The sequence below is a fragment of the Cottoperca gobio genome, chromosome 18 (assembly GCF_900634415.1).
Source record: "Cottoperca gobio chromosome 18, fCotGob3.1, whole genome shotgun sequence".
NCBI classification, from domain to species: Eukaryota; Metazoa; Chordata; class Actinopteri; order Perciformes; family Bovichtidae; genus Cottoperca; species Cottoperca gobio.
Genome location: NC_041372.1, coordinates 4,002,111 through 4,135,425, shown reverse-complemented (window position 1 = coordinate 4,135,425; position 133,315 = coordinate 4,002,111). Strand labels below are relative to the sequence as shown.

Sequence of the window (133,315 nt, the reverse complement as noted above, 5' to 3'; positions counted from 1 at the left end):
CCAGGTTGCTCCTGACAGAACCATCGATCCCAGCTTGCTGTTCCAAAGATTATGACTGTTCCAAGACTATGGGGCAGCAACTGTTGTATTTGATGGCTATAGTGCAGGTCCTTCGATAAAGGATAACACTCAGCAGAGACGAGGACAAACCAACAGGTATCCGACTGTGAACTTGACCGGTGAAACCGAATTTGACGGAAAGAGAGATGAATTCCTATCCATCGGCAGTAACAAGCAACAACTAATCATCTTAATAGGTGATCAGCTGAAGAAAGTGGGCTGCACAGTTATTCAGGCAGAAGGGGACGCTGATGTGGACATTGCAAAGATAGCAGTAAACAGCACAATTCTGCATTCCACCACACTAATCGGAGAGGACACGGAATAAGTTATGCACCCAACTATTATTGCTGCACTCCTTCACAGGATGTGATTCAACGTCTCGTGTGTATGGCGTTGGGAAGAAATCAGTCTTTCAAAAACTTGTGAAAGATGATCAAGTACTCAAATTGTGTGCAGATACATTCACTTCGAGAGGCGTGAGCCTCGCTGAAATAGAGAACCTTGGCAGCCAAGCAATGACCGTTATATTTGGTGGGGAGAGCACATGTTCTCTGGCAGCCATGCGTCACAGCATATTCAACAAAAATGTCGCTGCTGCTAAGTCTTTCGTTACACCTGAACGTCTTCCCCCAACGGAACCTGCCACCAAGTTTCATTGTCTCCGAGTTTACTACCAGGTCATGGTTTGGATGGGGATGGAGAGTAACCTTGATCCTCTGGACTGGGGCTGGGGACTTGAAGACAATCGATACGTACCCATCATGACTGCCATGAATGCTGCACCAGACAATCTTCTGAAAAGTATACACTGCAACTGCACCACAGCTTGTGGTACGCCCCGTTGCAGCTGCCGAAAGAATGGGCTTCCATGTACGTCTGCATGTGAATCGTGCCAAGTGACGTGTTGTGACAATACGTTAAATCAAGTCTCTGAGGAACTAGAGGACAGTGATGAGGACTGAAATGAGGCAGTGTAACGGACATAACATTACAGATGAAGTTTCACATTCAAAGATCATTGGCTTTCGAGATTATATATGGGCAATTTATTGATTTTACGCCTCTAATTTTTTGCCGCCATCTTGGATTTCAGGTTAAATACTTCCCAGATTTGAAATTAAATCACACCAGTGGATTGCCCACACCTTAAAACCATGGACTAGAACCAATAATTATGTTTCTATCACAAATATTGAAGAAGTTATAGCTGTTTTAGTGATTTTGAAGCTTGGCAGCGGCCATCTTAGAAATGACCCAGTTTTAACCCATTTCCGGAGGTCTGATTTTGGTAGACTTTTTTTCTGTTGATCAGTAGGAATGTAAACCACTGAGAAACCTTTTGTTGCAATTTGTTGTGGGTCAGGTGGTTGTTTGTCATAAATTGACCTGTCTATTATAGAATATGTTCAGCGTAAGCAGACACATTATCATCGGACAGTGTATTAGGGTCATTGTAGGCAGAAATTAAAATAAAAAATCCAAATTTTGTGACTATAATCTCAGAGACTTTTTTTCTGTTGATCAGTATATCCAGTAGGAATGAAAACCACTGAGAAACCTTTTGTTGCAATTTGTTGTGGGTCAGGTGGTATATCGACCTGTCTATAAAGAGCATTCATGGCTTTTTTGAAACAATCAACAACAGTACCAAAAGAAGGTTAACTAGTTTACTAGTTTACTATCTACGGTGAAGGGATATTCCAAGATTGGGTCGGTTTACACAAATTTAAAAAGTCTAAAAAGAAGACCCCCTTCCAGAAAATGTGTCTTTGTTTCTACAGCACAGAGCGGACTGCTCTTCTTGGAAACAGTCCTTGACCGTCTCACAGTCTTGCAGGTCGAACACTTAAAGGTCAGGAGTTGCTCCGGGTTGAGTTCACCAATGAAGAGGAGGTCAAAGTACTGCGTCCATCTGAGCCAGTTTATATTGTGAGTTTTCCTCTTCGTCACAATGCATTACTGTTTCTTAAAGCTTTAAAAGGCCTTGCTAGTACCTATACATTTGTTCTGAAGATGGTAATGTAACATTATATCTTTGCTAATATTCAGTTTGCTCATATTTACCAATATGTTTTGTGTTAGGCAAGAAATCTGTGTTTCACCCAGAAGTGAATTAATTCTAAAGGAGAAATGTTTCTGTACCATCATTTAGCGGTGTAAGCGGTCTACTGAAGCACAGACGACTTCACACACAGCATGCACACACACATCCACAGGGCCCAGAGTCACACACACACACACACACACACACACATCTACTCAATTGTAATGCAAGCTCTGGGTGAGATCCTTTTACATGAATATTTAAACATGTATATCTAGACATAAAAAGGAAACTAAAGTTCAGTGCAGATGTTGCAGACCTTATCTGTTCTTATGGACACAACTGATGTATGCATTACATGACGTAGCCCTAACATCACATACTACAGCATTAGTTTGTGCTCAAAGATCTACAGGAATACTGCAGTTATCACACATGTGGTTTACTTTGTGATTATGGGTTCTATCAGTTATGAAAGATTAATTGCTGAGATCTGAGCAGGCAGTAGCACGAAGCAACGAGCACAAGCGGTCAAACAATAACACTATCTCAAAACAAATCACAGGTTGGCCTGATTTAACTGTCTGTTGTAAACCATCGCGTGCCGAGTTCCTGGTTTGGCAGTAAAACATGGAGAGTGTTGAGAAGGTGATGATGTGACTCACCGCCGCACACAATTGGGTTTGAATAGACTTGTTGGATTTGTGTGTTTGTCCATATTTGTTTGTCAGGTGGAGGAAAGGTTCTTGTCTGAGTGAAGGTGCTCTGCATGTGTTTGTGTAAAGGTCTTAAAATGACGGGCACAGGTATGCGTTTTATTTTTCACGTATGGAAACGACCTTGGCGGAGGTATGTCCTCTACGAGTGGCCTTCTAGTTCCAAGATTTAATCCGTTTACAATATGAAACACCACCTATTGTGAAGAAGGCACAAAGCTACGTCATGGCTCAAACAACATCAAACACATAACAATTGGCTTCAAGGTATTAGCGTTTGACACAAACAAGCATATTGTGACAAATGTCATCCGTCTAGACAGAATCACCAAAACATAGTGACACCCCAAAACTGAGAAACACCGATGCCTTAAAGCCCCAACGTCCCATAACAATGGGATTAAACAGCATTAATACCCACGTTCAAAAACAACTCTCAAACCCTTATATCCCTTTCTAAAATCCTCTTCCTCCATTCAACCCAAAAACACTTCCCAAATAATCAGCTTAAGCGATAAGACCGGGGCTTTTTAATTTAGCTCACTATGAAAGACTTCATGTTCCTTTCAAGAAAATCACTGTTATAAGAGTTAGAAATGAAATGCAAATGTCAGATTTTCAATATCAGCTCCATTGTTTATACCATTCATCCTGTCACACTGTACTTTATCTTCTGCATGAAAGGTTTCATTGCCTTTTGCATGAATCAGCCACAACTTAGTCATACTGATAATAGCCTCTATATTTCATGTATTCCAACACTAGCATTGTAATCCATCTGAGCATATTTCCTTTTGTCTGGATCTTGAATAGTATCACATTAATCCTTCTTAATTGTATCTGTCGTTGGCTCAGATTGGATCAATGGGGTTGATTTAATTCACAGTGAGGGCAGTCAATACCTGTAACTAATGCTAATTTAGATGTAAACGATACCGTCCAAAAGAAACGTGCACAGTCAAGGTCATGTGGAGATAAAGGGCTGTTGATATGGAAGCAGGGCACTCGTGGACGGACAGGGAAACAACAGCACAAGCAATGCAAGTGGTCGTTGAGATGGTGAATAGGGTGGTGTAGTATGACCTGTGTCCTGTTCTGCAACACATCAGGGTTCATCGTTCCTGGCAGCATTTCCAACAAGGTGTAAATACAGGATGTGGTCTGTAATAGACGTTCGGCAGGAAGAGCCACAAGAGAACACCAGTCCCCACCCAGGACATTAAAACAGCACATTTTAAGGAGCTTTTGCAGGGTTTGCTCTCCTCATGTCATCATATTGGTTCTTAAATAGGCCATTTTCACACAAAAAAAGTCACATTTCACACTGAGATAATAAAAAAATAAAAATAAAGCTCATGGAAAACACTACTAACCCTAACCCTAACCCTACTAATTGGGTGGGTGTGAAAAATAACCCATACATGCGCTCCACACTACCATTACCGTCAGCTCCTCCCGGTTATGATTCCTTCAGAGCTCTCCTCCTCTCAAAACAATTTCATGTTTAAAATCATGTTTCTCGGACGCTGAACGTCTGCTCAGATTGTTTCTCTGATATCTTAACTTCCAGATGTAAAAAAAGATCGTAAAAATGTGGATAAAAAGTCATCAGGAAACACACAGTAACAGCTTTCGGGACACACTGTCGTATGATATATGCAAGAAGATTTAGATCTCCGTTGCAAATACGTTTAACCTTTAAAAATCTCAAAAACAGCACACTGGCCACACAGTAATTGAAATACTAAATTATTCTCACTACTCCAACAGCCAGTAGCCTGCCACCCACTTACACACACACTAATTGCCCAGCGAAGGCTCTCGGAGGACAGATGCTGGTACTGCTGGAACCGGCGGTCACTTTAATGGATTAGCTGGCAAGACAATAGCTAACACACACACCGTACTGCATTTGAAATAACCTAATCCATTCTGTTTGACAACAGTGGTGCAGGCTGAGGTAACTGATTGTGTGTGTGTGTGAGAGAGAGAGAAAGAGAGAGAGAGAGAGAGAATCCTCCAGCCACCAGCAGTGCAACCTTCTCTGACCGTAAAACACGAGTATAATCTCCAAGGAGAGGCCCCGAGTGTCCCGATCATAGGTCCTGATACACACTCCAACACACACACACACACGCGCACACACACACACACACACACACACACACACACACACACACACACACAGCTGGCTGCTCATGTGACACACTCCATACTACGGCGTGGGAACAAACCCTCCCGACAACAGACGGGAGAGTGCTAAGGAGGGTGTGTGTGTGTCTAAATGTGCGTCTGTGCATTTGTGTCCATTCGTTGGTCGCTCAGTCACCTACATGCGTTTGATCGTGCATCACTTCTGCTTGTGTGTGTGTGCGTGTGTGTGTGTGTGTGCGTGTGCGTGTGCGTGTTTCAAAGAGGACGACCGTTAACAATGATATCACTTCTGGCTCTATAAATCTCTTTCTACCTCCCACAGGGCGGAGGAGTGGTGGGAGTGAAGAGAAGAAAACCGGAGTGTCAGGAATGAAAGAGAAGTGTGTTTGGCGCCTGGGGGGTGATGGGGAGGAAGAGATGAAGAAAAAAGAAGACAAGAAAGAAGGGCCGCTGTTGGCATGGTGCAAGCATGTAAATCAAGGTTGGGAAGGACAGAAAGACTTTATTAAAAGGACAGAGATCAGAAGAGACGTCCTGTGATCTGTTCTCACTCTGAAGATCTCGCTCTTTGAAAACATCTTTGCAAGAAACGTTACTGCTGGAATTGTGTGTGACCATTATCTGCATCCCAGCCAGAATGGAACTAGTGGGATGTTGTTTTAGTGCCGTTTGTAAGAGTTGTAACGCGAAATAAGAAAATCCTCCTCGGACTGGTTTTGGACGGTGAAGATAAACAACATCTTTTGAAATCTTTTATTCTCTTTCCTTTTGTGTTCTGGTTCCTTACAGAGCTGGGCATCGTTCTTCTTCTGCGAATTAGCGAAGCTCTAACAACTAGCGCAGACGTACCCTTGAGCCAATTCCTCCTAAATGTTCAGTTCCCACACAACTCAACTGCATAAACTATGTGAGGATGGAAACATATTTATACCGTAATACGCAACAAAACTACTTGTTTAGGTTTAGTGAAAGATCAGGGTTTGAGTTACGTATGTATGTCAACGTTTCATTTTCTTTTCACAGCGGACTCCTGAGTGAAAGTCTACGTGGACTTTGATCAAAAACATCATTGTGATCATTCAAAAACAATGTCAAAATACGTTTCCCTGGAATGGTACTTGACTCTAAAGTTTTGTTGGGAATATCATTTTTGTAGACCAGGATGTTTTAACAAGCCGCACAGCCTGACAGTGCAGATATGAAAGTGTAGAAATGTGTGAATGTAAAGTCCTTGGTCATCTTGTCCTTTCTTTCCTTTTCATCTTCATCATTAGTCAAACGGCACACGGCACACGAAGCTCCCCAGGAAGTGGAGAAATTACATTTCCTTTAAACAGACCACACTGATCCCACACTCTCTCATCTCTACTCTTTCTCTCCTGCCCACCTCTTTCCCTTCTTTTCTTGCTCTCGGTCTTTCATGTACAGATCAGAGAAGCCTGCCACTTATCACAGGAGTCTAGAGAGGCTTTCAATAAAAGCTGGTGTTACATGCCTGATTTAACAGGGCACACACACAAAGACCCCTCTATCTCTCTGACTTTCCTCATCACATACCTGCGTATAGGATATCCCTCTTCCTTTATCCAACACGCTCTCTCCATACAGGAGTGAAGTCCCTCGCTCACAAACTCTCCCTCTCTTTTGCACACACACACACTTTGGCCTGCCTCGGCTCTTGTTCTCTCACAATGGGATTAGTGGTGTGAATCCTCCACTCCTTTTAAGTGGGCACACCAATCCACTTACACTAGACTCCGCTGAATACTAAAAAGAGTGGGAGAGGAGGGGAGGAGAAAGGAAGAGATGAGGAGAAAGGAGGGAAAGAGAAGAGAAGATGAAAAGACAAACTGAGCCGAGAAGAACGGAGCGAGGAGAGATGAAGAGGAGACCGAGGGAGCGGGAAGGAGCACGGGAGCAGAGGTCACAGGAAATTAATCTTGTTTGTGGGTTTTGAAATGACTAAACACTTTGTATATTATAAAATGTAACTCCACGAGGAAAATACAGGACGGACAGACGGAGGGAGGACAACAAGCAAGAACAAAGAAAGAGAAGGAGATTTATATCCAGAGGTGAGGCAATCACTGCATAACTCTAACAAGCACACACACACACAAGTGGACCTGTTGCCAGGGTGACAAGAGGCAGCGGAGGCCCCGCCCTCCCCCGCCGTGTTTCATACAGTGATGTCATCGGTTGCCGCCGGCTCCCAGAGGGCCCTTGGCCAATGGGACAAAGGCACCGGAGGGCGCAGCCTGTCCTTGTCGTTTCTTTAAATTCTTTTGACTCTTTCTCTCCCTTTCTTTCATCAGGTGCTCTCCCACCCGCCCTCTCGTTTTCTGTCCCGCTTTCTTTTTGACTTATTCAACTCAGTCAGCGGGCGGCTGCAGAAGCCTTTCACTGCTGAAGAGGAGTGAAGCTGATTAGACCTGCTGCGAGAATATTTCACAGCAGGAGAGGCTGCAGCGATTGTTCAAGTTCAGTAAAGGGAAGGCAATAGATACAAGTGTGCTTGTTCCCGTGGTACACCTCCCATTAGAGCATTTTTCATTTTTGAAAGCAGGTATTAATTAAAGGGGTAAAAGACAACCTTTCAACTTTCTCCCCCGAGCGTTTCCAAGTTCCAGCTGTTGGTGCCGCTGTTGCAAAGACAAGCGTACTGCTTTCTGTTCCTTATATTCAAATACATTTTATTGTAATTAATTCCCAACGCTGCTCAGAGTAATCTCAGTTGACTTCTGAGGCCTCTCCCTCTCCTCCTGGCCGTCTCTCCCGCGCTGCCAGCAACACAACCACAAAGCTTTATGCAGATGAATGGTTGATGATGTCGCCAATATATAAATAAAGGTCACCTGTCGACTTTCAGCACTTTGGAGCTAGTGCTAGCTACTTTCATTGGAAAAGAGTTGGCAACACGGCACAGGACACACTGCATTTTGTGCAGAAAACAAAAGCGCTAAACTCTCTATACCCTTTTTTGATTGCGTAACTCTTTTTGTGCAGTTAATGGAGCCATCATTTTCCCGGGTGATCGTACAGGACAAAATTGCATCGTGAAAGTGAAGCTCATCGGGAACCTAAATGCCGATGGTGTCATTATTCTATTGCCAGTACATTGTGCAATTTAATTGAGAATCAGAGTCTTTCCCCTCACCAGCAGCCCTTTGAGGCTCATAGAATACTTGAGTCATTAGAATACAAGCTCTGGGGACAATGAATGTCTGTACAAAATGTCATCACAATCCATGAAATTAAAATATCGCACTGCTCACGTGGCTGAAAAGAGAAGCTTGTACTGTTAGCCCATCGCTGACCTCTTGAGTTAAGGAAAAATCTGCCTACAAACCCGGAAACACTTCATATAAATTACAATGACAGTGATTTTTCATATTTAAGCCCTTGTCCATAAACTATTATACCGTGGATCACAACGTAACGTGATGCAAACCATGCTATCTACCAGTCAGTTCATCCCAATGGAAACATTTGAAACAATGTTTTCTTTGACTACTAAAGTCCTTGACAGTACGAGTGTTTTTTCTTGTGACCACCTCGAGTGTTTTCTCTCTGCCCTCCTCTGCAGGGATGGTTACTCGCTATTTGCTGTCAGAATGTGAAAACCTCACTTGTCAGGAGACATTTCCACTTTTACGTGCAGATCTTGCTCACAGAAAGAAAATACCTCGGTGTTATTTCTGCATCTATTGTTCTGAAAGAGGCTGTTTGACTTGTATTGTTCATAGCACTCTAATGGCTGTTGTGCTTTTAATTTTTCATGCATCCAAATGAGAGGAAAAGCTGATTATAATAGAAATGAACATCATTATTTTTAAGTGCCTCATCCATAAAGGCTTGTGCGCCCACTTCTCTATTATCCTGCTTTATTCTAATATGTTTTTCTACTTAGCTAAACCTTGTTTTATTCTCAGTCTTATGACTACCACCCCACTTTATACCACCTGACTTATTTTCTGTGTGTTCCTGCGAACGTTATCTCATTTCAGTGTGATGAGTTTCTCCTCTGTGCCATTATCTTGTGTTTCCGCCTTTCTTTGGTGCGAAGGGAGAACGAGTATTGTTGTGCTTTATTGTCCCTACAAGGACTCTTCACAGCGTATAAGGACATTCTACAGACCCACAGAGACTTGAGTAGATAAGAAACCATCATTTTAGGCTGTCCCTCCATTATGCAGCCCGATGTGTGCATGTGTGTGTGTATCAGGTCAGTGAATGGAGCCACCGGGGCGAGACTGATTGCTAATTACTGCGTTGGATGTTGGCGGCATGTGGAAAGAGGATGAGATAATAGGAGGAGCAGACAGCAGAGACAGTCAAAGGCCTGTACCTGGCACACACACACACACTCGAAACACACGTTTACACACCAGGTCTCCTGTTCAGCACATACACTGCAGTGCACATGCAATAGGAAATAACATAAAAACAGATTTTGTAAACTTTCTCGGTGCATTTGAAAGTTCAATGGGAAAGACAGAAAATTGGATTTAATTTTCAACAACATGACTCCCTTTTGCAAATGTGCAGTCCATTGTTGTGTAAGAGGACAAAGAGTTGCTTGTTGACCCCTTTGACAGACCCTAGAAACACTTTGCTCCTTGCTAAGTAGAGACAGGAAGCAGGTTCTGCCAGAGGAGACCCGGACAGGACCTTCTTCCTGTTTGTTGACAGAAGGTGGGGTGAAGTTGAGTTAATTCTCTTTGCTTGCTTCCCTGATACCAATCCTAGCCATAACAATGAGTGTGGGAAATGTAAAAACCGACAGCTGGTCAACCTGAAAGTACATCCTGTCAGAAAATGAAGGTACTGTTTTGGCTTGCTGGTTTTGTGGTCAGCTTTAAAGTGCTGCTAAAGAGATTAAAATGACTCAATTATGTGACTTAAGTGAATATCATGTCACATAAGCTGCCATGTTGTGGAGCTGGTGTAGCACCTATTAATGTCATTATTTCCTGAAAATGTAATAGAATCTGCACCCACTGATCGAAACTGTTTTAAATCCCAATAATGTAATAAAATGTACCGACTGACTGAACATTACACCGATAATGTGTGTAAGCTATTCTTTTCAAAACTGATTATGTAATAATGTAAAAGCATGCAAGTGTGCAATTATACAAATATTGTAATACTGTTAGTGTTAGTGCACTGAAAACACTGATTTTACACTGATTTCCTGTTTGGAAATGTAAACTCTAGGCTTCACTTTACAACAGATGGCAAGTGTTAAGTTGTTATCAGGCAAAGATGCAATAAACTAAAACCTGTATCAATAGGAAAGGAATTCGCCCATAAACACGCTGATTAGTCGTTGTGCCAGGATGGTGCATTAGACCAGAGTGGATCTGAGATCAGACACCATCAGAGGATGCAGGAGATGCAGGAGATGCAGAAGATGTAGGAGATGCAGGAGATGCAGGAGATGTAGGAGATGCAGGAAATGCAGGAGATGCAGGAGATGCAGAAGATGCAGGAGATGCAGGAGATGCAGGAGATGCAGGAGATGCAGAAGATGCAGGAGATGTCAGAGATGCAGAAGATGCAGGAGATGTCAGAGATGTAGGAGATGTAGGAGATGCAGGAGATGCAGGAGATGCAGAAGATGCAGGAGATGCAGGAGATGTAGGAGATGTAGGAGATGCAGGAAATGCAGGAGATGCAGGAGATGCAGGAGATGCAGAAGATGCAGGAGATGCAGGAGATGCAGGAGGTGCAGGAGATGTAGGAGATGCAGGAGATGCAGGATATGTAGGAGATGCAGGAGATGTAGGAGATGCAGGAAATGCAGGAGATGCAGAAGATGCAGGAGATGTCAGAGATGCAGGAGATGCAGGAGATGCAGGAGATGCAGGAGATGCAGAAGATGCAGGAGATGTCAGAGATGCAGAAGATGCAGGAGATGCAGGAGATGCAGAAGATGCAGGAGATGCAGGAGATGCAGGAGATGCAATAGATGCAGGAGATGCAGGAGATGCAGGAGATGCAGGAGATGCAGGAGATGGCTAGCGTTACAGAAACAAGCGATGACTGTTGATTCAATCTCAATGAAATGTTCAACATAATAAAGCTAATAAATGTAATACATTCCCAATAATGTAGTAATTAAATGATCAGCCAGGACATTTTGTTACATTATTATTCTTCAAGCTTTTACATTATTGGGTTTCATTACATTTTCAGGAAATGATTACATTATCGGGTGCTATAGCTGTGCACAATTATCCTAAAATAATGATAATAAAATGATAATGATTTTAAAGGGACTGAAGCAGCAATGTGGCAGGTACAAGCGCAAGATGTCAATTAATGTCATGCATTTGACTGGCAAGCAGGTACGAAAAATACAAGCCAGTGGCTCATGAAAGCTAAACCAGAAATGATTTAGAGTAACTAATGAATGCACAAGTTTTTCTATTGAAGAAAAGCTTAATTTTTTTCCCCTTCTCAATTAAATGATCCATTTGTGTATTCTGTATTCTGGATGCAAGTGAAAACAACGTGATTGTAGTATTTTTCCCTCTGAGCAGACTGCTATCAAGACATGAACATGTGAAAAGTAACTTTTCCTGCAAATGCGAATGTTTCACAAATCCACAAATCCTCACACACTGATCAAACTTGGCTGATAGAACGAGTGTGACTCCAGTGGATCACATTACCGATTAGAGCTTCTTACTGGAATTACATTTTGAAGAAGCTCCCCAACTTTATCAGTTTACAGTTTGGGAGATGCTCGACTGTGTAAATGAGATTAGAAAGTATTTAACATAATCCAAAAGATGTACATGGTTTTTTTTCTAGGTCATGTTAAATAGACAGACTTGCTTCAACACTGCAGGAAAGTACTGACATGCTGCAAACAGGATGCAGCCTGTCAGAATGAGACGAGGTTGATCAATGGATGGGAATGGACTGCATGTGCTTTAAACTGCACATGACGTACGTAAAGTTGCATGAACTGACGAAACATATTCAGTCCTATTCTGCCTCACGCATCATATGATCGCTTCTTAGCAGACAAACACGAGTATTCATAGTTTTGTGAAGTTAAGAAGAACACGGGGCTTATTGGAAGGTTTGAACTTGAAAGAAACACGAAAGACCACAGGACATGAAAACAACATCATATGACGGAGGAAGTGATTCAGGGCTGCGTCAGTATCTGGAGCGCATCGGAGTTCACTGCAGATAGCATGACTCGGAGGGAAACACTGACGTGAGAAAAGGAAAGGAACTCAATATTGAGGAAGGTCAGAAGTTTTTCATTTTAATAACGGAAACTACTGAACAACCTTTACGATGACGAGACGCCACCGAAGTCTTTAAACATAAAGCATTGTGACGATATCAACATGCAATAGTGTTGACGTTTAAAATGTAGTTTTAAAAATAAAACCTTTTGAAATATACTCAAAATACTTCCCTTCTAAAAAAGGACAGAAGATATTCCACTGTTAAAGTTAACAGTGACAACGACAACATGTCTTGGGAGAAAGATTGACTAAAAGTATAAAAAAAAAATCTTGACTAATATAAGATTAAAATGTCCAGACTTAGTACTAGAACCATGATTTGCAGTATAATAATAACAACGCATAATCATAATAATGATCAGTTATTTCTTCGTGGGCTCTTTGTGACACCAAGTAACATAAACACATAAACACAGACATAAGAAGCGCTTCAGTGCTGCAAAAACTTCTGTAAATAAATTTGGTTTCTCCATGTGGGTCCTGAACAGAACCAAACTACAGGTGTGAAAAAAAATCAACATTAGGAAGGATGTAAGCATATACCTGCCTTTTCTACAGTTATTGTACAGTGTCTATTGAAACACACACACACACACACACACACACACACACACACACACACACACACACACACACACACACACACACACACACACACACACACACACACACACACACACACACTAGTGCCGTCTTGTAATTAAGACAAAGTGCCCCATTAGTTCTACATTAATGACCGGAACAACTTCATGTCCAATCAAGTCATTTGGTCCACTGTTCATTTTTCGGTTTCCAAGGCAACGGACCTATTGAAGCACTCAGCGCTTGATTAACAGTGAAGAGTGTGCACCGTGATGTACTCCGATGTGACGCGATCCCTTCATTGTTAACTAAAAGAACACTCTGACATAAATAAACACAAAGAAGCTGCAACATATCGAACCTGCATCTCTTTCTCTGTCTCACTGTAACACACTTCGCTTTCAGCACATTGGTTTTTTGTACTATTCTGTTTCACACATTTATGAATAGAAACTCAGATAAGCCTTTATCCAACCTGGGTTTTCTTTTAGAAATCATGAAGTGCTCTGATATTATAAAAGAAATCTGCGAGTGAGGCGCGTTAGAGAGGAGAAACTAGCCTGTTGTTCTCTTCTTCCACTACTGGAGATCATGTGGATAATACCCTACAAAGTACAATGGAAGCATTTTGCAAATGCATTCAGTAAGAACATGGCAGATGCATTGAACAGAATAAACTAAAGAATGCCTCAAAGTGGGGGGACATACTAAAACACAAAGCTGGTCGTACTACACAAACTACTATGAGTGATGAGTGTGAATTCAGAAAGATTAAATCAGTCAGTCCTTATCTCTCCACACACACTCTACATATTTCAGTCCTAGCAGGGTTATTAAAACTGGCCAATTCGCATCAGCACCAAAGAGACGAAGGCATTCAGCTCTATCTATTTTGAGATGGCTCAGCGCGTAGCCCAGTTTTTCTCTTTAGATTGAGCAGTTTTTAGCCCAAAGCAATTAGGCAAACTCACTAGCCCTGTCAGCGAATGCATTGAATGCATTCAGAAATAAACCGCTGGGCAGATTCTCTCCCTTCCTGTCTCCATTCAACACGTCTTTTCCTTCTTCTTCCTTCATTTGCTTTTTCCTCTTTTCAGGAAATGACAGGAAGACTGATTGACTGGTGAAATCTGCCTGTTGGCCCCCTCACACACACACACACACACAAAATTCAAATTCATCATTCATGTTTCATATGAGTAGTGCCGTATGGAGAGCCCAATTTCCATGACAACAGGTCTGAGGATTAGGGTGAAGAACTGTCACACCAGAGCTCCTTGATTCAGAAGAGCACTTAAGAGTGAAGGGAAGGAGCAGAGGACGGGGTGGAGAAGGAGCAGAGGACAGGTGGAGAAGGAGCAGAGGACAGGTGGAGAAGGAGCAGAGGACAGGTGGAGAAGGAGCAGAGGACGGGGTGGAGAAGGAGCAGAGGACGGGGTGGAGAAGGAGCAGAGGACAGGTGGAGAAGGAGCAGAGGACAGGTGGAGAAGGAGCAGAGGACGGGGTGGAGAAGGAGCAGAGGACGGGGTGGAGAAGGAGCAGAGGACAGGGGTGGAGAAGGAGCAGAGGACAGGTGGAGAAGGAGCAGAGGACGGGGTGGAGAAGGAGCAGAGGACGGGGTGGAAAAGGAGCAGAGGACGGGGTGGAGAAGGAGCAGAGGACAGGTGGAGAAGGAGCAGAGGACAGGTGGAGAAGGAGCAGAGGACAGGGGTGGAGAAGGAGCAGAGGACAGGGGTGGAGAAGGAGCAGAGGACGGGGTGGAGAAGGAGCAGAGGACGGGGTGGAGAAGGAGCAGAGGATGGGGGGAGAAGGAGCAGAGGACGGGGTGGAGAAGGAGCAGAGGACAGGGGTGGAGAAGGAGAAGAGGACGGGGGTGGAGAAGGAGCGGAGGACAGGTGGAGAAGGAGCAGAGGACAGGTGGAGAAGGAGCAGAGGACGGGGTGGAGAAGGAGCAGAGGACAGGTGGAGAAGGAGCAGAGGACAGGTGGAGAAGGAGCAGAGGACAGGGGTGGAGAAGGAGCAGAGGACGGGGTGGAGAAGGAGCAGAGGATGGGGGGAGAAGGAGCAGAGGACAGGGGGAGAAGGAGCAGAGGACAGGGGGAGAAGGAGCAGAGGACAGGGGTGGAGAAGGAGCAGAGGACGGGGTGGAGAAGGAGCAGAGGACAGGTGGAGAAGGAGCAGAGGACAGGTGGAGAAGGAGCAGAGGACGGGGTGGAGAAGGAGCAGAGGACGGGGTGGAGAAGGAGCAGAGGACAGGGGTGGAGAAGGAGCAGAGGACAGGTGGAGAAGGAGCAGAGGACGGGGTGGAGAAGGAGCAGAGGACGGGGTGGAAAAGGAGCAGAGGACGGGGTGGAGAAGGAGCAGAGGACAGGTGGAGAAGGAGCAGAGGACAGGGGTGGAGAAGGAGCAGAGGACAGGGGTGGAGAAGGAGCAGAGGACGGGGTGGAGAAGGAGCAGAGGACGGGGTGGAGAAGGAGCAGAGGATGGGGGGAGAAGGAGCAGAGGACGGGGTGGAGAAGGAGCAGAGGACAGGGGTGGAGAAGGAGAAGAGGACGGGGGTGGAGAAGGAGCGGAGGACAGGTGGAGAAGGAGCAGAGGACAGGTGGAGAAGGAGCAGAGGACAGGTGGAGAAGGAGCAGAGGACAGGTGGAGAAGGAGCAGAGGACAGGGGTGGAGAAGGAGCAGAGGATGGGGGGGAGAAGAAGGAGCAGAGGACGGGGTGGAGAAGGAAGCAGAGGACAGGGGGAGAAGGAGCAGTGGATGGGGTGGAGAAGGAGCAGTGGACGGGGTGGAGGAAGGAGCAGAGGACAGGGGGGAGAAGGAGCAGAGGACGGGGTGGAGAAGGAGCAGAGGATAGGGGTGGAGAAGGAGCAGAGGACGGGGTGGAGAAGGAGCAGAGGACAGGGTGGAGAAGGAGCAGAGGACTAGGTGGAGAAGGAGCAGAGGACGGGGTGGAGAAGGAGCAGAGGACGGGGTGGAGAAGGAGCAGAGGACAGGGGGAGAAGGAGCAGAGGACGGGTGGAGAAGGAGCAGAGGACAGGTGGAGAAGGAGCAGAGGACGGGGTGGAGAAGGAGCAGAGGACGGGGTGGAGAAGGAGCAGAGGACAGGTGGAGAAGGAGCAGAGGACGAGGAGCAGAGGACGGGGTGGAGAAGGAGCAGAGGACAGGTGGAGAAGGAGCAGAGGACGGGGTGGAGAAGGAGCAGAGGACAGGTGGAGAAGGAGCAGAGGACAGGTGGAGAAGGAGCAGAGGACAGGGGAATGAGGAATTTGGGTCGGTTGGAAGGATCAAGGGAGAAACAGAGGAATGTGTTTGTACACAAATTACAGTTCATGATGTGATTTATATTTCTCTTATTATTCAAATTTGTGTCGATTTTGTACCTTAAAGCTGATTGTGATGAACCTTTAACTACGGTACTTTAAAGATCCCCTCCAGACATGTTAAGACATGAAAACACTACAGTATACTGTAGGACTCTTTGAATAATCATTTTGGTATAATATTGTTTTTCCAGATTTAAGGTGAACGCAGAGAAACCTTTTCCTGCAAACGCATGTAAAAACAGATCACAACAATTTAATACTGAAGCAACTTTTTAACATTGGTTTAAGTTTGAACTTGTAACATGTGGCAGCAGTATTGCTTATATCCTAAAAAGAACTGAGGCATGTCGGTGGAAGAGGAAGAAGGAAAACACTCTGCCTCACAACATAAAATGCCCACGACGAAGTCTCAGCCGCAGAAGTCATCTTAAGGATGCTACGTAAACCTGGAGGCAGGTTAAAGGAACCTTGACATTTTAAATGATAGTTTATTTTTGCTTCACCTAATCTTTCTATGACAGAACGACCACCTCCCAAAAATACTATATTCACTTTTCAAGGAGCCGCTAGGAAAAGCAAAATCATGTTGCATGTTGTTTCTGCGATGGCAGCTTGTCTCTTTTCTAAAGTTTATAACAAGCTTTATATATCTTTTGAAACCAGGCAAAAAAAGCCTTTATGTGTTAATTTTATTTTTACATATTCAAGAGAATCTGAGCGGCACCTGATACCTCTATTGCTGCGTGGAAGTGATTCCTTTAGTTACGCACAAATCTTCAACACCTCCCTCCAATTAGCTCTACCTGAGCTAGATGTTCATCTCCAAACATCTGCTGCTTTTCAATGGATCTAATGAATACACCACTTTTATTCTGCTGCAAAGCTGTGCTAACTATGTCAGTGTACTGTAACCTACATCCGGTTCAAACATTGTACTGGAGGCATTTAAAAAACCCACATCTACCAGAAAAGACGGGAACTAAAGAAAACATTTTGCTCCCATGAGTAGTGCTGTGACACTTTACAAAACATGTACAATATATCAGTTCATTTCCCAGGAAACCTAAACTGCACATGGGAGACACTGTTGTTATTGATGATTTTAAGATGCTTTATGAGTCACACATTAGATTTGATGCAAAAGCGCACTTTAAATCTATAAATTATGATCAACAAGAAATCCAAAGAGTCGTGAATATGTAAACAAGGACCCCCCCACAGGACCGGATCATCATACAGCCCAGAGGACGACAGCGAGCTGAAGGGAGCACGGAGAGAGCGGCGACATCATACTAAGTACATTTACTCAAGTTCCTTAAGTATAAATACAAGGTACTTGTTCTTTAATTCAGTACTTACATTTTATGCTAATCTGCTACTCCACTACATCTCAGAGGGAAATATTTGACTTTTTATTCCTCTACATTTGTCTGACAGCTTCAGTTACTTTTCAGATTACAATTTATCTTTCCTTTCCTGTCAGTGAAAACCATGCATCTCCAGATGTGTTGATTTTGAAGGATCAATTGTTCCTTTATGTGTTGAGAAGATTCTCCTCCTCCTTCAGCTGAATAAAGTGTTTAAAAAGCCTCTTGGATCAGCTGGATGATGCATCGTCACAAAGCTGAAAACTGTTCTTCTGAGAAACTCATGACAAGTTGGCTTTTTAGAGACACGTGGTTCTAACAGGACAGAGATACAAACATGTGATGATCTGATAGAATCTGATGTGTTGTGTAGATTAAACTACCAACAGGATGTAAAGGAGGTCAAATGAGCTGAACCTCAAACATGTACAGCAGTAAAATGCAACACTAATGCAGCAGTCATGTTAATCCATACTTCTTCCAGCACTGAACAACAGTGATACCTACAGTACTTCTGCTGCAACCTTTGTCCCTATACAAGGAAACGAAGAAAACACACAAGCTTAAAGTCATTAACATGTCAGAACACCACAGCTGGCACAATCTATCGTCTATGCTGAATGTGGGATAGATATTCATGGGAACAAAGAGCAACAACAGAAGGGATTGTTGGAGAGTCACGTGACACATCTGCAGATCCGATGACACCATGTAGTGCTGTAACTGTTACTGTACAGGACCTTCCCTCTATACTGTCTCTCTGCAGAGATAAGAAGGAAGTGCTTCCTGACATCTCAACATCACACATACAGTACAGTATGGCGAGAGCACACAAAGAAGACCTATGTCCTCTTGTGTCTCCACTAACAGCGTGAGAGTCTGCCTTGTTAGGGCCCATTTCAACACGTGCTGAAAGATGGTATTCTGAGTTTAAAACATGGTTTTGTACTTATTTTTTTCCCCCCAAGGTGTGTACTAGATCAGCCACTGTGGTAACAATTTGCTGGTATCGGGCAGCGTCGACTTCAGACTTACAGCGTATGACCAAGGAGACAGTTACAGGACAGTACTACACATTTACATCTAGAGGGCCAATAGAGAGACGTAGAATATCTTCCTCAGGAACATAATATTAGATTTCCTTTATGTTGTTTGCCGTTTGTAACATATGGTTAACGTTGTGAAACAGAATTACTTGGTTATGTTTAGGACATTTGTTATATTGTTATCTACGCAACTATATGTGCCACTAATGGTCGCCACCATAAGCTGCTTGCACAGACGACCTATACAGATGTATGTTCAGTGAGTGCGGCTTGTTTCATACAGATGTTCTGTTGCGCTTATTGAGGGGGATGAGATCTTCAACATACTGCAAATGCAATAAGCTTAAAAGGCCCCACATCAGCAGTCCAGTTACATAACGGGGATGTAATAAGTCATAAGGATATAATAAAGAAATGAGATCATGAGATATACACCTGACCTAACCAGAATGACGTCATCTCACTCACAGCATTAGCCCTAAAGATGAGGACGTTCAGTCACAGATGAGTCCTCCATGTTCACGAGGACTCTCTGCGCAGTTTCTCCTCCAGAGAACATCACTCCTGCTCATGTGGTACATTAGTAACACTGACTTATTGATGAGGCTGCAGTCACAAGACCATCAGGAGCTTCTGTTTTTGGGAGACAGTTTGTTTCTTCAACCATTTTCTCACGCAGCTGATGCAAAACCCCCGATGAGCTCACAGCTCAGATGAAACACCAGTGAAGCTACGATCACACAGGAAACAGACCTTTTGAGGGTGCTGTGGGGCAGTCTGAGAGAGAACGTGTGTGAGATCATGTGTCAGTTTCAAATTCTAAGCAAATATAAGGGAGTGGCATCAACCTTTACCCCCCCCCCCCCCCTTCCTTCTCTGCCTGGCAGCAGACCAGCTAAAGCTCTCCATCCATCATCTCATTAGAGAGGGAAATGTCTCCAGGCTTTCAATAACAAATTAGATTGCCAATTGATATGTAATGGCTGATTACATTGAGCAGTACTTGAATGGTATCAGTTTCACGCTGAATTAGCCGAGCGGAGAGCTGCAGAATTCATTTCTCTTGCAGATGTCCTTCAGCAGCTAAAGTACTTTGTATAAAAGAAAGAAAGAATCGATATTAGTATTTGGAGTTGTGTTTAAATTCAGCTGATGAATGTTGAGTCGATATTTATTCAGTATCATTTGTATCCAGAACTTCTCCTCCCTAACACTTTTAAATTCATAAAACAGCAAAGCAGCAGGTCATACTTTAGGCTATAAAGACTGTTATCTGATGCTCTTTGTTAAGGAACACAGGGTCCAGAACACAGGAAGCAGAACTCCCCTTTAGACCATTAAGTCATAAAGGGATCTGCACCGTCCTTTACTGTAAAGCACTCCATCAAGGTAACTGTGGACTCTAATAGCAGGAAACACAAAAACCACAGTAAACAGGTTTGTGCTGTCGTGTACACGAGCACACACACACACACACACACACACACACACACACACCACACAGCTAAAAATTAAGTCATTTTCCCACCCAGATTAGTACAAACACACAGAAACTTCCTAGAGCTACAATTCCCATAGTACTCATCGTTACACTACGACACAAACAGATCCAGTTACAGTACGATCGGCTCTGAACTGTGCTTTGTCGTGGATAAAAGAACAGAGTGACTGTCCTTATTTGTACTTCTGATCTCCAGCAGATTGCAAATGAAGTCTACTTTGATTGAACATTTTCATTTCTCAGTAAGCAGTTCAAACTAAATCTTCACGGTTGCCACCAGGTATAAAGCTTGGAATATTTTTAAAGAGAGGAAAATGCAATTGCATTAAAATAATTTGCAGAGGAGATAGCAATGATGGCCTCTGATTAAATTGTTCGTGAAGCGATGCTCCTCAGAGCTGCCAGCAGCGATAATATATGACTTCAAATATGTGCACTTAAATGTAAGAATTCCAAACAAGGCATTCGAGTTCAGGTGAAACAGATCCTGTAAGTCATTATAATGAGTAACTTTCTCAAAATAATGACTTAGTATCTCAGAATCATCTTTACTTTGAGAAAGATTCTCATTATTTTCAGATATAAGTCATTATTTTTGAGAAAGTTGACTTACAAAATCTTTGTTTTTAGTAACAACGGCTCAGTTTTCTTCTGGTATTTTTTCTTTTACTGGCTGAAATGAGCTTCCAGGCAGACAAAGCATTTTTTCCTGAGGGTAAATGCCTTCAAGTGGTTTACGTTAATCCCATTTTTGGCATGTTTACAATTGTGTTTTACATGCCAGGTAGAAATGAGATACTCTAAAGTGGCAATATGCAGCTTCCTGCTGTGCATTTCTGGCTGATGTCTTCATCAGAGCTGCTCTACCTCCTCTATGCAGGATTCAGAATTGTAAACACTTCTCTCGTCTCGTCCTTAAGGAATAAAACTTAGTTTCAAAATAACAAAAATAAAGAATCTCTGAACCCGCTCTGTGAGAGTCGATATCCCCCGTCTACACAACCAAGCAAGCAGATCCCTGCAGTAGTTCGGTGGAAGCCCCCCCGCTGTTATGTAAAGACAGATGCATGAGAGGTGTGCGTAGCTAATACTATGAACCATCCATGTTCACTTCTAAACCAGCTTGTAGCAGGATGCACAACATTGTAGGGTCCAGTTAACAAGCCTTTTAGTTTAATAATATTGTTTCTTCAAACATATGTAACTCTGAACACATACTTCTTGTTTAAGCAATAGTTTGAACCTTTGGGAAATACAATTATTTGCTTTCTTGCCAATGGAGTAGTGATACCATCCTCATGTCTGTACAGTAAATATGAAGCTAATGTCTGCCGCCGGTTAGCTTAGCTTAGCACAAAGACTGGAAACTGTCTATTTGCTGTCTGTCGTTAGCTCCATGTAAAGGTCATCTTTTTAAACTTTAACACAAAATGTTTACTTATTTCCTGAAGACATAATTGTGTCTTGTAAGATATAAATACAGGCATGTATTAGGGATGGGGATTAATGCTGTGAGTTTAAAACAACACAGATGTAGTATAAGTGAGTAGCACATAAAATAATGAGATTGCTCCATTGTCTGCAGCTCATTAAAAATAGTTGTGAAAGCAAGTTTCTTCCTTCTATCTGCTTCCATCTGACCCTCCTCCAGTAAAACTGCTCGGATGTACTGCAGGGATTTTCTAATTTCATGCTCCGGTTCCCATTTTAGGGAATTAAACAAAAATTTCTCAAGGCAGAAAACATCTTAACACAACCGACTTAACATTCATTTAACCTCAATCACACAGTAAATAAAACTAAGCCCAAAAGTTACAGTCAAGATGGTGCAAGAATCACACTGGACTGGAAAAAAAAAAGCAACTAGTGTGCAAAATAAGTGGTGAAACTACTGGGCAAACTTTCCCCCAATCCCCCTGAGGAAATCAAAAAGGCATAGCGGATTAGAACACTGTCGCAAAGCTCCTATTGACCTAGAAGTATGTGTGTTCATCACAACTAAATCAGGAAGCACGTGTGTGTTTTACTATGTGCGTGTGTGAGTTTGTAAGTGTGTGTCTGTGCGTAACAGCGATTAAGCTCCAATCATATCGGTGCACCTAATCCTTTTACATGGGCCTTCACATTTGAGACTCAAAGCTCAACATCCGTGTAAGTGGAAGATTCTCGTACTGAAATCTATGCATTGCAGTGTTAATCTTATGCACAGCATGTACATTACAGCTCAAATCAGAGCTTCAAGCACTGACAGGCAGGTGGGACGTATATGAGGAGTAAGAAGAGAGTGAATAGTGACAGTGAGAGCAGGGACCAGGTGGTAAGGCTGCAACTAACGGTTATAAAATGTCAGAAAATAGTGAACAATGATCATCCCAGTTTATCAAAGTCCCAAGGGATGTCTTTAAATGTCTTGTTTTGTCAGTCCAACACCCACAAATATCAGAAGCAGAAAATCTCCACATTTCATATCAGGTGGACATGATGAACAGTTTGAGCAGGGAGGAAGGGAGGAAAGAAGGAGCATTTCCAGTGCTCAGATTTGGGGAAGAAAACTTGCAGCCATCGCCCAACCGGCAACATTAAACCTTGATCATCTGGTGACACACACACACATACAGGCTGTGCTTTCAAGTCAGGAGGACTTCCACCGGGCATATATTTATCTGGAAATGATTTCACCAGGTACACGGAGTTGGCAGAAGTTATTTTTTCTATTTCACATAAACACACACAAACCGTATCTTATCTCCAATGGGCAGATGTGCATGTTCCACGTCTCTTCATGTCAACCTCATGCACCCTGACAAAGTGACATGCTGTGTGTGTGAAGAGAGAGAGAGAGAGAGAGAGAGAGAGAGAGAGAGAGAGAGAGAGAGAGAGAGACAGACAGACAGACAAACGTGATTTCACAACGCAGTATTCACCAAAGCCTCCTACACAGACCACAGCACTTTATAAAACCCCTTCATACATCACATACACCTTCATCAGAAATCATTTCCCATCGACAATTCCTTTATTGTACCTCCATGGCTTGGAAGGCACACACGCACACGCACACGCACACACACACACACACACACACACACACACAGCCAGCCAGCCAGCCAGCACAGCCAGCCAGAAAGCATTTGATCGAGCAGACCGACCGTCAGGAACAAATTTCCATATCACTCCATTCTGTCCCTGCAGGTTCCTGCACTTCTTGGCCTCTCATTCATCTTTTTCTCTATCAATAATTTTTGATGAATAAACACATGGAAGGAGGAGAGGACAAGATGCTAAAGTTTTGAAACGTAGTCATTTCTAACAATTTACGTAGATTTCTTTCCCTTTCTATCATCAGCAGAGTAGTAGGATGCAGGGGGATGGGGTTGTTTGTCTCTCTGCAGGTGCTCAAGAACTTCTTGAGGATACTACATCTTGAAAACATTGTTTTTTTTAACCTGAATGATTATTATTAACAGTATGTATTATTCCATTATCTCATCAATCAATAAATTGCTCATTTGGTCTGTACAATGTCAGAAAATAGTGAAAAATGTCCCACACAAGTTTTAGGTGACGTCTTCAAATTGCTTAGCAACAGTCAAAAAACTAAATATCCGTAAGGGTTTTCTGATGTAAGACAAGGAAAAGCAGCAACATCTCACATCTAAGAAGCTGCATGAATGATTGGCTGCTATGCTTGAAAGTTGACTTTAAGGATTAATCAATTATCAAATAGTTGCAGATTTAATGTCTCAATCGTTTAAACGATTAGTTTCTGATATTCAAAGAAAAATGCTAAATGTATGTAGATGTATACTGTATATATAATAATAAATTACTTTACCTTCAAGTCAGCCTGATGCAATAACAGTTCTGCCCTCTGGACATACCCTGAAAATTCACAAAACAACTGTGTTTTTATTCAGCACTAATCTATTAAAGGAAACAGGAAATCAGAATGAGCTTTAATGGCCAAGTACGTGTCTATATATGATAGACAGATAGACAGACAGAGATATATGTCTGTCTGTCTATCTGTCTATCATATATATATATGACAGATAGATAGACAGACAGACAGACAGACAGACAGATATATATATATATATATATATATAGATATATATATATATATATATATATATATATATATATATATATATATATATCTGTCTGTCTATCTGTCTATCATATATATATATGACAGATAGATAGACAGACAGACAGACAGACAGACAGATATATATATATATATATATATATCTGTCTGTCTATCTGTCTATCATATATATATATATGACAGATAGACAGACAGACAGATACATAGATAGATAGATTGATATATATATATATATGTATTTTCAAGGTATTGAGTAGTTCAACTTACCGATACAGTATTCAGCTTTACGTCTGTATGATGGTCCTCGCGCCACGACCGGGACAGAAGTTGCTCGCGACTTTATTTGTTTACAGCTAGTTATCCCAGTGGTAGACTTAGCTAGCATTAGCGTGCTATCTGGAAAGCTATTAGAAAGCTATTCATCTAGTTAGCAGATAACGTTTATTGTTTTTCTGGCCAAATCTCTCCGTGGGTACTTTCAAGATTATTCCCTTTTTACTGCGTTTCTTTAACGTTAACTACTCCAGCAGACACCGGCTAATCTAGCTAAGGTAGGCTAACGATAAAAGTTAGCTAATGTTTGCTAAACTCACCTAACATCTGATGACGTTGATCTAATCTGATCTGACGGTATATATGTAATACTTAACTTTTGACAGATAGAGTTATAAGTATTTCTTTCCACTAGTCGAAAGAATTAAATTCTGACAGCTCTTCATCCACTTTGATGTTAACCTCTTTCATTGTTAGCCGCTCTGCTTGCTTTACTTTACACACACTGTCAATTTAAACGTGATGCTTATACATTTGGTTCAATACACAGTATGCACACACATTTACTGTTGATTATTTGATTCACACACATAAATACAAATCATAAGGAAGAAATTGCGAAGTGTGTTCACATATAATTAAGTGTAGAAGGATAGTTTTAAAAAGATGCAGATAAATGGTATTAATTTATGTATTTATAGTATGATCAACAGTTTCTAAGAGTGGTAGAGTGGTTTCTATGTTAAATAACTTGGAGAGATGTGGAAAAAAACACCACTGGATGTTTTATACAAAGTAAGATGAACATTCATATCCTGTTTAGTTGGATCATGACTGTAATTATAGTACAGGGAAATATAACCGCTTTTGTAATATTGTCTCTGTGATAGAAATTCAGCAGAAGAGACACCAACCCAATACAGGTGTGGCGAACAGAAGCTTTATTATTCAGGTACTATACTGAATCCGGTTTATTTATGTGTAGAGTAGAGTAAAAGATGATGCAGTATCAAAGGTGTGAGCTGGGGGGTGAAGACAAGTGGAGAAGTGAGTCAAAAAGGCAGAAGATCAAACGGCACACACACTTTCACACAATATGCCCTTTATTACCGGTAAAATAGCCGTTCTCTGTGAACATCAGAACAGGGTTTCAGGACAGTGGATTTAAGAGCTCGCTCAGAGTTTAGCTTTTGATCGGAAGGGATTAGTTCTGTCACTAGATAAGAGCAGTCCAAGTCTCCAGGTGTTTTTCATAAGACATGTTATTTACGCATATATTTTGAGTTTAAATCTGGCATGATGCTGTTGGTACGTCAGTCTTTGCTCACAGACTGTGGGCATCAGCAGGCCTGTATAACTGTTTGTGTGATGTGTTTAAACCCTGTGACAGGCACATGATGTAAGGCAGGCCCAGTGGCAGATTCATAGCAACATGATGACAGAAAGTTGAAATAGCCCATCCTCCTTTAAATTAATTCTTTACTCAAATATGAAAGGGAACTTGTAAACAAAGTTGGCCTCTGTAAGCCCTTTGAAATGTCATTCATACCCAAACCTTGGACAATTAAAACATTTTGATGTGCAAAGACGCCTCCCTGTTGTAAAGCAGTTGAGCTAGGAATAAGTAAACAAATAATTAGTTATGTTTATTGGATTAGAGTTCTAAGAACTGTTTCTCTTTAAGATAAGTCTGGGACTGCAAGTAATAATTTTTTTCATTATCAATGAATCTGTTTTATTTTTTATTTTATTTTATATAAGGTCAAATTACATATTTTGTCTAACCAACAGTCCAAAAATATTCAATTAGAAATGCAAATCCTCATATTTGAGAAGCAGCAGTCACTAAATGTTTGGCATTTCTGGTTGATCTTTTTCTTTTGTCAGTTGACTAATTGCTTAATCATTTTATGATTCCAGTTTGTTTTCTGTGTATTAGTATACTGGTCTGCTCATTTGGTCCTCTGCACAAGTTGAGAAATGATAAAAAGCCCCAAAGGTGGAAGGTGTGGACATGAAATGACTAATTGTACTGGTGTGAGTCAGAATAGCTCATTGATGTTGCTAAATAAGGAGTTTCCCTTCAGTAATGATGATGCTGGTGATTGAACACAGAGAAGCGGATTCACACAGACATACATTCATAATGACAGGGTGATGGACTCAGTGAAGCGTGAGGGGTTTTCCCCGCTCCGTCCCTCTGGCCACATCTTCCTTCCTGCATGACTGACTTCACAGCCACACAAACAGGCCGTTTCCATCTGATGATGCTTGTGAAGCTGTAAGAATGCAGATTCATATGGATACATTAGGTAGAAGGTTTATAAAAGACGTGTCTTTAAAAACTTAATAGATTATTTTTTCCTAAAAATGGATTTGAAACCAAATCTAGATTTGTGTTAATGATGCTCATTCACTGAGCTACAGATGTGAATATTAACTAGTGTACTATTATTGATATAACATAATACTACCTCCAGTGCTCTGCATATGCTCCATTCTTTCCACCTTGTTATTCTTTCTGCTGCTGTAATGACCCATTTTTCCCCACAGGGATCATTAGTTTCTGTTTCTGTTATAGTCTAATCCTTGCATCATCACAGTGTAAGACTTTTGACAGCACTACTGCCAGGGTTTATCATTTAGTTGCAATGTCCTTAATAGTTCAGATGCTATGAACAACGAGTTAACAATCTTTATTCGTTTACCCCAAAGTTAGAACCTTCTGTGCATAATAAAATATAATAAACTCTGAGGGAACATGACCACGTTTCTGCACCCGGGATGGCAAAAATATGTTGTCTGCTTTGCATATGCCTAATGGCGTCGCTCTACTATAACTTTCTGGTCTCCAAACGGATCCTCAAAGTTTAAATGAAATGAAACGGCTGCCTTTCAGTCATTATTGCACAAAAACCTAATTTAGTAGTTACTTTAGCCTCCTCAGAAGTCAGGAAAAGCCCCGAGTTATGTGAAAACAGAACCATTTATAACCTAGATTCTTACATAATTCTCCATCTTCATCATATCCTATTTATTCGTGTTCTATTTACAATGTTGTTGACGGCATGGGCTGATTATCATTACAGGGTTTGTAATTATGTCTATGTTTTTTGGTCATTTTGGTAATTACTTGGTCTCCTAGATTAGAGAGATTTGCTGCTCGATGAGGGGGGGGGCTGCGTTGTTACATGCAAAATTAGGACTTGATGTCAATTTCAGCTCAAAACATGACATGTAAAAGGAAACCTTGGATGCAGAATAGATCATGAACATCATCGCTTTTTTTAGATGCATAATTGTCTGTTGTCTTAAATGTCAGTGCCAAAGACAAATTTCCATTTTATGCAAATCTAATGAACAATGAAGTAATCTGAATCATTGGGATGAAATGTTTTCTCTTCCTTCTCTTCTTTGTTGTTGAACGCTGTAGTATATTGTGTGTGTTGCGTTTAGATGTCCATGGACAGCAGAAAGAGGCCAGCGGGTTTCTCCAACTCTGGGAACCTGGTTTACTGGTCCTCCTCGTTTCCGCGGCAACCAGCCAGGGTCCTGATCGTGGAGGCGCTGCCACCCTGGTGGTCCCAAACCTGCGCGGTGCTCTGTGACGCTCTGGAGAACTTCCTGTCCCTGGCCTGTAGTCTGGATGGACCCTGTCGGATACCGCTGCTCAGCCTGTACGCTGTCAGCAGGCAGCAGGAATGTCTACTGCCCCTTGTGGTGAGATGAAGTGTTCTTATTGCGTTTTCTTGTTCCTCCTCTCGCACCCCTCTCCCTCTTTGATGCTTTCTGTCACCCACGTTATTCCTTGTTCTTCTGTCCCTCTCTATTTGTAGCAGGTTGGTGGTAACCTGGCGCGGCTGCGTTCCTGTGTCGAGGAGCTGAGGACTATTCCAGGTGAAGGTTGTGTCAGAGGAGCAGCCAGAGGAGGCGAGCTGCTGCGTCAGGCAGTGCTTGACAGTCTGCAGCAGTTTAAACAGTACATCAGACACACCAACACTGGCAGCCAGGCCAGCAACAATATATCTGTGGAGGTGAGCAGAGATACACCCTCTATATGCACAACAAGAAAACTATTTATTTTCTATAATCACACATTGTTGGTAAGTCATTTTATGTCTGAAAGCTGTACTTCATCACTTCAGTGTACCGCTTTAACTCTGACCATGAACCCATGACCTCATACAGGCAAAGCATGCGCTCTACCACTGAGCTACATCCCCTCACTTTCCATTAAAAAACAAGCTTGACTCTGTTGCAGACGACATTTTGACCGCCATAGAAAACTCTGGTCTCATATCAAACCAGAATATCTGCAGATTAATTCCATGCCCGATATGTTATGATCCACTAAAGTTAGGCACGATCAAACTGAATAATCTCCCTTTATGTTCTTCACCACGATCTGTAAGGAAGCAGGGAGGGGCAGTTAGGCAAATCCTCTCTCTAGACCTCCTCTTTTGTAGTTAGTCACAGGGGATTCAAATCCTTCAACAATGAGGCAAAGTGATCAACTTCTGAATCCTTGATGCTGGGGATTGAACCCAGTCCTTCATACATGCAAAGCATGTGCTCTTCTACTGAGCTACATCCCCTCTTATTCTATCATTAGTTTTACCAATTTATTAAAACATCCGTTATGAAGGAGGATCTCCTCAGCTGCAGAATAGCACCGACTGAATAGACCCCTTTGGTAGTCAAGCTTTTTACTTAATGCTAATGTAGGGAAAATGCTCCACTTATATCTGTTAAATGAGGTCTCTTCAGGCCCAATTCAGGGTATTTAGCTGCAAAAACATATTGAATTTGAAATCTTATTTGCATTTTTAAAAGCTTGAAATACTTCTCTGTGGACGGTCCACTTTAGTGACTGAGAACTCCACACGTCTTATATCAGACAGTCCACTTAAAAGCAGCTCATGTACATTTCAAATGCAGCAAATGGGCTCTATTCATCTGCTGCGGAGCCATCTGTCCAGGAGGAGTTGTAGAAATGACATCAGTAAAGCTTCAGTAGTTTTGTGCCTCCTGCTAGAATATCTCCTGTCAGCTTTCACGTTTTAGTTTTCCTGTAAATCGACTATTTAAACTCACAAAATGTAATTTTCTGCCACTAGGGGTCTCAATCAAAACAATAACAACAATAATAACATAGGTCTAATCATTTTCAGACATTTTAATGAGTGAAATAAATGTTACATATTATACCACTTTTGTTTTTTGAGTTGCTCCCAGTGTTGAACAGTCTATGTTAAAACTGTGACCTTGTGTCTAATTTGCTTCCACTCGTTTCGTACATGGCTTTATTACAATTCCAGCAGATGGAATTATTTATATCAATAAAAGGTCAAAGCTGTCACTTGGATGCAGCACATTTAATAGAACTATTCATTATGTTATGTGAATCAAGGCCAGCTTTGAACATGTTCCAGGCTCAGAGAGACACAAGTACAACATATTACATCTCAGAACATGAGAAGAATGTTAGCTGTCATTACTGAAAACTATTTAAACGTTGGACGTATGGAGAGCCAATTCAGAAATGAGCCAGTTGCTGTCTTTCTTGTTAAATTAGAACATGTCCTCTGGATACAAGGCTCTGGGTTGTTGACAAGGATTTCTCAAATCCAACCAGCTTTATTAGGAAGCTCTGGACAGATGATTACACTAAGAGCCACTGTTTCCTACAGTGTGCAGATATGAATAGCACCATTAGGAGACAGAGGGAACACTAAGCAGAGACATGGCTCTGTGTGCGTGTGTGTGTGCGTGTGTGTGTGTGTGTGTTTCTAGCATTATTCATGTAGTTCTGTGTCCTGCAGCAGTTTCTACTTTTGGCCAAACTGCAGGAAGCAGAGAGCAGCCCATCAATAATCCCTTTATAATCACCATTTACCGCTGCTGTTAATGTGATTCAGTGGGGTGCTCAACATCAGCCTAACATTAGTTTATCTGTTTCCCCCCATTAGGCATGCAAATGCTACAGGAAACTTAATTGCATCTCTTTCCATCGTCAGACATAGTGAGTGCTTATTTTAACTGAGTGTCTTACTGCCTGTCTTAGAATTAGTACAAAACATTTTACATTGGTTTAGTTCATCGTGGTGCCATGACGCGTGAGATAATGATAGCTCAGTTCATAGGAAACATTACAATTACAGATCATAGAGCAAGATGGCAGTTAAAGATGCTTTTTTTTCTCTCATGAAAACGTAGTTTCTCAGTAAGTGTAAATGTAGAGTTGAGTCATTATAACTTATGGTACGCCTCTTTTCAGTTAGGGTGGAAGTTTGCTTTACTGGGACGAGCACAGCGGTTCTTACATCATGTGTTTAATTTAGGAACAGAAATGTGCTGTATGTCATGTCGCTACAACAGAAACACAACAGTCAGACCTAAAGAATGCTTTGCTGCGGCTTGTTCTTTTGAAGTTATAACAACTTGAAACACTAAGTTAATCTCTCATAAGGCCGGCTGTAACGATTGAGAAGTGGGCCTTTGGGAAAGAGTTGTGGCTCAATAATAGTCAAATTAAAATCATTTGAGGGTTTTTATTGTTGTTATGAAGGAGCAACAGTGTTTTTGTTCTCCTCTTCCATCTGATGGGAGACATTTGCACAAACACTTACAAGGAAAAAGTGTAAGAGCTGTTGAACGACCACAATGATGGAAAAAGCTTAATGTCACAGAGAAAAGGGGAGACGACACCATTAGAGAAACTTTTCTATAGGATTCTATAGGATTTTCTATTTCTTTTTGCTATATTCACAGGTTACGGTGGTGACCAGCCAGCCAGGGCGGGGTGTTGTCTGCCAGTTGGAGAAGGGGCTGAAAGATGCCGACCTGGTGTCACTGAAGCGGCTCCTGGTGGTGCAGATCTATAGTGCGGCTGACTGGGGCCAAGACAACCACTCACCTAAAGCCACGCACACTGACACTGAAGGTAGGAAACACAAACTGACACACTCTATTTCCTTTACTCCCCCTCACTTCACAGATACGTTCCCCCTGCGCTTTCTTAATCATCTTCAGGGGAGTCGTGGAGCGTTGGCCCATTTATTACACGGCATGTTTTACAGTTTACTGTCACAGATCTACAGTCAACACTCGAGACACATGTCGCAATTTATAGAAGTCGTCTACAATCCAAACATTTCCCAATCCTCTCAGAAAGACTTAATTTCATAATGATATGTCATTCTTTGTAATTACGTGAAGGTTCGAGCGGTGCGGTCTGAATAAGTAGAGAGTGCAGTGAGGATTGGATAGAAACGAAGGGGAGGGAAAAGAGCCGACAGAGAGAAATAGAAAGTGAGAGAAACACACAGAGGGAGGAGGGAGGAGAGCAAAAATGAGAGCAAGTCTAAGAGAGAGGGGTGAACACAAGCTGTCTTTCTTCTAAAACATATTTATGCACCATCTGAAATATTCATTCCATGGTGATAAACACTGAACTGACTGCAACTTTGTTTTCTCAGAAGTGTTTGAGATGCTGAACGAGGATATTAATGATGATGTGAGGTTTAACTCACCTGACACAATCATGTCAGTTATGTAATCCCGCCTCGTTTGTTGTCATCGCCCCCTCTTAGTTCTTTCATCATATCTGAAGTGAAGCGTTATAGATTCGCTCCACTTCTCCTCATTGAACTATAAAATAAATCTGCTATTTACAGTAAACGGGGTGCAGATTGTGAATTACACACATCAGAATCATAGAGACATCAAAGACCACCATGTACCTGAGGTTCGTAGTGTTGTCAAGTGCTTTACCAGTTCTCACTCCCAACTCGTCACATACGTACGGCCGCTGGGTCAGGACCCGGTGACGTCGTGTGTGGCGTGCATTAAGGACGTTACGTTACTACTCGGTTAGTTTTAGGCAGCAGAACTACTTGAAAAGTCGATGGGTGTGCGTCTAAATAAGAATGTTGCGTTACATAACTTAAAATAAGTCAACGATGAGTTTTGGTTTCGCTCGGGACAGGAGCAGCAGTCTGCTGATGGAGTCGCTCACTACAGGGAGGTTGTGTTTCAACATCAGTGTGTTCAGTCTGACTGTATGTATGGAAGTCAGGACGTTTCCCTGCAGTAGCTCTTTGTATGTATCGTCTTCATCGTATGAGTGATGCTTATTCCTGTCTCTCTCCAGTGTCTAAAAAAAGAAGCAATTACATTGAACAGAAGAAATGTTTGTAATGGACACTCGGAGACATTGTTGTGTAGTTACCACAGTTTGATGAAAGTGAGGCGGCCGACACCCTTTCAGCTGCTGCACGGCCCCCGGGACGAGATTACTGCGTTCCTCCACAGTGTCTCCAAGTGTTATAGCCCTGGGTGAGAAACATAATAGTCTCCAGCTCTTTGATGCTACAGCCCACACTCTCTTCATTAAGTCAACAACAGTGGTGCTACCAGACCACTGATGTCCCACATCAAGCTGCTTCATTGGAAATGCTTCTTTCCCCAGTGGAGAAAACATTACGGCTGCAAACCACAACATCTTCATACACGTTGCTATTGTTTGTACAAGCATGTAGGCGGCTTCGGGTGCTCTGTAGTCAGTTCCATAAAGATGATGGATGTTTTTGTACTTGCTGTGTAACTGAAGTGTCAGTTTAAATATGCATCTTCTGGGCTTTCTGTCACCATCAGTTTCCTCAGAAATACAAAATGTTTTAACTCACACACAAACTACGATGGAGAGCTCAGACCGATGGTCCTGTCACCATTGGTTGGAAAAATCATTCTCATGCTTTCGGTGTGTTCATGATGTTTAAGTCGTAATGTGGAAACAACATGGATGCTGCTTATTATTGACTGTTTCTGGTATTTGCGTGACAACAAAGTGCAAAGGAAACCGATCATGTGAGGCTTGATGTACTCTGTATGGTATTTCAGTCTGTGACATTACTCACAGTAAAGCCACAAACATGTTGGATGATGTTCTGTGAGAACATAGGAAGGAGAATGGGGTCAGCGCTGCATTCAAGAGCTCCAATTGACCTCAGAGTTCATCTGGCTGAAAACTGAAGCAGGCTTTAATCACAGATAAGAAGTTTAACTGTCTGGCCTGTGTGAGTTCTACTCAGACTTTCTGGATGCTCGCAAAGGTCATGAATTGTGTTTAAAAGTAGTTTTGTTTCTGCTACCTATCACCCTCCACCCTAAACAATAGTTCAGACACGTGTAGTTGAGGTGTAACTCAGATGCAGAGCGTCATTTATGACGCTGAGGAGCTCAACCTGAGTAATAAACTATGGCGTTCTGAACGTCTGAATGACTAATTCTTCAGTTTATTCTCTCAATTGTTAAAGCACTGTGTAACTAATATGCCAAATCTAATACGCAAAAATTTAAGAAGCAATATTTATTCTGGGAATTCTCTGGAATCCCGGCATGTTGTGGGATCCTAATAGTCTCCATGTGTGTCAGATGCTGGGCGGGAATGTGCTGGGAGACAGAGATTGTTGCAAATACGTCTCACTTAACACCACACTATTTATTTTGGCTTCTGTGTGTGTGTCACTCCATGGAGGGCAGGGTATCATAGGAAGTGGGTGGAGTGTGCATTTTTCTTTTTGTACCAAAGTGAGACTCGGAGCTGAAGTCATAACTAATTGTTTTACTCTCATCGTCTTTCACTTATCTCATGGTAAGAAAACATGGCCACAACTCGTGTCTCGTATAAAGAAGGGTTACATAACTCTCTGTGTGTGTGTGTGTGTGTGTGTGTGTGTGTGTGTGTGTGTGTGTGTGTGTGTGTGTGTGTGTGTGTGTGTGTGTGTGTGTGTGTGTGTGGCTGAGATGCAGCATATTTGACAGTGACTGTGAGGCCTGTTGTGTGTGTATGAACTTGTTTGTCTGTCTTCGTGAGGACCAATGTTACACCTGGAGATTGAGGACGTAGCAGGACAGTGTGGACATTTTGGGTGTTCCTCACTTCTGCTTGGGTTGAGACTTGGTTTTAGGGTGAAGGTTAGAATCAAAGTTTCCTCATATGAACTCCATATATCCGGAGAATCTGTCTGGAGTTTCCCTTTCACACATGTAGCACTCAGCAGGAGATAGTTTGTGATAGAAGCGTTCTACTCTGTCTGGTGTAGACGAGGAGTGGCGCCTGAGTAGAGCGTGCAGGAGGCACAACATGATGCGGATTACACCGCGGCCACATAGCCGTTTCTTAATTTGGTCATGCACAACTGAGTCTCTCGCCGTCCTGTGAATTTGTCTGACGAATGATTCAGACATTTTCGTTCTCACATACAGCTCCGGGTAATGTCTAGATAATTTCAGGGTTGCAGTGCATGTGTGAAAGGAGCTTATGCATGTAGTTGTGATGGTTGAGGATCGGGGCGAGGAAATGCTTTATGTCAACAGGGGTGCTCAGGAGTATAAAAGCACAAACGTGTGTGTGAGTGTCTTAAGGGCCGACGCCTTGATAAGCTTCCTGTTTATGTTGAAATCCAGCCAGTGTATCCTTAAATCCCCGGCCTGTTCTGTACGCACCAGGGACGTAGAGAAATGGATCACAGAGCGAGAGGAACACAGTGAGACAGAGACGGGGAGGATTATGGCAGCGGTGGTTTTGGTTTCCCTTCTCACAGTTGAACAGCCAAGTTGTTGACTGATGAAGATTCAACAAGTTGTCCCACACTGGTTGCACTGGTTCCTTAGGGATCGACAGCGAAAACAACTCAGTGTAGGGCTGCAACAATTATGTTCATAATCGATTCATCTGCAGATTTATTAGATATTTTCTAGATGAATCGATTAATCTATAAAATGCAAATAAAATGTTGTTTCTCAAAGTCCATACTGATGTCTGTAAATGTCTTGTTTAGTCAGTCCAAAATATATTCAGTTTAATATATCTTTTAATCTTTATATTTGAGAGGCTGAAAACAAAAAAGTGTTCATGAAAAATGACTCCCCTGTCAATCGATCTGTCAATCAACTAATTGTTGCAGCTCTAGTTTTTTGATGACACATTTGCAAGTTTGACATATTATGCTTAAACATTGGTACTATATTAGATCTAAGAGCTGTTGCATCTCATACTTCTGCATTTCCTGTCTGTTTGTCTCCACTTTCTGCAGAAACTAGTAGTTGTAACTGCATTCTTCCACATGGAAGACACGTAGGATACTGGGTCATAAAAGCCAGACAGATAATAACTGTTGCAGACAGAACGTAAGGTCTATAAGTGATAGCTTATTCTTTCATTGGGCATTCCTCAGGGATGTGGCTCCTCCACAGCAGACACTGCAGAAGAGTTTTTCTTTTCTCATTCCCCATGGTGAAATTGGGGTCAGAGTTTGGTCTAAGTAGAGGAAATGATGCAATTCAGCATTTTAAAAGTAAAGTCAGGCTGGCCAAAAGAGGATGTTAGGATGATCAAGGTTGTGACTTGTTTTTCAGAGTTAGCACACAAGTCTCTGTTGACCCGTTTCTGCGTGTTCTGTTGATTAAATTAATTAAATGAAGTTACTTCACAGCTGTTGGCTTTACAGCCGTCGTTTCCTGCAGCGGTCAGACCTCAATGACGAGAGGCGGTGCTAGAGGTGAAGTCAGAAGAGAGAGGGGCGAAGGGAACAGCGCCTGTCTTTTCACAGAGAGAAGCATTGTGTTGAATCAGAGGGAGAGGAAGATACAAACAGATGCTGATGAAGGGTGGAATACAAAAGCAGAGGATCAGAGCGACAGAGAGGAAGATCAGGCAGGAACAGGGACAGACAGGTGTTGATAACAGTATCAGGAGGTGGGCAGATGGCCTCTGGCCCATTGCCTGATAGAGGACAAGGAGATGGGATGGGTGCCAGACATTGTGTGTGTGTGTGTGTGTGTGTGTGTGTGTGTGTGTGTGTGTGTGTGTGTGTGTGTGTGTCTCCTCAGTGAAATATTGCCCAATCTGTGCTATAACTTTGCTCCAGCAGAGTCTGTCCCCAAACCTGCCAGGATGTCACCACCGAAACTAGTCTCCATCAGATCTGAACAGTTCCAAAGTGGCCGAGAGGATTGAGGGGTAAAGGTGACACTGAAACTTTTGTTTGGTAATTATTCCAAGTAGTTCTGTGGTTCTTCAGTGAAGTGAACAAACCTGCCACTGCAGTATGTGCTAACAGTGACACTCAGAGATTAAACTGAGGCAGATATTCATTTTATTCTGCACAAAGGAAGTTCCTGTTCAGTGTCATTTTGTAAACAAGCATCTCATTGCCATGCAGCTTCTGGATATCAGGCATCACACAGGCACACCATGTACGACATTCACTAAAACACACATCAGACAAACGTTATATTTCCTCATCATGAGTTCCAAGAAGAAGCGTGTGTTTTGGGAGTAAGACGCGAAGTTTTCAGCACAAAAGGACACGCACTGTGACAGACAGACATGTACACAAACACTGTGTGGAGCAGCTACAGTGATTACTCTCTCTGTCTCTGTCTGAGAGTTGTCGTGTCTTTTCAAAGGAGCAGGCAAAACTCTGAACTCCTCTTTAAGTGCCATCATGCAAAGTCACAGAGACACGTTTTGAAGTATTTCTTTTCACATCAAGAGTGCTTATTTGGTTTGCACTGTATTACATTTCTTATCTTAATATCAAATGGAGATGCTGGGGATTGAACCCAGGACCTCATACATGCAAAGCATGCGCTCTACCACTGAGCTACATCCCCTATATTTATCACTAATATATATATATATATTTGTATATAGCCTCATAAAAGCACAACAGCAGAATAGTTTGTAAAATTCCTTATACATCCAGCACCTTTATAGTGCAGTAGTAGTGCAGTAAGCATATAAGAAAAGTTTGGACTTATATGGTGTCTGCTTGTACAGTTAACACAACATCCGTCACACAATGAGTCAGCAGAAACCGGCTGTGAACTCCTGTAAGGGAATGTGACACGATTCCTCCAGAAAATAGCATCATTTGGTATTTTATTAATGATACTGGCTCAGGCAATGATTAAGAACAGCTCATGTTCAGCTGATGTAACACTCCTGTTCTCAACAGAGACTTATGAGCATGGTGCAGCTCAGTCAGTGTAATGTTCTCTGTTCAGCATGTTATTAGCCAAATGTAAACAGTTGGAGATGCTGGGGATTGAACCCAGGACCTCATACATGCGAAGCATGCGCTCTACCACTGAGCTACATCCCCTCCATACACCTGTTCATATGTTTCTATCTTTTTAAAGTGATAAACTATAACAGTGTCAGGAAACCACAGAGGAGGTGTGGGGCTAAAACATGGATCACAGTGGGAGTTTATCACACATCAGGGGATGTTGCTCCCGTTAAAAGCAATATTATATTTCCTGCAGCCTGTTCAAAGCTCTCTTGTGGGCCACATATCTGTTGAATTTCATTTATTTTCCACATAGTATTTAAATCTTGTGTATTTGTGTGTTTCGAGCCCTTTTTTCTCTTCTCTTATAATAAGGTATTATGAAAATCCATATGACGCATGCTTCTAAAAACTCCCCGTAAATCCCTTTCAGTCCGACGCCTAAACTGTTTCCTCATCATCATGTTTTGACAAATATTCATTCAAACAGTTTTAGTCTTTTTCACGTCACTTCTCAGCTTTGTCAAAGCTTTCATTTCATTCAGATACCGAGTTCGCAAATGCTTCTCAAAGTGACAACGCAGTCATTCCATCCACGTATATTTAATCCCCAAATCCAGGTTTCAAGTGACAGCCGTTATTCTTTTCTAACAGCGCTCGTGGAGGTTGTGTATTATACTGTCATTGATCCATCCACCCATCTGTCTCACATCAATAACCTCCTTCATTGCTTCTCTGCTTTAGCTCTGAGCTCTGAGGTAAACAATATTTCCTCAACACACACCAACACAAACACAGGCTCCTCAGACAATGTGCTCCTCAGACAATGTGCTCCTGCAGGAGGTGTACAGCTTTACTACAGTCAGCAGGGGAATGTACTGAACCCAGGACCCCTTTATGTTCCCACTGAACCTCATTCCTTTTTCTTATTCAGCACGCAATAACATTTATAACGCAAATTACTGTTATTGAGCTCTACCGCTGAGCTACATCCTCTCTTTTATCATGTAATAAGTTTTCAATTTAAACTGGTCGATGTCTGTCCCCTAAGTCACCCTGATTTCCAATCATTTAAACAATAAGTGGCTTTTTAATTGAGAACATTTAGAGATAGATCTTGAAAAGAACCGGCATCTCATTATTATTATTATTATTATTATTATTATTAGTATTATTATTATTATTATTATTATCATTATCATTATTGTTGTTGTTGTTATTATTATGTTATTATTATTATTATTTACGTTTGGATTCTGACCTTTGATCGGTTTTCAAAAGTAATGTGTACAGTATATATATAGATGGATATATTTTAATTTAAACTCAAAACATTTATCATCACATTGCATCATCAGCAACCACAGCAAAAGGCTATTTACAGTAGTCTTAGTATGGAATCAGATATGGAGTTGCTTAAAAATGAATAAACTATTCTTATTTTTTATATGATTACCAGAGAAGCCCTAATTATTGCAATTTGACAAAATCACACGTGAAGGAATTGTTTCCCCTTGCACATGTTTAGTGAGGGTGACTGACTATTGTTCAAAATGACTGTAAATCCATATTTAAAAGCAAAAATAAGAATATTATAAATGCATGTGTTTGAAATGAAAACAATTATTCATAAAAGCACATTACTGGGGTAAAAAGGAGCTAATCTTCAGGGCTATTTTGTGTTTTGCCTGAGACGTTTGAGCTAAAGGTAGAAGCCGTCTAAAAGCGGACTCATATCTCGGACAAAAAGCTTTTTCAAACTGACACCCAATCAGCGTTTCTTGGATCGGTCTCTCAATAGAGAAGGATTACAGCCCATTATATCTTCGGATAATCCTCTCTCTCTCTCTCTTCTTTTCTTTCTCTCTCTCTCTCCTCTCACACTGCCCACAGCACTAGCTCAGCGTTCCCCCTCCAGATTCTTTTCTCTTCCTATCTGTCTGTCCAGTTTGTTTGGAGAGATAAGTAGCTTTTACAAGGGACAGATGACAGTCGTGGTTAATTCTAAGATAATAGAGGGAGTGTGTGTGTTGGCATGTAATTGAGCAGGCAAGTGTTTTTTTGAGCGATTGTAAGCTCTTGTGTGTCCTTCAGTACAAGTGTGTGTGTGTGTGTGTGTGTGTGTGTGTGTGTGTGTGTGTGTGTGTGTGTGTGTGTGTGCTGTATCATTTCCACTCTTCTTTCAATCATTCTCTGCTTCACAGGATCCATCTTGCTCCATCAAAGTGCAACAGAGAGATGAGAAGACGTTTCCTCTTCCCCTTCTCTTTTCTCTCCAGCTACTTAATTACTTTCCCGCCCCCCCCTTCTCCTCTTTGCGACGTCTCTTTTTAGGAGGAGAAATTCTTCGCTGTGTTTTTGTCTCCAAGGCTCTCTCCTCCCTCGTACTTCTTCTGTGAAGTTTCCTCTCTGCTTTTATCTTGTTCTCACTTTATCTCCCTTGTATTACCGTAGATGTATGATGTATTAACCTACATGTATTGTACTAAACCAGTTGTGTGTGTGTGTGTTGCTTTAGAAATGGGTCTGCTTAGATTAAAACTAAACTCCATTCAGTAAAATGCTACTTTCATACCAGTCTGCAGCTGTGAAACGTGTTTAGGAAGCCAAAATATTTTTAAAAATGCACTTTACGCTTGAAATTAACAGCCTGTTAGTTCAGCATGTTAATGTCACAAAGATAAAAAATGACGAAACAATACGGAGACACCGAGGGGAGCCTGTTTCCAGTCTATACACACACAGATCACAATGTATACATGTCGTCAGGCTGGTGGGTGTTCTGCATTGTGTAATCACGTTAACTGTCACACTGCCTGCAGTACTGGGCCTCTTTATCTTTGTGACTGCCACCTTGAATATGAAATGCTCTTTTTGTTCAGGAGTGTTTTGCTTCTCCTTATTTGCCTCCTGCGGAACACTTAAGCCGTTTCCACACCCCACACAGTTGCACTTGGATCAGCACATCCCATAAATCCATTTTGAGTCACAGGAATAATGACTCTGAAAATGTGTGTCCCTTGAGAGGAGGATTATAATCCACTGGCCTATAGCCAAGATTTCTAAAAGGGTAAAACAAGTCTTCATCCTGAGGGCTCAGAATGAGCCTTATTTCTTGTATTACATTACAATAATAATGTGCATCTTCATCGATCCCCAGAGGAAACTTCTCCACTCAGTTTCCCTCCATTAGTAAAGCCTTGCAGAGCAAGAACCTTTGCAGAGGGAATTCTTACAACTGTGGTTGTATTAACTAAAGCCTTAAAAAGAAAGAATATTCTATATAATATAGAGGATATTATTGATGATACGTGTGACCTGATCATTACATCATACAGTGTAAACTCAACTCCTGTGGGATGTTAATAAACACCATTCCTACATTTTTGTGTAATTAGTTCTGTGTAAAAAAAACAACTATCCAGACTTTTCCTTGTCAGCTACGATTACAACCGCACACCTGGAGTCGTTATCCTCGGGGTCGCTCTCCTCTTTCCTTCAGTTTATTTTCCACCGCAGTCAGCTAGTTCAGTTTAGTGTGTGGTGGATAAAAGTGCACAGAGGTGCACGGGAGGAAACCCCACCCAAACCTGCTGACATACGCACACACACACACACACACACCCAACCACAGCTACTGCAAAACGTTCACGCAGACAGGAAGCACACTTACATTATTTGGCCATAAATTCTAATAATAATATAATATAATAAGAATGTAGCAGGAATTAGGATAAAATGTGTGATTTCTCTAAAGTTATTATTTACTTTCACATGAAAATGCATGAATTATAGGAGAGTATGTTATTCCTCTTCCCACACACACACACACACACACACACACACACACACACACACACACACACACACACGGTGCCAAGGTCAGGCTGTTGGCACCTCCGTGTGACGTTCGCAGAGCAGCAGGTGGTCGTACAGATGGAGACTGGCATCACTCTTCACACCAGGATATGGAACCTAATCTATTAGTCCCACACTGAGAGATGGCTGCTTGCTCCGCACAAACAATATTCTTTATCTAACTCCTCCTAAAAACTGAATCTATCTCCATATGAATCTTTTACTGTTTAACTGCTTTCAGCCCAACTTTCCAAAAGGTCACGACAAATCTTAAAGAGATTCATAACGGAAAACTTAAAAGGCGGTATCAAGCAGCTGATACATTAAAGGGTGGAGTCTTCCTGTCGTGGTTTGAAGATACATACTTTGCAGCCCAAAGGAGCCGTTTCACTTAACCCTTTCTGTCTCTCAGAACAGCAGATGTTTGGTTGAAGATAGAGCGAGAGAGAGTGAGCTCAAACATCCTGAGAGGCAAGAAATCTGGTGATCTAAACAGTTTCCTCTTCTGTGTTTATGACTTAAAAACAGGTTTAAAAAAAAAAGTTTTGCCAGGTGAAAAAACTTAAGTCAAGTATTTGTTGTTGTAATACTCATTTCATCCACAAGAGGCTGAAGTGCACCACGACCCCCATGTTCAAAGCTTTTATGTTTGAATTTTGAATTTCTCCATGTACTCTAAACACAAAGTGCATATTCTGTGTGTTAGCAAGTTCTGTAATATTTGTCTTGTCTTTCTTTAGTCCAATTTAGAACATGTGGTAACGGTGCACTTTAGCCTCTTGTGGCCACAATTGGTATTACAACAACAAACAAAAACTCCCTTTTGTCACTTGTACTCAAACACAGGATAGAAAAACTATTCAGATCGGACTTAGAACATGTATCACCATCTTCAGTAGAGAGCAGAGAAATAAATAAAAAAGGAAGGGAGTGATCCACAGCGATTAAACACCCACAGAGAGTTATTACTCTTCTTTACTTCATTCTCCTCCTCTCTCTTCATCAGACCAACGAACCGACAGACCGATCTTGCCGTTCACACAGACACACCGCTGTGTTTAATTAGTACACATACATTAATGTTTAATGTTTTCACTTCTGGGCTTTTACTTCTGAAAAATACAAAATGGCAGCATTGTCTTATCGTCACAAAACAGCAATTAAAGTCTCAATTTATAATTTGTTTCATCTGCCTGAGGTTTGTTTGTGTCTTAACGAGCACCGGAATGAGTAAACTCTTGTTATCTATACAACATGAGTTAATCTCCCGTCTCTGCCTTCCAAATATCACTCTCTGAATCACATCTGCAATGAGACACTTTCTCTTCTCACTCTTTGCTCGTTTCACACTAATTTACCAGCTCTTGCTTCCTCCTCCGTTTTCATCCCAGTTCCTCTTTTCTACCATCTCTCCATTTCTCTAAGAGGACAAAATCCCTGCTCCTTGTGCGTGTCTGTCTCTCTTCCGGTCTTCTTTATCTGTATTTGAGCATAAACAGATCGACTGTGTCTCTCTCATCTTGGCTTTCAAGCCACTTAAGGCAAACAAGGTAATTCTTCTTCTCCTTTGAGAGGTTTGTTATTTGCTTTCCTCTCTCATCTCTCCGTCCTCTTTTACACTGAAGGTCTGCTCTGTTGCCATCATTTTTCCTCCTTGTCTGCTTTCTTTTCTTCTTTCAGAAATGCTTGGGAGTCACTATGACAGTGAGCTTTTGTTAATTCAATCCCAGCTATATTTATAAAAAAAATTCAATACAACCATTGATAAACTATTTTCATACTCAATACGTCATCTGTCTTTGCGGCTCTCCTCTCTTGCCTCCATGAAGACTGTCTGCAGGGCTCCTCTCATCCTCTGTCTTCTTCAAAGCGCTTCAAAGAAGTCATCCCGCTGCCATCCTCTGAGTCTACGTGTCCATCTCTCCCATCTAACCCTCTCCTATTCCCACATTCTGCTTGAAACCAGGCAGTTGATCTCCTGCCATCCCTTTGCTTCTCTCCGTCTGCTGGTCGAGCTCACTCTAACAGGATTTATTCATTTAGCATCCACTTCCATATGAACAGAATCAAAACACCACCTCACAAGAGTGTGGCACCGTATCTGTCTAATGAGCCGTCATAAAAGGGTTTCCTCGCTCTTGACCTTCTCTAAAGTATTTGTCACCATATCTCTTTTCTCCTCTCTTCTCTTCTTCTTCGTCCTCAGTGATGAGCCAGATTACAGAGCTGTTGTCGCCCCCTCGTCCTCGTGTCCTTTGCAAGTGTCCATCTGCTTTAATTGTCCCCATGACCGTACGCATAGTTTTATCACAAGCGACTGCAAGGCAATTAGGTCACACAGCCGCTGGTGTGTCGAGTGAGTTTCAGTGAGTGTTTCAGACCAGATGATCAATGTCCTATTTGTCACAGTCTCAAACTACATCAATGAGCTAGTCATCATTAATGCTCGCACACACTCTGACAGACAAGGACAGAGAGTGTGCCGTCAATGTCGGTCTGTCGCTGTAATTATGGATGACAGAGGGAAATTCCACAGACAGACATTCATCAACGCTTCCTTCATGTTTATGTACACATTTAAAGTTTGTGTCGGGAGATGCTTATTCCTCAGCCCCATTGCTAATTGACACTTTGATGGCAAGTATGTTACGATTTGGTACAGGTGAGGACCCAAATGCAGTAACAGACGATGATATAACAAAAAGCGAGCCTTTAATAAAACAAAGCTGAATCCAAAGTACAAAAATCCAAAGTAACAAAAACCAATCAGAGGTAGGCACGAGAGGTAGGCACGAGAGGTAGGCACGAGGTAGGCACGAGGTAGGCACGAGGTAGGCACGAGGTAGGCACGAGGTAGGCACGAGGTAGGCACGAGGTAGGCACGAGGTAGGCACGAGGTAGGCACGAGGTAACATCACTGACGAACAGACAAGGAGCAATGAAACAGACAGGGATATATATACACAGAAACTAATGAGGGGAACGAGACACGGCTGGGGGAGAAAGACACAAGACCAGGGAGAATGGACACAGGAGGAACAAATCAACAATCACAGGAGGAGGGAAAAAACACAAGGACAAGAAGTAAAACAAGACATGACACAAGAGGGAGTGAAACAGGAAACAGAAAACCAAGATCATGACAAAGTAGGATATGTTTTACATAATAAGCGTGAATTAAGAGTGATTTTCTAAAAGTCTATAACGCATAACATTAAAGTTCTGTCTGCATGCAATCATGATAGTAATACAAGGATACAACACTTACAGGTCCCATTCTGACAAACAAATACTTTTTATACTTTGAGTACATTTGTCTGATAATGTTCTTTAAGTGACAATATGATGGTTAAAAGCTTCCATGAAGTTTCCCTTCATTACACGGCACAGTGTCCATTATCTGCACCTGGTAAAGCGGATCCATATCTGACTGTTGTTGTAGACGAGTGCTCTGCTTCGTCTTCTGGTAATACATCAGCTCACTCCGTCACTAATTTCCCCACAAAAGCTTCTGTTGTATTGCTCCATGGTCATGAGGAGGACAATGCACTCTTCCTAATGCACAGAGTAAAAGGAGCCATTACTGGGCGTGGGCCAGGGGCGGACAGGGAGAGGTGGGGGTCGGGAAAAGAAATGTCACAGAGATGGTGAATATGAAGAAGAGAGAGAGGAGTAGTTATCTCCCCAGATTTTATTACCAACATGCGAAGCAAAAATAATATCTGGTCATGATTCCCTGAGGTCTTTGGAGATCACCTTTCCAAAGACATCCACGACTGACGACAAGTACATTGATGAAAATCACCTGAACACAATTTTTAATTCAGATATATCCTTACAGATATGTTCCCCACAGGCGACTTTCAAATTAAAAGTGACTTGAACATTGGCAAAGGTGAGAAAAATAGCCCAACCGTTGCTGAAAACACTAATCAGTCTTTTATTTAACAAAAAAAAACAATGTCATCTAATCAATTGTGTTTTAAGGTTATTTGCGTTTGTTTGTGTGTGTGTGTGTGTGTGTGTGTGTGTGTGTGTGTGTGTGTGTGTGTGTGTGTGTGTGTGTGTGTGTGTGTGAATCACAAATGTGTTTGCCCTTTCCAAATAGTATTGATTGAGCAGCCACCCAGCACCACTAAGGTGTCAGCTAAAGCTATAATGTTCAAATGGTTGTATGTCCTTCCGTGTGCATCACTCAACATATGGAATCATAAACGAGTCATCTGGGCAGGAAACGCTCTCAGATCGTTAGACAGGTGGAGACAGAGAAGAGATGCTAATGTGAAGTCGTCAGCCGTCCTTTAAAGGATGTGTGTTTCCAGGGATGTGATGAGTCAGCAACAGGAGCTAATTTCCTGCCATTAAGATCCAAACTGGATGAAGGCATCATGCTTTTATTTTGGCGTTGTCCAGCTGTTGCATCCTTTTGGCAGCAGGCTGGTTACCTGACAAGAAAATCCTTTTACTGATATCTCCTCTCAGTATTATTCAGTGTTTTATAAGATGATCAAAATACATTATTGAACACTGTTGTGTTGCTGGGCAAAGTGTATATATTCAATACTCCTGTGGTGAAGAGGTTTCTAGTGCAGCTTGTGGTTAAAGAGGATATACCCCCCCCCCCCCCCCCCACACACACACACACACACACACACACTCTTAAACCTGCGATGGTATGCTAATGTGTTTTTTATGTGTAAATTAATCTCCATTTATATTTCAGTCAAACGTGAGTCGTGAGTACTTATGAATCTACAACACATACACACACACTTAATGAGCTCCAGCTGACACCCTGCATCCTTACCTCAGCACACGTCCTCTCGCGTACACACACACACACACACACGCACACACAGAGGACATGCTAATGAGACTTGTAGGTCAGAGGGACGGGTCACTTGGTCTGACTCAGGCGTTTAATAGTTTCTTAATCTCTTATTATACCAGAGAACGGAAAGACAGATATAGACCATGAGGGGGGAGACGAATGATCACACAGGATTGATTTTATTATTTTAAATCTTGCAGACAGTTATCACACACTTAATGAACTCAGCAAAGATTGAGAAGGAGACATCTGCGGGAGGATTTAGCAGAGTAAACACATTCCTCGTGGAGTCAGATAAGCCTGCTGGAGAGACGCAGACAGCATCGCAACACTTCTGCTACTTGCTGTCTCACTGAGCTCGTCGAGGTTAACTACTCTCACCCATATCTCCCTCTGTCAGGAACGCACTGCTCTGTGGACATGCACACATAAGATGGACTGTCTTCAGTTATTTATACTGCTGCTGTGAGAAGCAACACACCTCATTTTCTCAGTGTGTCTACTCTCACACACTAACACACACAGATACACACTGTGGTCTAATTAAAAGCATTTCATCCCTCACCCACCCACCCACCCATCTCTTCCTATCTCAGCCTTTCTCCTGCTTCCTCCTGCTCTCTCTCTCTCTCTCTCTCTCTCAGCGTAATTGATGCTTTCTTCCTTTCTTTTCTCTACACCAACTTCAATATTTCTCCCTCTCCACTATCCCTCTCTCTCTACATTCCCACTCCCCAGAGAGACATTATTGGAGGGAATGGTGATTGATTTATTTCAACCCGCTTCCCTCTGTCTCTGTTGTTCTGTCAAGGATGTTTCTCTTATCTCTGCATTACAAGAACACATCACTTGTTCGACTGTGCTGACTCTGCTCTGACTGTACATGTCCTTGTAAGACCCCTTCCCTCTTTTCTATCGGTTTTGTGTTAATAGGAATTGATCCGGTCTCCTCCCTCCTCTTTCTTCCTTCTTTACTCTCTTTGTCTTCACTCAGTGAGGCTGGTATACAGCAGGGTCTTTTTCTTTTTTACTGTTGATCCCAAGTATCAGAGAATTCCCACCAGTTCTTTAATCCCTAATACTGTAAGAGCAAGAGCTATGTGGCATGTGTCAGAACTCAAAGCCAAGTATCTTGACTTAACAGTATGCTTTTTTGACACGTAAAAGGAGAACTTGTAAAGCAGATGTGCCATTAGTACAAGCTTTGTTACCCTCTTAGTCTTCTCTCTTCCTTCCCTCCTCCCCTCATCAGCAAAAGCCTCACAAACACGACTCTCTCCCCCCGGTGGAGGACTTATTTCTGGATAAAGCACTTTCGGAAACTTTGGCCCAGAACTAAAAATAGCGTGCATACTTTAGCATCCTCTGACAGATGAAAGAAGCAATGGCATATTTTATTCTAGGAATTTAAAGTTTATAATTTTCATTCTAAAAGTTCCTGGCAGAGAGAGTTTAAATACTTTGTCTATTCTTCATCCATCTTCTCGTTCTCCTCCTCTATCTGTAGCCTCCTGATCCTCTCCATTAGTTATCTCCTGATGGCTCATTAACTATTAAACACCAGATAGAGGGGAGAGGAGAAGAGGGGCTTTGTGTAAGGTGTGTGTCTAGTTTGCAATAATAAATGGACATTAGGGGATGACAGCAGAGCGTCTACAGGGTCTCTCTTCTGTAAGTGGAAATCAGCGTGCAAAGAGAAGAGAGCGGTGCTGCTGCTTTCTGTCCTGTGGCGTGATGTGTAAAGTACGCACAGAAAATGAGAGGAGACAGATTTACATTCACAAATGAAGCCCTACTTCTTCCCCTTAGGAAATCAGTGCCAGGCCTTCTCATCCAGTCGAGCTTAAGAAGGTTTTTGGATGATCCAGAGACAGTAAAGCCCTCAGATGACACTAAGGTCTAAGAGGCTTCAGCATCTGTCCGGTCACAGAGGCCAGACTGGGAATTTACTTTATTGGATTTTGCTTCCACCTAGTGGTCATAGATGGAGGTGGTTGATTTGTCCCTGTGATGTACTTCAGCAACTGATGTCTGTGTGAAACATGACTTTAGAAAACAACATGCGGTGTTAAAACAACAAGTTTAATTTTGACTTCTTTATTATCACATGAAGTTGTTGGCAATGAACATTTTGGGTGATAAATATGTAGACAGTATAACAAAAGGATTACATGCATTAAATATATATATACAGAGTAAAACAGTGCGTCACCCACGGTGTAAACAGTGGAATGAATATGGCTGATTAGAGTTCAGGTTCCTGTATTATGCATGCAGAGCCATCGTTATGTGTCCATATGTCCTCTTCCTGCTGTGACAAGTCAAACTGTCTAACAGAGTCCAACTTCATCCAAACATTGATGCTTCTGTGTCCTTCAGACTCTCTGATGTTGGGGACGGAGGTCGACCTGCAGCGGGTGGAAAACAGCGTGTTCGCCATGGAGACGGTGTTGAAGGCGTGGCTTCAAGAGCAGGGAGGAGACAGAGAGCACCTCCACCTCCTGCTGCCCAGCCCCCCGCACGATCCCACTCCAGGTGCAGTTCCTGCACGCAGACTGATCGTAGAGAAACAGATGGCATGTCACAATAATACATGATTTATTTTAATCAGCTTTATTATGACATGTGCCATCTGTGTAGTGTGTGTGAAGTGTGACATGCAGGAGCGTCTGATAAGCCCCGCTCTCATCCCCCTGAACCCCAACCTGGGAGTGATGACCGAGAGCATCCGGGACTTCCTGCCTGTCACTAAGGGATCAGCCAATCAGAGCCAACCGCCACGGAGACTGAAAGTAATCAAGTAAGAGACGGGGCTGCAGCGACGGGAGGGCTTACTAAAGACAGGTGCATTAAAAAGTCAGTCTGTCGCTTTCAACTCAGATCTATTGAGCTTCACTTAGAAGCAGTAACACAATGCTAGTGCTGAAATATGCATCTCCTTTTCACACAACCAGCTGAAAGAGATTCAAGTCACAGGCTGCTAAGAGTTCAGAAGTGTGTTGCAAAGAAAGTAACATGAATGAAAAAATAGAAATATGACCTTTTACATCATTTGAAATTGGAGATTAGCTGTTCTAGAAGAGACTGTGCTCAAAAATGTTACGCTACATGACAACCATTTTTAACATATGGACACACCTGATACTGTGTTTTGTACTACTGACCCCAAAATATGTATAGTTTAGTTTTATTTATCTATTTGTATTTATATATGTATTTAACTTTTGTCTATCTTTCTTACCACTAACTTATTATTTATTTTTGATGTTTCTTTGTCTTTTCCTTGTTAATTCTTTAACTATTTTTGTCATTTAGAATTTATTTATATCGATTCTGTTTGATTTCTAAACGGCGTAACACTGTCATTGGGATGGGACTCATGTCGGAGGTATATTGTGTCTGTGATTTATTGAGTTTTACATGACTTTAAATACCAATGAAAAGACATACTTAAAGTTTTATTTCAGATATGAAGTCTGTCTTTACTATCTGTCACATCCACGCTTCGTTATTGGAGAGAGGGAGCGATGAAGCGTGTGTGTGTGTGTGTGTGTGTGTGTGTGTGTGTGTGTGTGTGTGTGTGTGTGTGTGTGTGTGTGTGTGTGCGCCATCAGCCATGTCTGTAATGTGTCCAGTAAAACCGTGCCCGTCTATGAATGGCTCCATTCTCACAGCAGGGAGTAGTGGAATATTTGATTATTAGTGAAACTCTGCAGTCACATCAGAGTCGGCTTTGTTCTGCTCTGACGCTGGAAAACACTCAGAACAACTGGAGTTGGGCAGAACCTTTGCTCCGAGCTTAAACACGAGTCAAGAAGTTTCCTTAACTAGTTTGTGAGGAAATGTTTTTATTCTCATATAGTAGGAACACTGGGACATGCTCACAGTGGTAAACAATATATACAGTGTCCGTAGTGTCAGGATGCTCAAAAATCTAACAAAAGTTAAGAAAGCAAAGAAGTCCCAAAAGACCAACGTTTCTGTCTGACAGCATTTGCTGCAATGAGTTCAGCATTAAGTAAAAGAAGCATCAGAATAACCTGCGTGTGACGCTCTCCTCCTCTCTTTTAGGACGTCTGATTGGCCAAGAGGGGAAATGCACCACGCTGCTTCCTCATTCTTAATTAGGATCCAACAGGTGATCTGAATAAACTCCAATTAGCTCAGGGGGGTTGTGACGTTCAGCTCAAATGAATGGAGGAAAGGGAAAAAACAACAAGTACCAAAGAATGAGAGCCTGCCACAATAGGTAGTGTGCAAACACGTAACAAAACTGTGTGACGTATGCGTGCGACACCATGTTGGTTGATATACAAATCGACAATGGCGTCTAAAGCGAACAACAACAGCAATACAACTCCGACTTCTTCAAAGTATTGTGACTCTCTGGAGTCCTCTGCAAAGCCAAGATTCAGAGGAAAAAGTCCAAATTTGAACTACCTTGTGCTACAAACGTCGTGGGAAACCAACGCACAAATGAAGGCATACAAGAGCTTAGATGCTTATAATGTCTTTGTTTCTGGCTGGGTTGGTAGTCTTCTTACCAAACCCAGTGAAAGATGACAGGGTGCTCGTCCATGCCCGTGTAAATCACTCTCAAGAGCTCGAGATACACCGCTCAAGCCGTGGTTTGTGAGTGAGAAGAGAGGCGATGTTATCCTCGCACACTGTGATTGTATGGCTTGGATTAAGCGAAGCATGTTCTCACATTGGTGCTTTGCTTTTCGCAAGTGAAGTAGGCTCAAGAATAAGCCAAACAAAAACATGCACAGAAGAAAAGATGCAAATGGCTGCCATCACATGTAAAGAAAGTGCCTTATTTACCAGTCAGCGATATGGAGAAGTAAGGTCTTACAGTGTTCGGGTATATCATAAGCACAAATGTTTAACGTAAACATTGAAAACATAGCTTTAGCACGAGCTCTTACCAGATATAAAGTGGACGCCACACACGGGTGAATTGTGCTTTTTCTTCTGTTAAATCCTCACGAGTTATGTTGCTAAACCAGCTGACGGCGTTCGGTAGACAGCACTTCATCCCTCTTTTGTGGATCGTTGTTTTTGATGATTTTAGGAAATCTAAAGCGTTATGACCACAATTATACACTGCGCACACGGTTGGCATTTTCTTTCAATCTTAGACGTTTAAATACAAAGAAAATTACGAAGCGTTGCAGCAACTCACACGTGAACGGCCGCAGTCTTGGTTGTGTATATCATCCAACATGGCTGATTTACGGGTTGGGACGTAAGCGTGACGTCACATGCACACGATCTATACTGACACGGTTTCAAATAGATAAACAACTCATGTACTACTGGCTGATCAGTGGGAGACAACTGGCTTATACATGTTTTGGTATAAATAGTTCTAAAGTTGAAATCATTCCCTATAAAATACACACACACAAACAGGCGAGTGCTGCTTGTGCACACACTGATGATAGAAAGCGAACATTAAGGCCGAACCAAGGTGAACTGTTTCTTCCTCTTCCCTAATTTGCATTCATTTTACATCTGCAGGAGCTGCACTAGGTGTGTGTGTGTGTGTGTGTGTGTGTATACCGGTCAGTCCGAATGTTATTGTGCTCTGCGTGTGTGCTTTACATACTGAGGAGTCATGATTTACAGCAGTGACATTTAAATGAAGCTGGAGGACGACGGTCACACTGCTAACTAAATCATCCAGGCAGGGATGATGTCATTCTGTGTCTCTCTGCTCATGATGTGTGTGTGTGTGGATGTGTGTGTGTGTGTGTGTGTGTGTGGATGTGTGTGTGTGTGTGTGTGTGTGTGTGTGTGTGTGTGTGTGTGTGTGTGTGTGTGTGTGTGTGTGTGTGTTAGAGAAGTTAGATGACGTCTGCTTTGACATTAAAGGTTTTACGCTACACTTCCTTTGATTGGAGACAGAAAAGGAAAGTGTGTGTCCTTCATTTTACGTCCGCATGCTAACCAAGGTTGTGTGTGTTTTAGGACACTGCGAGCAGACGGAGTGTGTGAGAGTGTGTTGTACGGCCTGCCGCTGGTGATCCGCCCCACCACCTGCTGGCAGCTGGACTGGGATGAAATGGAGAGCAACCACAACTTGTTCCACGCTCTCTGCCACACGCTCAGGGTGCTCACTGTTTGTTACCCTTTTCTGTGCATATTACACATTTTAGACTCAACCAGATCTTTGCCTTTTCATCTTATTCATTCAAAGCATTAGCTTTAATACAATGCTAGCACAGAACAGGTTGTAATGGATTTGGAGGAATATTTTGTGTAATATCTTTACCAATGCAGGGATGAAGGAGAAACGTTCACTGTTTGTCCAATGAGGTCATTGATTTCTTTAAGAATATCTTTCCAGAACATGTGAATATATACACATTCCAGTAAACATGTGTGCCTTGTGTAATCTTGCTCTTATTACAAAACGTTCATGTTATTGCGTATGTCTGTAGTCTATGATTGATCTTAAATCGTAGTTTATTTGCTGTATTAGTGGTGAAACAGCAGATATGTTGAGCCACCACTCTTTATCTTCCATTTCAATAGTCCTCTGAGCACAATACAAATGCATATCAGTGTTTGATGAGATTTTTTCCTTCTTCCAGAGTCGGGACCTGTTCCTGCTGCTGCAGGTGGAGCCCGCACAGAGGTCTGCAGCTGGAGGCTCAGGTCCGTCCGTCCGTGTGTGTGTGTGTGTGTGTGTGTAAGAGAGATGTTGTGAATTTATCAGTCCTCATGAGTGCACTCATATGCCCCGTGTGTGTGTGTACAACACAGGTGTGTATTCTCACTACGTCCTGCAGCCATCCCCGTCTCTCTCCTTCCTCCTGAAGCCTGTCGTCTGCAGAGAGTTGCTGCTGCCCTGCTCCCTGCCTGTCTCCACTCAGCAGCCTTCACCTGACGCCATGCACACTGTTCAGGTTAGTTCACCTTTGTTCCTTCTAAACAAATGACAGAAGTAGACAGACGTATCCAGAACCCAAAAGAAATAGAAAGATTTGAATCAGCGATGTGTTCACGGATACCAGGAGTTGATAACATGGCTGATGAAAGAACTGTTCCTGCTCTGTGGACGGGATGTAAAGCATGTCATCACAATGCAAGCTGGAAACTATTACAGAAAGTCATAGAGATAGATGTTCACATTTATACAGTTATGAAGACAAATTCATGTAAACTTATACAAATACTTTATATATCAGAATAACTAATAAAACAATTAATTTGATAGAAAACACTATCATATCTCCACAAATCTATATTATTGTTAACCAACTTTCTTGGACATTTAAAGCTTTCATCGAGGTTCTTTGAATAAAGCTTTGAATGTCTGTCGACATATTGGAATAAAGGGATTCATCAGATTAAACAATTAAATGCACTTTTCTTTAATGAATATAGCTTGTCAGTGCGTGCCTCCATCTGTGTGCAGCAAGCAGGGGAGCAATGAAATACGTTGTTTTTGAACGTTACACATTTTCAAAGTCCACAAAGTTCAGACATTCAAAGGAGGTTTGTTGTGTGTCAGGGTTGTCTCACTCAGCTGGATGAGGAGTGTGTGTTCAACCCTCTCTCTGTGAGCAGTAACCTGTACCAGCACCTGAGGAGCAGAGGTCTGCTCTCACAGCCTCGATACCCGTACAGGTCAGACAGGTGATGAAAATATGATGCAAATACATCTGTGTAGCCCTTGTGATCATTTTAGACCAGTGGGATTATCTGGATGTAATGGATGTCGAGGTCAATGATGACATGATGATGATTGTTGATACCAGGCTGCAGAAAGGAGAAGCCCACAGGGACCAGTGTCAACCACTAGAGGGCCCTAAAGCCTCAGCCAGCAGACAGCGGCAGGTAAACACAGCAGCTTCATGGCAAAGGTCATGATGTGCAGATGAGGGAAGTTCATAATATGAGTCAACAGCAATTTGACGACCTTATTAAGGTTGTGTGCAGGGTGCTTATCAATCCATGGACGGACTTTAACAAACAAGCATAGAGAGCATAAATTGCCAGGTGTAAAAAGCTAACGCTATAAATATAACTTCACATGATGATGTTCGGAAGTCTCATTTAGACACTTGTCGGCAACTGCCTTTTCAAGACATGTTAAAGCTTCAAAATTCACTTTATTTACTGATGTGTTTCAAAGTCAAAGAACAAAACATGAAAATCTCTTAAGCGCGTGTTTACCACAGACCTTATCACAGGCATCGTGCCAAAACCCATAAAGAAAGGGTTCAGAAGTGCATAATTCTGACTCACTTCAGGGTTTCAGGACTCATTCCTGCAGCACTCTATTATTCCAAAGATACCAATATATATTTAGTTGTTTGAATATCATTCAAAGCAGCATTGATCAAATGTTTTTCAAAACTTTACCTTGAAACATAAAGGCTGCGTGTCGTCTCCACTCAGCCACAAAATCAGGGTCGCCAGCTGGGAATGAACAGCAGGGTCCGAGCCACTGTGGCTCCCCTGCCCTCGACCTCCTCCTCCTCCTCCCTGGGACTTCCTCCTGCTAAGGCCTCTCGTCCGGCTCTGAAGCTCCTCAGCAGCAGCAATGGAAGCCGTCGGGCCCCGGCCCCTTCTCGACAGGAGGAAGACAACGGTGATGATGACTCCATAATAACACAGTGAGAGCACTGGGGGGGGAGAGCGGGAGAAAGTGGGCCGAGAGAGCAATACAGTGACACAGAGGTGGCAAAGAGAGAGCAAGAGGGGGGGGGGGGGGGGCAGTGCATCCTTTGAAATCTCTCAGCATCCTGACCTGCCATTTCAAAGGGCTTTCCAGTGAACTGCAGAAGCTTAGTCAGCGCAAACACACTTTTGGCTAATCGGTCCCCGTTGTACAGTTTGTGAGTAATCGGCAGCTCAAAAAGACTTTATAAAGCTTCTTTTGATACCTCAATTCATCTGTATTTATGTCACCACGAGAATCGTATTAGCTAGATCTGAATTCAACAAGCCTCTGCGCGTGTGTGTGTGTGCGTGTGTGTGTGTGTGACGAACGGAAAGTTTGGACTCGCTGCCATCTTTAGATTGGTGAGCCAGCAAAACTTCCAAATCACACACGTGAACAGTGAATAAGGTGTGAGAGAAGATGAAAAGCAGGAAACAGCAGGACAATAGAAGAGTCCCGAGGGAAGGGACAGCCAGTAATAAGAGACAAAAGGTCCATGTAACAACACACAGACACACACACACACACACACACACACACACACACACACACAGTCATAATAAAGCCGACATACTGCAGCTATAGTACAGACGAACTTATAGACAAACACACACATATGCACATTCCATTTCCATTTTGCCCTTGAGCCCTTGAACACAGCTTCACTGTTTTAATGAGACAGAGAATAAAGCAGCAGACAGAGGGGCCTCTCTGCTCTCCTTCACCCCCACAGCGAGCTCTCCCTCTGGGGGTTGAAAGGCAGCGTGAGGGGGGTGGATGGAAGGAGAACAGAGACGAGAGAAGACTGATTTTTAATTATTTCTTTCTTCTTTTTTTACAGCAGCGTGTTCTTAAAAATTGACATCAAAATGTTTGAACCTAAGAAAACTTTCCATTGTGAGCATGAGATTTTGGGGAGGGGTCGATGCAGGGACATCACACTCGCACATTAAATCATTGATTCATGCTCATACGCACATATTGGTCAGTTAGACACATCCATCGTCACCATTATTAATGTATTCCTCGTCACACACACTTAATCAGTCTCCCGCCATTCCACCCCCTTGTTGAACCTTATAACATTAAGGACTACCCGGTGGCAAATGACTTCATGACGTTGTGATGTCACAGGACTTCCACATTCACAGATTACATCCACAACGATCCTTTTGTCTCCGAAGAGAATTTGACCGGACCTCCAAAAACTGCCCACTGACATTTTACCCACTTCTCTCTCTCGCTGTCTCCGTCCTTATTCAGTACTTTCTTTTTAATCATCACGAGCTCAGAGACGTTGAGTCAACATGTGTGAATTTCATAAATGTGTTGGACTAGAACAACAGCAGCCTCTCTGTCCGCGAAAAGGTCAAAAGGCTGAAGCCAAAGTTCGGCCTTTTAACCAGGACGACATCAGCCACACTCCTCTTTAAATGTCAGACAAAAGTGTCCCTATCTGTTTACAAATTCATTCTCACGTCTCGCTGCTCAGAAGGTTTTTCGGGTCTTGGCCGCTGTTCTTTTCCAAGAAAGTTCTTTGTTCATTGTTGTTTTTATGCCTCCTCCACACAAACAGCCTTATCTCGTAGTGTTGACTTTCTCATGTTCCTGTTCAGTTTTCACGTCCAGTGTTTTGACTGTTCAAGTGAATTTATTGTCCGAGCTGCAAAAGGAAACATTGATGCGTTTGTGATTTGTGCACTTTGTAAATCAGTTGGTAATATTTCAGCTGTTGTGTCATTTTAGGATCTTGTTTGTTCTATATGTTTGTTGAACGTCTCTCACATTTGCATTTGTTGTATGAACTGGTTAATAAATTGTCTTTAAGTAACATGTTGGTGGGAGGATTACCTTTACTTTGAAAAGAGGGCATCAAACCACTTTTACCCACTGGTGAACAACGCTTCCACAGACAGGAAGTGCTATGAAAGGAACTTAAATATGGACATGTGATACTTTTATTGATAGACAAACTCTCATCTTTGCAGTCATTGTGGCTACCTTGTGATTGACAGGTACATTACAAACAAGCCTTCTGGCTCCAAACAAAACAAGATAGCGACGGTCTAAATTGTCGTCCACATGACCAGCACTTAGTCTCCAGTGTGCATTCACCAGACAATACTTGCTGCTTTTGTCTCCTACTTTTTAAGTTTTGCTTCATCATTTCCTGAGGGTGGAGAGGTGACCTTTGGCTGCATCATGTTGTCTCATTTTGCAGACAATGAAATACACGTCTATATATGTCAGTCAGCATGGACGGGACACTTCTCTGTTATCGTCATACTGTAGCTGATTAGCTGTACTTTTGTGGACAGATTTAAGGCTTCCTGTTTCTTGAAACATCGAGCATGTGGTGCAATTCACCACAATATTTCACCCATATTTTGTCCATTCTGATAAATATATAAAAGAATTGTGCGACTAAAAGTGCAACAGCATGTCCACTAGGTCTCAACTTCTGTATCTGAGTCAGGATAATAATAATGCTGCGACTTCCTGCTTTATTCTTCATGTACCATTTCCTTTTTTGCTACAATCTGTAGAACTCAAGAAAACTATCTGTCTCTCCAACTGTAATACACAGTCTCTTTCCTGTAATTGTCCTTACAGGGCAGCATTGACGACCCAGGACTCTAATATACATGCAGACTAAGAGCAGGGACACACACGAGTCACATATACAGGCAGAGAGCAGAGAACAGAAAGAGGAGTGAGAACAGAAAGAGGAAGTGCATCTCTGTGAGGAAGTGAGGAGGTGGTCAGGATGCTACATGACCTGAACTGTAATCCCACTGTCACTTATCTGTTCTGCGCTCCTACGCAGCTCTAGAAAAGACTGTAAATCTGATTTGCTGATAAGCAAGCATCTGAGTCACATCCTGAACATAAGAAACGGCTTCAAATCACCAAATTTGGTCAAGAAATCAAGTATGGAAAGATGAACTAAGAGAAACGTGTGTTTGTGCACAGTTCTTGTTTTAGCAGGGTCACAAGATAACCGACACGTGCTGAAAAATCATTTAAATCCCTTTATCGCCACACTGCACCTACAAATATTCTGAATGAGAATACTTTGCTTCAGTTATGTGAACAGAGAGAGTGACTGAGACTCTTTTTTCTTTTTTTTTTTGACATGACTTAATGGGTTAGCCCACGCACAGCTAAAAATAACAGCTGGTGGTCTGCAGTCAAGAGGAAACTGAACGCTTTCAGGTGCGTCTGAAGGCCGACACACGACTCCTCGTCACATGCGCAATACTAAGATCTCATATTAAAATAATTCGCCAATCTAGAAAACAGAATGAGGAACTGGAAGAGCGTTTCAGCTCGGGGGTGTTTTATATTCAGAGGTGCAGCTGACAGGTGTGACATTGTTTAGAAACACATCTGCATTTAAAATGATAAGTCTTGAAGGTTTAAGGAACTGTCTATTTGCTGTAAAGAAAAAGAAACTTCACATTTAAATAATTGCATTTACAGACATGATGGCAGATGTCAATAGAGTGACATCATTAAGAAGTTAGGAGGGATCTTAACACTTATCACTTGTTAGATGAGGTTTCCACAGTTACGCAGACATTAAATATTAAAGCTGCACGGATCTACGTTTCTATAAAGTGACATTATGTCAGTGTTGTACGGCGCAGACAGAAAGAGAAGCAGATATTTGACACGTGTCAATCATGCAAGTTTGACTGCAGCGTTTGAGTGCATTCGTCAGCCAGTAAACCACAGACTGTATATACAATGTGGAGGTCGCCTCTGTCACGTCACCCATTGGTTTGTGAGCGGCTGTTTTGAAGCCTGGAGTTTGGGGTTTTGACAGTTGCCTTCTCCGTATTTAGACGAGAGGGTAGAGCTAAGTACAACCGAACGGTGAACAAGACATTTTTAGGCGACCAAATGTTACATTTGACTTTCATGAAGTGAAAACGCACCGAGAAACGTTTACCCCAGACCAGACAAAACCATGGTCGCAACCTGTCAACCACAAGGTAGCCCCGCCCTAAAGCATACGCTATTTTACTATAAAGAGAACTATTATTTACACAAGGAACATCATGCTGTACTAAAGAACATTAGAAACTAGTGAAGTTACAGGTTTACTGAGGTAATAAATCAAGTGACAAATAGGATCATTTTCTTATAGACTTCTATACAGACGGACATTTATGAGACAAGCTGAGACATTTTCAACTTACTTTGTCTTCATGACTGCAAAGTTTTGCATTTGATCTTTTTGTTAGACCGTCCAGCCTCCACAGAAAGCACCTGTACAGTAAAGTCTGTTTCAGTGCCTCGTTATTGGACTGATCCTGTTCTCCTTCAGTGAGTCGGACATGACCTTTAAAAGAGGTCAGAGTGAGAGACCTTGACGGGAAAAAGACAGTCGCACAATGCTGAGGACAGAAAGACTATCATGATACTAGTGAGAGAGTGTGAGTGTGAGAGAGAGTGAGTGTGAGAGTGAGTGTGAGAGTGAGTGAGTGAGTGAGTGAGTGAGTGAGTGAGTGAGTGAGTGAGTGAGTGAGTGAGTGAGTGAGTGAGTGAGTGAGTGAGTGAGTGAGTGAGAGAGGTCTACATGAAGACATGGCAGTCTGGCCAAAGATCGAAATGACACAAACACACACCTACACATGCAAGTCAAGCTGTGTCTGTCATTGTGTGTCTGGCTGTATTAAAGTGGCTCCTACTTCAAGATTCATCAATAAATAAAACACTTTTGTAAGTGGGGTGTTTGTGTCATGTGTCCTGCAGCAAAACATCAAAATCTGAGAAAAGTTACAGAAGTAGATCTGAAACTATGAAGTGATGTCTATGATAGGCTTTCAGTATGAGGCAACCCACCTTGAGCAAACACACACACACACACACACACACACACAGGAATGCACACACATATGGCAGCAGTGGAACGTAGACAGACACAGTTCCACCCAACGTTCGGTGAACTAAACTAAGTTGCAGCAGGTTTGAAGCCTGTTTGCAGATTTCTCACTCTCTTCTCACTGTCACACATTCATCGGCAATCAGGCAGCCGAGCTTCTGCAGGTGTGTGAAAGGTCAAAGCAGATGAGGAGAGAAATGTGAGGGAAGGAGGAGCGGAGGTGACAGAAAGCAAAGAAGAGCTTTTTGTATGCAACACTCAGCTGTTTGCAAATTGGGCGAAGTCTTCGACAGCCTGTAAACTGGATATTCCAATGAGGAAGTGTTGACCCACATTAAAGAAGCAAATGTTGACAGCATGAAAACACGACCATGTTCTTTGTGCCGTGTCGGTGCTTATTTTTCCAATGAGTTCACACAGAGTTTAATGAGAAAGACAGACGTTTGTCGTCGCTCTCTCCCCTTCTGTTTTTCCTCCCCCACTCTGTCTGAAAGAACAGGGGAGGGAGGGGGAGACGAGTCAGGAAATTTAGCCTCAACGTGTAATCAAGTTACTTTGAGGACTTTCCTGTCCAGGAAGTACTCCAGCAGCAGGTGGGTAAATAAAGAAAGAAAAAAAAGGGGATAAAGAGGGATGATGGGGATAAAGAGCAGCAGTGACGGGAACAGTCTGTACGTGTGATGCAAGCCAACCAGACAAAGACAGGTTCATCCAGCCAGCATTCATCATGTCAGCGTCTCTTTCATCTCCTCTCTCCGTCTTTAGGTCTTTTCTTCTCCTTCCATCCTCCGCTCAGGATAAACACCCCTCTCTCTGCAGCATTCTTTAACGTGAACAAGTATCTGTTTTCCCTTCCATCTTCCCGTCTCTCCACCTCGTCTTCCTGCCCTCCTGACCATATCTCTCGGAGTTAAAATGCATAGCGTGTCCCACACAAACCAGCCCCCATTAACTGTCACCAGAGCAACCGAACAACAGAATTAATGCGGAGAGGGAGAAAGGAAGGAAGAAAGTCTTTGCTCCTTTTCTTTCGAGGCTCAACCTTTAACAGTCTGAGTAAGTGGTTAGAAACCGACTGAAACAACAACAACAGAGAGTGGCAGAGGGAGGGAAGTGAGGTCAGACTGCTAACTGTCCCGTTTGGTCTTGAAACACCAAAGAAACCTCTCCGATTGGCTTCTGATGGGACAGGCACACACTTCTCATTTAAAGATCCTTTTTAATAGTTATATTTACAGACAGCACAGCTGTTTCTGACACACATATTGACACATTGCAGGGAGTTGATTAGTTTCATATTTAGTTTGTCTGTACATAGAAACATAAAGGATTCAATAATATTATCTTAACCAGGAAGTCACCTCTGTAATTCAATAACCACACGAGGACCATGTGACCCTCATTACGTCTTAAAAAAATCACTTTTCATGTTTCCTCTAAAACAGTAGCAACAATATTTTTCCATTCAGTGGATCCTAAGATGCGACTACGTCACATATTAGTGTCCTGGGCTGAAAATGTGGTAAATCTCTCCAGTTTATTGGGATTTAGTATAAATCAGTCCAGAAAACACAAACAGAAAAAGTTCAATTCATTTTGGTAAAGCCTAAAAGATACTTCAAACCGAAGCAGTGCAAAAACATGTTTCCCAGTTACTTCATAAGCACAGCGGACATTTTATAAATGAAGAGCCAGCCGCTCTCTCAGCTTGTTAAAGTGAAGCCTGTAGGCCGGCTCCTTTTGGCAAATCCAGACGGTTTCTATGTGTGTGTGTTCAAGTGAAGTGGCTGCTCCCAACCACACTGTGGCTTGGTACTCCAGTTATGGGTTTGACCATGCAAACACCCACTCTCTCTCTTTCTCACACACACACACACACACACACACACACACACACACACACACACACACACACACACACACACACACACACACACACACACACACACACACACACACACACACACACACACACACACACACACACACACACAGAATGAATCGACTGTCTCTAATAATTATGCCAGTCCACAGTTTGAAGAAATGTGTTTACAAAAGCTGCATGAATAAAAGGCATTAGCACTTCTCCTCTTCTCACAAAGGGGATGAAGATTACATGTTTAGTCCTTGTAGCAAAAAAAACATGTCAAATATCTCCAAAGTTGTCATAGATGATATCAGGTGATCTCAGCGGCGCCTGCTGCTGGTCGTACCACGAATTATCAGAAGGAGGTTTCCGCTTCGACACTTTGCTGTACAGCTCCATCCCCCCGTCTCCTCCTCCCCAAATATTGTTGTTGTTGTTCACATTACTGCCTCCATGTTTCCCAGTGGGCAGCGGCACCGGCTCCTTCCGAGCAAGTCTGCCCGGCTTAGGAGTGGTGACAGGTTTAGGCCACCTCGGCGCCGGAGGTTGCGGCACGCAACGGCTCTGGGCCAGCAGAGGAGGCGAGTGTTTGTGGGACTCCGACTGCTTTCCAAGCGAGGGGGTGCTGTAATTTCCCTCTGGTCCGGAGGCCGCCCCCTCTTCCTGTCTCCTCTGGCTGTGGGCCTCGTCGTAAATACTCATCCCTGAACTAGAGGTCGAGGCGCACCCCTCGGGTTCATCGTATATGTGCTCCAGACGAGCAGCAGGAGGCAATGAAGCCCCTTCTGCTTGACCTCCTGGGGGTCGCCTGTTACTGTTCACCCCTCGTCCTCCCCCAGCACCCCCGTTTAGACTCATCGCACTCGTTTTCTGGTTCAGCTCCAGGCTGATCCGGTCGTACACGTGCGAGAACAAGTCAGGCGGCTTCCTGTGGTTGCTGCCTCCAAGGTGATGATCCGCTTGGACGACACCTCCTGAAGCCTCGTCTCCGACTGGTCGGAGGCGTGGGGTGGGCACTAAAGGGGCGCTGCTTTGACCTTTGATAATGTCCACTGGGTCGGAGTAGAGGCAGTGGCTGCTGTGCAGAGGCAGGCGGACTGAATCTGCCGGCTCAGAATAAAGAGCTGCATGTTCGTCAGCTGAGGAAAAACCTTTTGCTGCCGCCTGCGCCCTGGGAGCCTTTACAGGGGGCCCCCCAGCTCCCAAAACTCCCAAGATGGCTGGAGGTTCTGGTAAACTCCTCCCCTTGAGCCCTCCTGCCGTTCCTTGCCCCCTTCCTCCTCCTCCTCCTCCTCCACCATCTCCACCCTCTCTCTTCCCAAGCACACCATCAGCAGAGCCCGGTTTGCTGCCGCCTGAATCGCCGTCGGCCTCCCGACTGCTGCAGCTGCTGCTGCTGTCTCCATTTCCTGCTGTTAAGCTACTAGGAGCGGCGTTGCGTATGTACTGCAGTGACGAAGGGCAGTCTGGGTCAAAGTTGATGGGGCCGCTGAGGTGGCGCTCCTCAGCCAGGACCTTCTGCGACTGGATGGCCTGCTCCACCAGCGTGAAGATCTCGTTGCCTTGCTTGGTGTCAAAGGTGAAGTTACCGGGGCCCGAGTCGCAGCGCCGGCCTGCCTCGAACGAAAACATCACCTAAAGAAAGAAAAGACAGAAAAGGGAAAATGTTTGAACGCATTCAAGTGTGTGTGACTAAATAAATATATACAGAGAAGTCTGAATAAATGCCAACATGGAACTGAAGTAATGGAGCCAGTCACAGAAGGCTCAGCGCTCTGTTCCACTCACTCATTTATCATTTTCTTGGCACTAAAAGAAAGCTTGCTTCCTTTTTCCACATAATTGTAAACTTCACTGCTTTCGCTTACTGTGGATTTCTATTTTACACACAAACTTCCCCTGCTTTCTTTTTCAAAAATCATGACCGCCACATACAGATCGACATATGTACATCTTTTATCTTGTGCATAACATCAAAGTTTCAGTCTTGAGACTTAAATAAATAAACTGTAGACGAGCCAGACAGACCTTTAAAGGTCATCAGCCATTTTTAAACCCTGGTCTCCAGCTCTGAAGCATCTAAAACAACCACAGACTAACACTCTCATTATATTTTCCACATGCACACACTGCTGCTAAAAGTATCATTTGCACTTCCTAACTACGATCAAGCGTTGCATTCTGAGCTTAAATGTAGCACGCCACACTTCCTCTGCGTGTACTCGTCACATTTGTACCCACCCGGTCTCGCCCGTATCTCCTCAGCAGCTTGTAGGGCCACACGACAACGTTCCTCTTGGTCTTCGGCTCCTTCAAGATTAAAATGTCGTTTTCTGCTTTCAGCCAGTAGTTGCCCGTCAGCCCGCAGCGCTCTGACGCCTCGGTGCGCTGAACGCTCACCCAGAACTCGTTCACTGCGAGGAGAAGATTATACTGTATATATATATATGGGGAGACATTTCTAACTAAAACACATCACCATGAAACTTCCCCAGCTGATTACTTACATTAAGACAACTCGTGTTTGTATTACATGTTTTCTGAAATGTTATGTTTAAAGAAAATGATCTTATTAAATATGTACTAATATTCATTTCTGAGACAGAAGGGTTAAAGATTCTTCTTTCATTTTGTTGACATTAGTGTGAAAGCTTTTTACGGAGGGAATTTTGGATACCAATAATTGATTCACTCAGAATCAGAATATACTGTCCACAATAAAAATCTATTGTTTTTGTGGACAGGTGGCGCACAGTGATTTAAGTTAGTGAGCTCACAAGATTGTACGAGGATTCATGTGTTACAGTTAGACTATCAATGTTTGTTTGTTTTACTAATAATCCAGATTTATTTTTGCTAATATGTAATCATGTTACTGTAATCTGAACTTTTAGAAATATTTTAGTTTTTGAAAACAGCCCCCTGCACTAACTCTGAGACACTTTCATTGAGATAATTATTTTTTGTATTGCAAGTTTTCTGAAATTTCATGTTGAAACATGCAAATGAGGCATTATCTAATGTTTACATGTGTTGCATGTGGGAGAAATCTACAGATGCAAATAGAAAAAAAATTAGTAAAATAAAAACCTAAATGTGTATTTTGGATGTTTTCTTTCCACTAAGACTAAAATACTATCTAAAGATGTGTTTGCCTGTAGCGTCTGGCCTTAAGGTCTTTAACTGATGTAAGGTGTAAGATTTTATTCTGTAGTTTCCTTACCCTCCTCTCTGGAGTAGTAGATGAGGTTTTCAGACATCTGCAGGTCCAGGGCTCCTCCATTAGAGTCTGCAGCAGTGCTGCTGCTGCCTCCTCCCTGCAGACACACAGACTCTAAATTAGGATTTTCATAGTATGTGAATTATACTTTGCTTTTTGTTTGTGTTGTACTCTGAACTGTTTGGACAAAAGGAAAAGGTTCCAACTGGAAGGATAGAGACAGAAAGCATGAGAGGAGAGAAAGACAATAAAGAGTTAGAGAGACAACAGAGAACGAAGCGGAGGAAGTTGTCCTGGAAACTCCCTCTGGCTTCCTCTCTGCAAATATGTGTAATGTTCATGTGTGTGAGTGTGAGTGTGTGTGTGAACACAATAGAAGCTGTGGCCTGTTTAGACACTCCAGGGGCATGTGGGAAATTTTGGAAGCCACACAAACAAAAAGAATTAAACCCCAGTTCAAGGCAACATTTAAAACAGCAGTTCTGTTTTCCACCAAGCTAAGGAGATTTGTTTTTCTTCATTTAAAATATTTTTTGGTCACATTCAGGCGCAAAACACACATAAAGAAAGCTTGTGCCTTTAAAAATCACACATGAGGAGAGATACCTGAAATGCGATGTCACACATGGTGTCCATCCAGTCCTTGGTGGCGTTCTTCTCTGCAGCAAACACGTGCGTCTTGTCGTTGGTCTCCACACAGAACGCTGCCATGTTTTCTTTGGGACAGCTCTCCGTCAGCGCCGGCAGGATGGAAATGCACTCTGACAAGCGGATGATCTTCTTGTCAAGCTTCCTGGTTTTCTCATTGGACCCGCTTCCCGAGGCTCCGCCGATCCCCCCAACTCCACCCGAGGGTGCGTCGTAGAACTCGAGGCGGGCGATGCCGTTTTGGCTGGCGGGGTAGAGGACGAACCAGTTCTTCTTCCATTTCTGATGAGAAACACAGGAGAAGATTTAAAGCTGCACTAATCAATATGTTTCCAACAGAAAAGATATTATACGTATTATACACTTTTCATCACTTTCCTACAACAAACATTAAAATGTATGACAATAGTACTTATTGATATTCTTGAGTGTTTTTTTGCTTGTTTTTCAGATTCATTCCCGAACACAATCTGAAAGTTTCCCCAATATGTTTGAACTTTCCCAGATCATTGTTATTATTTTAGCATGGGCCAAAGAAAAAAAACATTATATATAATATCATGGGGCAGAAACATACATTTATTTGTATTAATGGGAAAGGCCTTGTAGTGCTCTGTAGTTTCTATTGTATCATGTCTCTTATTTGTATTACAACAATAAGCGACACACGTTTTGTTTCCCTCTAGAGATGAGTAAAACACAGAAGGATATTTCTGAAGGTTGGAAGGGATGACAGGAGGGAGAGCAGGTGGGTTTGCAACACACTGTTCTGTTCTGTTCTGTCTGGGGAGGGAAGAACAATTTGCATGTGGTTGGTTCAGACGGCACAATGCAGAGTTTTTGAAGTCTACAGAAGATGTGAGTCACAGACGTCACAGACTTAGTCACCACTGCTGTGGTAAAGGGAGTAAGAGTTTAGGCTGACGAGCCTCATCATCACCACTAGAACTGGGACCCAGTGGCAAAAATAAATCAGTGGCAAAGTGCCCCCAAAATTCAAGGTATCTGCCCCATAAAACACAATCAAAAAACGTGTGATTGAGATGATAATATTTAGAAGGAAGTGTGCTGTGGCCCCGAACAGGTTAAAAATAGGACCCGGTCCCAACTAGGTGACAGGTGCTTCTCTCCCTGAGGACAGCAGCGAGGAAGCAACAGCCAACAATGATCTCTTCCTCCCAAGGGACAAACAGGGACATGACCAAACAACATGACACGCAATGCTGAACAATAAGACGCACAGCAAGTGTCCAAGACTGCAGATGTTCAACGCCAACAACGGACATGATGACACAATCTGAGATGATGTGCAATTACTACAGAAAAAGTCTAAATGTGATTATTGTAAAAGATAAACTACCCAACGGTAGGCTGCTGGCTCACTGTCACACTTTCATGTGTTACTGGGAACCAGAACGCAGCAATCGTTAATGTTATTAGTGACTGCTGTGCTTTCAAAATGTCTGTTGTTGCACTGGACTGCAGACGCAATGAGCTGCATGTAGATCATGTTCATTTAGCAGCTCAATCAAGGAAAGTGCAACAGGTTTGTCTAAGCAGGGAGGGCTGGAGCCTGTTAATATTAGGGCTGTCCTTCGACTAAAGAAATGTTCAGACGGACTAACACTCGCAAGGTTTTGTTGACTAATTGATGATTTAAATCGACAGATCTGTAAAGTTTCTCCACAAATTTAAATTTAAAATATTGTGTTTACCACAAATAACTCATTCAGCATGAAACAAGCCTTTGCTTGGTGTTCCTCAGTTTTATGGCTCTCTGGCAGTCAGGCAGCTTCCGCCCCACTGAGTGAATGTCGGGGGGGGGGGGGGGAACACACACTCCTTGAAGAAACGTAGTTGAGATGAGGTGTGACAGCCAAACACATGCACATGTTTAGAGGGTTAACAGGGGACGTCAGGGGACGTCAGGGGACGTCAGGGACTTCCCAAACAACTCATTCAGTTTTAACATATCATACGTTATAAAAATCATCATCAAAATCATATCCCTGAAACGTTTAGTCGACGGACAGAATAATTTTTAACTATTAACGGTTTCAGTCATTTTTCAAGCAGAAATAGTGAAAAAATTGAAATATGCTCCGATTTCAGCCTCTCAAATTACAGGGTTCTCTGCTGTTTTGTCATATATTAATGTAAACTAAATATTTTTGGGACTTTTGGTCGAACAAAACAAAATTTAGAGAAGTCTTGTTTGGCTCTGTGAAGGCAATTGTTTGACATTTCACATAGATTATTGATTTATTGAAAGATTTATTGGTAGAATAAAAAAATAAATAATCGTAGCCCTATTTGTATGCAAACTCTCTATCTGCAGAGTAACAAGTGTTTATAACTAAAGGAGTTAAAGAAGAATATCTCCTTCTTTAATGTAGTGAAGTAGAAGTATGCAATAGAAATACGAGTGAAGTTAAAGTACCTCAAAATGAGAACTGAAGCAGATACATATTAACTTTCCACCATCAGGTTACTGCATGACGTCTAACATCATGTCAGCTTGTTCACTATCATTCACAGCATGGAAATAATAGATGAGAGTCAGACTTCAGGTGTAATTATAGTATTTGCATGATTTATGCTGCACAATCAAATATATTTAACCATCGTTGCAATTTAACAATAAGAACAAACCAGATGGGACTGAGCTGCAATAACGCACTCATACGTTGTAAACATCACAATTAGAACAGAACAGAAATGACAACAGAGTAGCTCGCACACATGAAAGCAAACTTCATCCACTTCTAAACACACACCAAGTTCCAAAAGTGAACATATGTGTATGCACACACACACACACACACACACACACACACACACACACACACACACACACACACACACACACACACACCTGATAAACTAACTGCCAGAAAGGACAGGAAATGTGTGGGATCGTCATTACACAGGATCCTCTTCACTTCCTTCTTCTGCATGCAGGTGTGTCTCAGTGTGTGTGTGTGTCTGTGTGTGTGTGTGTGTGTGTGTGTCTGTGTCTGTATGTGTGTGTATGTGTGTGTCTGTGTGTGTGTCTGTGTGTGTCTGTGTCTGTGTGTGTGAGTGTGAGTGTGTACATATGTGCATCTGTTTGTATTGTTGTTATTATTCCCTTGGTGCATTCTGGACCATCTGTTGCTGCGCACACATGCAGACTCTGACAAACGTGTGATTGTGCAGTTATATACATAAACAGGGTGTGAAACAGTGACTTAGATGTGTGTGTCTGCATGTGAAACAGCTGCTCCATATAAGGCAACAGACCGCTATCAGCCACTAATACACTGAGTGGAAATTATGCAAAAAAGATCATGACAAAGGGAGAGATACTTCCTCACTGATGTGCTGTGTTCAGTATCAGCTGCATCAGCTGCAGCCTTATGTAGCCTTACAGTGTTCCTGTTTATCAGTCAGTACATCAACATGTTCATAAATGACCTGCTTGTATGAGCTTTTGACATAAACAAAGAATAAAATCTTCCCATCATGATGCCAGCTGACGCCAAATATTTGTGTTGTTTATTCTGTACCAGTAACGAGTGTAGTGGCCTTCAGGTCTTTGGTAGCTGCTTTCAACACTGAAGGTGACGTGGTGGCAGTTTTGTTTGTTTTTTAGATCATTTTGCATAAACAACAAAGCCGATTCTAATTATTCAAAACTGTCATTGTATTCATTCGTTTATAAATTTGCGTCACATTTTCACTGTGCACACATTTACCATTGTATCATTTTGAGACGCAGAAGAGCTTCTCTGTGGGATTCAGTGGGAATAAGTCCCTGGAGAAGCTGCTGTGGATATGGCATGAATGTTGGAAAGAGAGTGACTGTTGTTTGTTTTGTATTTTTGTTTTCAAATGTTGAAAGTTGAACCTCGGCTTCTATAATAAGTCTACAATAAACTGTGAAGCCAAAAACAGACACTCAGCCGTAGGGACAGAAATGTCCCCATTGAAACCCAATAAAACCACAATTTTATGATCCCACGGTCATTACAGCATAACATCTATTATATCAGGCTTCACATCTGGAGCCCCGGCTTCAAAATAGCAGTTTTTTACTATTTTCCACCAGATTGAGCCATTTTCTCATGTTTGCCCTGTGATGCAAACACAAGCAAGGCATCAAACTCAATGCTGTTGCTCATTTACATATCCCAGAGTGTGACAAATGTTAAATCCCCCGAGAATTTGATCTTCAAAAAACAACATTGCTGCATTATGTAAACAAACTGATATTCAGAGCATTAAAGAATATTTTGCAGTTATAATCAGGACATAAAATGAAATATTAATACATATTTTTAGGCAGCTTTTTGACATGGGCATTTTTGTCCTCTGAAGACATCAGAGCAACTTTTTTTTTAAAGTGAGGCACAAAGGTTAATCATTTCCAGCACCTGTAACTGTATTGTAATGATTCATACATTATTGCAGTGTGCGTGTTTTGCATGCAGACCCAGTAACTGACGGGTGGCTACATTTATCACAACTGTCACTGCTCAAACCCGGGATCCTCCATCTGTCATGATGCTGTTTAACTAAACCACTCGACCATGTTCCCACAGACCTCAGGGACACATACAGGAGCAGCATGCCTGGTGTTCGGAGAGTAACAGTATGTTTGTTTGTGTACAGGAGCGTGTCTGTTCTCTGTAATGTGTAAGGGAGGGAGAAGGAAAACAGAGGAAAGCTGTGTTAGTGAGAAGTAGTGTGTGTTTTAGAAAGAGGCAGACCACTGATGTGACCACAGATCTGCTGCCCTAACCTCCGTCCTCTGCTGTGTCGACAAAATAAAACTCAATTATGTCAGGACTCGGAGGGAACTGGGAGAGTTTAGTGGAGCAAAGTAAATAAGCTTTTTTCGGTTGACCAAAACTGAAACACACCGAGCTGGAATTTAAATGAAACCATGTTGTAAAAATGAGATTACAGTGATTTACAGTTATGAGTCTTAGATTCACTGCCACTTTATATTTAACATCTCCAAATGAAATCAGAGAATATCAGCTTTGTGTTACTGAAACATGGAGAGTCAAGTAAACATATGCCACTTTTTTCTTTTCTATTTTATAATTATATATATATATAATTATATTTTAGTTTTTAATGTATTTATATAATTTTCTAATTAATTCTTTATTTTTATGATAATGTGGGAGGTTCCTGTTCGGCAGCTTTGTGAAGAAGTTGCTTGTGTGTGTGTGTGTGTGTGTGTGTGTGTGTGTGTGTGTGTGTGTGTTCTTCCTTAAACTAAAACATTAAAGAAACTTCCATTTGTTCTGTTGTGAACATGCCGTGTGTCCTCGTCTGTCCCACCAACGGCTATTTCTGGAGCAGACAAATATTTTCAGGGGAGATAATGATGTCCAGAAGTAGGTCAGACTGGGCAACACAAGTGACAGGATGCTTACAACAACAGAGTGATATGCGATGAAAAAAAACATGCATTCCTGTCCTTAATCCTAAATAACTCACTTTGAGTTTTTTTACTCACATCACAGAACACACACATACTGTAACGCAACGACAACATGAGTCAGAACACTTCCTGGATTCATAGTTTGTTTGAGGGGCTCTTTGGAAAAGTGTACATGTAGTGAATCACAATTTAACTCCTATTTTTAACACTTTAAAAAGCATTTAGTCACTGTGAGTATTCCATTACAATAAAAGGCATTTTAAGTGTTTACTAAGAGAGGGACATTTCTGTGACATACTGTATTTACAAAATGTCTGACCAGAGATCGTTCTCACCAAACACAGTGGGTGATACAGCAAAATGTAAACTGTCGGAAGATATTTCATACTACAAATGTTTCTTTTCTGAGAAATATGATTTAACGTCCGAGATGCTGATGAAAAAATGAAAAGAGAATTTCAGACAAATCCCATTAGACAGTTATTACTTTTGATGTGACTCCCTGTCGAAGCCGTCTGCATCATCTACAGTACCCTCATCTGCAGCCTACAAACTGCAGATCTAAGCATCTTGGATTCGTGTGGCAACAAGCAGATGCACAGCTGAGCTCCCTTCACACTAAATCATGCACACAATCACGTCGCTCTGCTGTCAGCTTGAGCCATAAGATGAAAAAGACAGTTTACCAAGTGTAAAAACTAATAACAGCATAATGTTTGGACTCTTTCACCAAACACTATTGTTCCGTGACCACATTTAGTGAATACTTAAGTCAACTACAGTTCAGACAGCAGCACCACAAACCTCTGGCATGCTTGGGATGTTATGAATACCTTTGTGCATTAAACTTCAGAGGAAACAGCAGATTTGTTTCTTCTGCGTCCTGCAGTGGAGTTTGAGAGCCGTCTGGGACATCGTTGTTAAACACTTAATTGTTTAGTGTAGTGAGGACGTGCATGATTGTGGGCACATGGAGCCGAACCAAAACTGAATTAATCCGATTAATCAAGTTCAAGATTTGTCCCCGAGGGGCAATTGGTTCTGCTGCAGGAGCAATGAAAACAACTTCACAGGGTAGGACACAGGATGAACTGCCACACAGAAGAAGTACACATAATACAAGCACCCGAGAAACAACTGGTGTTCTTGATAATGTTATTTCATAATAATTCTACGTAACTCCTTGTGTTACTCGTCTCCCTAATACTGATAACTGGGTTGGATATGGAGAGTAGAAGCTAAAATTAAACCTGATGCAGGTTAATGGTTTACATCCTCACAGCGTGCTGTACAAACTCTATCATGACCTGATACACGCGATGAAACCGCATTCAGAAACAGAAACCTGGGTCAGATGTTGCCGCTGCACTATAAAATCACATTTTCCGACCATGCACAAGGGAACAAGCCTGTGTGAGTGTGGGTGCATGTGCGTGTATGCCCAGACAGCTCTACAGATTGCATAATTCAGCCAGAAAACCTCAAACCAGTTTCAACACTTTGTGATCAACCAGCTTCCTGTACTTTTCTTCTCTACTCTGGTGCTTTTATCCACATCTGTTAGCTTCTCTCTTACTGTGAAAAGATAGCGTGTTATTTATGAAAATGTGGATTGGTGATTTCAGGGCAGGAAACGGGGCCAGAAGGTTGTGTTGATCCATGTCATATGACCAGAGAGAGAGACAGAGAGACAAAGCCCCTCTTACAAATCTGAAAGAGTAAATGAGCTATTATCTAGCAGTGCACCAAAGGCAAGGTTGCATGGAGGCCAAGGACTGACACACACACCCACAGGTGTTATCCGAGTCCAGTGCTGTTGTGTGAACTCAGAGTCAGAGGCAACACAGTCATATTGCAATAATGTTTTTTTTTTGTTGTTTTTTTTAATGTAGGAAGAATACAATTAAAAAACAGATGTATTCCTGATATGATCTTTGGAGTTCTTTTTTTCCCTTATTATTTATCTTTTGAATAAATGTTGAAATCCATAGACTGCCCGCTAACAGTTATGCCTGTGTTGTGTCTGAACAAATGACTGCTGTATAATTGCACTTGATAAAAAATGTATGCAGCTGTTAACTACTCTAATAAAGTGAGGCGTCACCAGCTCACTAAATGTTATTCCTTCCATCTCCCCATCCTCATTTACTTTATAGATGCTTTAGTTCACTTTGGCTTCATGTGTTTTACATTTACTGAATGTTTCTACAGTGCATGCCATCACATTCACATGCAGCACACTCGCTCACACACACAGGGATGCAGAGCAGGTTGACTCCAAAGCACCACATCAAAACTCGGCCAGATCCGTGAACACTGCTGTCACTTCCTCTGCATCACTAAGTTGGTCTTTGAAGAAGTTGGGCACGATGACTGGTCTTATTGCACCAATGTGTGCTCCATTTGTCATGTAGTAAATTGCTTACAACTGGAAATGTTACAAAGTCTACGAGTCTTATGTGTGGATTAAAAACTTATTTTAGATATTGAATAAAATCTGTGAACATACCAACATGTAGACTTCTACAGCGAGGATTTGACATTAACACACTTTGTGTCTCAAACATAAGTTACTATTTTATTATTCCTATAACGAAATATTATATAGTCAGTTTATGATAGGCAGCAGTGACCTGAAAGTGCAAACGCTAGTTTCTAGTTTTAGTGGCTTTGAAGAGCAACGTAGATGAGTTTGTATTATTAATAATAATAATAATAATAATAATAATAATAATAATAATAATAATAATAATAATAATAAGCTTTATTTGTATAGCACCTTTCATACAAGAATTGCAGCCCAAAGTGCTTCACAGCAAAAACATAGTACAAGATTAGACAGAGCATTCACATATTACTGGTTTATAATATTCCTATTACATTTCTCTCTTGCTTATAATTTGATATTAGATAGCATCCTCACAACATGCATTATGGGCTCACCAGCTAGTTATTTTTCGTCATTTCTGCGCGTCCTAGCAAAGTAACAGTTATTTATTTGGACTTACCTTTCCAAACTTTTGATGCTGCACATAAAGTTGTCCCTCCTTCACGTGGGTGTCCATGCCCTCCAAACTCTCCAGGGCCACCCTTCCTCTAGAAAGACGAAATGTGAGTTGAACTTGACGAAAATCACTTTTATGGTTGTTTCTTTATCCTACATCCACTCACAACTTCCCTCTTCTCTCACTTCCGCTCGCTAGCCGTTAAAACGCATTTATCGTACCGCGCGCGCACAATTAACGGCGTCATGGTAGAAATCAAAAGCCCAAAGTGTGTCTGGGTGGTCCAGATAAAGTTAAATAGTGTCCAAATGTTTTCGGTGGGTCGCCTATCTGTCGCCTCTCACTCCTCCTGCAGGGCTGGACGGGCTGGAGAAGTGGAAAGCCACAATTAAAAGAACGTGAAGCTTCCGGTTACAACTTTCAGAATAAAAGTCCAATTAATTAACGGCTTTGAGTGCATGGTGGAAAAGTTCAGTAGTGCTTCACAGGTGTGTAGCCTCGGCTTTTCAGGTCCTGGGTACACCCCAAGTCTCTTAAATTGCATCCACATTTCCCTGACTTGGGTCTTTTTAATGTTTCAGGGAAAATACGTAATTCGTATCAAACCCGATGCTCAGAAATGATCAGACATGTGACTGAATCGAAATGATAAATAAAAAAAGTAAATAGGTTTCTTGCTGAAAACTCTATCTTTGAATTATATTATATCCATAATAAAATGTAATGGGAGAAATAACAGATCATGAAAAGAAAAATATTTCTTATAAATTAAGAAAGTTGTTTTTGGTCCGTTGTGTTTTTTAAATCTACAAATAACACAGATCTTTAACTAGATGGCAAATCAGAAAACCAATATAATATACACTTTAGAATGATACAGTTTGATCTGTTATCTGTCTTCACTCCGGTATGAAACTCCAGTGATGTTCAATCAGATCAGTCCGATCAGCTGCAGCGTCCAATCAATAGCTGATGTATCAGGACTAATAAACATTATTATTCAGACAAAAGTTCAATAGTAACAAAGAAGAGTTGGAAAAAATTAATCATCATGTTCACATTGTTTATGTGCTTTACAAAGTTCTAAAGTGACGCATGCGTTTTTATTTTTGAAATCTGAATTAGTCAACATCCGGGGTCTTTAAGCAACTCTGTGGTGCTTGACGCAGCTGTCTCTCTGCAGGGGCAGTGAGCAGCGCGTGGTGAGCGCACCGAGCCGCTGCTCTCCTCCCACCTCCTCTTGTGTAACTTCTGTTGGTTTCAGCTCTGACACGCGCACATGCAAACTATAGGCAGAATATAAATGATACTGTAAACTGCATGTAACAGCATTATGTTTCGCTAACCAACTGCAGGAACAGCAGGAAATCACATATCATAGAAAACAGTTATTCTTTGTACGAACAAACAAAGTAAGATCAAGTTTCTCACCATTAGTGCGAACTTTAACTATAGAGATATTAAAACAATTTTGAGTAGCCAAGGAATGATAGTTATTTTTTAAGGAGCATGTGTTGGCAAAGAGAAGCTGGCCCCAAAGTTAATGTGTTGCAGATGCCTCCTGCTGGCTCACAGAGTAACAAGAAGTTGGTGTTTCCAGCCCATAACAGACAGTCCTAAATCTGTGACACTGAGTATGGGTTTTTCGACACACAATGGGTGTTTAACTTCACATTTCTTAAACTAAAAAACATATTGTCCTTAACCTATTAGCAGTATAAAAAAACTTTAGTACCTTGCATGGACGAGAATTTTCTGGTTTTTTTAAACATCTTCAGTGTGTTTAGTTTGCATACTCGGATGCAAAAAAATAGTAATAATAGCTAACTGAAGCCAGGGCACGAAGGAGGTCTCCACACTGTTAGGCTCCAAATAAATAGCTTATACCTCTTTTTGTGTCTTGAAGGTAACGTTTCAATATCCTAAGGCAAGTGTGAAAGAGAAAACAAAGGCATTTCTTGCAGAGGCAGTAATCAACTCAAATCACTATCACCTGGTGAGTAAACAGCAGAGAGAAAACAAACACTACAAGATGGCAATCACAGTACTCCAGAAAATCCAGAGAAAGAAATTCAATGATAATATGACAGAAACTAAAATGTAAATCACTGTCTTATATGAACACATTTCAATATACATATATATAAAGTGAATATATATAAAGTGAATATATTATAGAAATAGTATTGTATAGTATAGAAAAACACACCTGCCACCTACTGGTCATTTAGCACCACTGCAGGTTGAAGCTCAGCCGCAACTCTCGCGATAATTGCGCACTTGAACTGGACCAAAACAGGAACTAAAACATGGCATCTGTGTTCGGCGGAGTAGAGGGGTGAGAATAAGTTTTTATACAAGAAAACCTTTCCAATTTTTGGTTTTGATTATCAGTTAAGGCTAGTGTGTGTTTTTGCAGTTGTCATTGAGATATTCACGCTACATGCCGATACCGAAAGAGTTTCATTCTGACTACAGACAAGTCTTCCGACAGAGGGAGCTTTACTGTTGTGTGCGTGCAAGTGTCTCGTGATCACTTTATCTCGCTCACATTTTGTGGGGTACTGTCGTTTAGATTATGTGATATCTGATATTTTAATTATAAGTAGTTTTTTTGTCCCTGCTGTCTCACCTGTACGTTTATATATGACATATATATATGTAAAAATAAAAGGATAAAAGGGAAACAACCAAACAAAAAGTACAGAAAATATATATACATAACATGCATATCTGTTTTTGATGGTATGTACTGTATGCATGTCTTTCTGTTTCTCTCATCCCCTCTGTCCTCTGTCTGTCTCCAGTGGAGGGACTCATTCCAAAGTGGTACTAGTGGCTGCAGATGGAAAGATCCTGGCGGAGACGGAGGGACCGTCCACCAACCACTGGGTGAGGAAAAATTGATAAATAGGGGGAATTTAGGGGGTTGCCTTATTTGCAGTGGTGGAATATAAGTAACATTTACCCAAGTTTCTTAGGTACAAATTCAAGGTACTGTGAGTATTTCCATTTAATGCAACTTTCTACTTCTACTCCACTACATCTCAGAGGTTAATATTGTGCTTTTTACTCCACTACATTTGTCCGACAACTTTAGTTTTGGATCACAAAGACGAAAACAGGTTGTTTTTCTGAGAAAGTAGACTTTTTAGAGACACGTGGTTCTCACAGGATACAGACAAAGAGACAAACATATGATGATCTTATAGAATATGATGCATTTCTGTAGATGTAACTACCAACAGGATATAAAGGAGTTAAAATGAGCCCAACCTTAAACATATACAGCAGTAAAGTGCATCATACACATCAATGCACGTTTCATACTTTAAGTACATTTGCTGATATTATTTACATATTTTAACTTAAGTAAGGTTTTGCAGGACTTCTATTTGTAGTGGAGTATTTTCACAATGTGGTATTAGGATCTTGATACTTCTTCCACCACAGCGTATACATTTACTCAATGCATAAAGAACACAAAAACTGTGTGTGTGTGTGTGTGTGTGTGTGTTTGTTGTGTACACAGTTGGTTGGGGTGGACAAATGTATTGAAACCATCAACGACATGGTGCAGAAAGCCAAGATGAAGGCAGGGCTGGATCCAAACACGCCACTCTTCTCATTGGTCAGTCGAACTGTTTGTCAGATACACTGTTGTTGACCTCTGATGGGAGAATTTGATGAATAATAAGAGCCAAGTGGAATATTTGACACACTTCTGTGTCTGCAGGGCATGTCTCTGAGCGGAGGGGAGCAGAAGGCCGCCATCGACAAACTGATCGCTGACATGAAGCAACGGTTCCCCACTCTCAGCCAGCACTACTTCATCACCACAGATGCAATCGGCGCCATGGCGACCGCCAGCGATCACGGTAACTAGTCTCAGCACAAAACTTGAACCAAAAAGTGCTGGAGACGTGCGTGTAAGAGTAGCATGCATTTACACCTCATTTAATCTCAATCGCTTATATGCAGTGGTGGAAGGAGTTTTAAGATAAAGTACAAACACCACAATTTAAAAAACAAACACTTTGTTACAAGAACTTTATTAATCCCACAGATTTCTAAAAAATTACAACAACATAAGAATAAAGTTAAAATACAAAGTGTATCAGTAATACTGACACCCGTACAAAACAGAACAGCTATAAGATACATTAAGTAAAATATTGCACATGATAATGACAGAAAACCTCACAGTAAAGCCTTTAGTACTTGAGTTAATATACTTATTTACTTTCCACCCCAGTTTATGCATTCTTATTTTCAGCCATTTTTAGTATAAACTTTTGTATAAAATGTAATTATACAATCGTACCGTCTACATTAACATTTGAAAGCTACTCACATTCAGTTCAAACCAGGACCTTAAGATGTCATATAACAGGGCTTGTACTTTACCCTCAGGTGTGGCTGTATCAAAGTGATATCATTTAGTGTGTTTTTCCACACTTTATGGCTTAATGAGATTATCGCAGTCATCGTTATTGTCATCATATAGTGCCGGTCAGCTCAGACTCTCTGTTTTCTCTGTAGGAGGTGTCGTGTTAATATCAGGGACCGGCTCTAACTGCAAGCTAGTCAACCCCGATGGCTCACAGATCGGCTGTGGAGGCTGGGGTCACATGATGGGGGATGAAGGAGGAGGTAACCATGGCAATTTGTACCTTTTTTATATAAATTATTTATGTCTCTACTGATTGAACCAAACTCTTTTAAATGCATCGCTGTTTCTCAGCATTCTGGATCTCTCACTTGGCGGTGAAGACGGTGTTTGATGCCAAAGATAACCTGGTCGCTCCTCCTCATGACGTTACACACGTCAGACAGACCATGGAGGAATACTTCCAGGTCAGATTGCAGCGACGGAGAGAAATGTGTTCATAAGTGCAATAATATGAGCTCAGGTTCAAGTAAAGCTGAGTGAAGCACATTCACTAATCATAATGCTGAATAAGTGCTGGGTATTTGAAGTGCCAGTCAAGGTGAAAAATGGAACAAAACCACATGAGAAGTAAAGATTAAGCCCATTTCCCACTGCTCAATCAGTGTCCACCAACACCCACTAACATGTGGCTTTTGTCTGTAGAGGGAAAGGTTACAGTCAGCATTCATTCCCTGCAGCAGTGACCTATTTATTAGTATTTATCGGCTCCTTTTCTGATTTTCAATGTATCCCAGGTGTCAGATCTGATGGGCATGCTGCCGCACTTCTACAGAAATTTCCAGAAGTCCCACTTTGCTGGTTTGTGCAAGAAGCTGGCTGAAGGTACGCGGTGCATCACTTCCTGCTTGCTTCTGTTAAGGACAAAAGTAAAAGATTTCAATGGAAGTTAGAAAGAAACGTATTTGTGTGCATGTGTTTCAGGTGCAGAAGCAGGAGATGCTCTCTGTCAGTATGTGTTCACTCAGGCTGGGAGAGTTCTGGCAAAACATGTCGAAGCCGTCTTACCTGCAGCACAAGAGGTAACGTCAGGGTTTTCATTTCTCCTTAGATTTGATTGTAGTTTCAGTTAGTTAAAGAATGTGTTATTAGTTTCAGTTTTTGAGAAGGTTTTGCAAAAACTAGTTTGTCTTTGTCACACGTGAACTTCCTGTGATGACAGCCATTATTGAGGAGTGACGTCGGCCTGCCCATCCTGTGTGTGGGCTCAGTGTGGAAGAGCTGGGAGCTTCTGAAGCCAGGTCAGTGACTTCAAATCAACAAATAAGTCCTTAAATAAATCATCTCCCATCATGACACTGAAAGAAAATTAGTTGAAGCAGTAGAAAGTTCCACCAAGTCTCAGTTTCCTCTCCTTGTTTCTGTGTTTCTCTGTCTCAGGGTTCACTGAGGTTTTGGATAAAGTGGCATCATCTGACAAGTTCAAGGGCCGTTTCCATGGCTACAGCCTCCTGATTCTGCAGCAGTCCTCGGCCCTCGGCGGCGCGAGTCTGGGGGCTCAGAGTATGGCCGTAACTTTAGCTATGGATTACAAAGCTAACGCCAAAGTCTTCTACCAACACACTTTTAAGAGCAGCCAATGAGAGTGCAGCTGCACATCCTGTAGCTCTTAACCAATCAGGGTTCAGCTAAAGGGAAATTGTATTGGCCATTATATAATTATTAGCCTCCTTGCTAATAACACTTACTATAATGATGAAGATGAAGATAATGATGATGATGATGATAATGATGGTGTAATAATGGTATAGCTCTTGATTTGATCTCATTACAAGACACAAAGTTATTTTGTTTTACTGTAATTGTAAATCTTTGTACCTTTACAACAGTTGTTTACATTTATAATAAAAAATCATTCTTTCATCTCTGACCCCAAAGATAATTGAAGTTCAGTTTAAGCTGTGATTCAAAATACCCGGTCACTGTCATGTCTTAAGGTATTTTAAAATGCTAACTGTTTATATATTTTTAAAGTTATTATAGGCAGATAAGTTGAACACAAAGCAGCACTTGATTCATCTCCGGGCTGTCTGCACTTTTCTTTTTCACTTGCAGATGATGCCATTACACCGCTTGTGACATCATTGGCAATCACGTTCACACTTTCATGGCTCTCCCCGTTATGAGCACACAGTACTGCCATATATTCAATAAAAGTAGAATTAAAAATTCGCTCTTTATGTTGTTTTTCTTTATTTCTGAAAGTACTTCAGTTTCATTCAGTTACATTTGACTGTATTGCATCCTGGTAATGATCCACAAATAAATACTTTGTTTTGTTTTTTGTTTCAGCATATAGAATTTCGCATCGTGTTTCTCATCACAGCCACACAGCCTGTGGAGCTGCACGCAGCGCTTTGGTCAGACTCGTTACAAAGAGATGACAGTTGCCCCGGTGACCCCGGTTGTTTTGGATAGAGACGCAGGACCGGCAGCATCATACGGTCCTGAGTTATTCGTGCAGAGAAACATTTTTAATCGATCTACGAGTTTTCATGCGTCCCTTTCCAGCACGCCTGTTGATTCAGTTAGAATCAGTGTTGTGCACATAAGCATTATTTATTATTATTATTTTACTACAGCCTGATGTCGGTTGCACAACATTGAAACAATGTAGACTATTACTTATTTTTATATTATATTATTTAATGTACTTATTACATTCTCTAATTGGATTCTGTTGACTAATATTATTTGTGCATTTCATTCATTGTCATTCATAATCGTAATGATGTGCTTTGGCGACGCATGTCATGCCAATAAAGCTAATTGAATTGGATCTGTTAGAGTAACTGGCTTCACAGTGCGCGACTTCACATCCGTTAGCGGCTGCAGATGGACCTCAGTGTTCAGTATCTGGCGTGTACATGAACTACAGCAGGAGTAATGGGACAAGACGCAGCAGTAATGTTTTTGAGTTGCCACCGTAAATAGAATGAATATCAATAGAAAAAATGCAATTTAATTAAAAACAGTGTCAGTAACGTTCCACTGGCTCAGTTCAGCCTCGCTGCTGTGATGGTGCACGGAGATTACTCCACCGGAGGGAAATCAAAAGACCATCAGATGCTTCCCTCCAAACACCTGAAGGTAAATACTCTGAGATCCAAGCAACTCGATGTGTCTTCCGATAACTTTTCCATTTTAGAGTTGAATTATGCACGAGCGTAACTTCAGTTCAAGGAGTTTCTCACAACATTACGCTGCAATTCTATTATTTAATTTCAACCAAAATAATAGCCTACCACATGTGATTCAGTTATGATGCATTGTTCTACAGTGATTTAACAACCAAGGTTTCACCACCAAAAAACAAACATTATATTCTCTTAACGTAACGCTGATGTTTGACCACGTGGGGGCAGCAGAAACACGCTGTGAGCACAAAACGTACTTAATACTTCACTACAATTTAGAGTGAAATGTACCTTTTTACTTCACATTTATTTGACAGCTGTCGTTACTTTAAAAATACAACAGTGATACGTAATTTATATTTTTATTTTACTCATAAAACTTGTTATTTAGGAATATTTTACATTGTTGTATGTAGATGACTTCCATTATAATAAATAAATAAATACTACATTTTCTGTTTCTGTGTACATTTATACATTTTCAAATTAGTCTTCCCATGTATTTGATAATTGAGCCTTTTATTTTTACACTTCTTTATTTTCTTGAGTCATTTATTTATTATAATGGCAGCTTTAGTCACTTTTTACCTAAATATAGCATCTAATAGTTAAACAATTGTTCCTGATACTGGGCTAACACGATGTCACGATGCATTTGTTTCCCTTGCAGACTGTGGGGCAGATGCCTTTTGAGAGATATGTCACCACTTACAGCAGAGACTATAAAGCCTTCAGCCAGCGTCACACACAGCTCGACCAGCTGAAGCTCAGAACTGAAGCTCAAGCTGCTCCTGTGTTCATCAGCCCACCTCAGGTTGGACAGACGGACGGACACAGAGATTCATTGAAAGATAGATTCATTCACTGACGTGTTGATTGTGCTGTGTTCACAGACTCTTCATGAAACCTGGTATATACTTCATCAATACTTTTACAAGACAACTAACAGCATCTACGGCTCAAGTTTACAGGTGAACCACAACAACACATACATGCAGCAAGTTCACTAAAATGTTATTCTTCCATTACCAGTACTACTTCAACACTCACTCTTCTAGTACTGTCTCTCAGCCTAACAGTTCCCTCTTCCCTGCCTCCTCGGGTCCATGTGGCGTCCCTGCTGCTTCCATGTCTGAGGCGTCTGGGGGAGTTGCAAGGGAGACTGGGCCTTTCCCTGGTGAGGAGAGAGGTCAGCTGCACAATGCTTTTAGTGGAAAGGGTAAGACACACACACGCACGCGCACACACAAGCTGGCAGCTACATTGGTACTCAGTTCATTTTCTTTTGACAGCTAATGTGTTGGGGCAGCAGGAAGTGGAAGAAGAGCCACAGCAGAAGATTGATGTTGTCTACGAGGAAAGTAAGATGGCTCTTTGTACTGTGGGAGTTTTGATTGATGCGTGTTGCCATTTTTCACTTAAGCTTTTAATCAGGAAACCTTTCAAAGTGCTTTTGATTTGTGGTTTCAATGTTTAATCTGCCATTTAGCCTGATATTGTTTAAAGTGCCTTCAACTGTAGGTAGGTGTCTCTTGGAGTCCTGCATGTATTACTAAACGGGTCCACTGGGAACAGGGCCAGGGGCCCAAAGTGTCATGGCCTCCACCTACAAATTGTCACTCAGACATATACCAACCAGGAAGAAACTCAAAATGACCATAAAGAGACATTAAATGACAACGAGGAGACACAGAGTAACTACAACCATTTGTGTTTTCATCTCATGTCGGTCCAGCCTGCTGTAAAGGTTTCGTTAGATCTGTCTGCAGAGAAGCCGGGCTGCAGCACTTGCAGCACCTGCAGCACCTGCTCCACCTCCCTGTGGACTGCTGGTCAATTATCACAAACAAAGGTCTCTGTGTCTCTCTCACACACATTTTCAAAAACTGTGTCGACTCTGCCAGTGAAAAGCACAAAACATGCCAACAGATGATTGTCGTTATAAAGAAACAGCCATGCTAGCAGCTCTGAGGTTGTACTTAGAACGCACCTTAGAGTTGAATGCTAACATCAGCATGATCATATTGACAATGCTCACATGCTGATGGGACGCAGGTATAATGTTTTCTTTTGAGTTTAGCATGCGAACATGTGTTAATTAGCACTCAAAAGTACATCTCATCTGACTCTCGGCCAAAGAGCCAATAAGTGTATTTCTCAAAATGTTAAACTTCCTTTAAGTAAGTTTAAATCTTAAATATTTGAAGTGAATTAACAGAAGTTCCCACCTCTGATTAGATGTTGAAAATTGGGATAACATCGTGGGGGGCTTGGGACCGGCTACTGGACTGAGAAGCAGCACCTTCCTTCAGTTTACTTCCATGCAGTGCAGTTGGTAACTTCACCTTTTCACCACTTACACAATATTGTAGTTTCATTCTCACACATCCCGCTTGTCCTCTGTTATTTTCTGACCATGTGTCTTATCTCCCCCTGCTCTCAGCTGTGCATGGGAAACTGACTCCGCTAATCATTTTTGCCTCATGATGAAAACCTGCATCCCTCGTAGCAGCACACTTCCTCCGGCCCACGTACAGCCGACGGTCTGCTGCACAGAGCCCAGCAGGGAGGTACCGTTGACAGAGTACCAAGCCAGGTACACTGCTGAGGTAAGAGGTGGACTAAATGTGTGTGTGTGTGTGTGTGTGTGTGTGTGTGTGATGATCACCAAACATCTTGTATAATCACCTTGTGTGTCTCCTCCTAGTGGGCCCAGCCTAAAATGCAGCAGAGAGACATTCACCATCGTGATTGACCTTCACAGTGAGTCTCAACTTTATCTCAATACACAGCAGATTAGCACAAAAAAACATTCTTTGTGTTTTGTGTCAAACAGTTTAAAGTGCTTCATGTCAGCTGCTTCTTCATCCAGTCACCAGTACTTTTCTGTTTGAATGGTTTGCCACATGTGAAAAATACTTCCTACCCGAGGAAGAGGTCAAGGTGTCTCGCCTCAGGATACAGAAGTTAAGGATGAGTCAGAGCAGTAAACCCTCTGCTGGCAGGCGGGCACTTAAAGGAGACATGTGCGTCTTCTCCTCCAGACAGTTTAAATGTGCAGTAGTGGAAGAAGAACAACTATTTTGGTTGCCGTTTATTTTATTTATAATTATTCAACGAAATAAAACATTTCTCTGGTTGTACAAAGTCAGTCCCGTTCTTGTCTGAGGAGCAGCGATGGTCTGAGAGGTCACTAAGGTCAAACACCAGGTTGTTGACGTTTTGCAAGATTGTGACCTTCAAGGGGTTTGCAGCAGTTTGACGCAACCAGGATGAAGATTGATGCTTCTTCACATTAAGGCACTTGAGGTGGAGGATGCACCCTGGACGCCTCCCTCTGCTGGTCGTCTCTTACTCCCGAGCATAGCGAGTATTCAGTAGTCAGTATTCTGAGTTTCATGGGGCCACGTCAGCGTAGTCAGGCTCCCTGAACCCGCCCCACACCCCCTCCTCTACAGAGATGTGGAGGCGACACTGATGTACGGCTGACCTCGTCACTCCAAAGGAAGGACTGTTCTGGTGGAGAAGCAATCTGCCAGCAGGAGTCCTACAGGGATCACAATATTAATAATCATTATCGCAGAATAAATACACATGGTCATATATATATATAACAGAGTCATTTTCTTTTTCAAGGTTTACTAGAACCAAACTATCTAAAAAAATGAATTGTATGTTGTGGCAGATTTAGGTAAATTAATCTGTTTAAACATGAAACATTTAAACACAATAACTCAGTATGACTGGACAGTATACTGAATCATCTTGCAGCCCTACCTAAAGCCACCCAACGACAGCACCAAGCATTCTCCACGTCCTCACACTTTGAGCGGAGGGTGATTAGTCTGTCCCGTGCCTCGGGCGCAGGAGTGTCAGGCTCTCCGGTGAGGACACTGAAAGGGTGCGCCGGTTTGTCATGTCAGACGCCGGTTCCTCAAGTTTTGAGTCCGACGAGACTTAATGACTTTGAGAGGTCAAATTGTAAAATGAATATACCTGCAGCGATCTGAGCGGCCCGAGTTCAAGCTCTCTTAAGCGTTTCCATTTCTTCAGATGAGGGCTAACGTTGGTTTGAAACATAAGTTCATTTAGTAGCTGTTCCCCTTCAATCATGCCCCAGTTGTTATGGAATAGCAGACGATCAAAACTGTAGTTCTACAGAAAAATGGAAATTTAAACTTTACATTCCCACTACTGAGGAAGATCTTGTGATATGATCAAAAGCTCCAGGACAGATACTTAATGGCCCGTGTGATGAGTGACAACCTGTGCAGTATAATCCAAGCCTCATTTATCTACTTCACAAACACAGGCTGCTGGACGAGCAGCGTTGTAAATAGTACGGTCTCATATGACTGGAGAAATGGTGCATGGATTATAAAGCACGAGTTGTGAGTCTGATATAGTTTTGCTGCCTCCATTTACTTCATGGCATCAACACTTTTCTATATTTTGCTTCACGGTTCACTGAAGACATGCGAGAAAAACAGTTTAAAATAATTCAAATTACCTCATTTAGTTCTGTAGACAATATCAAAAGTGATTTAAAATATAAATATAAACCTTTAAATCATATATTAACACCAGAAGCCTAAAACCGTATGGATTTATCAGGGTTCTTGTCCAGTGCGTATCAAAATGTGACAAAAGACCAACAAAGAGCATTTGTCTTTTAACATCTTTATTCTTCTTTTTTCATTATTTTTATTTGTATTGAAATTCATACTCTTTGTGTCTTCTGGACCTCTTTTCTTTTTTTTTAAACGGCTTCTGTCATCTAACGCGTCTAAACAAAATCACCAAAAATGATTTCATGTTGTACAATCCACCTGGCGGACATTCCTATTGGCTTCACCAGGGTGCCATCCAACACAGCGGTGGTCCAACACTGTGTGAGGAAGTTCAATGTCAACCCAACATTTCCCCGGTTAAGAACACACTTGTGTACTCGTTAGAATGAAACGCTGCATGGATGTAAAGGTCTTTACTTCTTAATTCAAAGTACACAAGTGTCTACTTAACACGAATACAGTAAAATACACAAGACATTATTGTCACTGTTAATACCACAAATGAACAGTGGCATGAAGAAGATAATAATGCTTCTGCATTTTCAACCCAAGTGGTAATGATTACTGTGGATTAGAATCTGGGTTTCCCAATAAGCATCTTCACATATACAACTTTTTCCCCATCACCTCACAATTTAACAGGAGATTATTCTTGCACTAAGGGGCGATGCTTCAGGGAAAGCCAGACCACAACAAAGATATGGTTCAAAAGAACTTCCTCAAAAAGACATCAACCTACAAAGAGAAGAAGAGCAAGGAAGCCAAACTGTCTGCCACATGTTCCATACTGCTTTATTCTGATTGGCCATGACAATATTGTCCCCTCACGTTTCCTCCTGCACACAGGACTGAATGGACACCACAGGTTACTGTACCCAGTAGAGACACAAAATTCCTCATCCTCAAAAACATGGAGAAAAAAAAAGAAAAAAAAGAGGAGGAGAGGCTATTTGAAAACCTGATTTGGATATGGACACTTGATCTCATGCTGGACAAACCAAGTTGTTCCGGCAGAAAGAGGCAGTGGCTGTGTTCCAGACCAAATACTCCCCTGTAACAAGGTTGTTCACTACACCCCATGAATCCAAATTGAACTGAAAAGGATGAAGCAGTGAACAAAAAAAAAAAAAAGAAAAAGAGCACTGAGTTTTTAAAAGGTTCAAAAATCTCTGACCTTCCCTCTATAATAATATTTTTCTTGCTTAACTCGACTTGATGCATGAATGAGAAACTCACACATCTGTTCTACGACGAAAGATAAACATGGACTTCCACATAAATTGGGAAAATAACATCTTATCCATGATTACCTGTCCATGTCTGTTCAAAAACAAGCGTGCAGGGAGGGTGGGGTCTGTATTTGGTTTGGAACGGAGCCGCCGCAGATACAAATAAGAGCCCACATTTCTAGATGCACTAGAGCTGTGACGTCGCAATGAGCTTATGATGTCATAGGAGCAAACGTTACCGGGTTTATCTGACCGTGATGACACAACAGAGCAGCTGCAGAAACCCATCAAGTCCCCTGAAATGTTTGTCGCTCTCTAACCCCACTATCATGGAGACCCTCGACCTACTGACGATGTTTTTCAAATCTGACAGCACACAAATTAACAAGTATGTGAAGCAATTTTTCCAAGTTTATTATTAGATGTTTTTGGATTGACATTTTGTCCTCGTATCACTCCTTGGTAGCTGCCTCAGTTCCAAATGGACATCGATGAGATCTGCATACTCTGTAAACATCAACAGTGTCATCTGAAATGCGATGATGAGCTAGCGCCCGCAGTAAGGGCGGTGCTGGTTTTACACCCCTCCCCCACTCCTGTTCCCAATGTCCCTCAGTTTACAAGAAACAAACAGGAAATAAAAAGATTAAAGAAACAAAAAGAAACAAAAAGAAAAATCCCCCCACCCCCCAACTGGGCCTGCCAGCACGCCATTGACTTCAAGTGTGTAGGAGTGTGTGTGTGTGTGTGTTTGTGAATCAGTGTGTGTGCGGTCATGGCCGCCAGAGTCTCTGAGAATATGTGAGAACTGGTGTGTGTGCGTGCGCGTGGAGGCTCCATGGGGGTGAGGGGGACTCCTAGTATTTCTTCCCCGGGACGAACTCCTTCGCTTCGGGATTCAAGATGCTCTTCCTCTGCAGAACGACACGAAAGAAACAGTAAGAACATCTTTCTTTTAACCTGAACAACAATTAACAAGTATTGTCTGTAAACCATTAATCTGCTGATTATGTTCTACAATTTGATTTCAGAAAAATGTAGCAAAAAAATATAAAACATTTAAATTAATAAAAACACTTTAGCGGTTAAAATCGTTGCAGCTCTACTCTTAAATGTTGATGGATTTCTTTTAGACGTCATCTCTGACTTACCGCCACTTCCTCCAGGTTGTTGTGGTGATCGCTGACAGACAGGCCGTTGAGCTGCTGCTGCAGCTGCCCCACCCCCTGGTTGTTGAGGTCACGTGAAGGGATGAACCAATCCTGGTCCTCCTCCTCCAACATTTCCTGAAAGCAGCGCTCCAAGAACTCCTGCTCCAACAGCTCCTCTTCCACCTGGGAGAGAATAAAGAGAGATGAGACACATGCTCGGTGGGCAAAAGAGCAAGGTGATGGATGGACAGAGGAAGAATATATGAGAGAGTATTTGCATGACAAGTAGGAGGAAGGTTCCCCAAAGAGAAATCTTCTCAGTAATATGGTGGCACATGACTCATGCAGGAGAAAAGACTTGAGGTCGAGATACAGGAAAGCCTCAGTGAGCGCAGAGACAGGAATGAAGGAAGGAAGGAAGGAAAGAAGGAAGGAAGGAAGGAAGGAAGGAAGGAAGGAAGTTTGGTAAGATGCACCAGGACATTTAGGAACCGGCAAAACAGCAAAAAGAAGAGGTAAAGTAGAAACTTAAGTAATTTAGGGGCACATTTATAGAGATTTATAGTAATAAATTAAAGAAAAGAGCAAAGTATGTTGTTTCCCACCTCTCTACTGTCCACTCATGTAAAAAGCAAAAAATTACTTTAAATTTTAGATGTTTTACTGCAATTTTATACACAATATAAAGATCCTTTTAATAAGTTTACAAAGAACTGACCAAAATATGTGCCGAGTGGAACATTTTACAAAACGTAACATGTCAGGGCTGTCTGGTGTCTTATTGACCTTAAACATGACCTTGATTGGCCAACACGGACAGATGTTGGTCTGAACACGACCTTTACAGTGGTGTCAAAGTTTTGATAATGAGACAGAGCCCACAATACCAGAACTTTAGTGAAATTAATTATTTCCCTCAGCTGAATTTTCCAAGATGACAAGATGTCGTGCGTGTGTGCGTGCGTGGTGTGTGTGTGTGGTATGCAAAGACAAAAAGGGACAGAGCAGAGAAAGAAGCAGTGTAGAATGTAGTAGAATGAGACTAAAAGGACTTTTATGTTTTCAATCTCTAAAATCAGTTGGACTATAACGAATTAAAAGTCTATAAAAGACCGTATGCGCACACACCTGTCTGTTATACTCTTCTTCATTCTCCATCCACATGTACTCGGCGAATGGGTTGGCGTCGCTGCCCTCTCCTGCGTGCCCATTGGCCACCGGCTCCTTCCCCTCCTTGCCCGGAGCTCCACCTCCCGGTGTCTTGGCCACCTCTGGACCGCTCATCTCAGCCGGCTCTGCACAGGAACACAGTTACATAAGAGTAACAGTTACAACACCAGTTTTTGATAAATCACAGAAAAAATAAACTTAAATGTTTTTCGATGCCAAAAACCAAATTAAAACACCTTTTAAACTTCATAATTTTGTCACATTCTTGAAGCAAAATAACTTTGACTCATCTCCTATTCATTAGCCCACAGCTGGGTCTTATTGGCTGCTGAATTAGCATTATTTCATCTGAATCAAGGCTCCAACGTTTCAGCCCAGGATCCAAATTGAACAAATTTGCAGCTTCTCAATTAAATTTTTAGCTACAGCTGAAAAACTGCTCCCACGGGTAGAAATTCCTTTATCCAGTCTCGCTGCACATAAACAATAAAACCCCCACGGAACAATTTTTCATATCTCATGATCTGAACAAGAGACTGAATACTGCAACACCAGCTGGGACTGATCCTCGTCTCCACAACTACTCTGTGATATCTAAAAATGTTCATCTAAATGAGTCAGAGGGCTTAATAGAGTTGTTGGTCTTTTACGACTAATCAATCATTTTTCAGGTTGGTGAAATGCAGAGCTGCAGTGAACAGGCCACAGAGCGTCATCATCAAGGAGAATACACACACCCAGAGGGACATTATGAAGCCGTACACTGACATTCCCCGGCAAACAAACACCAAGTGTTGAATCAGTTGGACTTATATAAAGAGAAAATATAGCACAGTCAATTTCCTCTTTTCCACACAGAGTTAAAGTTCAGAGTGTGGAGCCAAACATTGGAGTCAACGAAGATTAAAATCTAAGTCAAGGACGGCAAAACCAAGATATGCAACAGAACAGTAGAAACATTTCCGAGAAAAGCACAAGTTTGAGTGTTAGTAGGGGAAAATATGTAGACATAGGAAATATAGAGGCTGCAGGTGTCTGTCCTGCTGCCTTCAGTACGGATGTTTTACCGACATTCTTGCAACAGTGGCAGTAAATTAGTGCTTTTGGTGTTAGCGTTATGCGCAAATTCTTGTTTGTCATTTAGCTACTTAATGCATATTTTTCATCTTTCTGATGGAATGACTAAATGATCTGCTGAGTGACCTGTCAACGCAAACCTGGGCGGCATTCAAAATCGCATTCTTTTAGTAGTACTGCAGCGACGCTTACAAAATACGTACTCTTGAATGCAGTATGCATACAATAGGGACACACTTTGTACTTAAACTTTGACCCCTAACTCATATATCCGTCTCAGTCTGTCAATGAGCAGTCATCAGGCAGTCATCTGTAAGTGCTCTCTCAGCAGCTCAGGCATTGTGGCGCATCCTCCGCCAGCGCAGAGGATTGTGGGTGAGAACAGCCATTAAAGTACGCTGGCTTACATGTTGAGAAATGTAACCGATACAGTAGAACATCCTGTATTTTTGGTATACTATGTATTGGGACATGCTAAATATCTTTCTGGCATACTAAATAGTATGGTAGTATGTATTGGAACGCACCCCTGGTTTTGTATACTAGGGTTGGGACGGTGTAGAAACTGTCACTAGTGGCTGCGTTAGTCCATTTATAAACAAACAATACGATGCTTAATACCGTTTTGCATAAAAACTGGTTTGAGCTTGTACCGGAACCAGAAATCAACCTAACTCTAAAGTAAGTTAATTATGAAAAAATGGTGATTAGACATAATTTGTGCATCCTCCTTCCCCTGCTCTGATGAGAAATGCCCACTATGACATAATCCTCAGACTGCCAGCAAGCTCAAACAGACTTGTCATGACTCAACTGCAGCCTCGCAGCGGGGAGAGAGGAAGGAAAAAAAAAAACAATGATCTCAACCAAGCCGGACACACACGCAGCCCCTGGGTCAGCCGGACGCAGACATGATAGCAATGTTCGACTCCCAGCAGCTTCACCCATACGAGAACCTGATTTCCAGATTGAGGTTACATACACACTTATTCCTGCTGCTAGTCGTACAGTGACGGTACGTACACATCGTCCTTCAGAGGAAATAAACAAGTATAATCTAAGTAGGTTAGTAGACTAAGAGGAAGACTGTCTGCCTGCCAGGCTCAAAGCAGACAGTGTTTCTGTCTATCCAGGGATAAACCGGTCTAATTATGCAGTGCATAGATTTACATGAGATCTAAGTTATTAAATCAGGGAAGGAGAGAGTGAGAGGATAAGAAAGAACATTTTGTAAAATAATACAACAAGCCTAAATTTAATTCTGCACTAGTTGAGCAAGGCGCCGGCATGTTCGACGTGTTTGAAGCCTGCATGTGTGAGTGCGTCAGACTGCCAGTGTGCTCAAATTCACTTTCCCTGCCGTCTATAAAGTTTTAGCACAATGGCATTAATCGTGAAAGTTTACTGGACAGTTGCACAACAGTGCGGACGCGCTGCATTTAGGCACAATTTGATGCATAAGTCATTTATGAAGTAAAAATACTGAACAGCTTTTTGGTCCCAGCTTGTCACATGTGGGGCTTTTCTGCTTATTTCATTTTAAATTGAATACCATTGGGTTTTATAAAATAAGCAACTTGAGAAGATCCCTGTGGGCCTGTGAAAAGCAATTATCGCTATTTTCTGAAATTTTCTAGACTAAACCATAAATGCTATAGCGGGAAAAAATATAAATATCAATAAAAATAATTGTTAGTTGTAATGCTATTAGAGATTTCTGTGAAGAAGTATGAAATCCATGAAGCTAAAAAGGATCATGTGAATCCCAACCCTACAAAATCAATTCCAACAGTTGAGTCACTGTAAACATGCCTCTCCTCATGCGACAAGAGAACAGTGCACGGCGGGTGAAACAGCATGAACAAGGAAAAGTGGAGACGGCGAGCACTGTGCCATTATGTACTGCATGTAGCACTTAACATGTTGCATAACCATGTGTTGGTCACCATGTAATATTTAGTTAGCGGAGCCTAGCGTCCCCCAAGCCTGCGAGCAGAGTGTGATTTGATCTGATCTGATGAGGGTGAAGGATGAAAAGTGGAAAGGTAAAATGCTGCTCTACCAGAAAATCAACAGAAATTATGATCTGATTGAGCTCAAGTTCTGAGTCAAATTCACTCATCCCCATCTTGTTTTGCAGATTTGTTGTATAAGACTAGATTACATATTTAAAATGACATTATAGTACAAACTATGCACAGAAATTAGTTCATTAAATAGCGATGGGAATTTCCATTGGAAAATGAATAGATGTACTTCTGTTTAAATAAAACGAGGGAAAATCCCAAATATAACCGGTAAAACACGTTATTTGGCAACTATTTTGATCATCCACCAATCCTTTAATTTATCAAGCAAAAACAGCAGATAGTTATTAGTTCCAGCAGCTTTTGTGTAAATATATAAATATTTTTGGGCGTCAAACTGTTAACCTTGTGCTCTGGGAAACTATGATGGCCATTTATCTTACTATTATCTGCCACTATGGGTTCGGCTTACTCGATTAATTGTTTAACACAATATAAGAATAAAATGCCAAACATTTAATGGTTCCAACAAAGAGGATTTGTCGTTTCTCACTCTGGCATATCATTGTAATATTTTCTGGGTTTTGGACAGTTCGAAGAAATAAGTAATTTGACAATGTCCCTGTGGGCAACTGTGATGGACCCTTTCCACAAAGATTCATGTTTTACAGACCAAATAATTACTCAAGAAAATGAGAATTACATTAATTAATTGATAATGAAAATAAGTAATTGGCAGCAGCCATAACAAAACACCAGTTAATACGATATTTACTGATATTTCTCAGAGTCAACAGTTGAAATTAGTGGGATAACAAAATAAACTTAGGTACTAATACCACACAGAAATAACATGTTTAAAAAGTATTAAACGCCACATATGAAAATGTTCGGTCAGTCTACTGCTGAGTATGTTGTTTTAATATCATTTGTTAATTTATTAGGAGGAACCAAAGATACATTGTGTATGTAAAGATAAAAAACCCACTTAAATCCAATGTAACATCCAATCTGTGGAGCAACAAAAACAAGAGAACACAGGAAAGCAACGATATTTTCTACCCAGATTCATTTTTAAAGTTATTTTTCATGCTACATTAACAGAAAATGCGGTTCTTAGCCTCACAAATAAGGAGATTTCCAATTGTTCTCGGTTTTATAAAAGGTTAAAGTGAACATATTTTGGTTTTGGACTGAGAAGACATCACCTTGGACTTTGACAAACTGGGATGAATATTTTTGACATTTCTGACATTTTATAAACTACACTTTTAATCTAAGAAATATTTGGCAGATAATAGAAATGTTGTTAGGCCTTGTTAAAGCACGAGTCAAATACACACATATTATGTTAACACCGACATGTCAAAGAAAAGGTATGGTTTCACTGTATTTGATAGAAAACCGACAATCAAAAGTGTTGCCAAATGTTTTTCTGTCCATCTGAATCGACTAATCCATTAATCGACTGGTTGTTTCGGCTCTAGTTTATGCAACCCCATCACCTATTCATAATATGTTCTTTTAAATTCACATAATAAACCGTTTCATAACAGATTATGTAATGTAACAGTTGGTGTAATGCATGTAACGGTGTAGCGGTGTGTCGTAGTAGCTTATAGCATGCTAAGAGCTAACGGGCTGAACCAGGTGTACGGGCCTACCTGGAAAGTTGGGAAATGGCTGGGACGCTTTTAGCCGAGGCAATGCTAAGTGGCTAGTTCACCGTAGCTGCATTGGATAGATGCACATAGCTGTGCTGTCAACGCACGGGCCTAAGGTGAAAGCTATCCCCGTAACAACAAAAGGGTAGCAGGCTAGGATAATTTCATTAAAGTGATTTAGCGTGAAAACGACTTCGACACAAACAAAGCACCAATTAAAAAAGACGATAAGCTATTGCAACACATATACCGAGGTCAAACTCCGTCCCTGTCCGGATGCTTGAGGCCAAACAAAGTCGGCAGCTCCGCTATAAGCTAGCACGCTGCTACAGCATGGCAGCATCACTGAAGCAGGTCAACACAACAAGCTCTGCTCCGGGGATTACAACACACACAACACGGACCGTACAGGCGGTTTAAAAGTTCATGTTACCTGGCATTGTGCTCCTTTTAAAGTGTAACGTTACACCAAGTTATTATAGCTACTATACAGCGAAGAGTGCGTGTTCGTCGGTTCTCCGGTGGGGATTACTCTGTGCTGCGATGCAACGTAGCTCAAGTTAGCTAAATCCTGTTAGCCACCTTGCTAACGTTAGAAAGCTGGGTCGGTCACGTGGCTGGTGCTGCATTCAAGTTCTTTCAGCAATGTGGGAAATATAATATAATTTCACATGAAAGGGATTTTTATTTTATTTATTGTATGCATCCTTATGTAACATGGTTCTATTGTTTATATTAAATAGTTTTTTCTTCATATGACATTTGAGTAATCCAAAATGTTAATAATGTTTGCCATTCTAATGTTCAGAGGCAATTAGTTTTTTTATTTTATGGAACACATAAGGAACATTTAAAAGAAAAGCGGTTGAGGACCTGGATGGAACCTAAAATGAAATAAAATCTCTGCTGTTGGGTCATTTAAAGCTTTATACACAAGTAAAAATCAATTCTTAAAGATACAGGTAGCCAGTGCTGTGTACTTTACTTTATTTATTGTATGCATCCTTATGTAACATAACTATTTATGTTTAACTATTAAACATTTGCCGCATCATTATCTGTATGGACATTTCTTACATAGTGTGCATGTGGAGAACATTAAAAACAAACTGACTAAAGTGCCGTGGACAGCAGATTTGTGATTTACAGTGTTTTTCTGCTGAGTGCATCAGAGCTGGATATTGTTAAATCTTGGGATCCATCATCTAATCATGCACAACACTGCGGTGTTACATATTAAACTTAAACATATACATAAGTGGTTCCTTATGTGTCCCATAAAATAAAAAACTAATTGCCTCTAATAAATTACACAGCACTGGCTACCTGTATCTTTAAGAATTGATTTTAAATGTATTTTTGAGACGCATAAATGCCTAGTACAATCTCTCAACAACCCAATGTAAAATCTTCACATCTTGTTTTAATCCGACCAACAGTCCTGACCAAAAAGATATTTAGTATATTATGGAATAAAACAGAAAAAAAGATGAAAATCATCACATTTGTGGGGCTGGAAGAAACTAATGTGGTTTTTATAGCTTGATAAAAAAGACTTAGATTAATCAACTAACTGATTAATAGTTTAAGCAAACTGTGATTAAAAACTTTTATTTTAGTGACACAGTATGAAGAGGTATTTTGCTCAGTAACAGTGGTTAAAAAAATCAGTTTGAGTATTTTATTTGTGATATTGCAAACATTTGCCGCATCATTATCTGTATGGATATTTCTTACATAGTGTGCATGTGGAGAACATTAAAAACAAACTGACCAAAGTGCCGTCAGAAAGGAATGAATGTTTGTTCAAATATTTGCAGTGATGCACAGAAACAGACGTGGCCCTGATACACAAGCAGCTACACCACAACATCTGGTGATATTCCACCGCAGTGTTGTGCATGATTAGATGATGGATCCCAAGATTTAACAATATCCAGCTCTGATGCGCTCAGTAGAAAAACACTGTAAATCACAAATCTGCTGTCCACTGTGATGTGACAAGGAGCCGGACAGAAGAGGAAACAAATGTGGATTGTGGTTAGTTTCCCCCATCCTATTTCACCAACAACGAATATCACTAACATCACACTATCTAAACACCATCAGGGTGAAATAGACATTAGGTTTCTTTCTTCTCTGCTTTGAAGTCGTTAACGTCGTTAGTCACACTAATTGAGTGACTGACATTATGGTTGCCTAGCAGCACACGAGGGATGTTCCTTGTGTTTCTGCCTTCAACTTCTTACAATCAGTTAAGAAAAGTTATCAAATGTTCAAGCCAACAAAGTGAGTATTTAGTACAATCTAGGGAAATGTACATTATAAGTCCTTGAATGTCATTTATTGATCACTTACACTTCCTTAAATATCTTTCTGAGTGGATTTCTGGGGGTCGACCTTTAAACGACTATAAATTACATAGTTTTTATTTACAAAAATGGGCTCTATGTATTATTAAAAAGGCTGTCAACTATGATTTATTGTTTATAAAACTCATGCTATGAAATATAATGATTTGGTATTCATAAAATAATACAAATAATGTTCAGAGTAGGGCTGCCTGAACGATGATGATAATGATTTGTTTCCAAGAAACTTATGAGCACATCTCTGGTACACACAAGATTTAAGTGGTGTTTGTGCAGATCTGTCAATTAAATCAACTCATAGATTAATGAGTGTTAGTGGACTGAGGATTGATTTAGTTGAGGTCAGCCCTTGTTCAGAACTAAAAGGAAGTCACTGCAAAAAGTTCTCAACACACTAGTGCAGATATTATTTTTTAACACGTTTGTAAGTTTACCGTACAAAAAGCTACAACATAAAAAAGGAGATGAATTTCTATCATTGGGGTTAAATTATGTTAGAATGCAAACACAAATTTAAGAATGTGTAACTCACTTTTTGAGGGTTACAAATGTGAATGATTTTTTTTTTTCTGAGAGGAAGCTACCCGCTAGAAATGAAAATAATAATAAAAATGTAATTGAATGTATGATAGGCTTAATCATTATGCTTCTGTCATCACATAAATAACACTCCTACCTATTATTATAATGATCCTATTATTGTATACTTATTGTATTGTCATGCGTGTGATGACTACATTAAAATTCCACTGCTACTCAGTGCAACTCACACACTTTTCAGTTTTAGGTTTAAAAATAAATACTGTGACTACCTTAAGGTTGTGATTCATAATGCTACAACAACTTATTCAGTCATGGCATGTGAAAATAACTACGTGTACACTTAGATAAAATCTACCAAGTCTACAACAACAATCTTGCAATAAATCCTCCATGAGGGATCATGTTCAGATTTAGTTGAGACTGTTTGAGAGAAGTGTTAATTACATTTTAAGGTCATTTTAGAGAATGTAGTTTGTGGTGCTGATGGGTCGTATACTGACAAGGGTTTCTAATATTTTGTCTATTATATCAATGAAGGTAGACTAAATATTATAAACACGTCCCATACAAATTAAAAATTTCAACAGCACCAAAATGACCATAAAGTTTAATCAACACTTCACTAAAAAACATTATAACCTTCATGAAGGAAGGATTTATTGTAGGTTTGTATTACACTACATTAGTTTTAGGTGTACCAGATAAAGTGAATAGTGAATGTAGAACACTACTTCTTTTAGCAATTGTTAACAACTACAGTTATTTCTTTAGCTATTTCTCAGCTAATCAAATGAAATAGAAGAAAATGCATCCCAATTTCCTAAAGTTTGAAGTTCTTCAAGTTGTTTATTTTGTCCAAACAAACAGCACCAAACGATTCAAATGTCCATGATATACAAGAGATTAATCAGCATATCCTCACACTTGCAACTGGAGCCATTTTCTTTTGCCATTTTTGCTTTAAAATGACTAACAATTAATTAATTACCAAAACTGGTACAATCTACTAATCCAGTAGTTCCCAGGCTGGGGGTCACAGGATGAATGTGAAGAAATATTTGAAACAAAGTCTTCAACACAAGGAGTTTTTCAGTAGTCTTTCCTTCTTTCCTATAAAATATTGCACTTTTTAGTTGCAACACACCACAAGGTCACTTTTTGGTTGAGCTGGTTGCAACTCAAAGACATATACAACCCAAATTGCCACAAAAGGTTGGGAACCGATGAACCTATCGATTAATTTAATCGTTTCAGCAGTACACGTCACAGTAACGCCGACAGGCGAAACTCCGGGCTCACAAAGGGTCCTTGAACGCATCATGTGAACAAACATCCCTCAAGCTCCGCTACACCACCGCTACACTTTTTATACACAAATGCCTGCGTGGCTTCGGAAATAAAAGCTTTTCTGCCCATTAATAACAAATAATCAACACTTTAGTTGACTTTCTCTGTAGAGGACTAAATGATTATCACGATGAACAGCAAACTATTAACTCATGAAGTCTGCTGTCAGTGGATATATATAATATAGTATCACATGGCCTATGTTACTTATCCAAGTAAAGATAGCCTTTTAATCCAACATTTGAAGACGGCATACATTCATAAACTTGACAGTGCTCTAATGTTGTAGTATACCACAATACAACTACTTCTAATGTAAGAGACTCTTCAGTTGGTTTGCCACCTTTTCATCGTTTTTATAAAAGTTTCTTCTTCCTTTCAGACTGATATCTGAGGTGGTCCAACACCACGAGTAATGTTAGCCGTCAAATTAATGCAAGTTATTAAGAAATAGGCTCTTATACAGAAAATGACACATGGCAATTGCTTTTTAATTAACATTGTTGGCCGGTTTGCGGTTCTTATTGCTTTCTTGCTGCTCTTTCTTTCTGTCTTTCTTTCTTCATTTTCTGCAGCACACAGCTAGCTTCCCCCTTTACTCCACCAATAACAACAGACTCACCAACTTCAAGTGCTTGTAGGGGGAATCTGCAAACCAGCTGTCGGGGGAAAACGGTTATTTTCCGGTCCCGGGCGTCACAGGAAAACCACACAATAAACAAAAACGTCTAATAATCTCCAATACGCTAAATAAACACGTGTCTCCTTTGTTAGTTTGTTCGCGTTATTGTCTAAAAAACCCCGGATAAATCCACTGTTTCTCTGCCGAAACGTCGAGGGGGGAAAACGTTGTGTCGTGGGTCGCGTTTGTCCAGTTCTACACTTCAGTCATTGGTTGGAATCTACGTCATTCAACAATTTGTAGTGAAGCTATTGGTCCACACGACCACACGCCCCGCCCACCCCGATTCACGTAAGTAAACAAAATATAACCCTTTTTTGTTTTTCGCTGCCCCTTTTTTGTAATCGACATGACCAGTTAATATTTGACAACGTGACAGTATTAACTAGGTCTGAGCTGTCTTTAACTGACGAGGCTCTAGTTTTGTGTTTGTTAAGGCTGTTGTGGATGAGAAAGCGAAAAGTAGACAACTGCTGATGAAAGAATTTAATATGTGTGTGTGAGCAGTGGCGTGCACATGCTTTTCAGGGACGAGGAAATCACCGGTTTGTGCCACATGATCTATTATTGGTACATTGAAGTCACATCTGTTTTCAGACAGATACACATTTAGTAGGCTATATATATTTGTTTTTACGAGTGAAGTTTCGTTCGTGAACAATCCGATCCTTTTTAACGGCTCTTTGGTAGAACAAAGGGAATTCAGTCATACTTAGATAAGTTGTTTTACTATTTATTCTTAAAGATATGCACTTAAACTTCATTTGACTTGTTTTATTACTGTGCCAATAAAACGTTTTTCTTATATTAAATGTTGCATGAATTGCATTCAAGACAACTTTATATATATATAACACATTTCACACAGAGGGTCAATTTAAAGTAGTACATTTCCTCACAAAGCAGAAGGGTAGGCGTCATCTTGTGTAATGTTTACAATGCAGATTATTGACATTAGGTTTGCCAATATGGATAGTTTAGTGGTGCTGAACACATAAACTATATAGGTTGAATGTCTAAATTTCAATATAGTGATTCTTTTGCAGATAAACCTAGTAACTCCCATCCCCGTTAAAAAAAGAGGGGGGAAGACAATGAGCCGTTCTTTTGAATGTCTTTTAGAAACGGCGTCATAAGATCCAGCTCCCATCAAAGAGCTGTAATTTCCATCACTAGTTTTTAGTCTGGAAGGATTCTTAAAATATCCTCACAGCAATGTGTTGTTTCATCTGAAACCTCCACACAAACACAGTATTGTGTTGATTTGATCATTAATTACTATCACAAGTTAAAAGAAGTTTTAAAAGCATCCGCCTGGTGATGATCATGTGAAAAGCAAACCTGAAGTCACAGTGAAAAACGTGTTGTCTGCTCAGATAAATAGTTATATATATCCTTTTCTAATATTGTTACTTTATTCTCTATGAAATACATTTTAAAATGCAGTAAGTGTTATTAAACAACCCTCTGCTCACTGGGTATTTATATTTTCAGGGTATTTTCAAAGGTTTAATTTCACTTATGTCAGATCGAATAGAGCAATATTATTTATTTGTATTCACTTATATCAATGCTTACACCAGTGCTTCAGCGTAAACACCTTCTTACTCTGGAGAAATGTGTTGTTTAATCTAAACATGATGAGATACTTTTATTCTGTGTGTTGACAGTGTAATTGATCCAAGTAGGGGACATAGTAAGACAGGCTGTGCCACTGTTGCGTGATCTACAAAAAAGGTGAAAGTTTCATCCGTTTTGTTCCTGCGGAGCTGACACCTCGTCTGCATCATAACCTTTTATAGCTTCAGTGACTCTATTTTTGGTCAAAGTCAAAAACTCAGCTTCACCTGTTTCCATCATGCAGCTTTAGAGCTGACAATGTTTTTAGTAATGACAGCTGCTCTGAATCAGATAATACGATGACAGTGACGTGCATGCAGAGAGATATTTACCATACCAGACTCCCTCTATGTACGATAACAAAGTGTAAACGTGCATTTTTACAGCCTGTGTCTCTAAGTTAGTCTCTAAATGACCATTAGCTTATTGGCAGCTCCCACAGATAATTGAGGCCATACTGTTCTAGCTTTCTGGCACTTAAACATTACTTTTCTAAGCCTGAACTGCCATACCTCTGTACCTTATCACCACTGAGGTGGAATTACCAACACGTGACTACAACTTTCACCTGGATCAACCCAGCTGTCCTCAGGAGATGTCCCGGGTCAGCAGTAACTAAGAGGCTGCATTACCCTAAAGTCTCAACGGAGGGCGACTGTAACACATAGTGTGGTTGATGGGCAGTGCCGTGTGTCCTCGCAGATTTCTTTGTCATATACAAACATCACCTGATTAGTGTCTATTTTATGCACACTTCTTTCTATTAATGACAGGGCAGCTACTTGTCACATCTTGAGAGTTAAATGAGACTATACTTTATATTCTTCCGTGTACTTCACCACTGCTTGGTCTTTATTAACATCAGTGATGGAAGTACTCAGATTGTGTACTTATGTAGAAATACTCTACAACAAGTAAAAGTCCTGCATTACAAATTGTACTCATTATGCAGAATAATATATATGATGTAGCTGGACTATAGCTATTGATGTGTTCATCACTTTAATGGTGGAGTCATTTGAATTACTTGATATACTGCCGCGGACATTGTGGATGTCTCTCCAGGATCAATACATTGTTATCTTAATCTACAATTAACAAATCTTTATTTACTTGTTGATTATTTTTTGTATTATTCATTGGAATCTGCAAAGTATCAAGTAACTAAAGGTATTAAATAAACGAGGTGGAGTAAAAAATACAATATTTCCCTCTAACTTATAGTTTTTAGTAGAAGTATGAAGTAGCAGTAAATGGAAATATAAAGTACAAGTAGCTCAAAAAAGTACTTAAGTACAGTACTTAAGTAAATGTACTTAGTTACTTTCCACCACTGGTTAGCATCAGAGAGGCTCCACGTCACCGTGATTTGTCACTGTAACTGTTTGATATCAGCCGGGTGCGAGATGCATGTTCGTGCATGTGTGTTGAGAAGCGATGGGGACATTAAATCAAGAACACCAGATGTTGCTCATAGTGTCAAGTCCGGGCTCGTCCAAACTCGCAAGGACGAGCAGCACGCCCAGCAAGCGTGAGACTGTTTGTGGGGAAGTATTTAAAATAGCACGATGTTATTTAAAACATGTGTTTGAGAAGTAGTGAGCACACGACTAACTAAATGACGGATTACACTGCACGAGTTGTGTGAGAGTTTGTAAACACTTGTTTTGATTTAGTTTTGATGTTGCTGCCGAAATTTATTTCCATTTTGGAGTTAAAGTATTCCTTTAAAACGCTGCCCAGACAAACATATTCTGTCACACAGCAATATGCATTTACATGTAGTGACTGTTCTCAAGCAGTCTTTCCTTCCTCTTAACTTCTCTCCACTGCTGTTACATGACGTCCCCTCCCTCTTCTCTCTCTCCTCTGCTATAGATTTCACCCTCTTTATTTTCTGTTGAATCATAAATCATAAATTCCCTTCCTGTGCCTCTCTCCCCCTTGCTCTCCCTCTCTTAGTATTACACAATAGCCCAGACTTGATGTCAGAGGGCAGTCATGTTTAATACGTGTATGTGTGTGTGTGTGTGTGTGTGTGTGTGTGTGTGTGTGTGTGTGTGTGTGTGTGTGTGTGTGTGTGTGTGTGTGTGTATCTTCTACCCCAGCCTTTCCTGTGGCCCTGGGTCCCCACCCCAGACTTCACCGGCTGGATTTGTCCAATGCCACTTATACGGACAAATGCACACATACACTCACAGGAACATACGACACACCCACGTGCACGCTCACGAGCAGGAAGTATCCCGTTAGCACGCACTCCAGGGTACAATGTTGCCTGCACAAGCTCAGTATTCCTGCACATGCATTACATTACATTTAATTTAGCTGACGCTTTGGTCCAAAGCGACGTACAATAAGTGCAAACAGCTCTGAGGATAAAACTCAGAACAGCAAGAATCTTGCTTCAAATAGACGTACAAGTGCTTTTAGTCCGAGGTCTTTTTAACACTCCAATAAGCAACACGCCTACAGTATGTTCCTTTTTAACAACGGCTTTGGTGAACATGGAAATACATTCCTGCAACACATTTGTTCCAGAAACCTAACGAAAACGAAGAGTCCCATGGAGATATTCTGCTCCCCTCTGATGATTCTCATGTGGGTTAAACTGTTCAGACTCCGGGCCCCTTGTGTGTTTAACTTGTTTGCTTTGACAATTTGTTTTACAAGAGGGTTTGTATAATTATTACCACTTTATAGCTCACAATGCTAACGCAGGGTTAATAGATCTGCACATTCATGACTATTATTCACCTTGATGAAAGAAAAGGGAAGAATGATTGCTGTGATTTTGCAGAGCGTTTATATATAAACCTGTTCTTGACAGTTTGTTCTTGACGTTAGAAACAGTTTATGTGGGTGAGAGTATTGATACTACTCTCCTGTCTGTACAGTAAATATGAAGCTAGAGCCAGTTGGCTTATCTCAGCATAAAGACTGTAAACGGGGAAACAGCTAGCCTGGCTTTAAAAGATACCAGCTCCCCTGAAGATCACTAGATGTGTTTTATGTAGTTAAAAACAGTTATGCAAAAACAACATATGCATTATAATTGTATGTTAAAGGAATAGTTTGACATTTTGGGGAATATATTTGCTTTCTTGCCAAGAGTCAGATAAGGTAATTGATTTCACTCTCATGTCTGACGGTAAATATGAGGCTACCACCAGCAGCCGCTTAGCGTAGCTTAGCTTAGCTTAGCATTACGAGAAAAAAGCACAGTGAGACTTGTGACTTTAATCTCAGAGAATTTCTTAGTTTTCTCACAAATTAATTACTTTACAATCTCAGAGAATATCATTTTATTCTTCTAGGACTAGGACCCCCCTCCCCTGGGAGCGTGAATATGTATATATCTTCCTACAATGGCCTTACTACGCCAATTGTTTTTAGAGTTGCTGCTCGGTGACTTTGTTTTTATACTGTTGAATGAAGCCCAGCTGTGTTCCCATAGTTCCTCTCTTTGTGCTAAGCTAAGTTAGCTGGCCTGTAGCTAGTGGTACCAATGTGAGCATCTCAGCTGGCTAAATAATAACTATTGTTTTTACATTCACTTAGATAAATGTATGTTGTGGTCTACACTGAAGCTATCGAGATGATATACTCATCTAAAGTGACTCTTGTGCATGAACACTATCTGGAGGGGAAGTACCAGGTTCTCCTTCGGGCTGCAGTGGAGATTGGGGTGTATTTACCGCAGTTGGAGGAAGAACAGTATCTTTGTGTGTGTGTGTGTGTGTGTGTGTGTGTGTGTGTGTGTGTGTGTGTGTGTGTGTGCATGCACGCTTGCGTGTGTCTGTTATGGGTGTGTTTCCGTTGCTCGAGGACTTCCAGGGTCTCAGAGATAATATGGAATTCATGAGAGGAATGCCGCACAGGGGTTTCTTCCTGACTCCATCACTTCCTGCGTTGGACTTCCTGCTTCTGGACCTCCGAGGAGAAAGGTGAGGCTGTGTAGACCATGACTCTGGATCTGTTTCATGATTTTGAGTCTCTGGGGTGATGGTGGAGCTTGACTGCGGCCCCCCTGGTGGTGCAATCTGATTAGGACGAAGCTGATTGCCAAACAGAGGTGTCAGGCAAATTATGAAAAGCCAAGATTTGAAAGCAAAGCTACTGAAATGCTGCCACACAACTGCTAATTTTAGTCATTAGAAAATTAACTGGAGAAAATGAATGTGGGCGAGGGATCAAATAAAATGGATAAAACAAAGAAAGATGCGAGACAAAGAGAGAATAATGGCCCATAAAGCAGAGAAGGGACAGATGTCGAACAATCAAAGAGGCAATAAAGCGAGAAGGAGAAAGAGAAAGAGAGAGGTGATGGCAGGATCCATATGGGGCCTCTTGTTGGGCAGCAAGGCCAGGTAATGGCTTCCAGACACACACACACACACACACACACACACACACACACACACACACACACACACACACACACACACACATACACTAATTTGATTTGGAAATCTGACAGGACAAGGAGACTGTGTGTGTGTGTGTGTGTGTGTGTGTGTGTGTGTGTGTGTGTGTGTGTGTGTGTGTGTGTGTGTGTGTGTGTGTGTGTGTGTGTGTGTGTGTGTATACCAGAGGCCTTTTCTTTAAAATACTCAAGAGGTCTGACTTCCTCTGCCCATTGGGAGGGGGGCCAGCCAGTCTGTGTGTATGTGTGTGTGTGTGTGTGTGTGTGTGTGTGTGTGTGTGTGTGTGTGTGTGTGTGTGTGTGTGTGTGTGTGTGTGTGTGTGTGTGTGTGTGTGTGTGTGTGTTTTCAGACGCTGGATTTTAATGTATGCTTTCAATCACAGCTCTAGTGGGGAGAAATCAGATCCCTGCAGGATCAATGTGGAACTCAAAGATCCACACAGTGCAAATCTACACACACACACACACACACACACACACACACACACACACACACACACACACACACACACACACACACACACACATATACACAGTATAAGAAAACACTTACACGTATTGGGTAAGAGTGCAGTAAATGCATTTATCTACAGTTTAACTATTTTTTATGTCATTCTGCAACCCAGAGTAATTAAATGAAATGTAGTTCTGGTCAATTTTTGTTACACAAGAACATCGTAACAAAAAAGAAAACAGTAGTTCATTCCTGTGGTGCATTTTTTAAAATTGCATCAGGAGGAATGTAAACAGCAGCAACAAGAACAGTGGTGAATTCTCTGGACAGAAAATATGGCCAGCATCTTTAACACTAAAGATTCAACATCAGGGAACATTGTCCATCAACCTTGCTGCTTCCTGCTTTTGTCTGCAAAGTTAGAAAGTTGTGCATAAAGGTTATGAAAAGGTTAAGGGAGCTGCGAAAGTAAAGGAAGTGGAAGGAGACAAAGAAAGACAAATAATTCAAACAACATGTGAAGAGAAATGAAGAGATGAAAAGAGGAGGACAGGAAGAGATAATTAAACAGAGGAAGGATCAATACGGAGGAGTGGGAGGGGATCGAGAGGGCAAGACAACTTAACTGGGTTACACCGTCTGCTCAGGAATACTCCACCTTCAGTCTCCAACACACCACAATGTCTCAGTGAGGTAGATCCCCCAGCATTCCCCCCATATGCGCTGTCACAGCCCTCCCACTCCTGCAACTGTGTGTGTGTGTGTGTGTGTGTGTGTATGTCACCACTTTTCTCTGACATTCCTGTGCAGAGCGGAGAGGCGGCGAGCTCGGCTGCAGAGAGACAGAACTACAAATCCAAAGCAGGAGTTTGACTTGTCTCAGAAGAAGCAGAAGAAGAAGAATTGTCCTTTTTCCTTTAGAGTGCAACTCATTTCTCCGTTCATCACGTCTCATTGTGATCTTTTCTGACTACAGAATTTCAATTTTGGTAATTCTGCCTGCAAGGGGGAGAATCTTAGATTTTAACAAGGGGATTTGCAGAGAAGCATCCTCTTGTATCAGTCACAGTTTCCTCCTGTTCATCTCCATCTGCCTCCCTGGAGACGGACTCCAAACCTCCGAGTACGGGAATACTTCTTTTGGAGAGGCAACAAAGGACAAGGGTTTAGTGTTACAACAGCACACAAAGAGGTGAGTCAACATTCAAAGAAAGAAATTGCACTTATAATTGTGGATGACATGTACTTTTTCTAAGTGTTTATTTGGGCAAAAGTGTCAGAACCTTTTGTCTGCAGTCTTTTGTGTCCTTTAGTTTGTAAACTGTCAGGAGACAAAGCTGCACTTACAAAGTCTTATACTTATAAAGTGAGAGAGCACTATTGTTAACGGTGCATAAAAGTGGAGTGTGTTGCACAATCTGTGCTTAATGCAACGTCTCAGGGGAGTCAGAGTTGCTTGTTCTGCTGATCCCCTGCCAGATCTAAGTCGTGCGTCTGGGACAGAGAGAGAAGAAAATAAGAAAATAATTGAGGGGCAAGGGGGGGGGGGGGTGTAAATCGTCCACTGTGCATTGATCTAAAAGAGATGACGGGTTTGAAAGAGAAAAGAAGGAAAGAAAAACGTATGTGCAAGAGAGATGAAGCAGAGATGTGGAGTTTCTCTCTGGTTTTATCATCAAAAGGAAAAAGACCGAAAGAACGAGGAAAGAAAGACAAAGATGCTCAAGAACACATCGTATGTTTCTGGCACATTAGTGAATAAATGCACACAGATGTTGCATGCATTGTATCGCAAGGAAAATATGTCAAACTAACTTACAGTTTCTTTTTTTCACTCATTTTCTCAATCGCACACACACACACACACACACACACACACACACACACACACACACACACACACACACACACACATTTAAACAAACACAGCTTTGTTTCTGTTTAGTTTGCTCTTGGCTCAGATCACAGACTGATCCAATGATTCCCAGTGCTGCAATACACACGCACACGCACACGCACACGCACACAGACACACACACACACACACTTTATTCTTCAATTTTGATCTTTAAATACACTGGGTCAGGGTTTTACTTCCTCCACTACTGTGTTCATATAGATACTCTCCATGTCTTTTCTCCACCTCATGCACTCACATCTTCCCATTCTCTCGCCCTCCGTACTTCTTCTGTCACATTGTGTCACTTACACATCTCTCACTTTGTTTTTGACAAAAAGTGCGCTCACATCAGTCATATAGCATTTAGCTGTGAGCTAGAGGTTCACGTGTGCTGTGGCGGTTGCTGTGAAAGATGTTCTGGCAGTATCTATCTGAAGAATATCTTTGGTGTGTTTGCTCCCTCTTCACTATTTCGTGCACAATATTTATTTTAAGTCATTTTACTTAGAAGCCATGAAGTCGTATTCTATTTGCATCATGTTGGTGTGATTCTCCGCAGACCCTGGCTCCTGTAAAGATGGCTGACGTGGTGCAGCTCGACCCCGACAGCCTGCAGATACCCGGTGAGACACACATACTGTACTGTGCAGCTATACACACGCTTCATTACTATGGCAACGTGGTCAAAGTGACTCACTTCTCTCGCTGACCTTCCCGTGTCCCTCTGCCACTTGGGAACATTACTCACATCAGATTCCAGACACATTCCAGTCATTGCAGTTCATCACACACATTTAATCTAAAGAGCTTCAGGTCAAGTGCATGAAACAGAAGGTGTTGTCTGCATGTGTGTTACTCCAATAATGTCTCTTTCCTTATGATAACAGACCGGCTGCGTATTTCTTCAAACTCGCTGATTTATTGGCTTTTGCGTTGATTTTCCAGTAGAGTACGTGTGACGCTTCTCCAAAGCCCAAACGTGTTTATAATCCATTAATCCATTAAATCCCAGGTGATAATCCATCAACCCCTTCATCGCCTGCCACAGCTAGAAATGACTGCAGCATCACACCCCTCACACCCTTACCCTCACCGGTAACTATGCACACACACACACACACACACACACACACACACACACACACACACACACACACACACACACACACACTCCTACACGTACACACACTCCTACACACACATTCCCCTTTCTACTTATTTTCATTATATACAGCTCTTAAACACAAGCTGTAATCACCACATCCACTCCTCACTGTTATTAGTGGTTTTATAATAACACTTACACAAAGAGTTTAAAGTGAGGTGAAGTCTTAAAGCAAGGACCCGATAAAGATGCAAGATCTACACTGAAGGACGAGAGCAGAGGAGACAGAGAGACCGAAGGGGAGTCCATGATAAACAGCTGATAACAAGTTTAAACCCATCATCACCTGCTGATGTTTAGCAGCTACTATAATATTTTTCATCTTCTCACTTTGACCTTGAAACACATGAAAGAAAACAGTGCTTTTCTTTTTCAAGGAACCACACCACAGACTGGTTTCTCTTTAAATAGCTTTACTTACATTGGCCCTGACAAGCCGTCATGCTAGATTTGACTAATTATCTTGAGGTAGACATGAATGTTGGTACCAATTTTCATGGCAACACACATCTCCCTCTCTCTCAGAGGGTGGAGGTCAGACCCAGGACGTCCTGTCCATTCTCAGTTGTCGTTGCGATAGACTTCGGGACGACCTCCAGCGGCTACGCGTTTAGCTTCACGCAGGATTCAGAAGCCATACACATGATGAAGTAAGAGTCTTTGTTTAATGTCTTCAAGTTAATCTCTTCTATTATGTTCTATATTTCAAATCTTTTTCCTTCAATCCCTGCAGGCGCTGGGAGGGCGGCGACCCCGGGGTGGCCAATCAGAAGAGCCCGACGTGTCTGCTGCTGTCTCCTGATTTGAGGTTCCACAGTTTTGGGTTTGCGGCTCGAGACTTCTACCACGACCTGGACCCAGAGGAGGCGCGGCACTGGCTCTACTTCGATAAGTTCAAGATGAAGATCCACAGCACAAGTGTAAGAAAGATCGGCATAATCAGAAGAGAAAAGTGGAATACATGAGTCGTAGTGACAGAAACACAATTCTACATAATACGTCCAGACTCAAAGGTTCATTTTACACTTCTAGATCAAGTTGCATTGTGGGAAGTGTAGGATGGAGTGTGTAATCACGGTGTCTGGGCCGCTGCTGCTTCCATTTTGACCATTTCTTTTGTTTTTACTTTTGCAAGACTCTTGACTTTATGAGAGAACAATACAAAGTAGCTGGAGTATCTCCTCTCAGGCTGTAAGAGCAGACTTGTTCATGCAGCAGAGTTTCACCAGTTGTGGTTGTGTTTGCTGCAGGACCTCACCATGGAGACGGAGCTGGAGGCGGTGAACGGTCGGAGGGTCAGGGCCATCGAGGTGTTTGCTCACGCCCTCCACTTCTTCAGGGAACATGCCCTCAAGGTGCACTTTAAAGCCCCAGTTCATGTGTGCAGTATGGTGCCTCACGGTGGACATGCTTATACACTGTTTGTATATTTATTTATATTTAGTTTAAATGTACAAACCTTTACTTTGCCATCCCAGGTGTAGAGATGACTTCAAATATGTGCTGTGCAGTAACTCATGCTTTGTTTGATGGAGTGTTTTACCAAAGAGAGAGTTTAATTGATTGTGTTTTAGGAGGTGAAGGACCAGTCGTCATCAGTGCTGGAGGGAGAGGATATCAGATGGGTGATCACCGTCCCCGCTGTGTGGAGACAACCTGCCAAACAGTTCATGAGAGAGGCTGCATACCTGGTAGGAACACAAACTATTCTGCAACTGAAAAAGCCTCCGAGGCTTCACGTCCAATACATCTCTGCATCCATCCATCATGTTCTGTATCTGGTGATTCTTAGGTTTTTGCAGCTTTATAGTACAATTTACACTAACTGTGTATTTGTATAGAGCAGATTTAATTGGTTCGTGTTCTAATCCAACCCACTGATTCACCTAAAATACATTTTCATTCACTTTAAAACAAGGCTGTTTTTCTTGTTGCATTAAAAGTTGACATTTTGGAGTGTTGTAGAAATCATCGTACATTCATGTAACTATAACAGTTCCAGGTTGTATGACGGAAACTTCATTTAACTTGTTCAACCGTTCTAGATACACACACTTGTGCATTTATTATGTGTGTGTGTGTGTGTGTGTGTGTGTGTGTGTGTGTGTGTGTGTGTGTGTATGTATAAAGCATGAGATAAAGGCGTGTGATTAATGTTTCGATGGAAGATCACTTACTACACACATATACACACACACACACACACACTCACACAGTCACACACACACAGTCACACAGAGCTCAAACGTTGCACTTTTGCCTCTATCCTCCCTGTACATGTTCAATACACATCAATGAGAATGTGTGTGTGTGTGTGTGTTCCTCATTCTCATTCTCGCTCTGTTCAATTTTCTCCTCTGTCCTTATTCACCCCGGTACATACATAAATAGTCTAATGCACACACACTTTCACATGTACACTGACAAATACGCTGACATACACACACCCTGGGCTGGCTCCCGGCTTGAGGCCCGTCGGGGTGTGTGTGCTTCCTGCTGGTGATGATGTCATCACAAGTGAACAATGAGGGAGACCGGCATACAAACACAGGAAGTGGTGTCCAGACCCACGCCCTGCACACACACACACACACACACACACGCACACACACACACACACACACACACACACTCACACACACACACACACACACACACACACACACACACACACACACACACACACACACACAGTCCAGCCACTCAACTCTACACCCAATACATCAAGACTAGTGCTTATATTCCAACTCTCCGCTCCTAGTGGCACTTAGCATGTGTATACACAGATCAGAGCAGGGTCTACGTGCATGTCTAAAAAGCATATAACGCTACAGTTTGTATATAACCCACATGATCAATGTGTGTGTAACCCACATAATGATGAGCCAGGACAGGTGACGTAGTATAAAGTGCAAAACTCTGCGTAGGGAGGAGTTTGGGGTGCATGGCTGGGTCAGACAAAGACAGAACTTTCCCCCAGGAGGCTGCTGTTTGTGTCCCGTGTGAAACCAAAAGTTAACGTTGATTTATTTGTAACGTAACTTTCATACTTAAGTAGTGATTTTACTAAACCTAAGTAGTTTTGTTGCCTAAACAGATTCTGCAGGCACACTGATCGCTCATGTTGCTGGACATTTGTAGGAAAACGCACAAAAAATAACTTTAATTGTTAAATATCTTACAAAGCTTGTATGAGGAAACAGCTTTTTCCATTACTAATATATCTCGTTTTCTTTCTCTTGTTCAGCCTCCTCAGTAATGAAATAAAGAGCAATGCAGGATAATACATTGTGCTTGTAAATGTTTCTCTCCCTCTCTGTATGTGTCTCTTCTCCTCCAGGCTGGTCTGGTGTCTCCTGAATGTCCTGAGCAGCTCCTCATCGCTCTGGAACCCGAAGCTGCGTCAATTTACTGCCGTAAGCTCCGCCTCCACCAGGTGCTCGACCTGAGCTTGCAGCCAATGACAAACGGCTTCGATCAGGAAGGTTCCCGGCCCTTCGACTCCAGCTTCAGACAAGGTATTCAAGAGAGAGTCAGTGTGTATCTGTGTGTGCAACCATGTGTGTGTGTCTTCTTTTGGATTGTGTCATTAGCCTAAGCACGAAACCACACTGTTACTGGAAATGTTGTTGTTGGATTTTTACTTAGTGATTGTGGTTTCATGCAAGGGACGAACTGTGTTTGTGTGTGTGTGTGTGTGTGTGTGTGTGTGTGTGTGTGTGTGTGTGTGTGTGTGTGTGTGTGTGTGTGTGTGTGTGTGTGTTTGAAAAAAAGAGATCTCCCTTTAGATACTCCTTGTGGTTTTTCCTCGCATGACTTTGCAGTTGTGTGGGGGGGTTGTGTGGGGGGGTCACATATGGATTTGTTCAGGCCATATGTGTGATGTTGAGCGAACAAATTACTTTTCATACAAAAACATTTTTATAGAGTGTGAAGTATTCTATATCTTATATGTGTTCTGTGGCGAATTGGCTTTTCAATTCATTGTTCATCCAGGGTTGATTTTCCACATCAGGTGACTGACAGTGAGTATTATAATAATTATTATAATAATGCAGCTATAGTGGGGAAAATACTTCCAGAACCAGAAACTCCTTTCATGTTGCAACTCTATGTGGATCGGTGTATAACTTATCAAAATAAAAAGCGACGGCTTTAAAAGAATTGTGACTACTGACTGAGTGGAAACATGAAACGTCATATTGCCTTAAAGCTGCATTGAAAACATTTGTGTTTTGCAACAGCGACCAGTAAATGCTACTACATTGCAGCAAAGGAACAAAGAGCGATTTCAGGCTGAGAAAAAAGGGACTGATGCATAATTCAGCACACGAACATGCCGTCCAAAATCCCCTGCACACGGCCACTTACATATACATATACATATGCAGTCAGTCACACACACACACACACACACACACACACACACACACACACACACACACACACACACACACACAGGATATTGTAATTGGAACAAGGTGCAGGGAGACTATGATCTCACCCCCTCCCAGCCTGTCATTCTCCCTCTCCTTCACTCGCATTCATTTTGCTTTCTTTTCCCTCTGTCTTTCTAACATTTCCTCCAACTCTAACTTTCTATTCGCCAGGACGTGCACTTTGCAAGGACTCTGCAGACACAGAACACCACACACACACACACACACACAAAAACACACACTTTGCATCAGGGTCATGTCTTTTTTAACTATCTTTAGCTTTTATTCCACCTCATTTCATCCCCAAAGATAGCACAGGGGAATCATTAACTCTCTCTCTCTCTCTCTCACACACACACACACACACACACACACACACACACACACACACACACACACACACACACACACACACACACACACACAAATGCATTTTTTCTTTTCAGCTGTTTCATGTAAATAGTTTCCAGAATGGGATTTCATTTCCCCCATACACACACACACACACACACACACTCCATCCATACTTGTACCCTGCCTGTCGAGAGCGAAGAAAAGTTGAAATGTGAGAACATTTCCAACATATTGCTTCTGTCATTCTAAAACATTAGAACTCTTGTTTTGGTATGTTTTTCTTGCTTTACCTAGAGTGAAAGATTTGTATAAATGTCTTGTTTAAACCTTACCATATGTTAAATGAATAAAAAAACATTCGTCCTCATTAGAAGGTTTGTGTTTGTGCATTAAACACAAGCTTAAGTGTCTGACCGTACAGAATGTTTACACAAAAAGACCAAGAAATGTTCAATGCTGGCAGAGCAGAGCCGAGTGGTGAAAGGTGGCGATGACTCTTGGGGCCCACATCTGGAATGAGTCCATAAAAAAAATCTTGTTTTATTTAGAAAAAAGGGGCCCACAGCAATATTTCAGGGGGACGGGAACTCATACTTGTGCCCCTGGGACGCAGAAATCCTTGCTCTGCCCCTGAAGAACTGGAGATCTGCAAAGCGTAGAGGATTTAAAAAAACTTTTTAGATGAAAACAGCTGCTTGCTGATTCGATGACCTAAATAATTTCATACAAGTGCACGTGCAACATCCAAATAAAAACTGGAGGATGTTTTATGTTTGTTGCAGCGAGGGAGCATTTGAGGCGATCCAGACACAGCAGGACCTTCCTGGTGGAGAGTGGAACCGGAGAGCTGTGGTCGGAGCTGCAGACTGGTAAGACGTGAGTGTGTGTGTTTGTGTGAGAGACAGACGGTCAGACGGTCAGACCCCACATGTTGGAGATATTGATGATTTTGACTTTTAACCCCAGCTGGCTGACTACATGAAGCAGTCCCACCTACTTTCTCATTTCTGCTAATCCTTTTTTTTTTTTACTTTTCATTCCTGCATATCATCACCTCCTTCTACATGAACTCTGCTCTTGTTCAGTTCAGTGTGGTCACACCAATCAATCCTTACGGCAGCAGCCGGGTCTCGAAACCGACCCCCTTTGCTGCATGTCGCCCCCTCTCTCTCCCCCTTTGATGTCGATCTTCAGCTGTATCTAATGAAAAGGCAAAAAAGCTGTTATTCAATTAAACTTATTCACAAGTTCACAACAATTACAACCCAGTGTCCAGTTTATCCTGGGATGATAAAATCCTAGCGGGACAATCAAACCACCCAGTTCTCCAGTTTCACAGTCTTTTCTCTCTGTTGAGCCATGACAACAACCTCAGGAGCCACGCGCCCCCCCCCCCCCCCCCCCCCCCCCACACACACACACAGGAAGGACCCAGCCCATGGGACTCTCTGCATCTGCATTGTAAATAAACCAAAGGAGTAGAAACCCTGTTTTATCCCTCTACATTTTTCATTTCTTGTTGAGAATCATGTTCTTTCCCCTGAAATCAAACAGATTTTATGAAAAAGCTAAATGTTTCTGCAGGTATTAAGTTGTGTGTTTGTGCGCTCTTTGTGCAGGGGACAGGTACATTGTTGCAGACTGCGGAGGAGGAACAGTTGATCTGACAGTCCACCAGATCGAGCAGCCACAGGGAACACTTAAAGAGCTCTACAAGGCTTCAGGTACACACTTTCGCAATCTTCTAAAACCCACACAATTTCCCACAGTTTCCAGAGCTGTAGTTTTTCTTCCAGGTGGTCCATACGGTGCCGTCGGAGTCGATCTGGCCTTCGAAGCCATGCTGTGCCAGATCTTCGGCGAGGACTTCATCCAGAGCTTCAAAGCCAAGCGGCCGGCGGCCTGGGTGGACCTCACCATCGCGTTCGAGGCGAGGAAACGGACAGCGGCACCGGGCAGGACCAACGCCCTCAACATCTCCCTGCCCTTCTCTTTCATAGACTACTATAAGAGACACAGGGGGCAGAGTGTGGAGGCCGCCCTGAGGAAGAGCAAGTGAGTGTGGGCTGAGAAATGTGTGTGTGTGTGTGTGTGTGTGTGTGTGTGTGTGTGTGTGTGTGTGTGTGTGTGTGTGTGTGTGTGTGTGTGTGTGTGTGTGTGTGTGGTTGAATAAACAATGTATCTGCAACATTAAAGATGCAAACTCTCTCCTCTGTGTGTGTCAGTATGAACATAGTGAAGTGGTCGTCCCAGGGGATGCTGCGGCTGACACAGGAAGCCATGAACGAGCTCTTCCAGCCCACCGTCGTCAATATTGTTAAACACATTGGTGAGAAGTTCACAAAGACAGAGTACAAAGTACAGACGAGAGCAGCTTTAACTTCCAGAGACTGGGTTTGTTTCCCTCGCCCCGCAGTGGTTGCAAAAGTTGCCAAAACTGTCCATGAAGAGAGCTACTTTTGGGCAGTGTGAATCTAATAGTGCACTGTACAACTACGGCTCAGATCAAACAAGACAAACTTTAGTCACAATGGCTTCCTTTGTATCCTGATTCGAGGTGCTGGTGTTTTTTATTGTTTCTTTTCCAGCCTAGTTAAGACAGATTTAAAGCAGAAAGGTGTGTTTAACCATGAGTCAGGGAGCAGGGACACTCACTATGTACATAGAAACATACACTTTGCTCAGACACTCCAATGAAGTGAGAAGATTCCCTTCTTCCTCCCATGACAGAGGAGCTGATGGCAAAGCCGGAGGTGTGCAGCGTGCGTTTCCTCTTCCTAGTTGGTGGTTTTGCAGAGTCGCCCATACTGCAGAAAGCGGTCCAGAGAGCAGTGGGGCGGACGTGTCGCATCATCATCCCCCATGACGTTGGACTGACCATCCTGAAGGGCGCCGTGCTCTTCGGGCTGGATCCCACTGTGGTGAGTGCTCAGGTTCACGTGTTAGTCACGGACCGGCTCGTGGACACCTTCTAACAGCCTCTATCTCGCAGGTCAGAGTGCGTCGGTGCCCCCTGATCTACGGCGTTGGCGTCTTGAACCGCTTCGTGGAGGGACGACACCCTCAGGACAAACTCCTCATCAAGGACGGCCGCGAGTGGTGCACCGACATCCTCGACCGCTTCGTCTGCGTCGACCAGTCGGTGGCTCTGGGCGAAGTCGTGAGGCGGAGCTACACGCCTGCTCGTCTGGGCCAGCGGAAGATCATCATCAACATCTACTGCAGCGCGACCGAAGAAGTCACGTACATCTCTGACCCCGGAGTGAGGAAGTGCGGGACGATAACTTTAGACCTGCCGGAGCCGTTACCGCTACCAGGAGCAGTGGGAGGAGCAGGTGGAGGAGCAGGAGGCCCTGAGAGAAGAGAGATCAGAGCGACCATGCAGTTTGGAGACACGGAGATCAAAGTCACAGCCGTCGACGTCATGTCAAACCGCTCCGTCCGGGCTTCCATAGACTTCCTGTCTAACTGAGGAGGAGCAGGAAGTGGAGACGAGGAATGAAAAACTCACAAAAAAAACTGATTCTAGGGATGATCATTGTATTAAAAGAAAGCGGTACTTTGGGAGTGGGCGACTCACATCCTGTAATTCAGACATTTAGGCCTTACATTTACTCCTGGGGGGAAGAAAGCGTTCACGAGAGGAACATTTTATAAAAACTCTCCAGCCTTCATTTCTTTTAAACGTCAGTCAGCATCTCCTCAACTGAAGGGGAGTCTCCTGTATGTACAAGAGAAGTCATGGATGTGTCTGACTTCATTTGTATGAACTCTGTACAAGCACATCCCTGCTGCACATACCTTCTAATAATTCAATCTGTCTGTATTATACTACCTAGAGTGAGACTCACTCATTGATAAATATGAAGACTGTTGCCTCTTCCTCATATAATGAATATAAGGATATCTCACAAGTTCTGGTCTGATACCTCATTTAAATCCTATTTCACTGTCCATATATGAGATAGTGATAAAACTACCTGGACTGCAGCCTTGTGTCTCTCACGTGACTGAGCATAACCTAGTGGTGTAAAGGCTGAACTACAAGCTGAACATTAAGAAGTGGGAAGTTGAAAGCTGAGGATGCATCACTTAGGGTTCACTAGGAAGGACTGTGGCATTATTGCAAAATCTGCATGTTTCTTATAAAGTATGTCACCCTTCAGGTGTAGTGTTCAAGGTCTGTAGTGTTTACCTGTTCAGGACAGAAACGGTTGCGAAGACATGCCAGTTGAAGTTAAGGAAAAGCTGATGGACCTCAAGTTTATACAACTATGGGCTTTTAAAAAAATATATATATATGCAGGGGTTTTAACTTTCCCTCATTAAGACACCATGCTACATCACATTAATAGCTCTTAATGTTGTGTAAGCTGTAATAAACTGTATTCATGTAACGTAATAACTATGTGCACCATGCTGACCTAACCGTTTCTTTTCATTTCCATTTTATTTTGGACTGCAGGTTGCAAGGCACCATCTTTACTTATCCTAATGTTATGATCCATCCTTATATTTTACATTAAAATAAAGACACATTTTTCCACGCTTTACTATTTAAAGATCTTCTTAAACACAGTATGCCTGCCACTCACACACCATCAGGAAACAATCGATTCTGTCTTGAGCAGATGTTTAAAATAACACACACATGAAGACAACAGTACGATTTCAGCTGTGCATTTATTGATAATGGTCCAATAAATAGTTTTACACAGTCTAGTCAATGAATGGTTCAGAACTGCTCAACATCAGTGCTTTACTTTCCATGTTACACTTCAGTCTGTCAGAACACAAAACGGTGGAACAGCTGCTTCAGGTCAGAGAGGAAGCGCTAACTTTGAGGGGACAGGAGTGATTAATTCAAAACTAAGGGGGGGGGAACTAGTTTCATTCTTGTATTTCAATCGCATTTCTCAGTAAAATGGCTACACATGGAAATCTGCAGTGCTGAAATGTTAAACAGACATTTTACAAGTGAAAGCTTCAGTAAGAAAAAACTACAAGTGACAAAGAAAACACAAAGAAATGTCAGCCATCTTTGACAGAAGACTGAAGAATCCATCTTGAAATTGCGAGTTTAATTTCACATTTTCCCCCTTTTTTGTTTCACTACACCTGCCATTTGCAATGTGTTCACGACTGTTTAAACGCCACATTTTTAACTAGAATTCAAATCCAAATGCAGGACAAACATGGACACAATCCTCTATCTGCATTTGGATTTTAATGGCAGTTTAAAATGGGGTTTTGTTCTTAGTGAGCGTGGGGTCTCCCGCGGCCTCTGCCCCTGCCCCCGCCAGGTGGTCCATCCATACTGCTGCGTGGGTTCTTGATTGTCTCATCCACGGACAGGATGAGGCAGGCTGCCTCCGACGCCGACGTCAGAGCATTTATCTTCACGATGGAAGGCTCCCAGACGCAGGCAGCCAAGTTGTCTGCAATGTCCTCGTTGTTGATATCTACGCCGTACCACATACCGCCCTGCAGGGAGATGACACAAAGTCAAACAGAGTTCACCATATTTGACTTTTCACGTTTCACTTCTGAAGGACAAAAAAGCGCCCTGATGCAAAGTGATGTATTCAAAGTCTTGAGTAGGATTAGGTCAGCAGGTAGGTTTCATTTCCTACCTGTGCGTGTTTGGCACGCAGTTTGTTCAGGATGTTGGTGGCGTCGAAGCCGGCGTTGTCACACAGCTGTCTGGGGATGATCTCCAGGGCCTTGGCGTACGCTCCAATCAGCAGCTGCTGTTTTCCAGGGATGGTCCTGGAATAATCCCGCAGGTACTTGGACAGCTCCATCTCTATGGCTCCTCCACCCGCTACAACGGAGTCATTCTGGAAATGGGTTAAGAACAGTCTGTCAGAGTGCACGATGGACAAATCAAACTGAATTAAGGTTCTAGATCAAAAACCAGCCAGTCGTCTTCCATTTGTTTTCAAATTTATGATGATTATTACATCGCGCGCACAATAGCACAGCCACACATCTGACACAGAGCACCTCAACACAACCATCATACAGGTGGAATGAACGGCAACACAGTGCTGTTAATAAACATTTGACATGTGTAGCCCTAACGCCTACATGTAGTGGGCCTCACGCATACACACGCACACACACACACACACCAACTGACCTTGATGGCTCTGCGTACGATCATGATGGCATCATGCAGTGATCTCTCCGTCTCCTCTGTGAACTGCTCTGCTCCGCCCCTCAAGATGATGGTGCACGTCCTGGCCTTGGGACAGCCCTTAAAGAAGTTAAATCTACAGACACAGACGTGATGCGTGTGAACGGTCAGAGAATGATGACGCAGGGTTTACTCTAAAGACGTTGAATCACTGAAGAGGACAAAAGCTTTTAACTCGTCCTTACCTCTCTCCTCCAACCTGGACCTCCTCAAAGAGTTCACACCGTCCCAGGACGTTGTCTGTCAGGCCAGTCACTGACGTCTGGATGGAGCCTCCGCAGGCCTGGAGGTCACATCACACACATCAGTCTTACAGCTCATTTTAACACAAGAAACATGGGTTTTCACACTCACACAGCCAGTTTTTACACTACTGAATTGTACATTCCTGTGTAGATTTTTTTTAATGTTAAGCATTTGTTTAACATTTCTGTCACAATACTGCATATGTTGACAATTTTCAGTGAGTCTGGTGTTAACAGATAAAAAGTTGAAAGTCATAACTATAACACAAATTCACTGACAATCTGACAGCTATTCTAGTCATCCAGATTCATCCTTTAAGAACACAGATGTATGCTTTAAAGCAGAGCTGCAACGATTAGTCGATGGACAGAAAAATAATTTTGATAATCATTGAATTGTTGCCGTGGGGTTATTCAATGTCCGTCTCTGCATATGCCTACCATCATGGTCCTCTTCAGATCCTCCTCCTGCACCCTTCCGGCACAGAACAGGTCTCTGTCAGCGAAGTACTGGGTGGCCACATCACCGATGGGCAACTTGGACAAAACCACCTTGACTCCTGACTGACAGATCTTCTCCAGTTTGTCGTACAGGATGGTCCACTCTGCATCCACAATGGCCTGGTATTCCTGCAGAAAAGGGGGAATATATATATATACACACACATTAAAAAAAACAATAGGAGCAAGGAAGAGAGACTAATTTCACAACATTTCCAGGAACTTATTAATTTCACATCCTGATGCTGTGGTCTTCATACCTCCACAGATTTCACGCGGACCTCAGCGTTGTCCTTCTCAGCCTTGAGCTCCAGCTCCACATTGAGCATAGCAATCTTCAGATTGTTATAGCGTTTGGGCTGCATCTCAAACCCGGCGTAAGAGAAGGTCTTCTTGAACGCAACCCCAGAGACCAAATGGGAATCCTGTGAAATTTAAACATTATTATTATTATTATTATTATTATGATATAGTGATAAGAGTCTCAAGGTAAAAGTCATGTAATGTTTTTAACCTTGTTTTTAAAGTTTGGCACCTAAATTTTCCATGAAAGGGGCGTAAACTGGTTTCTCTAACCGTCGTCATATCTTTAGCAAGTTTTGTTTTTAAGTGCAAGTAAAAGTAGAAAGACACAAACCTCAAGGGCTCCTCCATTGACTTTCTTGATGCCAATCATCTTCAGAGACAGCAGCTCGTCCAGAGACAGGACGGCGTCCACCACCATTTTGGAGAAGAAGTCCTTCTGACCGGCAATGAGCTTGGAGTTCAGAGCTGTGGCTGCACACTTCTCCAGCAGCTGCCTCTGATCTCTGAGAGGAAAGGAAAGGTTGTTTTACAACAAGAAGTTTTGAAAATCTCAATTTAACTACAACCCCGCCTTGGAAATAACTTGTTGCGGTGAAAGTGAGCACTTACTGCTTGTCGCCTTTCTTCACAGGTACGGCGATCTCCTTGATCTTGCTGACAGCGAGGTTGGTGGCGGTGCGGAAGGCTCTGATGATGGTCTGAGGGTGGAGACCCTCCTCCACGTATGACTTGAGCTGCTTCAGGAACTCAGCAGCCAGGAGAGTGACGGAGGTGGTGCCGTCCCCGACCTGAGGATGGTACAAAGAAATGAGGAAGACATTTCTTTTTAATTAAGCAAAAGTAGCCAAAGTATTTCTTATCCAATTTACTCAATGGAATAATGGATAGAATACTTGATTTCTAAAATAATCAATAGCTTGCAGCCCTAGTCTACATCTTTCAATTTTCTGACAGTTTTCATTAGGCCTCAACACACACACACACACACACACACACACACACACACACACACACACACACACACACACACACACACACACACCTCAGCATCCTGGGAGCGAGCGATGTCCACCAGGGTCTTGGCTGCAGGGTGAACCACATCCAGCAGTTTCAGGATGGTGGCTCCATCATTGGAGATTGTGGCCTTACCTGCAAAACATAATCAATCACACATTTTTGGTGAGGGCGAATTCCTAATCCATTCCTTCCATCCTAATACTACCCATCTCTCCTCACCTCTGCCATCCACCATCAGTTTGTCCATCCCCCTGGGCCCCAGGGTTGTCCTGACAGCCTCAGCAATCACCTGCAAAAGACAACGCAACAGGTGCATTTAGACAGATTCATAGCACATTTGGTAAACATAGAAAAAACACACACATAACCAAGGAGTGAAAAGTGATTTTTCTGACCTGGCAAGCATTGATGTTACTGATGAGCTGGGGAACGCCCTGAGACGAGTCTGTCCCCTCCTTCAACAGGATAACTGGTGTGGGCTGGAGAGAGAAGAGGATAAAAATGGAAGCGAGATGACAGGGTGGTTGGCAGAAGAAAAGAGGAAGAGAAAAACATAGTTCAAAATAATCATTCACTGCAGCTCTTCAAAATTCTGTTCGCCATTAAAAACTATTACAATGTGTTTTTCGTACATGTGTAAAAGATATGTGCAGCACGTTTCGTTGTATTAAACATTGTGATTTTGCATATACCTTCCATAATACATCAATATCTGAAAATCATTTTTAGATTATATTGAACTCTGCGGTAGCAGCTTCAGCTCAAACAGTCTATAAGTTATATCACATCACTATTTAAGGTTATAACCTAAAATGGTAACACATACAGGCTGTGGATGGTACTGTAGCTGCAGAGTGGGATGCTTTTGTTACTCAGACATGCTGTGTGACACTGTCAAAAGCCGGATGTATGTTTACAGTCTGCTAATAATACTGCTCATGTCATAACACCTACTTATTTACACTTCATAACATTACATATACTTATACACACTTTTCTGATCATTAGCATGCAGAGTTTAGCAAAGGACTGAGTCACTCAGTCTGGTCTTTGTTAATCTGCATCAGTTCACTTAAATCAGTGGTCATGGTTTACAAATCTCTAGACAAATACAAATGCTGAGTGATCAATAACAATATCAATACCAGCAATAACCAACTTATTAAACTCTTCTGTTATCTAAACATGTTTCCTATGCAGCTACTCACAAAGAGGCTAAACACACAGCAGCTAACATGATAATAACCTCACTAACAAAGCTGCGATGACAGGCACTGACCACACTGATGAACAGACAAATACTTAAATCAAACTCCCCTAAATTAAAAGACCAAACGGTTCCCAGCTGCACGTATTTTATATTTTAATAATAGCATCACCGTTAGCATCGTATACGCCCATTGATAGCCCTACGATGCTAACAGCCTGGCTAGTGATAAACCTGTTTTAAAATTATAATCCATAAAATAATTGCTTCCAAAGGCCGACAAAAAGGAGTCATCTAAATTGAGAGTCATCCATATGCAGATACCCTCTGAAAATCTGAAGGATGGACACGGATTAAACATTTGAGTTTGGGCATGAATGCTAACTCACTCACCATCATCTTTGCAGTTCCTTCGAGAAGCTTTCCACCGGCGTTCCGTCCCACAATGCTGTTCGACATAAAGAGCAGCCGAGGATGCGTTCAAGAACATGATGCAACGATTTGTCAACTATTTGAATTTTACTATTTCACATATTTCCTGGATTAAAACAAAGACGAATTGACAAACAAGCTTCTTTTGTGTAAATACTGTTAGTATAAATAACTAGTATGTGTAAAAACATGTAAATTAACCAAAAGTTAGACGTTATGTGACATATGTGTATATCATATAGAATGTGAGGAATTTGATGCTGTATTTCTACTGCCTCCACATCTGATGTATCATTATTATGTTTATAATTACCCTTTTTTTCTACAAGTGCATTTGCGTGTATCTGTATGCTTATGTGTATTTTCCCCTTCTTTTAAGTAATTTAGTTTGTACCTAATATATTTGCATCTGCATTCTAAATTGAGCACCACTTATATTTCAATAAAACTAATTAAGAAAATATTCAAACAGAATCAATTACTATAAATGAATTAATGTATAGTGTGTTATTTTATTGTTTTTTATTTATATAGTCTTTTATTGTGACTTTTTCCCCATTTTATTTCATAATCTTTTTTTATTATTTTATTTATTTATATTTCATACAGTTTAGTTATATGGATCGTTATTTTTGCAATATCTTATCTATTCATTTTACTTACTTAACATAAAATATTGATATATGATTTTCTTTTCAATCTTGAATGATTTCAGCTATTATAATATTAATATTATGATATAGTTTGATCATCATATTTTTAATTAATTAATACAATTATTTTAAACTACATGTGTCCCAAAGTGTATATACTTTGTTTTTGTTAAACAAATTCCTCAAATGTCATTTTTTTATTCATAGGTTTTATGATATTAGGCAAACTTTCTTCGGAACACCTGCTTTGCTGTATGGAAAGTTATCATCAACACACAAACCTGCACATAGTTCATGTCACCATCCATTAACACATCATATTGAGCATGCAATCTGGGACTTTGCATACCGTGATGGAAATTGCTCTGAAATTTCATACAATTACAATACAGCTGAGAAAATAACTTTCATTCAACCATATTTACATTGTTTACTTCTAAGTGACGTTTAAAGTGTTGCTCTGCAGCGAGAGCTGAAGAAAAGGATCTGGTAGCTAACACTGTGAAAACGTAATGTTTTACCTTTTCAGTAACGTTTACACCGTAGAGATTACGCTGCAGTCAGAGCAAGTTGGAACTCCATATGTTTTAATCAGATAGTTAAAAGGGTTAAAAATACCATTTTACACAAGGTCAAACTTCCACACCTGTTTATGTCTGATGGCCATATGTGTATTTGAAGTGTGTACAGGTTTTTTCTGTTCCATTATTATTATATATTTAGAAAATGAAAACATCATAGATTATTATTTTATTATGTATTTGTATTTGTGTGTGTATTTATTTACTTTATTTTTGTATTATTTAATGTTTAATTTAATATAGGTAAGGTCATATAATTATCACTATTTTACTTGAACATTTATTTAAGTTGATGTATCATTATTAATTTCTTAAAATTAAATGAGAACAAAACTGAAATCCTACTAGTAGGTCTGTGAAAACGTAATGTTTTACCTTTTCAGTAACGTTTACGCCGTAGAGATTACGCTGCAGTCAGAGCAAGTTGGAACTCCATATGTTTTAATCTGAGATTTTTAAGGATAACCAAATACAAGGTCAAATTTCTATGGTGAAATCAGAAATCTTTGGCTTTAAAGGGATAGTTTGGATTGAGTTATACGAAGTATTTATCTATAGTGTATTCCCAGATGGCGGTGAGGGAGGACAGGAGTACCTGCACAGAAGCGAAGCGATGCTCTGCTGTGGACAAAACTTATTTTAGACACATAAGAAAACTGAGGTTAAGTGTACGCTTCATTTAGAACACTCAACCTGATTTAGATTTTATTTAGATGGGAATTTTTTTAAGTGGTTAGAATAGCCTACGTTTTGCTGCTGCCCTTAAACAATCCAAACTATCTCTTTAAATGTGCTAAAAGTATTAGCTCATCGCTGTATAGAGATACAGTAGAGAGAGGAATTAAATAGTTACAAAACCCCACCCTGTAATGACACGGCAGTTGAACTATGTGTTTTGTGACGTCCCACTGTGCATGCCCAGTCTGTGCAGGTAGAACAGAGGCTGCAGGTAGCTACAGCTGGCTGCAGCAGCTAAACCCACGGTCAGATACTGACACTTCATAACACGAGCTGGAAATAGTCCTCCTATTGTGAAGCTGATCATGAGTGGGAGGTAGTTGAGAGAGAGGACAACCTGGATGATGGCAATGGTGAAGAAGGCTGTCTTCTTCATGGAAGTCATCTTTCCCTTCCCCCTCGGGCTGCTGCTTTCAACTCTCTTCACCTTTTCCTCCGCCCTTCCTTCTTTCCTCTGCTCTCCCTCCTCCATCCTCACCGCTCGACTCCTGTTGTTGTGAGTTTTTCTTTCCTTGTCCCCTTTCTTCCTCTTCTTCTCCGTCACCTCACTGTCCCCCGGTGGAGGTTTTTTTAATGCTTTGAGAACAGACAGGCTGCAGAAGGTGTTTATGACTAGAACAGGGGGTAACACCAGGAACAGTATCCCGAGGGAGCCTCGAAACATAGCCGAGGAGGCCAAGATGAGGTAAATACCCCATGAGACACCCAAACATGCCCATCTGTACCGAGGCTTCTTGAACCTTTAGGAATGGAAGGAGGGGGGAATAGAGAGGAGAGACATAATGTTCCACGTTTTCAAAGACCATCGCCTCAAATCTCTCATCAAGTCGAAGGTTTCTTTCACAGTTCACACATAAATCTTTGGTTAGACGCTTTTACAGATTGATCCATCTTTTCAGCTTTTTACAATTTAATTATAGAACAAACAAATAGAACATTGGGTGTTTTTCATCTGACATTAAAACATTTTTTATTTAAAAATAAACTAATTTAGAAGTGCGATTCAGGAAATATTTTCATTACAAAGATTTCATAAATAATCTCATACTTGTCCTCTATAGATGGGGTGTCTGCCTTAAGACATTTCTTTAATTGCTTTAGAGCAGTTACACAATAATAAAACACAATATTTAGTTTTATTATTGGTGGATATTGAATGTAGAAGCACAAGAAGGAGTCAATTACAAGTAATTTCCCTCCCAAATACAGTCACTAATTCTGTATAAATGTACTTTTGTACAGGCCAAAAACAAGCAGGAGCAACATTTCCCCATGAAATTAATTTAATATGTAGGCACTAATAAAAACACCTTCTGAATCTGTAACATAGAATGTTTATGTGATAGCGTGAGGTGTTACAAATTAATAGACAATGATGTCATCAACCCCAAAGCTACACTAAATAAATACATATTCGACATGTGTAAGGACATCATCACGTGTGTGGTTTTACCGTAGATAGTCGAGGGGTCGCACCACAGCGACGTACCTCTCCACACACACCAGACAGAGCAGCAGCGGCTTCATGGTGAACACCATCGAGGTCAGGAACCTCACCACGGACAGCACATCAGCGCTCCGCCACAGAAAGTGATTGGCAAAGAATGAAGGCATGGCGATTAAGAAGGTCAGCTGGGAGATGGTCAGGTGGAGGGGGAAGAAGTCTGCAGGAAGGACGCCGGCGACCTTTGACCTTCAAATTTAGTGAACGATAAATAAAGCTTTAACAGAACTGGTTGAAGGAAAACAAAACCACATTTTGCAAGGATAAATTTTCACCTGAATGCCTCATTAAAAATGATTAAAATATAGGTCAAGGTTCTTTATGTTCTCTAATTAGATCATTTAATTGAAGATGCATTAAAGCTGTACACGATATATATCACTACAAATTAAATATTTACCTTCGCCTGAAGATATGGTGGATGAGCCAAAGGTTTGACGGGGCGCCGACGAGGAATTCAAAGCAGTAGAGGATCTCGAGGATCAAGAAGCCTGCCGAAGGCCCTCCTGATTTGCCAGCACCATCATCATAAGGATCACACTCAGACCATAAATACGCTGAGACGGAGGAAGAAGAGTTTACCGTGGATCCGTTCATACTGCAGAGAGAGAAGGATCATTTCCAGTGAGGACATTAAAACTTCATATTGGAAGATAATAAAGTACCCTGATAACTTGATCTTGTCATTCTTGTAAACAAACCTGGAGGGACATTTGTGCATTTTAATTTTAATTCTTAAGTAGCTGTAACATACCTTTCAGTGTGAGTGGCGCTCAGCTGCAGCTGGGCTTGTTCCAGACGTTTGCTCAGGGTTCATTTGATGTTCATTTAAAAATGCTGCTGCCTTTAGAAACACAGATTTGCATAAAATTGACATGAACCAGACGCCTACATTGGATCCTACTGTATGCTGTGAGCCTACTGCGTACACCTCATATGTGTTTGATCTTCAACTTCTGCTATAAGTACAATTTTGCAACAGTGTGGGAACGGCAATGGGAGTGAATGAAATCTGTATCTGAAATATGTTTAATGGAAGAATACACTGATCTGTCATTTGGAATGTAGCCATCTAAAACCATTTGATGTGTAATATCAGAACAAGTGAGATAAGATATTAGATAAGAGAGACTTTATTACCTATAATAATAAGGTTCAAACAACAAGATACAAAAACATGTACAGATTAAGATATAGACAACAAACATAACAAGCATGTAGTGCAGTAATAGAAACAAGGAAATAAAAGTAATGTAAACAAAGTGCAATAAACAACAGTAAAAGTAAGTAATTAATAATAGATAAATAATAAATGTATTTATTTATAACAAGATTGATAGGGCTTTCTTGATTATGTGTAAACCGTCCTATTGGAACTAATTATTGGCTATATTGACTTTTTGTCTTGTTTATTTATTTATTTTTGCAACAAGGAAATGTACTTTACTTAAGAGATAAACAACACACAAGAAACAAAGAAATATACATATGAATTACAACTGCATTTTGTTGTGCAACCACGTGTTCCAGAGTGATTAAAATTATCCTTGAATCCTTAAATATATTTTTTATATAATAAAATACAGTAAAACAAATATTACATTTATTAAAACATCATTAAAGAAAAATAAATATCAGCGCAGTCAAATGTGAACGCATAACCCCAGATTTAAAAGTAGGGACATGTGCTCTTGAACGCAACTTTCTGTGACGTCGGGCAGCGGTGCTGAATGCAGGCCTCTGATTGGCTTGAGGCTTGTGCGTGGCAGCCTGAAGTGTGCTCGATGTAGTATCAGCTTGCACTGCACGGGCGGGGCTCTAGGTCCATTGTACGCTCAATACTCCAGACTCCACCCGTACAGATACTCTCGGCAATGAAACACGCGCTTACAATCGTTTATCAAGAACTCGCGCGGAGTTTAGATTTTGTACACATATCTGTGGCGGGAGACGTCGAACAGAGGGAGATAGAAATGTTATCGTTATTTAATATTTCAAATAGTGTCAAAAATAAAGTGGGATAGCAGGAAGAGTTGTGACAATACACGTCTTTGCTGGACGACGACACAAAGATGGAAGATTTCGGGATATATGCGGTTTTCGGAGTAAACGGTCCGCCTCAAAGGCTGCTGAGGTAAATGACCATGACTTTTAATAACAGTAGCGGTAACAACGTTAGCTAGTTGCTCACTTTGGCAGATTATATCTAATCCTCAATGTATCTGAATAGCAGCTCGAGCGTTGGAATATAACGTTATAATGTCATAAACCTTTTTTATATGTTGCTCCTCATTGGCGCCTCATAAAATCAGCCATGTTGGAGAATAATACGCTTGTCACATCACATGCCAATAAATACTTTCCTGTCTCTTGTGTAGTCTTTCTGCATAGCAAGGGACATTAATATTCCTTTTTATATCGGTCTTTCTTTCCATGTCAGTCCTGAGGGTTCGTGCAGGGTGTGTGTTGCAGTTCCGCCGTGTGTCCGCCAGGTGGTGCTGTTCAGCAGCGGCCCATGGGGGGAGCGGATCTGCGTCAACGCGGAGCTAGACGATGCTGACCGGTTCCCCATCACTATGGGAAAACTGACTCCGTTTAACAAGTAGGTTGACTCTGACCATGTCCCTATGATACAAATATGACTGCTTACCTTTATATTTAATGTGTGCGGGAGTCTCCTCTGTTATCAAATCTGAACCTAAACAATCAGATGTATTGAGTAACACTTTATGTCCTGCAGGTGCCTGTCATGGGAGCAGTGGGAAGAGGAGACCTGGACAGACAGCGTCACGCTGAATGTCACTCTGGAAGGAGGAAACCTGGTAAATATGGAACAAACCCTAAGATTTAGGCCAGAGATGCTGAGAAGCTTGTTCATGCTTTTGTTTCTAGATGTCTTGACTACTGTAAAGCTCTTTATACCGGCCTTCCAAAAGCAGCCATTGCAAATGTACAGAGCATTCAGAGTGCTCCTGCCAAGGTTTTAATAAAAACTAATATGAGAGATCATATAACTCCTGTTTTACGCAATCTACACTGGCTCCCTGGGCCTTTTTTACAATTGGTTTTAAATGGATAGTTTTATATCACAGACTCCCTATTGTTTGATGATCCTCTACGAACAATAAGATCCTCCACAGCTGTTCTTGTAACTGTTTCCAAACCTTTGGGGATGCTGCTTTTAGCCACAACGCCCCAGAAATATGGAGCACTCTGCCTTTTTAATTATTAAAGTTGCTGATTCAGTGGACAGATTTAAATAATAGCCTTTAACTAGCAGCTGTCTCTAATCTTTATATAATAGTAACACTCACTTTCTCCCTTCCTCCTTGTGTATGTGTAAGGTTTTTAAACTTGTGTTTTAATCAATTGAACGTTATTATATCGACATCACATTATAGACTAGTGCAATATTTGGTCAAATTATGTCAAAAATACCATTCTGAATGAAGCCTTGTGGTGCTGCAGAGATGTGCTGGTCAGAAAAGGTGCAGATCCTCACAAAAAAAAACACACCTTGATCATTTTAATATATTTTTCAATGAAAATGGATGATGATGCAAAAGTGATCGTGACATTTTGGGGGGGAATTACATTATTTTTGTATCCTGGTAGGCACATTTGTGTCATGACTGTTAATAAAGTCAAATGTAGTTTGTTCTCACCAGCATTCAGTTATGATATTTGTATTTTTTCCTCTCAGGTAAAAGCAGATTGGTCTAAAGCTGAGCTCCTGTCTGTGAAGGAATACACACCAAAGGTAATCTGTGTGAATTATATACTTTATATACACTCATACTAGGGTTAGGAAATTAGCCATTAAGACAAAATCCCATATCAAGCGCTGCATGCAGCTGTCATATTTAATAATAATTACTATATTTATATATAACACTTCACTACACCCGTCTAATGTTTGGGGTGTAGGTTGTTTCTCTTGTGAGTGAAAACCAGAGTGAGACTTCTTCACTTGAAATAAAGAGCATCATGTGCCCCTCAAAGCCCAACGTGCTTGCAGCATTGCATTCTGGTCTATTGAGGCTACTGTCAATCTCGTCTGCCTACAATTTTGTTGTTTTTTGCGGGATTGACACAGAAATCCAACCAGCAGATAAATGATAGATTACTGATGGCTGTTTTTGTAACTGCTCACTTCTTTTACTCCGTTTACTCTTTGAGTTATATTTCAAACAAGTATTTTAAATGATAAATGACGACAACTGTTGACCGTCCCAGGACATCGTGGCTCCCCTCGCTGCCCGGGAGCTCAACAGCAAGCGGAAGAGAGAGCGAGTGTCAGAGGAAGACAGCGACGAGAACAAGCTGAGGACGAGAGGGCAGCAGGAGAACGTGTGTCCGAATGGCAGCGTGGAGAAGACGACACCAGTGCGAAAGGCCAGAGGTCAAACTAAAGGAGGACAGAAGCTGTTCAGGAGTGAAGCAGATGCAACAAAGACGAAGGGAACAGGTGAGAGACGGCATGATGTGTAAGAACAATTACAATAATGTTGTCGTTTATTGTCCTGACGTCAAATCCAAGACTGTGAACCAAATCAGCAGAAATGTAACTTTATTTCTACATTATAAAATACTGATGGAGCGTGTTTGCTGCAGATTGTAGTCTTTGTAAACAATATTTATACCTCTGTGAGCCAGAGTGGTAATTAGTGCTAAAGAGACTCGGTGTGGAGGAGTAAAGCATTTCTTTGTGTCTTCTATCAAATCTTCTTCACCTTCCCCGTTCCACAGCTAATGGAGCAGGAGAGGCGCAGGGGATTGTGGGAAGAACGCCTCCTCAGAGTGCAGCCAGGACGAAGAGTAGGCAGGCCAAGACTCCCACACACACCGGTGAGTTGGTGCATACACATTACATACCATTTTAGTTGTGTTTTATCTCACGTTTTCGCCCACCTTCACAGGATAATGTTTTCTGTGTACTTTAAGTTAGACAGGCCGCGATGCAGCCAGGTGTTTGTATGTTACAGCTACCTGAGGAGCTCTGTTGGAAAATACGATTATTCACCTTCTAGCCAACAGTTAGACAAGAATCTCAATGCCACTCTCATATCTGTCCGTCATGTATGAAACTGGAGCCAGGAAACTCTTAGCTTAGCACAAAGACTGGAAACAGAGGGAAGTGGTTAGGGTCAAGGATGGAACCACTATAAAGCCTGTGTGTTGCTGCTATGTAGGAGAGGTGGGGGGGCTGTCTGCACTCCTTTGTCTCATATTCCACCCATGGCTAGCATGGCTCTGTCCTAAGCTAATAAAGTCCACCCAGCACCGCTTTATATCTTTAAAGCTTAATTAAGGCCTCCTGTTCGCCTTGCATCCCGTGTGAACTCGAGGTTTGAAGTCTTTGAAACGTATTAACTTTATTTGATGTTGTGTGTGAGAAATTAACTCTTGTAATAACAAATCTGTGGTTTTCCTGCAGCCCCATTGGTCAGCCCGTCAGGTCGCTGGGGTCAGACTCTGTGCCCCATCGACGCTCAGACAGCTATTCTGATTGGCGGGCAGGGAGCCAGGATGCAGTTCTGCAAAGATCCCATGTGGAAGCTCTGCACAGGTCCGTCAGTCCTAAACAACAACAAACATTCAAGAATCTGTTTCATGTTTGGCTCAGTGAGAGTTGTGTTAAAGGGGAAGTGTTCTTGTCTTTGTCCAACGACAGAAGACATGTCCTGGTTCGCAGCGGAGACTCTGGCGGAGGGTCCAACGCCCGAGGCCAGGATCGGCCACACAGCCGTCTACGACCCGGACTCGAGGCGGATCTTTGTGTTTGGAGGCTCCAAGAACAAGAAGTGGTTCAACGACGTTCACATTCTTGACACACAGAGCTGGAAGTGGACCATGGTGGAGGTGTGTGTTGCTTGTTTTACCTCCACGTGTCCATTGCTGCTGCTGCTTGTCCTCTTTCTTAATGTCCTCCTCTCTCTTCAGGCTCAAGGTAAGGTTCCTCCCCTGGCCTACCACAGCTGCAGCATGTTTCGGGGCGAGCTGTTTGTGCTGGGAGGAGTGTTTCCTTGTCCGAACCCAGAGCCCGACGGCTGCAGTGACTCTCTGTACATCTTCGATCCCAACCTCTCCATCTGGTACCAGCCTATTGTAACGGGCAACACGCCCTCCCCCCGCTCAGGGTAAGATGGTTTGATCCACGGGTAATCTCAGCATGTCTGGCTGG

At 41.7% G+C, this 133,315-nt stretch overlaps 8 protein-coding genes and 2 non-coding genes across 16 annotated transcripts in view; 5 read left to right on the top strand and 5 right to left on the bottom strand.

The window, feature by feature from the left end:
* Window positions 1-27,913: 27,913 nt before the first annotated feature.
* On the top strand, window positions 27,914-54,859 carry m1ap (meiosis 1 associated protein). The gene is made up of 11 exons (XM_029455088.1): window positions 27,914-28,177; window positions 28,294-28,491; window positions 31,229-31,400; window positions 48,605-48,760; window positions 48,866-49,025; window positions 52,199-52,340; window positions 52,825-52,888; window positions 52,997-53,139; window positions 53,748-53,863; window positions 53,995-54,073; window positions 54,638-54,859. Exons 1-11 carry the CDS (start codon window positions 27,914-27,916, stop codon window positions 54,857-54,859), a joined length of 1,716 nt encoding a protein of 571 aa, XP_029310948.1.
* Window positions 37,067-37,138, bottom strand: trnaa-ugc (transfer RNA alanine (anticodon UGC)). Its single transcript has one exon. It is a non-coding gene; the product is annotated as a tRNA-Ala (tRNA).
* Window positions 37,558-37,629, bottom strand: trnaa-cgc (transfer RNA alanine (anticodon CGC)). The gene has a single exon. It is a non-coding gene; the product is annotated as a tRNA-Ala (tRNA).
* Window positions 54,860-60,995: 6,136 nt separating the features above from the next.
* Window positions 60,996-74,314, bottom strand: dok1b (docking protein 1b). Its single transcript, XM_029454387.1, has 6 exons — window positions 73,974-74,314; window positions 65,487-65,810; window positions 64,884-64,977; window positions 63,902-64,074; window positions 62,968-63,295; window positions 60,996-62,925 (listed from the first exon to the last, which is right to left on the bottom strand). Exons 1-6 carry the CDS (start codon window positions 74,028-74,030, stop codon window positions 61,940-61,942), a joined length of 1,962 nt encoding a protein of 653 aa, XP_029310247.1. The 5' UTR covers window positions 74,031-74,314; the 3' UTR covers window positions 60,996-61,939.
* A 1,293-nt stretch (window positions 74,315-75,607) lies between these two features.
* Window positions 75,608-80,592, top strand: nagk (N-acetylglucosamine kinase). 3 transcript variants are annotated; one of them, XM_029454381.1, is made up of 10 exons: window positions 75,608-75,966; window positions 76,778-76,862; window positions 77,503-77,601; window positions 77,707-77,848; window positions 78,513-78,623; window positions 78,715-78,827; window positions 79,158-79,245; window positions 79,345-79,442; window positions 79,583-79,661; window positions 79,801-80,592. In XM_029454381.1, exons 3-10 carry the CDS (start codon window positions 77,542-77,544, stop codon window positions 80,001-80,003), a joined length of 894 nt encoding a protein of 297 aa, XP_029310241.1. In that variant the 5' UTR covers window positions 75,608-75,966; window positions 76,778-76,862; window positions 77,503-77,541; the 3' UTR covers window positions 80,004-80,592. The 3 variants fall into 3 exon arrangements, with proteins under 3 accessions (XP_029310241.1, XP_029310239.1, XP_029310240.1); XM_029454379.1 differs by lacking the exon at window positions 75,608-75,966 and adding an exon at window positions 76,202-76,308; XM_029454380.1 differs by lacking the exon at window positions 75,608-75,966 and adding an exon at window positions 76,330-76,482.
* A 641-nt stretch (window positions 80,593-81,233) lies between these two features.
* Window positions 81,234-84,638, top strand: LOC115023426 (uncharacterized). Of its 2 annotated transcripts, XM_029454383.1 has the most exons (9): window positions 81,234-81,510; window positions 82,228-82,371; window positions 82,451-82,528; window positions 82,629-82,776; window positions 82,850-82,918; window positions 83,796-83,892; window positions 84,001-84,166; window positions 84,265-84,320; window positions 84,394-84,638. In XM_029454383.1, the coding sequence occupies exons 1-8, from the start codon at window positions 81,439-81,441 to the stop codon at window positions 84,310-84,312; spliced, it is 822 nt and encodes a 273-aa protein (XP_029310243.1). In that variant the 5' UTR covers window positions 81,234-81,438; the 3' UTR covers window positions 84,313-84,320; window positions 84,394-84,638. The 2 variants fall into 2 exon arrangements, with proteins under 2 accessions (XP_029310243.1, XP_029310242.1); XM_029454382.1 differs by having other exon boundaries at window positions 84,265-84,638.
* A 1,583-nt stretch (window positions 84,639-86,221) lies between these two features.
* On the bottom strand, window positions 86,222-99,589 carry paip2b (poly(A) binding protein interacting protein 2B). 2 transcript variants are annotated; one of them, XM_029454386.1, is made up of 4 exons: window positions 99,331-99,589; window positions 89,637-89,803; window positions 88,509-88,691; window positions 86,222-88,271 (listed from the first exon to the last, which is right to left on the bottom strand). In XM_029454386.1, exons 2-4 carry the CDS (start codon window positions 89,790-89,792, stop codon window positions 88,215-88,217), a joined length of 396 nt encoding a protein of 131 aa, XP_029310246.1. In that variant the 5' UTR covers window positions 89,793-89,803; window positions 99,331-99,589; the 3' UTR covers window positions 86,222-88,214. The 2 variants fall into 2 exon arrangements, with proteins under 2 accessions (XP_029310246.1, XP_029310244.1); XM_029454384.1 differs by lacking the exon at window positions 99,331-99,589 and adding an exon at window positions 94,880-95,051.
* Window positions 99,590-104,846: 5,257 nt separating this feature from the next.
* On the top strand, window positions 104,847-118,290 carry hspa12b (heat shock protein 12B). Of its 3 annotated transcripts, XM_029454344.1 has the most exons (15): window positions 104,847-104,957; window positions 106,701-107,082; window positions 108,350-108,413; window positions 108,803-108,885; window positions 109,481-109,605; window positions 109,689-109,875; window positions 110,206-110,310; window positions 110,530-110,646; window positions 112,296-112,473; window positions 114,531-114,617; window positions 115,368-115,472; window positions 115,545-115,803; window positions 115,974-116,077; window positions 116,479-116,669; window positions 116,741-118,290. In XM_029454344.1, exons 3-15 carry the CDS (start codon window positions 108,368-108,370, stop codon window positions 117,218-117,220), a joined length of 2,067 nt encoding a protein of 688 aa, XP_029310204.1. In that variant the 5' UTR covers window positions 104,847-104,957; window positions 106,701-107,082; window positions 108,350-108,367; the 3' UTR covers window positions 117,221-118,290. The 3 variants fall into 3 exon arrangements, with proteins under 3 accessions (XP_029310204.1, XP_029310205.1, XP_029310206.1); XM_029454345.1 differs by lacking the exon at window positions 104,847-104,957 and having other exon boundaries at window positions 106,591-107,082; window positions 116,746-117,149; XM_029454346.1 differs by lacking the exons at window positions 104,847-104,957; window positions 108,803-108,885 and having other exon boundaries at window positions 106,591-107,082.
* A 122-nt stretch (window positions 118,291-118,412) lies between these two features.
* cct7 (chaperonin containing TCP1, subunit 7 (eta)) lies at window positions 118,413-123,692 on the bottom strand. Its single transcript, XM_029455304.1, has 12 exons — window positions 123,617-123,692; window positions 122,412-122,495; window positions 122,236-122,305; window positions 122,042-122,148; window positions 121,609-121,787; window positions 121,331-121,502; window positions 120,954-121,118; window positions 120,634-120,822; window positions 120,133-120,230; window positions 119,891-120,023; window positions 119,382-119,588; window positions 118,413-119,232 (listed from the first exon to the last, which is right to left on the bottom strand). Exons 1-12 carry the CDS (start codon window positions 123,680-123,682, stop codon window positions 119,005-119,007), a joined length of 1,698 nt encoding a protein of 565 aa, XP_029311164.1. The 5' UTR covers window positions 123,683-123,692; the 3' UTR covers window positions 118,413-119,004.
* A 5,363-nt stretch (window positions 123,693-129,055) lies between these two features.
* krcp (kelch repeat-containing protein) overlaps window positions 129,056-133,315 on the top strand; it is a 6,321-nt gene continuing 2,061 nt past the window's right edge. Inside the window, exons 1-9 of the mRNA XM_029454934.1 lie at window positions 129,056-129,265; window positions 129,572-129,733; window positions 129,872-129,953; window positions 130,835-130,891; window positions 131,368-131,599; window positions 131,881-131,979; window positions 132,569-132,700; window positions 132,806-132,993; window positions 133,075-133,271. Coding sequence (XP_029310794.1) covers window positions 129,204-129,265; window positions 129,572-129,733; window positions 129,872-129,953; window positions 130,835-130,891; window positions 131,368-131,599; window positions 131,881-131,979; window positions 132,569-132,700; window positions 132,806-132,993; window positions 133,075-133,271 — 1,211 coding nt within the window. The 5' untranslated portion in view covers window positions 129,056-129,203. The remainder of the gene's footprint in view (window positions 129,266-129,571; window positions 129,734-129,871; window positions 129,954-130,834; window positions 130,892-131,367; window positions 131,600-131,880; window positions 131,980-132,568; window positions 132,701-132,805; window positions 132,994-133,074; window positions 133,272-133,315) is intronic.

Excerpts from the sequence above, each read along its gene's own strand:
- m1ap (XM_029455088.1), top strand. The coding sequence starts at position 27,914 with ATGTCCATGGACAGCAGAAAGAGGCCAGCGGGTTTCTCCAACTCTGGG. Across the intron at positions 48,761-48,865 it reads CCCGCACGATCCCACTCCAG|TGTGTGTGAAGTGTGACATG; the intron begins GTGCAGTTCCTG and ends CCATCTGTGTAG. Across the intron at positions 52,889-52,996 it reads GTCTGCAGCTGGAGGCTCAG|GTGTGTATTCTCACTACGTC; the intron begins GTCCGTCCGTCC and ends TGTACAACACAG.
- dok1b (XM_029454387.1), bottom strand. The coding sequence starts at position 74,030 with ATGGACACCCACGTGAAGGAGGGACAACTTTATGTGCAGCATCAAAAG. Across the intron at positions 64,075-64,883 it reads CTACTACTCCAGAGAGGAGG|TGAACGAGTTCTGGGTGAGC; the intron begins GTAAGGAAACTA and ends TTCTCCTCGCAG. Across the intron at positions 62,926-62,967 it reads TGTGCTTGGGAAGAGAGAGG|GAACGGCAGGAGGGCTCAAG; the intron begins GTGGAGATGGTG and ends GAAGGGGGCAAG.
- nagk (XM_029454379.1), top strand. The coding sequence starts at position 76,280 with ATGGCATCTGTGTTCGGCGGAGTAGAGGG. Across the intron at positions 78,828-79,157 it reads CCATGGAGGAATACTTCCAG|GTGTCAGATCTGATGGGCAT; the intron begins GTCAGATTGCAG and ends AATGTATCCCAG. Across the intron at positions 79,246-79,344 it reads GTGCAAGAAGCTGGCTGAAG|GTGCAGAAGCAGGAGATGCT; the intron begins GTACGCGGTGCA and ends CATGTGTTTCAG.
- LOC115023426 (XM_029454383.1), top strand. The coding sequence starts at position 81,439 with ATGGTGCACGGAGATTACTCCACCGGAGGGAAATCAAAAGACCATCAG. Across the intron at positions 82,919-83,795 it reads TGATGTTGTCTACGAGGAAA|ATGTTGAAAATTGGGATAAC; the intron begins GTAAGATGGCTC and ends ACCTCTGATTAG. Across the intron at positions 83,893-84,000 it reads ACTTCCATGCAGTGCAGTTG|CTGTGCATGGGAAACTGACT; the intron begins GTAACTTCACCT and ends CCCTGCTCTCAG.
- paip2b (XM_029454384.1), bottom strand. Across the intron at positions 88,692-89,636 it reads AAGAAGAGTATAACAGACAG|GTGGAAGAGGAGCTGTTGGA; the intron begins GTGTGTGCGCAT and ends ATTCTCTCCCAG. Across the intron at positions 88,272-88,508 it reads ACAACCTGGAGGAAGTGGCG|AGGAAGAGCATCTTGAATCC; the intron begins GTAAGTCAGAGA and ends GTCGTTCTGCAG.
- hspa12b (XM_029454344.1), top strand. The coding sequence starts at position 108,368 with ATGGCTGACGTGGTGCAGCTCGACCCCGACAGCCTGCAGATACCCG. Across the intron at positions 108,414-108,802 it reads CGACAGCCTGCAGATACCCG|GTGATAATCCATCAACCCCT; the intron begins GTGAGACACACA and ends ATTAAATCCCAG. Across the intron at positions 108,886-109,480 it reads TCACACCCTTACCCTCACCG|AGGGTGGAGGTCAGACCCAG; the intron begins GTAACTATGCAC and ends CCTCTCTCTCAG.
- cct7 (XM_029455304.1), bottom strand. The coding sequence starts at position 123,682 with ATGTCGAACAGCATTGTGGGACGGAACGCCGGTGGAAAGCTTCTCGAA. Across the intron at positions 122,496-123,616 it reads AAGGAACTGCAAAGATGATG|CCCACACCAGTTATCCTGTT; the intron begins GTGAGTGAGTTA and ends TTCTCTCTCCAG. Across the intron at positions 121,119-121,330 it reads TCAATGGAGGAGCCCTTGAG|GATTCCCATTTGGTCTCTGG; the intron begins GTTTGTGTCTTT and ends TAAATTTCACAG.